General features: G+C 34.8%; 2 protein-coding genes and 2 pseudogenes across 2 annotated transcripts; 3 read left to right on the plus strand and 1 right to left on the minus strand.

The window, feature by feature from the left end:
• Positions 1 to 22,398: 22,398 nt before the first annotated feature.
• Positions 22,399 to 76,200, plus strand: LOC106799076 (ankyrin repeat-containing protein BDA1-like; annotated as a pseudogene).
• Positions 76,201 to 84,974: 8,774 nt separating this feature from the next.
• LOC100776039 (ankyrin repeat-containing protein BDA1) lies at positions 84,975 to 86,956 on the plus strand. The gene is made up of 2 exons (XM_014777034.3): positions 84,975 to 85,694; positions 86,137 to 86,956. Exons 1-2 carry the CDS (start codon positions 85,095 to 85,097, stop codon positions 86,788 to 86,790), a joined length of 1,254 nt encoding a protein of 417 aa, XP_014632520.1. The 5' UTR covers positions 84,975 to 85,094; the 3' UTR covers positions 86,791 to 86,956.
• Positions 86,957 to 104,300: 17,344 nt separating this feature from the next.
• Positions 104,301 to 108,012, minus strand: LOC106799078 (7-deoxyloganetin glucosyltransferase-like; annotated as a pseudogene).
• Positions 108,013 to 118,914: 10,902 nt separating this feature from the next.
• LOC100777104 (ankyrin repeat-containing protein BDA1) lies at positions 118,915 to 120,830 on the plus strand. The gene is made up of 2 exons (XM_006582101.4): positions 118,915 to 119,660; positions 120,043 to 120,830. Exons 1-2 carry the CDS (start codon positions 119,061 to 119,063, stop codon positions 120,691 to 120,693), a joined length of 1,251 nt encoding a protein of 416 aa, XP_006582164.1. The 5' UTR covers positions 118,915 to 119,060; the 3' UTR covers positions 120,694 to 120,830.
• The last annotated feature ends 6,666 nt before the right edge of the window (positions 120,831 to 127,496 follow it).

Raw genomic sequence — 127,496 nt, forward strand, 5'->3', positions numbered from 1 at the left:
AGTTTCACTTGAGTTTCTTGTATCAACATCACTGCCTTCTCCTTCAATGTTACCTTCTTCTTCATTGTTTTCTATTCCTTCTTCCATGTTATTCTCATCACCATCATCGTTCCACTTTAAAACATCTGATCTGCATTCTTCATTGCTTTTGCCCCAATTCTAGCATTCATCTTCTTGAAAAATCACATCCTTGCTAATGATGATTTTCTTGGAAACTGGATCATATAATCTGTATGCCTTTGATTCATCACTTACTCCCAAGAAAACACACTTCTTGCTTTTTTCATCTAATTTGCTTCTCTTCTGGTATGGGACATGTGCATGAGCTACACACTCAAAAACTAAAAAATAATCAACAATTGGCTTCACATTGCTCCATGCCTCTTCTTGAGTTTTGTTCTACACAGCCATAGTAGGACATCTATTGAGGATATGCACACTCCATTTTACAGCTTCGGGCCAAAACATTTTAGGAACCTGCTTCTCAGCTAACATAGAATGCACCATGTTCATTATCGTTCTATTTTTCCTCTCTACAACTCCGTTTTGTTGAGGAGTATAGGCTGTAGTCAATTGTCTACTAATGCCTTGATTTTTGCAAAATTCTACAAACTCATTTGAGGTAAATCCACCACCTCTATCTGTCCTCAAAGAAGCAATATATGCACCAATCTCCTTTTCAACATGAGCTTTAAAATTTCTAAACATGGAAAAAGCTTCTGATTTTTCATGTAAGAAATAAATCCAAGTTTTACGAGTGAATTCATCAATAAAACTTAGGATGTACCTCTTGTTGCTATTTGATTCTGGTTTAATAGGCCCGCATATGTTTGCATGCACAAGTTGTAACTTGTTTGATGCTCTCCATAAATTCTTCTTAGGCATAGAGTTTCTGTGTTGCTTTCCAGTTAAACATTCTATGCATATCTTCTTTGGAATCTTGACCGAAGGCAACCCAATTACCATCTTCTTATCAAAAAGTGTCCTCAATCCGTTATAGCCTAAGTGACCAAACCGGCAATGCCAAAGATGAGATTCATTTTCTGATACAATTTGGAAACACGAAGAAGCTTTTGGTATCATGGTAGCCAACAAAGAAAACATTCTATTTCCACTCATATCTAACTGCATAATTAATCCTTTCTCAGAATGATATACCCTACACTTCCTATGTTGAATCAAAATAGTTAAGCCTTTTTCTTGAAGTTGCCCTATGCTCAATAGATTATTCTTAAGTTCAGGAACATAATAGACACCAAAAATTTCCTGAGTAAATCCATTCACTTGCATACGAATGATACCTTTTCCCGCAACAGTCATTTTGGTGTTATTGCCAAGTTTTACAGTTTGGCTAAAGCTTTCATCCAGTTCTGAGAACCACTCCTTGTTTCCAGTCATATGATTGCTGCAACCGGAGTCAAGGAACCACACTTTTTCCATTTTGTCTTGCTCCAATTCAACATAAGACATTAATAACAATTCTTCATCTTTTTCCTTCTCTAATTCAACATAATTGGCATTTTTCTCCCAATCAGGACATTCATATTGATAGTGTCCTAACTTGTGACATTTGAAACATTCAATAACAGCTTTATTGAATGATTGTCTTCCCCTTCCTCGACCTCCTCTAAATGAACCATTACCTCTACCTCTTCCTCTACTTGCTTTGTCTTCGTGGGAGATCTTCAGAACCTGCTCTTCTTCTCCATGACTTCTCATCCTCTGCTCATGAACAAGAAGACTACTTTGCAACTCATCAATAGTCATCATGTCTAAGTTGTTGGATTCTTCAATTGAGCATACCACATAATCAAATTTTGAGATCATTGATCTCAAAATCTTTGCAGTAATGACTGTTTCACTCATACTTTCACCATGAGCCTTCATTTTGTTGGCTATGGTTAAAGTACGAGAAAAATATGCATTCACTGTGTCTTCTTCCTTCATTTGAAGAATCTCAAAATCTTTGCGTAAAGCTTGCATCAGTTGAGCCCTTTTGACCCTGGTTGAACCTTGAAATTTTTGCTTCATTGAATCCCATATATTTTTTGCCGTGTCCCTCTTGAGGATTGTTTCAAGGACTTCACGATCTATTGCCTGGAAAAGGTAATTCTTTACCTTTAAGTCCTTCAACTTCTGCTCCTCGATCAATTTGCATTGTGCCTCCGTAGGCTCTATTCCATCTACCACCATCAATATCCCATTCTCAATGAGATCCCAATATTCTTTGGAGTGGAGAAAATTCTCCATCAACATTGCCCAATGGTCATAATGACCATTAAACCTTGGAATTGCAGGCTGCACGAAACTGCTACTCCCACCTTCTGCTATTCTTCTCAACTCGTTCTACTCGAAAGAAAGAAAAACTGCAGTTTCTTTCTTGACTCACACTCATTGTTTTCCTCATACACTCACTGTTTTCCTCACATGCACTCAATATCAGGCCCCTACAATGGATCTCTGATACCAATTGTTAAAAAAAAACAATGACATACAAGTTTTAGAGAGAATGCTCTTTTTCTTAATCTTCAAATTCAACTACTGCAGTTACAAAGTTACAATATATAGACTACTGCAGTTACAATATATTTAAAACTACTCCATATAACTACTGCACATAACTCCTATTTACAAGAAACTACCAATAACTTCTTAACTTCTATTTACACGTCAACAGTTACTATATAATTAATTGTCAGTGGCCATAGCCTTTAGTTGATGGTATATTGAAATGTTTTTCTGTTATGTTTTATTTTTAATAGCACTAATTCACTGTAATGTGTTGAATAATTTCAGTTATGTTTTAGCTCTCTTTATTTAAAGAGCAGTGACATGCTTGTAATGTGTGCTTGAGTCTTATATTTTCTGCCTTTCCATATTTTAATTCTCAGTTTGCTTGTTTTGTCCTTCCATATAACAACAAATTGGCGCGAATCCTTTTTTCTAGAGGGACATGTGAGGTGTGTGAAAACTGAAAACCATCAAGAATGAAAACAAAAACAAATGTTTATATATTGTCATATTCATGTTTGATGGTGAAAACTATCACGCTTTGGGTTGTTATAACGTACCATTGCTCAGACAAAATATCACAAAGAAAGAAAGACAAGCAAGGCCAAAGCCAAGTCTTGTTTATTCTCTGCAGTTTCAAACACCATTACTGCAAGAATAAAAAATTTTGGTTCAACAAAGCTAATATGGGACTATCTCAAAAATGAATATGAAAGGAATAAAAGAACAAAAAACATGCAAATTCTGAACTTGATCTGGGATACTTAGTTTTCTAACCCTTTTCACACAATTCATAACTAAACTATGCTATAAAATACTCATCTAACATAAAGGGTTATTAAATTTTACCTTAAAGAGATCAAATAGAAAATTTAAGAAAATGAGTGATGTTCTCTTTTACTCTAATCACCTTTCCGTGCTTGGGAGAAAGATGAGCGAAAGGTTGAGAGATGAAAAATTGGAAAGAAAATGAAGGGTTTGAGAGATGGGGGTGGGTTATTGAATATGAAAAGGGAATTTGGAGAGGGGAGGGGGAGGGTCTCGAGTTTTATAAGACTGGGGGGGGGGGGAGTTATTATTTCATATACATGAAATAATAAAACGGTGCATTTCATTTTATGCTTAAAACATATTTTTAATGATTTTCTCTTGACGCAATCTATTTGAGCATTTTCAGTTTATATCCAACACCTTTTCATATATTACACTAAAGAATAGACATTAAGAACTCCACTCCTACAATGCACTGTACCATCTTGACATGAAGGTATGATTACTGTTTGCTTGGTTGAATCATATGATCATTCCATTGGTTTTAATTCCTGATTGCTTAGGCTTTGGGATGTTTGATCCTGGATACTACATTTTGATTTATTTTTTATTGTTAAACATTGTTCTCTTGCTAGCTATTTAATTGAATGGCTTTATCAATTTATATACTTCTTGGTGAAATTGGTAAATTAGTATATCGGTTCAAATCCTGATGTAAAAACCAGAGCTGATATTGTTGTTTGGTTCTTTCACCTAAGGTGGTAGTTTGAACCAAGGTTTCTTTTTTTAAAAGTAAAATAAAGGTTTTATTAATAAAATTATATATTTACATCAGTGTACCAGAGGTACAAAGGGATTCATCAACAAAAAAGGATAAGTCCTCCATAAAACCAAAAGATGTGTTGTATCTAGCCAAAAAAGTATCCCCTATATATATACCCAGTAGAAACATAAAACATCATGTATATATACCCTAGTGAGGTTATAGCTAAGCTTGATAATTCAAAACAGGTTTTAACACACACCATAGGAGGATCTTACTTTTTAACGGATATATTATCACTACTACAAAAAGCAGTTTTAACATCGGTTTATTAACATCGATTTTAGACAAAATCGATGTTAAGTTAAACGCGGTGGCATATTTGTAAATAAAGTATTATTCTTAACATCGGTTTTTGAAAAAACCGATGTTAATATAAACTTTTTTTTAATTATTTATATATTTTTAAAAAAAACATATATTGCGTTATTAATTATATTTTAATTAAAAAAATAATAATTAATAAACAATAATAAATTCAAAAGGTAAACATTTAAAAATTAAACTAAATTTAAAAAATGAATTCAAAAAAATCTTCATAAAAAGGTAAATGGAGAATATTGTTTAAAAATTCTATGAAATCCTACTATATTTATGTTATCGTATTATCTTTAAATTAAAAATAAATTAAAATATTTGTATATATTAATTTGATTTATTGAAAATATATGTTGCAGTGGTTTAATTTAAATAATTATAGTTATCTCATATATTTGTAGGATTTAAAAAAAAATGATATTTTCATTATTTCTAAACAAAATTTTCAGAACAAAAATAAAAATATTTTCATGAGACACGAAAATTATGTTTTAAGTCTTTAAATTTAGAGTTAATTATAATCCACATGTAATTTATTTTTATTACATTTGTCATTTTTTTATTATTTTGAACCACATTTGTTAATTATGTGAATTTTTTGTTAATAAATTTAATAAAAAAATCATTTAGGAAAGAAGAAACAAAGAAAAAGAATTATATTTAAATAGTGATGAATTTTTAAAAGAGTAATTAAATTAAAAAAGTAAAAAGTAAATGTTTTAAAATATTTTTTTAGCTGATGAAAGAAAAATTTAAAAATTAACTAAAATAGTATGTCAAGACTTATTTCGAATACACTTGACAACGCATTGCCTTATGACTTATGTGATGCGTCGAGGAAGACAGTGTCGAGAAATATTGCTTAAATAGAGGAGCGTCTAAGCACAGCTCACACATACATACACGCTGTAAGATCTGTGGTGTGGAAGGCACTTATTGAGGAAGCCTACAAATATTGCTTTCTCTTTCTTTTTTCTTTTTCTATATTTTCAAATATGTGTATTTGATTCGTATTTTACTTACTATGTCCTATTTGTCTTATTTATTTATTTATTAAGATATTGTTGTGACTAATATTTGGTGTTGTTACGTGGAGTATGTGGTGATTCTAGTGGCTGTGATTTTTGTCTCGTAGCCGTCAACCGAGAAATGGTGTCACGGAATGGGTCTGTTTTGTTTGTTTGGGTTGGGAAGGAGTGGCCACTATTGTATTGTGATTATTACTCCTGTCAATTATCAATTGTTATGTGTTTGTTTGGTGTTATTCTTAATAATGAAGAGTGGGTTATTATTACAGCAACGTTATTATGGTAAATAGTCACGGCAGACTGGTTCAGGGAGACATCACGAGATGGTTGGTGGTATTTGATTATTGGATAGAAATTTGGACTGTTTGAATGCGACGTGGATTATGAGAGGAGGAAGACTCAAGTCAAGAAAGGTTCACTGCGTCATGGACGTGGCTTGTGTGAGGTGCAGGGTTACTAACAAATATGAAATATATGTCAAGTTCACTAAATAAAACGTTACCCAAAGAAAATACTTCAAAAAGAAAATATGAAATATTATATTTATTAAAATAATATATAATCAACTTAAATAATATGATAAATGATATATTCATTGTTGGACTTTAATTACATGTATGACTTTTCATTTTTTATAATTTTTTTAAAATATTATTATAACATTTAATATACGAAAATATTTATGTTTCTTATTATTATTTAGAAAAAAAAATCATATAAAGTATATGTCGAATAATAAAATTTAAATATATAACTTTTATTACTTAAAGTAACATATACCAAGGACAATATTTTTCCCCAAAACTTTCAGAAATAAACATATAGTTTCAAATGCATAAAAAAATCCCCACAAATAAAAAAAAGGCATTTTGTGGATCATTTATGTGATAAAATATATAGCACTGTCGTGTATCCTCGATTGAATCATTTCCCCATGCTTGATTGAATAATTATAGAAACATTCATATTAAATTAAAGGATCCTTATATATTTTGTCAAAAAAAAAATCCTTTATTACTTAAAAAAAATAAAATAACCTGTGATTTAGTAAAATTGATGTTTTAGCAAAACTAAAACCCCAAATCTTTTCACGCAATCACAACAGATACCTAAATCCCTAATTCTCCTCTCCTCGCACTCCACCATGACCTCGCACCTCGCACCCTCGCACTCGCAGTCTCTCTCTCATGCTCTTGCCACCACAAAAATGGTGCTTCCTTGAAACTTGGTGAAACCTAGGTAAGTGAAATGCGTTCCATTTCCAACTTAACTACCTGTTCGACTTTAAGACATAATAATCATAACAATAATAGCGGTTTTATCTCTTCCTTGTTTTGCTGTGCAGTTTCATTTTTCTACCATTCTTATATTGATTTTGTGTTGGAAGCAGCTCGAATTTTGTGAGTGACGGGTAAATAAAATTGATCATAGTAATTTTCTGTTTGCATAATTTTCAATTCCTGTTGTTTCAGTTTGCGTAATTTTCTGTTTGCGTAACTTTCATTGTCACAATATAGGCATAGGATTAGGATCATCTTGTTATACATGGTCACCCTCTAATATAATATTCTTGTTGAAGTGCAATTTGTCTAATATCAAATTAGGAATTAGTTGTTTATGGGGAAAATGTATGAGACCTGCTCTAATGTTACAGAAGTTGCAAGTGTTAGGGTCTAACTTGTCACTTACAAATAAGCTATACCTTCAGGCTTTAGGCCTTGCTTGGCACACCTAGTAAGGCCTGATAGGATGGAATAACCAATTGTTCTGGTTTATCTGATGTTTGGAACACATGGACCAATTGCAAAACATTATCCAATTAAGTTTTGTATGACACTAATGCTGCAGTACTGGGGAGCAATAATAAATTTATAATAATTTTTGGGTTGTGATGATTTTACTGTGTTTTTATATGAATTATTTTTAGGAGTTTTATTTACTTATTCGTGGTGTGGAAGGCACTTATTGAGGAAGCCTACAAATATTGCTTTCTCTTTCTTTTTTCTTTTTCTATATTTTCAAATACGTGTATTTGATTCGTATTTTACTTACTATGTCCTATTTGTCTTTTTTATTTATTTATTAAGATATTGTTGTGACTAATTTTACTAATTTTAAAATACGTGTCTTTTTTATTTATCTATAAAAAAAATAATTTCTAAAAATAAATTTTATTATTTCTTTATTGTGTCTATGAGTTTTAAATTTACATTTTATAATTTATAAAACTAATTTTATTCTTATTTTGGATTTCTAATTTATAAATCAGATTGCTTGAAAATATACAAGGACTTGGTTGGCCTTTGATCGTGGCTCACGATTGCTCTGTAACAATTTTTTATTTTATTTTTTATAGTTATTCCAACGAACAGAAATTGATTAAGTAATTAATTAATTAATCATACTTGGTTAAACAGGCTATCTGTTGAGAAGCTAGCTTCCACTGTGCTTTGGAAACTCTCCACTCCATGCAGCTATACTGAAACGGAATCCAGGTATTCCTTCTAATTCACACCAAATTACTAGCTTGATTTTTTTTCACGCACATTAATGAATATATATATATATATATATATATATATATATATATATATATATTTATATTTATGGTATTTTAGTTTAACAAAGAACTTAGTTTATAACTTATAGAACTGGATTTATGGTATTATTATCTGATTTTGGTATAAATCCTATTGTATTTGGTGATCATTTTGGCATTTTGAGTTTATTTAATGAAGAGTTAAACTGAGTGCGTTATTTCAGGGGCTGGTACATGTTTCCAATGCTTCCTCATTCCATGTTTGGATACTTTGTTTTGAATGGTAAAATAGTTAGGTGCTCTACTAGCTAGGATATAAAATCGACATGTTTAAAGAGCAACCAATATTGTATGTTTGCACTTCCTTTTATGTCTCACACTGAACCTACAAAAGTGATCCCTCCCCATTTTGTTCCGCAACACCCCTGCATGTTGGGGGCACGTGTTGATTCACACCATGTTACCCTTCGAATATCAAAAGGTTCAAGCTCATAATAAATTTTACACATTTACAAATTACAAAACATTTACCAAGAAACAAGCACATTTATATTTGCTTCAGGCACTTAAACATCACAAAAAAAATTAATTCATGAGTAGATCGATTTGAAGTTCACGTCACATCAGCCTTAAAGTTCCATTAGAATAAGATATGATGATTTTAATTTCACGTCATTATTCATGAAAATGTCACAATAAATAGAGCCATACACAATCAATAACTTTCACCCCAAGATACCACTTGAAAACCCAGCATGGCCATATGCACTTCAGTATTTAACAAATGTCAGTACATGTCTACAGTAAAGCACATTTCTCTGATGAGAACAATTCTTTTAATTTTATGCAATTAAGAGTTCAAAGATAGTTCTTGGTATCCAATATCTTTTTATGACTCCCTTCCAATGAAAGAGAATTCATTAAGTCTGAACCACAAACTAATAGTAAGAACTAAGTAAATATGAGTGTAATACATGATACTTCTGAAGAGCAGTCCAAGACTGGAAATCCTTCCACTGACCCAACATAAGACACCTGCGAGTATCAAAAACAAAATTAAGTACAAAATGAACACGATATCCCATGTTATGCGAATTTCAAAATCTCGAGTCAAATTGTGATAAATTTAAGAACTCTCTTTTCTAGAATAAATTTAATATAATTTAGAATAAATTGTTCTCATATCTTCTGAGCGCTTATTATACTTAATCTTACTCTTTTTTTTATCATACGCAAGATTGTCTTATGTAAGTGTTCATTCAATTATTTCTTTGATTCTTGCTTTCATTTTGGATCGTGCTGCTCATCATCACAGGTACAAATGTTTGTTACCAATGAATATTTTTATTACGTGTTCACTGCCATTAATGACAATTGATATATGCTATACAAATTGTGTTCATGATGAGTGAACCTTAGATTCCCGTTTGAGATTGGATGCAATGATTCTTGCGGACAGTTTGCATTAATCATTGTATTCAATCTTGAATTGTCCGTTTGGACAGTTTGGGGAGACTGATATTTTTATAGTAGATTCATGTGTTAAGGTTAAAATTATTTTGTTTAATTTGATGAAATTTCGGTAATGCATTTCTAGTTGTTCTCTGAGTGCATACTTGATTATCGGGAAGTTAATTTCACCGATTTCATGTCGTGTACTTGGAGACCAATGCGAAATGCTGCCAAAATTTTGTCAAATTTAACAAAATAGAATTAACCCTGATGTATGAAGCTACCATAAAAGACGGTCTTCCTGAATGGGATAGGGTCACACCTTTAATAAAAAAGTGAGATTTTCATGCATCGAATAACTTTGAGAGTATGACCGAGTTATTACTTAGATGGATCGAAGTTGGATGAATGAAAGTTGCATCAGCCCAGAATATGAGGAAGGCGTCGAGCAATTCTTACAATTTGCTTCACAAAGAGGTCAACCGGATGAAGATGGAAAATATTATTGTCCTTGCATCAATTGTTTGAATGGAAGACGACAAATACTGGATGACATACGAGAGCATCTGTTGTGTGATGGAATTAAGAGAAATTATACGACGTGGATATGGCATGGTGAAATGACAGACATGCAGAGTGGGCAACAATCCAAACCGTTTGATGTAGAAATGGGACATCGCTTGGAGGATATGATTCGTGACCTTGGACAAGAGTCTTTCCAGCAAGCACATGCCCCTGTGTATGAAAGATTGCAGGGTGACTCAAAGAAGCCTTTGTATCCGGGGTGCAACAATTCCTTGACGCTATTGTCGGCGGTGTTAAGTCTGGTTAATGTCAAGGCCAGATATGGATGGAGTGACAAAAGCTTTACTTCATTGCTTCAAATAGTGCACGATCTGCTTCCACAGGATAACACATTGCCTAAAAGCTACTATCAGACAAAGAAGATATTGTGTCCGATGGGTATGAAGTATCAGAAGATTCATGCTTGCCCTAATGATTGCATACTGTACAGACATGAATTTGAAGAAATGTCAAAATACCCTAGGTGTAGGGCGTCACGGTACAAGGTGAAGGATGATAAGGACTGCAATTCTGATGAAAACTCAAAGAAGGGCCCTCCAGCAAAGGTGTTGTGGTATCTTCCCATCATTCCAAGGTTTAAGCGTTTATTTGCTAATGAGGACGACGCAAAAGATCTTACCTGGCATGCAAATGGGAGAAAATCTGATGGAATGGTCCGTCATCCAGCTGATTGCTCCCAGTGGAGGAAGATTGATAGTTTGTATCCGAATTTCGGCAAAGAGGCAAGAAATCTTAGACTTGGACTAGCCAGTGATGGAATGAATCCATATGGCAATTTAAGCACTCAACACAGTTCATGGCCAGTTCTACTAGTAATTTACAATTTTCCACCTTGGTTGTGCATGAAGCGAAAATACATGATGTTGTCTATGATGATATCAGGCCCAAGACAACCAGGAAATGACATTGATGTTTATCTAAGTCCGTTGATTGAAGACCTGAGAAAGTTGTGGGATGAGGGGGTTTTAGTGTTTGATGGGTTTCGCAAGGAGACTTTTCAAATGCGTGCAATGCTATTTTGTACCATTAATGACTTTCCAGCATATGGGAATCTCAGTGGTTACAGTGTTAAGGGTCATCTTGTATGCCCCATCTGTGAAGAAGACACAAGCTACATACAACTGAAACATGGTAGAAAAACAGTGTACACTAGACATCGCCATTTTCTAAAAGCTCATCACCCTTACAGAAGATTGAAAAAAGCTTTTAATGGAAGTCAAGAGCACGAAACTGCGCGGACACCGTTAACTGGTGAGCAGGTCTTCCAGCGGGTTGAACGCCTTAATACTGTATTTGGAAAGACCCAAAAGAAGGATAAAAGTAAGAGTTGCATATGGAAGAAAAGGTCCATTTTCTTTGATCTTCCGTACTGGTCTGATCTAGATGTTAGACATTGTATTGATGTTATGCATGTAGAGAAAAATGTATGTGACAGTGTCATTGGGACACTCCTTAACATTCAGGGCAAGACGAAAGATGGTCTAAATACCCGTCAAGATCTAGCTGACATGGGCATACGATCGCAGTTGCATCCATGGTCTGATGGTAAAAAAATATACTTGCCTCCAGCTTGTCATACTTTATCCAGAAAGGAGAAGATCAGTTTGTGCCAGTGTCTGCGCCAGGTTAAAGTACCACAAGGATACTCTTCAAATATTAAGAGCCTTGTGCAGTTCAAGGAGCTTAAACTGGTGGGGTTAAAGTCTCATGATTGTCACGTGTTGATGCAACAATTGTTAGCCGTGGCCATACGAGACATTTTGCCTAACAAAGTCAGGTTAGCCATAACTCGCCTGTGCTTTTTCTTCAATGAATGTCAAAGAACTGGGTCTTGAAAAATCATAACAAGACTTTCTCTGATTGGTTTAAAGATACAATCTTTGCTGACGAAAATGCTTCTGAAACATTAAGAAAGCTAGCTCATGGGCCTAAAAGAAATGTTATAACTTGGCAAGGATACGACATAAACAAGTATTCCTTTTACACAAAAGCACAAGACGACAAAAGTACAATGCAAAACAGCGGGGTCACCCTAAGGGCTGAATCTCAACACTTTGCAACTGTACATGATGACAATCCCTGTGTAGCTTCAATCCCTTACTTTGGCTTCATTGATGAAATATGGGAGCTTAACTATGTCAAATTTACTGTTTGTGTTTTCAAATGTAAGTGGGTTGACAGAAACACCGGTGTGCGGACTGATGATGTAGGATTTACGTTGGTAGACTTAAAGAAAATAGCTTACCAGAATGACCCTTTCATCATGGCAGAACAAGTTAAGCAAGTATTTTATGTGCAAGACCCTTGTGATGAAAGGTGGTCTGTGGTTCTAAACGGGAAAACAATTGGTGTTAATGTAGAAGATGATGATTCATACATGGACACTTATGTTAGTCCTTTGTCTACACAAATGACTTCTAACAACGTCGGAGAAGAAGAAGCTGACGATGTTCATGCTAATCGTAATGATGATGATGAAGGAGAATTAATTAACATCGTCTAACGTAATTTTCTAATATAATATTTCATTTCGGTACATTCATTTACATAACTCATACAGTGTTTTTTGATAATATTAACTAACTCAACTTTTTCTCTTTAAAGGACCATGGCTACTCCACCTGCCTCGCCTCCTCCTCCTCTTCCTCCTCCTCCTGTAGACGCTGATGCGTCTCCATCTACGTTGAAGCGGACACGCAAGGCGACACGGCTACGATCATTAGCCACTAGACCACCTAGGGCAGAAAGACCTGTGGTCAATGTCGATCCTACTACCGGCAAGGTCGACGGTCCCCACAAGAAGAAATTAAGAACATATTTGGGGATTGTCGCTCGTGATAAGGTCGACGTGACATATGACACCTGGAAGGAAGTCGCTACTGCTCAGAAGGATTTGATATGGGAGGATATTCAGGTATTTGAGTTTTCTTTGTTGATTTTCTTTAATAGTCTAAATTTGTTATTTACTTACAATAAAACCTAATTTATTGTTTGTCAGGCATAATTTCAAATCCCTGAAGCTTCTGACAGTATGACAAAGAAGAAATTCTTCAGATTGTCGGCGAGCGCTGGAGGCAGTTTAAATCTGACTTGACTAGGAAATGGGCACTTGCAGTCGACAAGGACGGTGTGGACGACATTGTCTGTGAAAAATATGGCATTAGCAAGGAGAAATGGACTCAGTTTTGTCAGACCCGCAGAGACCCCTCATGGGAGGTATGTATTTTGTCATTTTAGTTGTTTTCCACAACAAAATCACTTCTTATAATTTATTGTAATAATCATTTTCATTAATGTTAAACTTTTCCAGGATGTACGAAAAAAGGCACAGGCCTCCCAGAAGCAAAACACTGCCCCCCACGTATTGTCTCGTGGGGGTTATGAATATTTAGAAGAAAAGCTCATGGCTGAGAAGACAAAGAAAAGACTGGAAGAAGCTGCCCAGTCTGGAAGCACTGAGGGCATCATTGACCCTCCATCTCCCATCAGACGCCACGTGAAATGGAAGATGGTCCGCACGAAGAAAACTGGACAGATGACGTCTGAGGCAGCAAAGGAAATAGCTGACAGGATTGTAAGTCATTTTTAATTAATAATTGTAATTATCTTTGTGTATTTTGTGAATTCCTTGGACAAATATGTGTTCGGTACAGGATTCTTTGGACGAGCAGGCGTCACAGGGATCGTTCGTCCCCCATGGACGTCAGGATATCCTGACTGCTGCCATTGGGCGACCAGAGCACCCTGTCCGTGTTAGTGCTGTTGGAGCCGGTGTCACCATAAAGCAATACTTTGGATCAGCTTCACGAACATCCCGCAGTTCTTCCTCCATGCCTCTTGAAGACCTAGAACAGTTGACCCAACAAATCAGAGACCAACTGGAGGAGTCAATCACAGAAAAAGTGACTCGAAAGATGATGGAATGCTTCAGCCAGATGCAGTCCCAGTTTCAGTCTCAGATGCAATCACAGGGAATTGCACTACCTCCAGAGCCAGAGGTTGGTCCCTCAGATCCTCGTGTCAGCACAAAGGAGAGTTGTGTTGCTCCCTCAGGGAACGATCCAGGGACGGGTGACTCAGACAAATGCGGCCTATATATTGAAGAAAATCCTTCCCGCTTGGTTGCCCTAGGAAGACTTTACGAGGGATCCACAACAGTTCACAACTTCCCTTTGTTGCATGGCCAAGTCAAGGTTGGTGTTGAGGAGGTTAAAGATACAGAGGCTCTCATTCCTGTACCCACTGACGAGGTTACCTTAGTGGGGCAGGCACTTAACACTTTCCTTGCTTGGCCAACACATCTTGTGAAGCGTTTATCAGAACAGGTATTTTACTTTGATTATATGTTTATTGTTTTCAATTAATTTGTTCACTGTAATCAAAACTTGCTAATTAACTATGTTTTATCAATAGGCAGCTGTGTCTCCAGCAAAACCTTCAGAAAGCCCGGATGAAGAGGTCGATGATCCCCTGTACCTGATGACATTGACCATCCCACAACTGTTTTTGAAGCCGCTCCAAGTTATGTGGGATGCTACCATATTCGGGGTGTTTAATCAAAACTTCCCATTGTATATAAAGCACGAAGATCTCTCTGAAATTGCACATGGTGGTCAATGTCTCAGCATATCTGTTATACAATTGTGGATTCTGTAAGTCATTTTAGATTATTATTAATTACCAAAGTAATTGTTTTAAATTCATACATAATTAACTTTGACTTAACAACACAACCATCTGACTGAGACAAGTGTGCGAGCGGGGAATTCTGATGTGTATGGATTCCTCGAGCCACAGTCCATTCAGAGATCTGGGCAATCACAATTTGAATCCGAAAGTTACATTAAGAGTTGGATACAGAGTTCAAAACGAGATGTTTACCTTGGAGCGTATCTGAATAGGTAAGTCAAACAAAATAATTGAATTTAAATAATCTATACTACTACAATAACCCATATTCGTCTCTACTGCAATGGACACTGGCAAATGGTCGTCATTCTACCTAAGGAAAACCTAGTTGTCTGGTTTTGTTCTTTGCATAACAGGCCAGACAACTACCTTAAGGGAATAATTAACAGGTCCGTATTGTTTTCAATACATTTTCATTGGCATAACTCAACAACATCAATATTTTAATGTTCCTTATATTCAACACTAGTGCTTTGAAAGGACTTGATGATACTCCACAACCGAAATCCAAGGCTGCTGCTAGGTGGATTGTTGTTAAGGTACGTGATTTAAATAAAAGTTCTACTTATATATATTTTATGTGTGTGTACACTAATTGTAGTTAACGTTTAATTAATATCCAAATTTCATTATGTATTTAGTGTAATAGATAAAAAGGAATCACTGAATGTGGCTACTACGTGATGCACTGGATGTCCACGATAATCTTAGGATCTTTCAGGAATAATTGGGAGATGGTAATTGTTTATTACAAATAAATTTGGTTTTTTTATAATTGTTATTACATTATTAATTTATTTTTTTTATTTGATCATGCAGTATTTTAATGAAGTTAGACCATTGGAAGCAGAGAGATTCAAGGCACTTCGCATACAGTGGGCACAGTATTATCTAAAAGTTAGAAATCAAACATAGGATGTTAGGCAACTATGTAACTTTAGGTTAATTAATTAGTTTACATACTTTGCATTACATTTTTTACAATTGTTGTTTCATCTTAACATTGAACAACCTTTGTTGATAGCTAGTTTTTTGCTAAAATCTATTTGAAAACTGAATGCAAATGATATATGTTGTGTGCTGTGTGGTCTGATTTTAAATTTACAGGTTAAATTTTGGTTTTTTTGTAAAAACAAAGACATTATATAAAAAAAAATTCCTGAAAACAATATAAAAAACCGATGTTAACTATCAATAGCAACACATTCGTTAACATCGGTTTTTTGAAAAAACTGATGTTAACTGTCAATAATAACACATTCGTTAACATCGGTTTTCTATAAAAAAACTGATGAGAATCATGAAACTGGCCAAATACAGGCTAAAGGCCCAAGTGGAGAAGGACGAAGGCCTAAGTGGAGAAGGACAAAGCCCCCGAGTGGAGAAGGATGAAGGCCCAAGTGGAGAAGGATGAAGGCCTAAGTGGAGAAGGATGAAGGCCCACAGGCAGAGACACTATCAAGACAATTAATTGTTGCTGAAGGCCCAAACTAATTTGAAGGCCCAAGTTAAATATGTTTTTTAGTTATAATTTTTATTTATTGTAATTTTGGCCCAACCTGTTTAGAAGGCCCATGTTTATTTTTATCTTTTTGTTCAGATACACTATAAGTATTGGTTTTTGTTTTAGAATCTTACAGGGCGGATTGTTTGATACAGGCTACGAAGGTTTGGATGACGCCACTTCCGGTGAAGGAAGATAAGTCAGGGTAGACGCCACTTCCAGTGAAGGAAGATAAGTCAGGGTAGACGCCACTTCCGGTGAAGGAAGATAAGTCTGGGTAAACGCCACTTCCAGTGAAGGAAGATAAGTCAGGGTAGACGCCACTTCCAATGAAGGAAGATAAGTCAGGGTAGACGCCACAAGGATTACCTTGATAAGTCTGATAATTGGTTCAACAAGGAACCCGGAGAGAAACTCTCACCAAATTTGATCAAAATGCCAAAAGTTTTTTTTATTCAAAACAAAAACCAATACTTATAGTGTATCTGAACAAAAAGATAAAAATAAACATGGGCCTTCTAAATAGGTTGGGCCAAAATTACAATAAATAAAAATTATAACTAAAAAACATATTTAACTTGGGCCTTCAAATTAGTTTGGGCCTTCAGCAACAATTAATTGTCTTGATAGTGTCTCTGCCTGTGGGCCTTCATCCTTCTCCACTTAGGCCTTCATCCTTCTCCACTTGGGCCTTCATCCTTCTCCACTCGGGGGCTTTGTCCTTCTCCACTTAGGCCTTCGTCCTTCTCCACTTGGGCCTTTAGCCTGTATTTGGCCAGTTTCATGATTCTCATCAAAAACCGATGTTAAAATTCAATAGTAACACATCTGTTAACATCGGTTTTTTGGAAAAACCGATGTTAACCCACGTTAACATCGGTTTTTTGAAAAAACCGATGTTAACTGTCAATAGTAACACATTCGTTAACATGGGTTTTTATAAAAAACCGATGTTAACTGTCAATAATAACACATTCGTTAACATCGGTTTTTATAAAAAAATAAAAAACCGATGTTAACGTGGGTTAACATCGTTTTTTTTAAAAAACCGATGTTAACTGTCAATAGTAACACATTCGTTAACATCGGTTTTCTGTAAAAAAAATGATGTTAACTGTCAACAGTAACACATTCGTTAACATGGGTTTTTTTGTAAAAACCGATGTTAACTTTCAGCATTAATATACATTTTCTGGGTGTAATTCATATTAGCTACATCGGTTATTTATATAACCGATGTTGGTAATTTTACGTTAACATCGGTTTTTCAAAAACCGATGTTAACGATAATACTATCAACGTCGATACTTTCAACATCGATTGAAAAACCGATGTTGAAAGTCATAAATAACCGATGTAGAAAGCATATTTTCTAATAGTGTAAAATCCCATTCTGATTTATAGGGTTCTGTTTCACGTGAGGCATTTAAATCAAATTTCATAGAAGATATTTGGAATTAGGAGGCTTTGGGGTCTGAAGATTAGCAAGTCATTTTCTGGTCAAGAACAAAATAAAGTACAAGCACAAAAACTATAACTTTGCATCTCCAACTTATATTTCATCTCTCTCCTTTTAAAACCATGGGTATACATGTTTCTACTTCTCAAATAAGCATTTTCCCTTTTTTATTTTTGCCTCTTCGAATACCAGATAACAATTTTACTTTTGAGAGAAACAAAAAATGACAGCCACAAGGCGAAAGCAAAATGGAAGTACAAAGTAGGACAATTGTTGCTATCTGTGTACTTAGGCATCTTGAATATGAACTTCCTCGTTTATTTTCATTTCTATATGTTATTTTTTTCTTTTCTAAAGTGTTTTTTTCGTCCTTAAATAAGTGATTTTAGTTTCCCTATTTTTTAATTGACATATTTCATCTCCACTTTTAAAAAGTTTGCGATTTTAGTCTTTATTTTTTAAATTAAGACATTTTGTCTCCCACTTTTAAAAAATTTGTAATTTTAATCCTTGTGACTGATTTCAAATGTTGACTTATGTACTCAATAAACATTGACTGACATGCGTTTATTTATTATCCATGACAAATAATTTTTTAAAAATTATTTAATTGTTAACAAACTTAATTAATTAATTAAAAAAAGACTTAGAAATGTGCATTGTCAATTATGAAATTGAAAAGGTTGATTAAAATTGCAAATTTTTTAGAAAGTGGGGGACAAAATATATAACTAAGAAATTGGGGGATTAAAATTGTTGATTTTCAAACATTGAAAGAAAAAATGCCTCAATTAAAAAATAGAAGGACAAAAATTACGGATTCAAAAAAATAGGATGACAAAAATTATATTTTAGCCTTTTTTCCACTTTGCCAATTTCTCTTTTAAATGTATTACTTTTGTATTGTTTGAAATGTGCCCAATGATACGTACAATAGCTCATTAATTATTCTATATTCTAATTTCTATGCATATGCATGTATGGTTATGTTCGATAAAACTAGCTGAAAAGTTGATTGGAAAATTAAAAGTCAGCTGGCAGTTGGAAGTTGAAAGCTCAAAAGTTAGTTTATTAAATTAGAAGTATTCGATAAATTAGTTATTGAAATAGTTGAATAATGTAAAATGATAGAAAAATAATACCACCATATATGATTTATTAAAAAAAGGTAACAAGAAAAATGAATGAATATATTGAGGATAAAAGTGGAATAAAAGACAAGTAGCGTTTCAAAAAATGCTAGCTATTGAGAAGCTGCACAAAAAAAAATGATTTACTGAATAGTCAAATGAGTTTTTTAGTTAGTAAAAAAAGTTAAAAGTTAATTAAAATTTCTTGTCAAATATAACTTAAATGTATAAATAAGTTATGTATTATCCAGGTTAGTGTTACACTAAGTAAAAATGTAGACTTCTTTCTGTTTTTCTTTACATGCCATTAATAAGTAGTCACGTTCCACAAATTTTTTCACATTCAATCAGAACAATAACTAAAATTTACCAAGACATAAAATGAAACAAAAGACATTCTTTAATGAATGATAATAATAAGAATTATATCCTAATCAATTTTCAATCCCAAATCTTAACCCATGCATTAGACAATGTGCAATGACATAAAACAACACAAAAGGCATTCTTTAATGAATGATAATAATAAGAATTATAAACCCAATCAATTTTCAATCCCAAATATTTTCCCATTCAATAAGAACAATCACCAAAAAGTTATAAAGACATAAAATGACACAAATGACATTCTTTCATTACTATAAAAATGTGTTTTTATGACGTCAATTTAACGTCGTTTGAGAAAAACCCATTGAGGAATAAAACACGACAGTATTTTGTGAATAAATACAACCATTTGATGACGGTTTTCCAAAAATTGTCTTAGAAACTATCATTCCATGATTGTTTCACACAAACCGTTTTAGAAGACTATTATTTTAAGATGGTTTTGTAAAAATTGTCTTAGAAGATTTTCTTTTACTAAAACATTGCCTACTTCACAGCCCTAAATTCTCTCTCACTCTCACTCTCGCCTCTAAAAATCCTCGATGTAATCATGGACATCCCTTATTTAAGTGGAGTCCACCGCTCTGACTCGGAGCTCTGACTTGTCAACGATTACATCCTTCTGTTACAGGCAAACAACCTCATTTGGTCCCTTTCGCTCTAGAAGGCGTGGATCGTGACCACGTGTATTGCAATCTAATGGCTGTGGATAACAAACACGACAACGAGATTGAAGAGGGTGTGGATCCTTCTTGCTGCCAACGTATCAATGTAGTTCTACATATAAGAAGGGGTCGCCAGTGTCTAGAGACCAAGAGGCACTAATATAATTGCTAAATATTCTCATTCATTAGTATGTACTGGACCTCTTAGAGTATGTACAGGTTAGAGATTCTAAGAATTAAGTGCTATGTGTAGCAAAATTTGAGAAAATTGAGTGTTCCATTTTTTGTTCTCCATGGCACTGCTGATTCCATTGCTTCTCAAAAATTATATGTGGAAGCCTCCTCATCTGACAAAACTAGCAGACTATACGATGGGTTCTTACATGACCTGCTCTTTGAACCCGAACGAGATGCTATCACACAGGACATGATTCAATGACTGAACAGTAGAGTATGTGTATAATAAATAGTGGTGTCAGTGAAAATATATCATCAAAATTGAAGAAGCACCTTGTCTTGGGTGGATAAATTTTGCCTCTTTGTAAAGGAAAGAAATTTGAAGCTGAAGCTACATAAATCAAGGCATTCTTTTATCTTGAAATCTTAAGACCATATATCAGCTTCTTTTATGGTTAGGATTTTTTCTTTGATCCAGTAGTTATCCATGGAGCGCATTTACCTTCAATGTATTGCTTGGATTCTTGCATCAGCCACTCTCATAGACTCTTGTAGGTTCTGCACTTCTGTTCAAGTAAGCTTTTTTTTTTTTAATCTATTCCTGTGATCTGATATTGCATTTCTATAAGAGTAGGACTAATACAATGAATGATGAGTTGTGTGGGGCTTTTTGGTCCTTTCGAGTTCGTTCCTTCAAATAATTGTGAGCATGCCACATTTATTTTCAGACTAGTTTTAGTTTTCTTCAGGGTGTGGGATATTGAAATGAGTGGTGGAGGTTGTTGCAGTGTTTTTACTTAGATTAGAGGTACTTAGGGGGGGACACCAATTAATGCTTCCAAATTGGGACTAAGACGGTGTCTGGGTTTTATATGCTAATTATGTCAAAACAGTGTCCCCAATGGCCAGAGAAAAATCCCCAAATTAGAGACATGATGATGGAAAAGAAATTAGGATGAAAGTAATAGATGGAAGCTGTGCTGAGCAAAAAGTATAGAAGAATTTTCATGTCATTATCAATTTAGCAAACTAATCAGAATATATATAACTTCCTAAACTTGCATGATTTGATTTATAACTTATAAGTTGTCAGGATATAAATTGACATAGTACAAGAAGAGTTACGTTCAGAATTTAATTCCAGCATGAAAAATCATGTAGACATATGTGTGTGTGATTGGAAATATGCCACAGTGTAATACACATTTGTTGTAGTGTACACTACTACAAAAGTTACCTTCAACGACATTAATTTAAAGATAGTTGAATGAAGACCGTTGTTTTTATAACCATAGCGATATTTTTGTAATTAATTGAAATTGTTCGAGGACGTTTTTCATAAAATTGTCTTTGAAGTCCCTTTCCATTTACATTTTTTATTTCCTTTTTCCTCGTGCTTTCTCACTCTCTCGTGCGTAGCTCTCTCCTCTCAAATTTCCCTTTCGCTCGTGCTTCCTCTCTTGCTGATGTGTAGAAGGTGGAAAAGTTCGTGATGTTGAAGGTTGACGATCTGATGAACTAGGCTCGTCGTAGCTCCATTTGGCCCATGACCTTCGGCCTCGCATGCTGCACCACCAAAATGACACACACCAACGCTGCCTGCTATGATCTTGACCGCTTCGACATCATTTTTAGGCCCAGCCCTCACCAGTCTGATCGTCATCAATGCTCTCACCAACAAGATGGTTTCCACTCTTCGCAAGTATTCCCTCTATCCCTTTTCTAGGGTTTTACTTCCCTATTTTTATTCCTTTTCACCGTAGATTCAAAATCACATGACTCACTTGATGCACCGGCATTTAAAAAAATGGATAATGTAGCTAGCATATTTATAAACACATGATAAACAATTTGTCAATTCGGTGTCAAAATCTGAAACTTGTTCTTTTTTGGGAAATCAACGTTTCTATGAATTGATGCTGTTTGGGGTTATCTCCTACACACTGAACTCAAGCCTGACTTTGTTCTCCCTCCTACTCTCTTCTTCGCTACTGCTTACACATTCCTTTTCAAGTCTCTACCAAACACACCTTCGTTTTTTGTTTATTTTATTTTATTTTATTTTATTTATAATTGCATGTCATTGGTGAAAGAAGAAATGTGAAACACTTCCATTTGCTTTCAAGATTTGGTTTAGGTAAAACATTTTCAACAATTTTTAGTTCTTGCTCCTCGTCTTTATGACAATTGAATTATGGCTGAAGGAGAATGACATGACAACTTGATTAGTGTGATCCATGCTTCGACGTGTTTGTTTGTTTTACTCTAGGCAACTGATTCTTGTGTGTTTAGTGCATTATTTAGTGATGAAACTAACAGGTTAGAACCTCTGGGTTTTCTTAGCCCGGATTCAAACTATAATGGCTTGTAGGAGTATCAGAGGGAAAAGTGAGATAAGTGAAGGAGGTGAAAATGATTCCGTGGCTAGTGTGGGAGATGTGATATTTGTCAAGCTTCACGGTAGCTCATGATGGGCAGCACAGGTAAGTCAATTTTCATGCTTGCTAGTTTCTATGACCTCATGAAAGGCAAAAATGCCTTGTTTAATGTTAACTAACTGATGTTTAAATTATCTTTTTTTTTTTTAAAAAAAAATGATTGACTTTGTTGTAGGTTGTTGATGATAATAGTGTTAATAAGAGCGTTAAATCAAGCAAACGGACCAAACAATTGCAAGGAGACATCCTTGTTAGGCATTATGGAAGCTATACATAGTAAGTAGTACTTTTTCATATTTATGTTCTATATAATATAGTGCATGTTTGTATAATCGTTTTGCACATACTTTTGGTGAAGAATATTCTTTTTGTAACTGGAATGTACTTTTGAAAGGGGTGCAATGGTTATCCATACGCGTGCACTTGCACATTTAATTCCTTGTAACGGGCCTTGTTTCCTTCTGCAGCTAATATGCAGATCCTATTAAATGTTGCGATGAGTTTAAGACAGTAAGTTAATATTTTGTATATGCACTAAATTTTTTTCTCTTTGTAAATATCATTGCTTTCACATGATTTTCTCTGCACTTATCTGTCTAAGCTTTCAGATACTCGAGCGTAATGATGGTTCTCTTATGAGCTTTCAAGTACTTCGCTTATATGTCTTGAACAGGTACCCATACCTTCTTTTTTTGGATTGCTAATGATGAAGTTATGAGCATGATCTTCTGATTTTTTTACATAGGAAGCAAGTTGTCTTAAACACTTTGAATTGTCATTTTCTTTATGGGTGAAAGGATCTTCCTAGCAAAAATCCCGTAGTTCAAAGGGATCATCATCAAAGCTTAAAGGTTAGCCCATTTTCTTATGACTCTAATGGTTTTGTTCAACCACAATACAAATAGCATAGCTATTTTGAATTTTCTCTTTCCAGAGAATAAAAAAAAAAGAGAAAGAGAAGAGTATAAACACACCAAGGGTTTGGACTGTTTGGTGGTATCCCTTTTCCATTTGTTGTTGTTAGTTATAGTTGATTTTGTATAATTATCAAATGAAATATTCTTTTAATATTTTCTGTTATTTTAGATAAGTTAGATATCTCTGACTATTTTTATATTAATCCCTAAGATTAAGAGATAATTATTTCTTGCTTTATCTCTTGTATCATGTGTATATATATTCAGCCCTAGTTGAGGGTTCTCTTCTTCAGGAAATCAATGAAGCATTCAATTTTGAATTCAAGTTGGTATTAGAGCTCCTCTGATTCATTTTTGGTCTTTGTTAGCCATTATCCAGGCTGCCCATCCTTGTTTTCTTTTTTCTTTTTGGCCAAATCTGTTCAGTGGGTTTCCCTTTCTGTGTAGGACCCCTTACTATTTGATTGCTGGCCTAATTGTTTCTTCTGCTTTGCTTGTTTGGGTGTTGGGTTTTGGTTGTTCCTACCTTATCTCTGTTAGAGCCTACTATTGCAGTTTGGTTTTGTTTTTTGAGTGACTTGTTTCAATGGCTAAAACCTTGGTTGATTCCCCTATGGTGAATGGCAAAAATTACTTGGATTGATAGACTACTATTGATGTCTAGTTTCTCAGTCAAGGTCTTTTTGAGAATCTCACTAAGATGGTAGAGGATATCATTGTTATTGAGAGACAGATGAATGGAAATGGGTGGATTATCAACTTGTTATGATGCTTGGAAGAAAGCTCAATATATTTATGTCAATGATATACAGGGGTTGCATAGTTTGTTCATAGATTAGCTACACTCTAGATGACAAACCATGATATGTCCTTAAAGAACAAGGCACAATCAACAATTGACGAGATCAAGTTAATATTAATCTACGATGATTGTGAAATTGCTAAGGCTAAATAATATATTTTTTGGTTTTTATTCTCCATGATCTCTGCGAGGACTTTGAATCTATTAGAATTCAAACCTTGACAAGTCCTAATATCCCCAGTTGTGAAGGGGTTAATTGATCATCTTATTCCAAATTTGAATCCTTTCACCTAGACTTGTATCGATTCTCTGATTGTAGTTGTGTCCTTAGCTTTTCTCTCCTACTCAAGTAATCATGGAGGAGATGTGTGACTGTGGAAGAGGTGATAGAGGTAACTTTCATTAGTCTTGTAAGCAAGATGGGCATGCTCAAGACAACTGCTACTCTTTGCATGGGTTTCCATATAAAATTGTTAAGATTTCTCAATCTCTAAATTTGGCTATTGAGCAAAAGATTAAGTCTGAGGGAAATCACCTTAGTTTGTTCTCAACCCATGAATACAAGGGGTACCTTCAGCTTAGGAAGCCTAATAAGTCGTTTCTTAAGCCATTATAGCCTATAGAGGAAATTCCATAGTTTGTCTCTCCCAATCTACACCCTGTTGGATCTTGGATTTGGTGCTTTTGATCACATAGGCTATAGCTTTTTCCAATCCTCACCTCTTCCCTCATTATCCATAAACTTAATCCCTATTAGTCAACTTACATGTTCACCAAACTTCACTGTAACCTTTACTTTTGATTATCTGTCCTAACACCATTAAAACTTGTTATCAGCTTTTGCTGGTCCAGGACGGGAAACTCTATGGTTGGGATCCTATGTTTTCTATGATCACTAGAGCTACCAGATTACCTGAAGTCACAGAGAATCACGACATTCAGAAAAATGAATTTATGATGCAACTAGGAAAAGTAATGCAATTATAGCCATTGGTATGGCATACTATTAATGATCTACATATCATAAATTCTCTCACTGTTTTGTATGTGATCTTGAACTTGTATAGACATGCATGCTTTTGATCATGATCATCTTTTTACCAGAAGTTATGAAGGCTCAATTATTGTCTTTTTGTTTAATTTTTATAATCAACTTAGATTTTCTAACTCAATGACGATATTATTCCTATATGATTAATCTCATGATTTGTTTAATTAGACACTATATAATATGTAAAAATATCATGCATGCAGTTGGTGATAAATTTACTCAAAATTCTCTGTACAAATGGTGTATGGCAAACGCGTAAGCAAGGGAACATATTACAAGACTCGCGTGTGACCTATGTACATGTGTGTCCCTTACTTGTTTTTCTAAAGTATACTACTAACTATCCCTCCCCCCTTTTCTTTTCTCAGTCATAAAAAATCTGCTTAAATAGGTTTATTATGCCTTGAAATTTTAAGAGTTGCATTTTCTTCTTTCTAGTGATTCATATAGTCTTAATACAAGACATCAAAATGAATGGTGTTGAAGAAGGAAAATACAACTAGTTCAACTCAATTTTGTTACATCTTTAGTATAAGTGCCTTATTTTCTCAATTCTTCTTTAGTATCGTTAATGTCTACATTCTAAGACGATTTTTGATTCTAAGATAATTTTTGAGAAAATCGTCTTAGAATTTTTAATTTTTTATTTAAAAAATATTTTTTCAGATGATACTGAAAATCGTCTTAGAATGTCACTAAGACAGTTATTTATCTAAAAATCATTTTAGAATTATAGTTTTTCTAAGACGTTTTTATGGGAACCGTTGTGGAAAGTATTGACTTTCCATAACGTTGTGTTAGGAATTTTATAATTCCTAATTAATTAATTAGTGTGGGCTTACATATTATATTTATCATTTATATTAGTTATTTGCATTTATAGGCTCAATAAAAGTGATCTAATTTGGTGAGCCTATTGGATTATCATAAAAAATTAATATGAGCTTGATAAGCGAAAACCAGTTTGGCCCGCTAGGGAATAATGAAAACTCTAACAGGTTAAAATCTAAAGCAAGGTTGTGGTCTTCAATACACCAAATTAGAAATTGTATTCTCTTCTTCCCATCTGACGAGAAAACTAAGGTTCCAAAAGAAAAACGGTGATTTGATTTAGGAAGAACACAAAACCAACAGTTCCTCAGACTCATCAATTCGGCTGCTCATCATGGATCCAAGTATTTTTTTCACAACCCCTCTTGATAATTTAACGCAATGTGTTTCTGGTGATTATTGATATTTTATTAAGATCCCTAAAATGTCAAACAAGTGGTATCAGAGCTACCATTATTGTTAGATTATTGAGAATTAAAGTTATTTGGTTTGTGTTATACCTGTATTATTTTGTTACATGAACCCTAATTTTATTTTGAGATTTTATCTTTGCAATTATAATTATGATTGTAAGTTTGAAATTTTTTTCTTTTCAATCATGATATAGTAACCATCATATGCACGTTCATGTTTTGCGTTTGGATTCCATGAGAAAAACCTTTTTTTTTCTCGCTCGAGAATAGTCATTCATTTTTTATTTCTCGTTCACGTGTTTGTTTTTTTGTTGTTGTTGGTTTTGTTTCCTCATGCATGCCATGAATCCATGACATGATAAACCTGTGATACATAATCTTTTGCTTTATTATATCATCATAAGAAAACCCCTGTTGCGTATCGTTAAATGCATTTTGGCTTTTGTATTTTATTTTTGTTTTCCTTATTTTTATTTGTGAATTATGTGTATTAATTGGTGATTCCCATTATGTTTTGGTGTAAATTCAGAAATTACAAACCCTCAAAGTTATTCCTTTTTTATGTTTGGTAATTTTGATTGAGTTGATTGAAACAATATATTGTCAAAGCAATCTCTATTGCGTAAATTAATTTAATTAAAATTGCATAGATATTATAGTATAAAATTATTTATGTTAATTGTGCTCAGCCCAAAGGAAGACACAATTTGGCCAAATAATTTTGTACCTGTGATGATAAATGTGTGACAATTCTAAGGTATTTTCAAGTGAATTATAGTCGTTCCAAAGAAAGACTATGATTTGATAGAATCTATTGTCAATATTTGATCATTGCGTTAAGAGTACCAATTACAAATTAATTTCTCTGTCTAAATACTATGAATTAATGTTGTGTTGAGTATCTTGTGATGGGTTTGTTATGTGAACTATTTTGCACATGTCTTGTTATATATATATATATATATATATATAAGGGTGCTGCTAAAGGGTCTTCTTAGCAAAAAAAACCAAAGAAAGATGAGGGATTTACCTGTTACTTCTGCAAGAAGTCTGGACACATGAAGAAAGAGTGTGAGCTACATATTATATTTATCATTTATATTAGTTATTTACATTTATGAGTTCAATAAAAGTGATCTAATTTGGTGAGCCTATTGGACTATCATCAAAAATTAATATGGGCTTGATAAGCGCGAAAACCAGTTTGACCCGTTAGGGAATAATGAGAAAGGTTAAAACCTAAAGCAAGGTTGTGGTCCCCAATACACCAAACTAGAAATTTTATTCTCTTCTCCCCATCCGACGAGAAACTTAAGGTCCCAAAAGAAGAACAATGATTTGGTTGAGGAAGAACACAAAACTAACAGTTTCTCAGACTCATCAATTTTGCTGCTTATCATGGATCCAAATATTTTTCACAACCTCTCTTGATAATCTAACGTAATGTGTTTTTGGTGATTACTGATATTTTATTAAGACCCTTAAAATGTCAAACACGTTGACTTCAAAGACGTCTTTGATTGTGTCGTAAAACTGACGTAGAAAGCGTTTTTTGTAGTAGTGATACATGACATTAATACCTCTAGTTGAGTTGTGTTGTGTTAGAAATTGGTTCACTGCATATTCTTTAAAGAATTAGCACACAATTTAAACACAGAATTTAATTTCTAGAAATGGCTTATAATGTAGAAGTAGAGAATACCCTTTTTATGCATGTTATCTTGGAGTTTAATTTAGATATCTTTAATTTTCTAAGTGAACTACCATTGATCTTAGCTGTGGATCCGACTGCAAGAGTGTAAGGTAATAAAGATGGAGCAATTTGGTAAAGTCTACCTTACATTAGTCTGAAGAAAAAATCGGTTACTGTGGTATACTGCCTTTGGAAATTTGTCACATGTTCTGAAATGTGAAAATGTGAAATAGTTTTCGGTAATTAATACGATATATATCTTTGCATTATTGACTTCCCTTTGCTACCTTGAGCCAGTGCAAATATCCAGTATTGTTTTATCAGCAAAAAGGATTCTATTTATTAGAAAATCTGCAATCATCACCAATGAATGGTAATGATTTTCAAATTTGGTAAGATGTTAACAACACTATTTGTTTCCCAAAGGACCCCGAAAGTTAAGTGTTTCTTCAGATGTGACTGAAGTAAGAAAAATGTGCTACATGGAATGAATGATTTGGTGGAAGTTGTTTGTCAATTACTCAAGTTAAGTGTTTCCCCAAGCTTGTGTGTGTGCCATTTGCTGAAAGCATTATGCCCTTCTCAGGATGAGCTGATTATTTTGCTAGTTTATTGCATTGTCATTGTGAACTTGTTTCTTTATCCACCATACTTAGTTACTATAAACATGTTCCTGAAATACTTGTTCTTTTGAATTTCTTGCTTGCAAAATGAATTCTTGTGATGTCATTAGATGTGATTTTTCACTTTGAGTCATATTAGCTAGGCCCATAAAGTTTGTTCGTGGTCATTATATTTGATACCATCCTTGGTGTTACATTTCTTTGAGTCATATTAAGAGTTTCAGAAGTTGAATACAGTAAAGATGAAAATTGCTTGCCTCTATTTCTTGGGCTTGTTTGGAGGCTCAGGCTCAACATTAGGTTCATTTTCTCCTCCCAACCATAGTAATCACCAGAATGTTGAGGGAATCTTAGAGCTTTATTGCTGCTTTGCTTTGATTATTTAACATTTTTATTTTTACTGAACAGAATATAGCTATGATGATGTGCTCACTTGAATTTAGTTAGAGTTTTAAAGAAATATATCTTTAAAAAATTTCAAAGTCTTGTGGTGAAAATAATCTGCAGAGTCTATTTTCTGAGCACCCAATTATGATTGTGATTAGTTCAACAATTTTAATGAGAGTTGTACAATTTATTTGGGGGAAAAAACCAATGAAACATAGTTTCGTAACTCCTAGTACATTTCATTCAGCAACAACAGTATAGTTAAAGACTACACCATAGTCTAATGAAATCATAGTCAAAATATCAAGTTAGGATTTCGTAATTTGATTGAAATCAAAGAAAAACTTATCTATTATGTATTTGAAACAATTTCCAGGTCTATAATATACAGAGTCTTCAACTCCTACTAGTACCATTTCGTTCGGCAACTATATAGTCAAATGAAATCAGAGTGAAAAGTAAAAACACAAGTCAGGTGAGTGTTAATACAAAGTGATATATTAGTTCTCGAGTAGGCACGCGCCTACTGTAAACGCTTGGCTAGGACATTAGTAATATGATATGGGACTCAACATAAATTAATGAGTACACTTATTTGTTTACTTGTAGAAGTTACCCTCTTTAGTACAAGACAATGATTAATTAGTTGATACGTTGATTTTTCTTTTTTGAGACAAAATTGATACGTTGATAATGATAATAAAAAAAACCACGTTATTAAAACGTGAGTTGTTATGGTATTTTATAATAGCGTTATTAGTAATATACTAATAATGAGATCTTAGTTAAGAGTTCTTCTTTTTTCAATATTTTTCATTATTTGAAATTTAAAAAAAATCCTAAGGTAATAATTAATTATTTTTAAGAAACTAATATTAAGTATAATAATAAGATGAATTGTAAAAATAATATTTTGAATATTAATATCATAATTAATTTATCATATATTAAATGTTAATATGTGTTGGATTCAAGTCCTTTTAACATGAGTGATCATGTTTAATGATCATGTATAATTTCAAGATTAGTTCATAGAAAATAAATGTATTGTTGGGAAAAGTTGGTTACTCAAGAGAATCTTTTAATTAAACAATACTAAATTTGCCAATTTGACTAATAAAAAATGGCGAATTGCTTTAGTGTTTGGTCTAAATAAACTATTGTCTTGATTCTATTCAGCTTAGCAAATTTAAATTTTGAATCTTGGCCATTCAAACTCTGACATAATATCTAAATTAAAATAATTGGTTTCTATGTTATTGTCTTGATTCTTGTAGTCTTTTGTTTTAACGAGGTCTGACCTACATAATTTTCAGAGGCCTTTTTAAATTGTAATACTTATGATATAGTTTTAGTTGAGTGAGTTGAACCTTGATACGTTTTCTGTAGGTCATCAGCGGTCATTTGGGATGGGTTGCAGTTGATCCCAGTAACATTAGTTGGTTTTTTTGCTCGAGTTGTTCCTTTGGACAGTTATGGGACTTGGCAAGTGGAGTATTGAAGCTCACATTAATAGTCCACATTGAACAAGTTAGAGGTAAGATGCTAAGGTATTATGGATGGTGGTAGCGATTGTGAACCAGGTTAATAATAACAATGTGCTTTTTTAACAGGTCTTGCTGTTAGCAACAGACATTCTTACATGTTCTCTGCTGGTGACCATAAACAAGTTAAATGTTGCCAAAATAATATATATATCTGCGAAAATTTGGGAGCGTATACCCGTTCGTACCCAGTATCAATATTACAGGTAATTAATGCCCCGCTTGCAAAGACTGGTGCACAGATTATCAGATTTGTTTAGTCGTACTATAATAAATGTGAAAACAGACTGTCATTTGAATGCAGCTTTCAAACATGTCTTAATTTGTTCTACTTTTTTAAACCTTTATTTCCTTGCTCTTCAGAGGCCTTATTATGCTCATATTTTGTTTACAGAATCCCCAAGTTGTTACGGGTTCTCATGACACTACCATCAAGATGTGGGACCTTAGATATGGTAATTTATGGCTTTATTTTTCCTATCTTCTTGCTTGCCTATGTATTGATCATATGCATAACCTAACACATGATGCATTCATTTTCATTCAGGTAAAACAATGCCAACTCTTACAAACCATAAAAAAATCTATATACAATTTATTGGTAGAACATTTTAATTAAATTCTATTTTAATTCTTTAAAATATTTATCATAAAATTTAATAACTTTTACTTGCGTGGTAAATAAACATTAAAAATAAACAATATCGGTTTCAAAAAATAGTGTTAAAATGTATATATTCAAGATGATTTTAAAAACATAATCTTAAAACGTTTACATTCTAAGAGAGAACAAGATGAATGTGAAAAAAGGATAGAGGGAATATGAAGGAAGTGGATAAGGAAGGGTTGGCATGAAAACACCCTTTCTAAGAGGAATATGCACTAATTACATTTGTTTAGAAGAACAACCGGTAAAAAATTAATAATAATTTACACATCCTGTTCAACTAATTCAACTAGATTACATTGTTTATTTTTTTATACTTTTCTTGATATCTAGCCATTAAAAATATCTACCCATTAGAATAAAGGTTACCCATTAAAAATACTACCCATTAGAATTAACGTATCAAGGGGTATTTCGCCAATAAAAATTAAATGACTAATTTCCTATCCTAATTAGAATAAAGGTTTTATACTTTTCTTGATATCTACCCATTAAAAATATCATTTTCTTTCTATTTATAGGCAGCAACTGTTCACAAAGCCACACTCTCAATCAAAGCCAAGAAGTACCCTCAACATAATGATTTCTGACCCGTTGAAAGTTGCTGCCGAAGGGAATAACATAGACGATCTCTACCAAGAGATTCAGCAAGATCCACGTGTTTTGGAGTCCATAGATTCAATCCCATTTGTTGAAACTCCTTTGCATGTTGCTGCATCTCTTGGTCATTTTGAGTTTGCTACTGAGATCATGACACTGAAACCTTAACTTGCTGTGAAACTAAATCCAGAAGGCTTCACTCCCATCCACCTTGCTTTACAATGCATCTATGATAAAATGGTCCTTCGCCTTGTAGAAATGAACAAAGATCTCGTCCGAGTCAAAGGGAGTGAAGGCTTCACTCCACTGCATTTTGCAAGTCAACAAAGTAAAACTGAGCTTTTGGATAAGTTCCTCAAGGCTTGTCCAGATTCCATTGAGGATGTGACTACCAGAAGTGAGACCGCACTACATATTGCAGTGAAACATAGGCGTTATGTGACACTTAAAGTCCTATTTCGGTGGCTGATGACAAATTCCCGAAAAGATTCTCAAGGGTATATGTTATGATCAGCGAAAGTTCCTAGAGTTTGAGGTCTAGGAATCCTCTAGAAAACAAGATAAGAGAAGGAGATTTTTATTTCTGCTTGCATTTCTATTACATGTATTGTTTTTTTATAGGCACCAAATGCTAAGGGTAAGGCTAATTCCTTCTACAGGTCCTACATAGGTGCTATAGCTAGCAATAACAGAATTTGGAAATATCCTAACACAAAGATATATTCTAGCAGACAGGATATTCTACTTGGCCAATGCTACTACGCCAGCTTAGCGTCCATGGTCCAAGTTCGTTATGAAGTCCCTTAGGTACTGAGGCCTGGTGCTCTGCCTTTTGATTCTCGGGTGAGTGCTTGTCTATTCTTTGTCTGGTAGTATTTTGCTTGTGTTGTGTGTTGGTTGATTCATAACATCCCTCTGCTCATATGAAAGCACCTTTTCCTCAATGTGATAAGCTTCCTTCAGTTTGGCCTATGATTCCCATGAAGTGTCCTCAAGTAACAGACCCTGCCATTGTACCAGGACCATCAATTCTGACCCAGTGTCTGTTGTAACCCACTTTGTGTTAAGAATGACAAGGGGGGTAACTTATGGGTTCATTATCTTCTGATTGAGGGGGAAGGTCAATGGCTTGCGAGGCCAAAGTGGTGGAGTGATGGAATTGCTTGAGTAATGATAAGCAACTGGGCCAATTTTATGTGAGACTTGGAATGGACCGTAATATTGCTTGGCTAGTTTAGAGGTAGTCTATCCGGCGACAGACATTTGGTAGCGAGGTCGTAACTTAACCAGCATCCAATCCCCTTCTTGAAAGTGAACCTCGCGTCTGTTGCTACCGGCAAACTTTTTCATGGTCTCTTATGCCGTAAGCAGTTTCTTCTTTAACATAGCAAAGGTTGTATCATGATTTACAAGGAAGTCATCCACAACATCTATGTTAGAGGTTTCGGTAAGGTATTGAGAGATGCTCGGGGCTTTCTTGCCAAAGGTAACTTCGAATGGGGTAAGTCCTGTTGCGGAGTGAAAAAAAGTGTTGTACGACCACTCCGCCCAGATGATGAATTTTTCCCACGATGTTGGCTGATGATGAACGAAAGATTGGAGATATTGTTCTATGACCCGATTTAGAACTTCGGTTTGCCCGTCCAATTCGGGGTGATATGCGGAGGTCATTCAAAGCTTTGTGCTAGAGAGTTTAAACAATTGGTGCCAGAATTGACTTACAAACATGGGATCGCGGTCGAAAACTAAGCTTTTTGGCATGCCAAACTACTAGAAAAATGCAGTTTAGCGACAAAAAATATTTGGTTTCTATTAGCGATCGAAAAAGCAACTTCGACCATTTTGTCGCTAATTGCGACAACGTTTGCGACCGAATTTATAGTCGATAGCTGACTTGCGTCAGCGACTGTGTTCGCGACTGAAGTGAAGCGTCACTGAAACATTCGGTCACCATTTTCGGTCGCGATGCATACATAAATTCAAAGTACTTTAGCGACGACATTAGCGACCGACATGGACTTGAAGTTAGCGACCGAATGAATTAGTTTGGTCGCTAATGGACAAAATTACTTCGAGGATAGCGATCGAATTTGCGATCAAGATGATTTTTCTAGAATAGTTAAGAAGCTAAATTTTTAATTTATTATAAATCATAATCAATATGTAATATTCTTAAATACTTTTATACTTGAAAATTATTCAAATTAATATAGTAGTAATATTTTTAAATTAACAAATCAATATTTTCATTATTTTGTAAATCCTAATAATTATATAATATTTTTAATTATACTTTGATGATTTATAATAAAATTGAAAATCCAATATTTAAATTATTTGATTAAGATAAATAAATCATGGTTATCATTAGTCTTTTAATTTGTGTTTTATACAAAATAATTTTTTTATTTTATAAAATTATAATAAATATATAGCCTTTATATTATGAAAATATGTCATAATCAAATTTTGTGAAATTAACAATTTTAAAAAGCTAGAAATTTTACCAACGTTTTGTTAAAAAATAAGGACTAGAACCATAGTCCTTGAAGGACAAAACACACTCATTTACACTACACTCAACTACTCATTTCAATGTTTGGTATAAAATATAGTTTTAATATATGTTTTATGCAAAAATAGTTCAAAAGTCAAAGTTTATTCTTTTTGATTTATTATATTTTTATAGTCTTATATATTAATACTATATTTTACACCAAATATTTTGCACCTAGTATACATATTCTAATTTATGTGTCATTCACTCCAAAACCATGGTTCTAGTCCTTCCAAGCATTTTTTTTAAACTTCTTATTCTTTAAGAAAATATTGGTCAACTTTCTAGTGTAGTCAATGTTTAAAATTTAACAGTAAATGGTTAGTAAACAGTTAAAATTTCAGGACTAAAATAATGAATTTTGTAAAATATTTTTGTTAAAAGAAACTGTAATTCATACATATGGATTAGCAATCCGAACATATGGATTGACAATTCATATACAGATTATTACGGATTACAAATTTGTAAGTCTCTTACGGATTCCAAATTTATAAACTTACTCTTATGAATTACGAATGTGTAAGCTTACTCTTATGGATTGCGAATCCGTATGTTTATTAGCAGGGATACTTTTGGAATTTATAATAATTTGTTGGGTGTGCAAGAGAAATGTTAGGTGCACAAAGTAATTACCTTCCAATATGACATTAGTGTAACATATACAATAATGATTGATTGAAATCCAATAAGACACAATCAAGGCCTAATATCACTTTTGTGTAATGGAAACCCAATAAGACTCGGTATATGGCTTTAGTGTTTGAATCCAACATGGGCCATTAATTTGTAAAATATTTTTTTTTATTTTTTAAAAAGAAATTGTAATTCGTATATATGGATTGACAATCTGAACATGCGGATTGGCAATTCGTATACAAATTATGTGTTATAGATTCCAAGCTTGTAAGTCTCTTAGGGATTACAAATCTGTAAACTTATGGATTGCGAATCTGTATGTTTATTAACAAAGGTACTTTTGGAATTTACAATAATTTGTTCAGTGCACAGGAGAAATGTTAGGTGCACAAAGCAATTACCTTCCTGTATAACTTATGCATTCACCACTTTCCAATATGACTTTAGTGTAACAAAGCAATTATCTTCATACCTCACTTTATATTAAAGGAGAAATATCAACATCATCAAGATGAAGTCTTACAACATTCGGTAAAGGAAGGCACATCTACACAGGATTCTCCTAATACTACTATTTCTGTTAATGATAATGAAATGTATTTGAATGCTGTTGGAGGTCCAAATTACAAGGGGAACGTGTACGGGCTAGGTACTTTGAGCAAAAGGTTTTGTTTCTCAAAATCAGCTCCATCTACTTCTATTGCTCCCGTGGAAAACCAAATAGAGGAAATGCGTGAGACAATTAATAAATTGAATGTTGAGCTTTTGGCATAAGCAAATAAGAAGAAGACACTTGTGGAAAAGATGTTGCAGATGATGGAGAATCATGACCACCAAAATTAGAAGATGCGATAACAAATGTAAGAACAAGATGAGCAAATTTTTCAACAAAATGAGCAAATGCAGCGTATACTACAACACTTGCATATTCAGTCTATCATACCGACTCCTAGTCTATCGCCTACCATAGCAGATGGAAAATAGCACCATGTTAATGATGCCCAGGTTGATCCTCCTCATGACATGGGAAATGATCATTGACTCTTGGTTATTGTTTACTTTAGTTTGATTAGGTCACATTAGTTATGAATTTGAAATTTATTAAACTTTTATGTTGCATTTGATTAAACTTTGAAAACATTGAAATTGCACTTTATGAATCTTTAAAATAGAACTTTGTTATTAGATATATTTACTCATTATGAATGCCCACTTTTATTTATAAGTTTGATTATACAATTTAATTAAATTTTATGTTTAGAGTCGATAATTATTAAGCAGGTCAAGATGTAGTAATGGAAAAACATAACATACAACATATTTTCATTTAGAGACCATATTTGCGACCGAAATGAGTTTTTAATCATATTTACATTAAAAAATTTAATATTAAATAGGTACCGAATTAGCAACCGAAATGCATTGAATTCTAAAATAAATTATTTACAGCGACCTAATTAATGACCAAAATATATTTTAACGTATTTTATTGCAAATTTAGCCACCAAATTCGCAACCGAAGGTGAGTTTTTAAATTTTATTTTAAAATTAATTATTAAGTAGCGACCGAACACCTCCTGAATTTATTTTATATTAAAAATTAATTATACAATAGTGACTGATATAACGACTGAATATTGCTCGTTTTTATTTTATATTTATAATTTCATTACTTATTAGCGACCAAATTAGTGACCGACTATTTCAGCTGCAGAACTGGTCCTAGCATAACAAAATACGCAGTGACCAAAATCATTACTTTTGTGCATGACTATTTCGGTCGCTAAATAGCAGCCAAAAATAAATTCGGTTACAATGAACTTAACGACTAGGGTTTTTGCGACATGGTTATTTCGGTCGCTTTTTCGGTGACTAACACTTATAGCGACCAAATTTAATGATTTAGCAACCGAATGTTTCGGTCGCTAAATCACAAATTTTTAGAAGTGCCATGGATCTTCCCCATGATATCCATGAAGAGATTGGCTACTGTGGAGGTTGTGTAATAGGGTCGGAGTATACCTAAATGGACCCCTTTTGAAAAACAGTCAACCACCACCAAGATGACCGTGTGTTCGGGGAAGGCTGGAAGTCCACCGATAAAATCCAATGACAAATCTTCCCATGGCCAAGAAGGTACCGACAATGGGCATAATAATCCTGGGCTTTTTTTTTTATGATCGTATTTGGTTTGTTGGCATTGAAGGCACGCAAGCATGAAATTATGAATGTCTTCTTAAATCCTAGCCAAGTGAAATTTTGACCAATACAAGCCATCATTTTGGTGATTCCCATATGTCCCCCTATCAGAGTTTAATGAAATTCTACCAATATTGATGGAATGAAGCTACACCCTCGTGGCAACCAAATACAATTTTGCTAGAGGATGAAATCTTTGGTTACCACATAAATTGGGTGAGTTTGGGGATTGTCCTCAATGTTTCGCCGGAGTTCTTGATAGCTTGCATGACATTGTAGCTCTCTTTTAAGATCCTGCAAAAACCTAAAGTGAGAAACAATCAAAGTCAGTAAGTGGCTCGTGGAGGTTTCATGCACCCGAGATAAGGCATCAGCAATAGAATTGGCTTTTCCCGATCGATATTGGATGGAGTAGTCGTAGCCCAAAAGGCATGCCAAGTAAATTTGTTGCTCTGGCGTCTGTATCACCTAAGACACGAGTTCTTTAAGGCTCCAGTGGTCGGTCAAAATGATGAAGTGGTGGTCCAATAGATACTGACGCCATTTCTTCACTACCGCCGTGATCGCTGCTAACTCTCAGAAATAAGTGGATGAATGGAAAAGTTTGGTGCAAAGGGGCTTGCTGAAGAATGCGATAGGGTGATTCTGTTGAGTGAGAACAGCCCCCATGCCCACACCAGAAGCGCGTGTTTCAACAAAAAATGGTTGGGAGAAGTTCGGCAACCCCAGAACTGGAGCTCTGTAAATGGCATTTTTGAGAATTTTGATGGCCAGCTAGGCCTCTGGCAACCACTGGAATTGATCCTTCACTAGAAGGAAAGTCAAAGGAGCCATGAATGAAGCATAGCCTTTGATAAAACAATGATAGAAACCTAAAAGAACAAGGAAGCCCCGCAATCCCTATGTTGATCGAGGGACGGGCCACGCTTGAATTGCCTCAACTTTGGTGGGAACAGGTTCCACGCCATGACGAGATACAATATGACCCAAATACTCGACCTGTTGTTGAGCAAAGGTGCACTTGGTGAGCTTGAGGAAGAAGAGTCCTTCGAGTAAAACTTCAAAAGCTTTTGCAAGGTGATCAAGATGCCCAGGGAAGGTTTTATTGTAAATTAATATATCATCGAAGAAGACAATAATGAACCTGCATAGATAAGGTCCAGAGATGTTGTTCATAGTGGCTTGGAAAGATGATAGGGCATTGCACAAGCCGAATGACATCACACAAAATTCGTAGTGGCCATAGTGAGTGCGAAATGCAGCTTTTGCATATGTCTTCCTCCTTCATCAAAATTTGATGATACCCCTATAGGAGGTCAAGCTTCAAGAACCAACATGCACCCCCTAATTCATCCAATAACTCATCAATAGTTGGGATAGGAAATTTGTCCTTAACCATGATAGCTTTGAAAGCTCCGTAGTCAACACAGAAACGCTAGGATCCATCGCATTTTTTAACCAATAAGATAGGGGAGGAAAAAGGGCTAGTCCTTGGATGAATGATGCCACTCTGAAGCATGGACTCTACTTGAGTTTCAATATCTTGTTTTTGGAAATAGAGGTAGCGATAAGGACGAACATTGATGGGTTCAGAGTTAGGTAGTAAGTGGATGGCGTTGTTGGTGTTGCGAGAGGGAGGGAGGGTCGTTGGTGTTTTGGAAAAAGGTTGAGAATTGGTTAAGTAAATTGGCTATTTCTGGGTATTGGGCAGTCTCTGGTTTAGTTGTAGGGGTGTCTGAGTTAAGAACACAAATATGGAAGAAGGCAATAGCATTGTCAGTTTGGACCATTCTGCGAAGTTGGGTTGGGATGAAGATCATTATCTAAATTTCCTTTTAATTCAATGATTTTTCCATTGTGAACAAATTTTAGAGTGAGGTCATTATAATCTGTAAGAATCGGGCCCAGGGACTTCAACTGTTGAACACCGAGGACCAAGTCCGCCCCACAAAGGGGTAGGACATGGAGGCCGACGGTGAATGTCAGTCCCTGAATGTGAATTGCAACGTCGGAACAAAACTTATGGCAAGCTAGTTCATTGTTGTTACCCACCACCACCTGAAGGGGATGTGTGGGTTGAGCCCTGAGACCGAGAGAACGAACCAGTCGTTCTTGCATGAAGTTGTGCATGCTTTCGCCGCCGATGAGGATGACGACGCGCTGTTGTGAAACCCGGCCCAACAAGCGAAGTGTTTCTGGGGCCAAATGACCAGAGAAAGCGTAGAAACTAATTTGGGCTTGGGTCAAGTCTGGCGCGGGTAGGTATGAGACATTAGGGTCAATATTAGGGGCGCTGCATGGGGTTTCTACTTCCTCATATGGGTCAGCGATGAGAAGGAAGATTCGAGAGGAGCACTTGTGCCTTTGAGTGAACTTCTCACACTACTAGAATTTATAGATTTAACATCGCATGATTAACATTGGTTTTTCAAAAAACTGATGTTAAAAAGATCGGGTTTTAAAAACCGATGTTAACTATCTGAGGTTAACATCGATTTTGTCAAAACCAATGTTAACTAGTTGAGGTTAACATCGGTTATTTAAAAAAAACCGATGTTGTTCTATCCATAAATTAAAACTCAAATTCATTTTTGGCCCCCGGGCGCTTAAAACCTCTTTATCCTTTCTCCTTCCTCCTGACCATATGACTGTCGTAAACTACGCTACTGAAGCTACAATTGCTGCTAAAGCTGTAACTACCACAAACGAGTTGGGGTTCGTCACTGTCGCGATTGAGGTACGTGACTGCAAACACATTGTGTGCATAAGGAATATGGTTTTGATTCACTCTCAGTCATGGCCACTTATCGGTTCTTCGAATGTTTGTGTCAAACTTGTACAGTCCAAAACTTTCAAAATAAATTAGTTCCATATGAGTAGTTGTTTTTCTATAATTAGTCGAGGGTTTTTATATACCAAAGGATTTCAAACAAAACACAGTGAAGACCTAAAAATGTTGTTCACTATTTTGAGAGAATTTTGTGAAAAAACGGTTTTGGGGTTGTCCATGAAAATGTGTTTCTTATGTTCCCCGATTTCTCCTCTATTTGTAAATGATTTCTGAAATCAATTGAGGGTTTTTGCAGAGACATCAATTTTTAGCAAATCCCATGCTAGAACATATATTTTTCTTAAGAAACGACAGAGTGTTTGCACAACCAGTTAAGGGCTTTTGCAGGATTTGCACAACCAGTTAAGGGCTTTTAAATTTATTTGAGAATCCTCTCTGTTGCATACCTAGGAGTCATGTTATCTTTAGAAGACATGTGGTTTTAACTTTATTTGAGAGTACCATTTTGTTTCAAAATAGGTTGACCCAATACAAAGGTATTAACTAAGTGTAAAATACATGATTCATTGTTTCAAAATAGGCTAATTGATGTGATTCTGATTAGGAGCGGATCGCTTGATACATGCTTTAGAGTTTTGGATGACGCCACTTCCAATGAAGGAAGATAATTCAGGGTAAATGCCACTTCTAGTGAAGGAAGATAAGTCAGGGTAGACGCCACAAGGATTACCTTGATAAGTCTGAGATTGGTTCAACAAGGAACCCAAAGAGAAACTCTCACCAAATTTTATCAAATGCCAAAAGTCCTTCTCCACTTGGGCCTTGCTAAGTATGCTTGCTACCATTTGTTAGAGGGTATCCACTGACTGTTTGGTCCTACTCTAGGTCATAGGTCCCTGTATTTGGATAGTCTTAGGATTCTCATCATTCCCTCATTCTTGGAAAGCATTGACCCTCAAATGTCCAAGATCATCACCAGGTTCAAGTACCACTTCCTTCTTGTTCTTGTTGGCTTGCTTGGCATAGCTTTCATTCTTCTTTTCAATTTGCGCCTTCTTCACTTGGTCATATAATCTCTTCAAATACTCAACTTTGGCTTGTGCATCCTTATGCTGAGTCTCTTGGGGATTGCTTTTGTAAGTTGGCCTGTTAGGCAATGAAGCTCTTGGAAGGAGATCAACTTGATATTCTATGCCTCTTGAAGGTGACAGTCTATGAGAAATCTCCTTGGGAAAGACATCTTTAAATTCCTTCAATAAGAGTTCAACACTAGGAGAAATAGAAAAAGTTAACTCATTAGAATTATTAGTAGAAATTTTACTGTCTTTGCAATATAGTAGATAGAGTGGTTCATGAGCAAGTAATTCTTTCCCCCCTTCACTCGCCTCTGCAAAACAATTAAATTTTCTCTTATGTGTATCACTCTTTCTCTCAAGTGTATCACTTTTCTTTCTCTTATTCCTTTGTGGTGCCTCACTATTTTCTTTCTCTTGTTCTCTCTTTTTTCTCGTTCTGATTAGGTCATCACACACTTCTCTAGGGGATAGAGGTTTAAGAATAATTTTTTGGTCATGGTGTTGGAAAGAAATCTTGTTGGTGAATCTATCATGCACTGCTTTGGTGTCCTCTTCAATGTTGGCCCTCACTAGTGCCATCTCCATCTCCTTGTAGTACTCCTCCACAGTCAAACTTCCCTGGGACAACCTCTGGGGTTTCTATCGCATGGTTCTACTGTTGCTAGTTGGAACATACCTCTTTCGCATAACCCTTCTCATCTCAGTCCATGTATCTCTCTCCCTCCCTTATTCTCTCTTCATCTCTCTTTGATTTTTCTTCCACCAAACAAGGGCATAGTCTAAGAATTTAGTTGCTGCTAACTTCACCTTCTGCTCTTTAGGATAATCATTGCAAAAGAATGCATGCTGAATCTTCATCTCCCAGTCAAGGTAGGCGTCTAGGTCACTCCTGCCTTTGAAAAGGGTACATTGATTTTTACTCCCTCTTTCTATCATGCCCTTCTATTCAGTTCGGTCCATCATTAACCCTTCAGTTGCCACCATAAGGTCTCTCAACATTTGGATTCATTTGGTGTTCTAGTCCTTTTATTCCTCTGTAAAGCTCTTCATTGTTATAGTTTAGCAAACGTTGCATTTGTGTAGTCATCATGTCCAGTAATAAGCGTTGAGATCCGTCTAGTTGATGATATTCACCACCACTGTTACCAGCTTCTGCCATGATTAAGGAACAAACAATTCTGCAGTAATTTAAATAGAGATTATTATAGGACCTCACCACACTCTACTCACGTGTTTCTCTCTTTGATGGTAGTTCACTCGTGTTTGATGCTCTCAATATAGGCTTTTATGTGATGTTTTCACTCTTTCCTTTTACCACCCACTCCCTCTTAAGTTCCTGGATGAATCAAATTAGACACACAAGGTATATAATAGGAAAATAGTTTAATTATCACAGACTGAGTAACATATTTGATTTGGATAATAGATTAGACTTGATTTGGATTTAGATTTCATTTTTATAATGTTAGTTGTCTTATACGACTAACTTTTGTATAGAAAACATTTTCCAAAACTTGTATAGTTCCCCAATTTATGGTTATTTCGTAGTAGTTTGTAAATAAATCTTGTTTTATTGTTAAAGATGTCTCTAGAATATTTCCATTGGATTTAATGATGAAATCTGTGCAATTTCAGGTGAAAAAGAGGCTAAGGTATGAAGTGCAAAAAGTGACAGTTAGGCTCAGCTCAACATTTGGGCTCAGCGCACATCCACCGCTAAGCGCAGCTTCAGTGCACTTAACGCGATAGAAGAATCTGGCAGAGCATCAGCATCAAGGCCACGCGCTAAGCGTAGCATGTGTCTTCAGCCAGGCTTAGCGCACAACTGGAGCTAAGCCCAATTCCACTTACTCGCGCTAAGCGCAAGGGTGGCGCTAAGCGCAACGTCACGAATTCAAAGCCTATTTAAAGCCCGTTTTGTGCAAAATTAGGGTATAGATTTTGACAACTTTTGAGTCACTTTTCAGAGCTTTGGCAGAGTGCTTATTTCGGGAAAAGAGCTCTGGAGGCAGCAAGAGGAGTAGCTTGTGCAGTGAGACCTAGGTTTTGTAATTAAAGAGAGATTAGTGAATTGCTGAGTGATTGTGAGATGCTAAGAAGAGGAGGAGGGATCCCCCTTCTTGTGTAAGGAACTGTCATTCTCTACTCTTAATCTCGTTTATTGTTAGGGTTTCTTTGTAATGGCTGGCTAAACACCCTAGTTGGGGATTTCTAATGAACAACTGATGTAAATACTTAATATCTAATTGATTATGTTTTGTGTCCAATGCTTCTTTCAGTGCTTAATTTTTGTATGCTCTTGGTCTGATCATCCATTTGTGTGCATAGTTAGGTGACTTTAGCATTGGGAAATGTACTATTGCCTTAGAACTTGATTGAAGCAGGATTGAAACTTAGTCTTAAATGAGGGATCTGCAGATTAAGTTTTGGTTTTAATTAAGTTGTTACAATAATGTTGTTTGATATAAGTCTAGTCTTAAATGAGGGATCTATGGGCGAAGCTTAGGTTAAATTAGGCTAAACTTTTGAAAGCTACTTAAGCCGAGTCTAGTCTTAAATGAGGGATCTACGAACGAAGCTCAGTTTAAGTTAGTCTAAACCTAAGAGGGTCGTCTAAATTGAGCCTAGTACAACAAGAGGGATCTGAGGACGAAGCTTGGATTGATTTGGTTTGATGAGGGATCGAGGTTTAGTAATTTAGGCTATGGCATAGGACACAAAATCATGATTCATTAGAGAAACATATTTATATACATCAGCTTGTTTGTTAGAAAGACCCAACATTTCTACCTACTACTATCAATTTTACTTACTTGCATTTTACTATTTTTAGCCTAGATTTTAGTTCAAATTCTGTTTGCAACCATCAATCATTTATGTTTCTTTCAACAATGCCTCATTTCTGAAGTTAACCCTGTCTAACATTAGTTCCCTGAGTTCGATACTGGGATTCATCCGTTTTAATTTTAAATACTTGACGATTCGGTGCACTTTCTGGTAAACCCCTGGAATTCCCTTGAACATATTTGGATCACGAACAAAAAGTAACTACAGGGGAATTCCAACAAAGTATTTATGGCGTCGTTGCCGGAAAACTAAATTTGTTAATGGAGTTTAGTTCAGTTTTGCGGTATTGCTTTATTTTGTTTTCTTTGATTTATTGATTCTTTTGACTAACATTTTAGTTATAGTACATTCATTGTTCTTTTGAACTGGATAATTGCTGTTCTATTTTCTTGTATGCAAAGAAGATCTACTGCAGGTGATTTGATTCCCATTGATTTAGAGATTAACGCCCCTTGTAGAAGGCATAATCAAGAGAGAATCAGAAATTTTTTTGTAGGATTTAGAAGCAGCAAGAACTCCAGAAGAAGAACCTCGATCTTCTAAGGCATCTTCTAGTTTTCCTATTGTAGGGCATTCACATATAGAACCTGCTATAGACCAAATTATGGATGAAGAGCCAAGAAGAGTAACCCTGGAGGATTATTCAAGTTCTAATGTGCCACAATTTTGCACTAGCATTGCACAACCAGAAGTTCAAGCACAAACCATTACATATCCACCATCATTGATTCAGCTAATTCAGAATAATCTGTTTCATGGTTTACCAAATGAAGACCCATATGCACACCTAGCCACTTACATTGAAATCTGTAATACTATTAGGCTGGCTGGTGTGCCTGAAGGCGCAATCCGATTGAGCTTGTTTTCATTCTCACTATTTGGAGAAGCTAAGAGGTGGCTTCATTCATTCAAAGGCAACAGTCTTAAGACATGGGATGAAGTTGTGGAGAAATTTCTAAAGAAGTATTTTCCTGAGTCTAAGACTGCGGAAGGCAAAGCCGCCATCTCTTCTTTTCACCAATTTCCAGATGAATCTCTGAGTGAGGCCTTAGAAAGATTCTGTGGTTTATTGAGAAAGACTCCCACTCATGGATTCTCAGAACCGATACAGCTCAACATTTTTATAGATGGGTTAAGACCACAATCCAAGTAGTTGTTGGATGCTTCTACAAGGGGAAAAATCAAGTTGAAGACCCCTGAAGAAGCCATGGATCTCATCGAAAATATGGCTGTAAGTGACATTGCTATTATGAGAGATAGAGCTCATATTCCTACTAAAAAGAGCTTATTAGAGCTAACCTCACAAGATGTGTTGTTGGCACAAAACAAGTTGCTATCTAAGCAACCTGAGGCATTGACTAAGACACTAAGTTGTAGAAGCAAGCTTCATGATAATGAACCAAGTAGTTTTGATGATGCCAAAAAGATCAAGATTGAGTCAACAAGCTCAAGATCAAGATTGATTTCAAGATTGAGTCAAAAAATTCAAGATCAAGATTCAAGATTCAAGAGAAGAAATCAAGAAGCAACAAGTCAAGACTTCACAAGAGAAGTATTGAAAAGAATTTTTCTCAAAATTTTCTGAGTTATCAGAGTATTTACTCTCTGGTAATCGATTACCAATTTCCAGTAATCGATTACCAGTGACCAAATTGGATTTCAAAATATTTTTAACTGATTTGCAACGTTCCAAATTGTTTTTCAAATAGTGTAATCGATTACACTATATTGGTAATCGATTACCAGTGTATCTGAACGTTGGAATTCAAATCCAGTTGTGAAGAGTCACAACTTTTCATAAAATGCATTGTGTAATCGATTACATGATTATAGTAATCGATTACCAGTGATCAGTTTTGAATAAAAGGTCAAGAGTTGTAACTCTTGACATGATTTTCTCAAGGTCAAAACTCTTCCAATGGTTTTCTTGACCAGAAGTGAAGAGTCTATAAAAGAAAGACCTTGACTTGCATTCAAAAGAACTTCTTGAGAATTTTTAAGAACTTTTTCCACTTAAGAGGGATAGGCTTAGAATGCAGAAGATGCAACAACAATCAATTTAATAATGTTCTTTAAACATGAAAGGAAAAATTGATTGCAATAACATAAATGAGATAAGGGAAGAGAGAATGCAAACACAGTTTTATACTGGTTCGGCCACAACCCGTGCCTACGTCCAGTACTCAAGCAATCCACTTGAGATTTCCACTATCTTTGTAAAATCCATTACAAAGTCTGAACCACACAGGGACAACCCATCCCTTGTGTTCAGGAATCCTTTACAACAAGAGACTCACAGTCTCTTAACCAATCTCATTGAATAAGAAGAATGAAAGAAGAATTCTCTCTTCAAGAGAAGAATATTACAATGAATATCCATGGATGAACTCTTAATGGATTTACAAGTGTTTTCCCAAGAGTTCTTGAGAGAGCATTTGACAATGAAATTCTCTTAGAATCTCTCTCATTTTCTTTTGAGAGGATAAGATATTTTGGACCAGCAAAACTCTCTCAATCTTTTGAGAGGATAAAACAATTTGATCAATCAAAACTCTCATAAAATTCGTGCCCAAGTCACCTATTTATAGGCCTTTGATGGCCATTCACAAATCTAATGAAAAGATGTGACTGTTGGCAGATTTTCTAAAAACTTTCCACTGGTAATCGATTACAATGTTTGTGTAATCGATTACACATTTATAATTTGAAAGGTTATGACTTTTGAATTTGAATTTCCAAAGTTTTGTTGCTGGTAATCGATTACATGTTGAAAATTAAAATTCAAAACATTTTTCAACAGCTATTTCTCAACCCTGTCTTCTGGTGATCGATTACACTTCCTGGTAATCGATTACCAGAGCCTTGCATGTCTTGAAAGCACTTTGTTTTAAGGCAAGGCTTGGTCTTTAGTGAATCTTGAAACAAGGCTTTGTTTGTTGAAGCAATCTTGAATTATTCTTGAAGCAAATGCTTATCATTTGAAGTAGCCTTGTTAGATTCTTCTTTGACATCATCAAAATCATGTATACATACATTCACATTCTCCCCCTTTTTGATGATGACAAACATGTGATTTCTTCTTGACACCATCAAAGCTTGCATGATTTACATCTCCCCCTTTCTCAGGCAAATTCTTCTTGATATCATCAAAATCTTCATGATTTACATTCTCCCCCTTTTTGATGATGACAACCACCTGTAGGTTAGGAGCAACAACAAAGAAAATATCTATTTGCATATAGTTTACTCCCCCTTGGTTTTACAATGATTGCTTATATGAGACAATTGAAGATTTCATATTTTTCATATATAAAAATTTGTCTCATAAAAAATAGATAATTTTTTTCTTATTATTTTATCTTTTATCTTTCTCTCCCCCTTTGTCAACATCAAAAACAAATCATGAATAGAGAGGAGAAAAATGTTACCACCTGTTGTAATGTATAAGAATCAAGTGATACCAAAAGGCATTAAACCAATCATTCAATATTGATCAAGCAAAAAAAAGTATAGTATCACATCAATCAAAAACACAATCAATCAAATATACAATCAAAAGCAATCAACAAAACACAATAAAAAAACAATTATCAAAGACAATCAAAACTCAATCAAAAAACAATCAACAACCACAATTAATCAATTATAAAATATAATCAATCAATCAAACTAACAAACATTGAATATCAAACAAGCAAAAACAAATACATTAATCAGAAAACACAATCAATCAATCATCAAACACAACCAATCAAATTCAATCACAATCATCAAGGACAATCTAAACTCAACTAGCAAACAAGCATCAAAAGTAATTAATCAAAGACAAGTGACCTGTTGGTATCATTTGATATCACTTGTTGGGGTTGTTGATCAAGTGGCCTTTGTTTGTTGTCTCCATATATCGCATATTCACTTTTCTTGGGGAGAAATGTGGCCTTCGTTTGCTGTCTCCATAAATCACATATTCATTTATCTTGGAGAGAAATATGAATAAACTTTGATGCATGCCATGTGTTTGGAGAAATTGCTATCAATGTATCAACTTTGCTCTTCTCCATTTTCATAGTCTTTCATCATGATACCCAAACTTATGATTTTCTTCTTTGAATCACTTGAATAATTTATGACATTATCTTCCCAAGTGATATATCCTTTCTTTTCTTTCTTCTCTTTGAAATTCATCTTGTCGGATTTTTCCATTCTTCTTTTAAACACAGGACAATTGAATCTCGTGTGTCCAAGTTGATCGCACTCAGCATTTTGGGGCTAAAGAGGAACCTTCTTCTTTCTTCTTTCATCATCATCTTCTTTCTTCTCTAGTTTTTTTTATGTAGTTGCATTTCTCTCTACCATGGTAGGAATAAATGAATCGAATTCAATGGATTCCCATATCTTTAGATCTATGGCTTCAAGAAAGATCTGTATTCGGTTTTTTCAATAATGATAACCCTCACCATTGAATATAAGAGCCTATTGATAGAATTTTCCTTAGAAAATGGAAATTTGGATGAGGCCATATCTATTCTTGAAGTTTTTAAACTTTATACAAGAATCCCGCTCTGATACCACTTGTTGGACCTTGTGGCCTCAATAACTTAAGAGGGATAGGCTTAGAATGCAGAAGAAGTAACAACAATCAATTTAATAATGTTCTTTAAACATGAAAGGAAAAATTGATTGCAATAACATAAATGAGATAAGAAAAGAGAGAATGCAAACACAGTTTTATACTGGTTCAGCCACAACCCGTGCCTACATCCAGTACTCAAGCAACCCACTTGAGATTTCCACTATCTTTGTAAAATCCATTACAAAGTCTGAACCACACAGGGACAACCCACCCCTTGTGTTCAGGAATCCTTTACAACAAGAGACACACAGTCTCTTAACCAATCTCATTGAATAAGAAGAATGAAAGAAGAATTCTCTCTTCAAGAGAAGAATATTACAATGAAGATCCATGGATGCACTCTTAATGGATTTACAAGTGTTTTCCCAAGAGTTCTTGAGAGAGTATTTGGCAATGAAGTTCTCTTAGAATCTCTCTCATTTTCTTTTGAGAGGATAAGATATTTTGGACTAGCAAAACTCTCTCAATCTTTTGAGAGGATAAAACATTTTGATCAATCAAAACTCTCTCATAAAATTCGTGCCCAAGTCACCTATTTATAGGCCTTTGATGGCCATTCACAAATCTAATGAAAAGATGTGACCGTTGGCTGATTTTCTAAAAACTTTCCACTGGTAATCGATTACAATGTTTGTGTAATCGATTACACAGTTATAATTTGAAGGGTTATGACTTTTGAATTTGAATTTCCAAAGTTTCGTTCCTGGTAATCGATTACAGACATATGGTAATCGATTACATGTTGAAAATTCAAATTCAAAACATTTTTCAACAGCTATTTCTCAACCCTGTCTTCTGGTAATCGATTACACTTCCTGGTAATCGATTACCAGAGCCTTGCATGTCTTGAAAGCATTTTGTTTTAAGGCAAGGCTTGGTCTTTAGTGAATCTTGAAACAAGGCTTTGTTTGTTGAAGCAATTTGGAATTATTCTTGAAGCAAATGCTTATCATTTGAAGCGGCCTTGTTAGATTCTTCTTTGACATCATCAAAATCATGTATACATACATTCACATTTGGTATCAGAGCTTAGAATGCAGAAGAAGCAACAATCAATTTAATAACGTTCTTTAAACATGAAAGGAAAAATTGATTGCAATAACATAAATGAGATAAGGGAAGAGAGAATGCAAACACAGTTTTATACTGGTTCGGCCACAACCCATGCCTACGTCCAGTACTCAAGCAACCCACTTGAGATTTCCACTATCTTTGTAAAATCCATTACAAAGTCTGAACCACACAGGGACAACCCATCCCTTGTGTTCAGGAATCCTTTACAACAAGAGACTCACAGTCTCTTAACCAATCTCATTGAATAAGAAGAATGAAAGAAGAATTCTCTCTTCAAGAGAAGAATATTACAATGAAGATCCATGGATGGACTCTTAATGGATTTACAAGTGTTTTCCCAATAGTTCTTGAGAGAGCATTTGGCAATGAAGTTCTCTTAGAATCTCTCTCATTTTCTTTTGAGAGGATAAGATATTTTGGACTAGCAAAACTCTCTCAATCATTTGATAGGATAAAACATTTTGATCAATCAAAACTCTCTCATAAAATTCATGCCCAAGTCACCTATTTATAGGCCTTTGATGGCCATTCACAAATCTAATGAAAAGATATGACTGTTGGCAGATTTTCTAAAAACTTTCCACTGGTAATCGATTACAATGTTTGTGTAATCGATTACACAGTTATAATTTGAAGGGTTATGACTTTTGAATTTGAATTTCCAAAGTTCCGTTCCTAGTAATCGATTACAGACATATGGTAATCGATTACATGTTGAAAATTCAAATACAAAACATTTTTCAACAGCTATTTCTCAACCCTGTCTTCTCGTAATCGATTACACTTCCTGGTAATCGATTACCAGAGCCTTGCATGTCTTGAAAACACTTTGTTTTAAGGCAAGGCTTGGTCTTTAGTGAATCTTGAAACAAGGTTTTGTTTGTTGAAGCAATTTGGAATTATTCTTGAAGCAAATGCTTATCATTTGAAGCAACCTTGTTAGACTCTTCTTTGACATCATCAAAATCATGTATACATACATTCACATTTGGTATCAGAGATTAGAATGCAGAAGAAGCAACAATCAATTTAATAATGTTCTTTATACATGGAAGGAAAAATTGATTTCAATAACATAAATGAGATAAGGGAAGAGAGAATGCAAACACAGTTTTATACTGGTTCGGCAACAACCCGTGCCTACGTCCAGTACTCAAGCAACCCACTTGAGATTTCCACTATCTTTGTAAAATCCATTACAAAGTCTGAACCACACAAGGACAACCCATCCCTTGTGTTCAGGAATCCTTTACAACAAGAGACTCACAGTTTCTTAACCAATCTCATTGAATAAGAAGAATGAAAGAAGAATTCTCTCTTCAAGAGAAGAATATTACAATGAAGATCCATGTATGAACTCTTAATTGATTTACAAGTGTTTTCCCAAGAGTTCTTGAGAGAGCATTTGGCAATGAAGTTCTCTTAGAATCTCTCTCATTTTCTTTTGAGAGGATAAGATATTTTGGACCAGCAAAACTCTCTCAATCTTTTTGAAAGGATAAAACATTTTGATCAATCAAAACTCTCTCATAAAATTCGTGCCCAAGTCACCTATTTATAGGCCTTTGATGGTCATTCACAAATCTAATGAAAAGATGTGACTGTTGGCAGATTTTCTAAAAACTTTCCACTGGTAATCGATTACAATGTTTGTGTAATCGATTACACAATTATAATTTGAAGGGTTATGACTTTTGAATTTGAATTTCCAAAGTTCCATTGCTGGTAATCGATTACATGTTGAAAATTCAAATTCAAAACATTTTTCAACAGCTATTTCTCAACCCTGTCTTCTGGTAATCGATTACCAGAGCCTTGCATGTCTTGAAAGCACTTTGTTTTAAGGCAAGGCTTGGTCTTTAGTGAATCTTGAAACAAGGCTTTGTTTGTTGATGCAATCTTGAATTATTCTTGAAGCAAATGCTTATCATTTGAAGTAGCCTTGTTAGATTCTTCTTTGACATCATCAAAATCATGTTTACATACATTCACGTGTACATCTACTTGGGTTGTAATACTGAGAACAAGAGAGGGTACATCTCTTGTGGATCAATTCAAGTGGAGCGTACATCCACTTGGTGTTTCAAAGAGAACAAGGGAGGGTACATCCCTTGTGGATCTTTGGCTTGTAAAGGATTTTACAAGGTTGAAAGAAATCTCAAGAACCGGTGGTTGCTTGGGGACTAGATGTAGGCACGGGTTGTTGCCGAACCAGTATAAAATCTTGTGTTTGTCTTCTTCTTCCCTACACTCTTTAATTTCCACTATGTACTTTTATTTTACGCTTTACTTTTGTTTAAGTTATTGTTTCAATTCTTTACTTTCACATAACTTAGTAGGAAAGCCTAACTGAATCTAGTAATGTTAAGAAGGATATGTTTTTAATAATTCAAGGTACATTAATAATTAATTCAACCCTCCCTTTCTTAATTATTTCAAGGTCACTTGATCCAACATAAGTAAGTTGCCAACTCAAATTCATTCTACACATACTTCACATTCTTCTGTTTTGTAGGTTGCAGTATGTCCAATTTGTGGTGGAGCTCATGAATCTGGATGTTGTATCCCTAATGAAGAACAAATCACACATGAAGTCAATTACATAGGGAACCAGCCCATAAACAATTTTAATGCAGGTGGATTTTTTGGATTCCAGCATGGACAACAATACAACCAACAACATGGACAATGGATGAACCACCCTGGGAATCAATTCAATAGAGACTAGGGGGACCATCCACAAGGCCGCAACAATAAGGGCCTAGTCTCAACGATCATACAATGAAGCTGGAACAGACTCTAGCTCAATTTATGCACATTTCTATGTCTTACCAGAATAGCACAGAGTCTACCATAAAGAATCTAGAGGTCTAAGTGGGACAACTCACAAAACAGTTGGCGGATAAGTCATCAAACAACTTTAGTGCTAACACTGAGAAAAATCCAATGGAGGAATGTAAAGCTGTCATGACAAGGAGCAAAATGGCAACCCATGTGGATGAAGGAAAAGTTGAGAAGAAGGTGGAGGAACATAAACAACAACTAGCAGCTAAGCCGGCACTGGAACCAATGGATGATTTTGTTGAACTTGAAGAAGTTAATGAGGAAGTTGAAGGTGAGAAGGAAGAAGAGACACCAATAAAAGATGAAGAAAAATAAAAAGAAAAAAAGTTGAAAAATGAAAAACAAAAAGAGAAAGTTGTTGAGATTGAGATGAAGAAAGGCAAGAGTAAGGCCAACAGAGAAAAGAAGAAGGAAATTACTCCTATTGAAGGCAGGGAGGTACCCTGTCCCTTGGTACCTTCCCGGAAAGACAAAGAGAGACATTTGGCCAGATTTCTTGATATCTTCAAGAAACTGGAAATTACTTTGCCTTTTGGAGAAGCACTTCAGCAAATGCCCCTCTATGCCAAATTTTTGAAAGATATGCTGACTAAGAAGAACCGGTACATTCATAGTGACAAAATTGTTGTGGAAGGTAACTGTAGTGTTGTGATTCAACGTATTCTTCCACCCAAGCACAAAGATCCTGGAGTTGTCACGATACCGTGTTCTATTGGTGAAGATGCTCTAGGCAAAGCTCTCATAGACTTGGGAGCTAGTATCAATCTAATGCCTCTCTCCATATGTCGACGACTTGGAAAGCTTGAGATAATGCCTACATGCAAGACCCTCCAGTTAGCTAATCGCTCCATCATAAGGCCACATGGAGTGATTGACGATGTTTTGGTGAAGGTTAAGCACCTTATATTTCCAGCTGATTTCGTTGTTATAGATATAGAAGAGGATGCTGACATTCCTCTCATTCTTGGCCGCCCATTCATGTCTACCGCAAGCTGCGTAGTAGATATAGGAAAGAAGATGTTGCAGATGGGCATAGAAGATCAAAAAATCAACTTTGATCTATTTCATAAGGATAAAGATTCACCTGACCGGAATGTCTGTTTGAAGGGGCATGTGATGGAGGAAAGGAGACCTGAGAAGAAGGTCCTTGAAGTAGGAACCTTATTGGATCCTGGATAACAGGATGATGTGTCAAGCTAGTGACGTTAAAGGAGTGCTTACTGGGAGGCAACCCAACTTTTCTTTCCCTTTTCTATTTCTCATCTTTTATTTCTCGCATGTAGTTAGGACATATTGCTTATGATTGTGATTATTTTCAGCTTGTTTAGTAATGAACAAGGGGTTTTAAGTTTGTGTGTGAAGAGATAGACAGAAAAAGACTTAAATTTTTTTCAGATTGTCTATCCGCTAAGTGCCATTTCTTCACGCGCTAAGTCGAGCTTGCTCACGCTAAGCGCAAAGACCCTTGATTGATTGGCTGAATAGTTTAGCTAAGCGCACATCGCTGTGCTAAGCCCAATATCTTCACTGTAATTGAACCTTAAGTAGTAAGCTTAGTGTGGATGATGCGCTAAGCGCCACTTCTTCTCTAGAAAAATTTTATTGTAGTTGTGCTAAGCGCGCAATCTTGCGCTAAGCCCCAGATTCACTCTGTAAGTTGAGCCTTAAAGCAGGGCTTAGCAGGGAAGGATGCGCTAAGTGCCATTTTCTTTCTGTTTTGAAATGCTTGGAAGTGCACTTAGCGCGTGTAGTTGCACTAAGCCTGAGCCACTCTCTGTAAAATGAAGCCTGATTGTGCGCTAAGCCTGACTTCGTGGGCTAAGCGCATTTTCCAGGATCAATCAGAGCTACTGACAGCGCTAAGCACGTGTCCTCGCGCTAAGCCAGGGTATGCCTCTGGAACTTGAAAATTTTAGTTAGGCTTAGCGCGAAGGGCCAGGCTAAGCGCTTGAGCTTTAAACTCAAACATCATGAGGGCACGATAAGCGCAGAGCTACGCTAAGCGCGCCATTCGTATTTGCTAAAATGAAGAAGAACTGCCTTAGGTAGTTACTGAATTCTCTTCAGAGCTTCTCTTGTGCTTTTGCCTTTTTCTGCTTGTTTTCATGTGTCTTGCACTACATTGCATTCTTTGCTTCATTTTGCATTTCACACACATATAGTAAGTAAATTCATTTTCATCTTTATTCTATTTTATGCTTCAAACCTTAGGATAGTTAATTTCTTGCTTTCTTAGTTAGCGATGTTGTTAGGTTTAGGCATTTTAGTTTTAGGGTTAGGTATTTTAGGATTTATGTAACTTAGAAGCCCATTAGGGGCAATGTAACTGAAAGGGCTGAAAACCCCTGAGTTATTTCTGGGAATTGTGACGTGTTGGATCAAGTGGCCTCGGAATAATTAAGAAGGGGGGTTGAATTAATTATTAGTGAACCTTTACTAATTAAAAAAAACTTATCCTTCTTAATGTTACTAGATTCAATTAGGCTTTTACTATAATGATAAGAAAGTAAAGAATAGAAATAGAAACTTAACCAAAAGTAAAAGCGATAATTAAAGTGCACAGCGGAAATTAAAGAGTGTAGGGAAGAAGAAGACAAACACAAGAATTTTATATTGGTTCAACAACAACCCGTGCCTACATCCAGTCCCCAAGCGACCTGTGGTCCTTGAGATTTCTTTTCAATCTTGTAAAAGCCTTTACAAGGAAAGATCCACAAGGGATGTACCCTCCCTTGTTCTCTTTGAACAACCAAGTGGATGTACCCTCCAATTGAACTGATCCACAAGAGATGTACCCTCTCTTGTTCTCAGTTACAACAACCCTAGTAGATGTACCCTCTACTTATACCACAAAGGATGTACCCTCCAATGTGTTAAGACAAAGTTCTCAGGCGGTTAGTCCTTTGAAATCTTTTGTTTAAGGGAAAGGGAAGAATTAAAAGAATTCTCAGACTGTGTCGTTTTGAATTCTTTGAAAAGGGAGAAGGGAGACACAAAAGAATTCAGGCGGTTAGTCCTTTGTTCTTTTGGAAAAGGGAGAAGAGAGACACAAAAAGAATTTAGGAGGTTAGTCCTTGTCGAATCCTTTTTGGCAAAGGGAGAAGAGAATAAAAAAGATGAATAGCACACTTTTGTTTTCCATGAAAGAACAAGGTTTCGAAACTAGAAAACTTAGAAAGCTTTTGGCAAAAGAAAAAGAAGAAGAAGTTCAAGAAGATGTTCAAAAAGTTTTGTAAAAAGTTATATGAAGTACCTAAAATGCAAGTCACAGTCTTGCTTTTATAGAATCTTCATGTCTGGTCAAGAAAAAAATTGGAAGTTATAACCTTGAGAAAATTTTGAGAAAACCATTGGAAGAGTTACATCTCTTGATTTTTTATTCAAAACTTGTCACTGGTAATCGATTACCAAAACCATGTAATCGATTACACTAAGCATTTTATGAAAAGATGTGACTCTTCACAATTGAATTTGAATTTCAACGTTCAGATACACTGTTAATTGATTACCAATATATGGTAATTGATTACACCATTTAAAAAACAATTAGAACGTTGCAAATTTAGTTAAAAGATTTTGAAATCAAACTTTGCCACTGGTAATCGATTACAGGAAACTGGTAATCGATTACCAGAGAGTAAAAACTCTGGTAACTTAGAAAATTTTGAGAAAAACTCTTTTGAAAAACAAAACTGTGCTATGTTTGTTTTTTGAAAAATCTTTTCAATACTTCCCTTGTGAAGTCTTCTTGATTTCTTCTCTTGAATCTTGAATTCATCTTCTCTTGAATCTTGAAATCAAACTTCTCTTGATTCTTGAATCTTCTTGATTTATTCTCATGAAACTTGAAATTAATCTTGATCTTGAACTTGTTGACTCAATCTTGAACTTGATTCATCATCATGACGCTTGCTTCTACACGACGAACGCGCTAAGTGCGCCTGCTGCGCTAAGCCTGTTCATCGCAACTGTTAAAAATTTTGGAATTTCAGATGATTGTGCTAAGAAGACTATGTCGCGCTAAGCGCGTTCATCGCTGCTGATGAACAAAAACGATGCAGACGCTAAGCGCGCTTAGGCGCTAAACGTCACTAGTATTCTAAGATACCCAAAGTATGTTAGGCGATAAGCCCAACTTGCTGTGCTAAGCGCCATTTAGGTTATGTCTTTTAATCCTTTGAATAAGGCTAAGCGCAGCCTTCTACGCTAAGCCTCAGATTAGTTCAGGGGAGCTGAGCTAAGCGCACCTTGTTGCGCTAAGCCCAACTTCCCCATTGTGATTGAATCTTTAGTAATAAGGCTGAGGGCAGACCTCTGCGCTAAGCCCATGTGAAAATTTTAGAGGCTGAGCTAAGCATGCCCTGCTGCGCTAAGCCTAAGTCCTCTGCTATTTCAAAAATTGTAGGTTTAGGCTAAGCCCAGCTTGCTGCGCTAAGCCTAATCTGTAGAAAAAATATTTTATGTATCTTTAGGCTAAGCGCGAGTTTGCTGCGCTTAGCCCATGAGTAATTTTGTAAGATGCACTGAGTGCGAGATTGCTGCGCTAAGCGCCCAGTTTAGTTTTTAGTTTAATTTTTCTTGTTTTGTTGAGAATAAACATGTGCTAATCTCTTGTGTTTTATCTTATATTTTGCAGATGGCATCCATGAAAAGAAAGTCCCTTGCTTCTTCGTCTTCTCAAATCAGATATGATAGATACAAATTTTCTTCCCCTGACGCATGGGATCGTTACACAAATAATATCCTCAGCTGAAAGATCCTTCCAGAAAGAAGTGTGCAGTTATCCTTTAATGACTTCGATGAATTTCAAAGGGAGCTAAACAAAAGAAACTGACATAAGAAGATTGCTAATTTGGTAGAGGGAAGCATAGATGTAGCACTTGTCAAAGAGTTCTATGCCAATGTATATGACCCCAAAGATAAATCACCAAAATAGGTAAAGGTTAGGGGGTAGTGGGTTCCATTTGATTCAGCTGCCCTCAACACCTTCTTGGAAACACCGGTGGTAATAGAGGAAGGAGAGAGAATCCCAGTATACGCCAGGTTTGTTTTATTAAGACCAAACCCGTAGTAGTTGGCAGCCCGCTTGTGTATCCCAGGAAAGAGATTCGAATTGAATTCAGACAGACTGCCCTTGAAGATCTTAAGAAAAAAATTGACTACTCTTGCCCAAACCTGGAGCATCTTTTCTTTTTCTAACTTGGCCCCTACCTCCCATACTTCCAACATCAATTTAGATAGGGCCAAGTTAGTGTATGCAATTATGTAGAAGATGGGCATGAACCTTAGGTCCTTCATTTCGAGTCAGATTACACTCATGGCCCAGCACGACTCTTTGAGGCTCGGCTTTCCTGCCCTAATCATGTTGGATCAAGTGGCCTCAGAATAATTAAGAAGGGGGGGTTGAATTATTATTCCTAAATCTTTAGTAATTAAAAATCTACTCTTCTAAGGCTTTTACAATGTTGTTAAGTAAATGAAGAACAGAAAATAAACTTAACCAAAAGTAAAAGCGGGAATTAAAGTGCACAGCGGAAATTTAAAGAGTAGGGAAGAAGGAGACAAACACACAAGAGTTTTTATACTGGTTCGGCAACAACCCGTGCCTACATCCAATCCCCAAGCGACCTGTGGTCCTTGAGATTTCTTTTCAACCTTGTAAAAATCCTTTTACAAGCAAAGATCCACAAGGGATGTACCCTCCCTTATTCTCTTTTAACAACCTAGTGGATGTACCCTCCACTAGAACTGATCCACAAGAGATGTATCCTCTCTTGTTCTCAGTCAACAACCCAAGTAGATGTACCCTCTACTTGTACCACAAATGATGTACCCTCCAATGTGTTAAGACAAAGTTCTCAGGCGGTTAAACCTTTGAAACTTTGTGAATGGGGATACAAAAGAATTCTCAGGCGGTTAGTCCTTTGAAATCTTTTGTATATGGGAAAGGGAAGAATCAAAAAAATTCTCAGATAATGAAAATTTTGTTAGTCATCATAATCAAATAAATTGAAGGAAAATTTCAACTAAAAATATTTTAACAAGAGAATGGTTTTGATATTACCTTTTTCATGATTAAGATGTCTAGATCTTCAAAGATGAAAGTCATACTTTTGCTCTTTGTTAAACCTTCTTGAGATATGTTTTCATCACTCTCATAATCCATGGATAAAAGATTGATCTCCTTTTCTGAACCATCGGATGAATCATTGTCGTCCCATGCAATGTAGGCCTTCTTGGTTCTCCTTTCATCATACCTTTTCTTATCACTTTTCTCAGGCCATTCTTCATTTGAAGGACAATTAGCTCTGATGTGACCAAGTTGGTTGCATTTGTAACATCTAAGGACATGAGAGTCTTCTTGTGATCTTTTTCCATTGTTAAAGTTCTAACGCCTCTCTATTCTTCTTCTCTTGACAAATTTCTGGAACTTCTTCACAAAGAGTGAGAAGTCTTCTTCATCATCTGAATCTTCTTCTTCATTTCCTTCTTGTATTGATGATGAGGCTTTAAGTGCTATACTTCTCTTCTTTTTATCAGTTTCTTCATTTTGATTAAGACGTTGGAGTTCCATCTCATGTTCTTGTAATTTTCCAAATAAAGTAGCAAGAGACATGGAAGAGAGATCTTTACTTTCAGAAATAACAGTTACCTTGGGCTGCCATTCCCTACTTAAACATCTTAAAACTTTGTTAATTAAATCTTCATTAGGAAAGATTTTTCCTAAAGAGGCAAGGTGGTTTACTATATGTGTAAATCTTTTCTGCATGCTATGGATGTTTTCATTAGGGTTCATCCTAAATAATTCATATTCATGTGTAAGGGTATTGACTCTAGATCTTTTTTCATCAGTGGTTCCTTCATGTGTTAGTTGGAGAGTATCCCACATCTCCTTGTCATTTGTACAATTTGACACTCTAAAATACTCATCTATCCCTAGGACTGAAGTAATAATATTTTTGGCTTTAAGATCATACTGGATTCTTCTTCTATCTTCTTCTGTCCACTTATCTCTAGGATTTTGCATTGTGGTGATTGTGCTTACATCTACTACAATGGGTATGTATGGTCCTATTTCTATTGCTTCCCAAATGTTAAAATCTATGGCTTCAATGAAGATCTGCATATGGGTTTTCCAATAATGGTAACCCTTACCATTGAAAATGGATGGTCTATGAATAGAATTTCCTTCTGGAAATAAAGGATTTGAAGAGGCCATGAATCTTGAAGTGGTTAAACTTTCAACAAGATACCTGCTCTAATACCACTTGTTGGATCAAGTGGCCTCAGAATAATTAAGAAGGGGGGGGGTTGAATTACTATTCCTAAACCTTTACTAATTAAAAATCTACTCTTCTAACTTACAATGTTGTTAAGTAAATGAAGAACAGAAAAGAAACTTAACCAAAAGTAAAAGCGGGAATTTAAGTGCACAACGGAAATTAAAAGAGTAAGGAAGAAGGAGACAAACACACAAGAGTTTTTATACTGGTTCGACAACAACCCGTGCCTACATCTAGTCCTTAAGCGACCTGCGGTCCTTGAGATTTCTTTTCAACCTTGTAAAAATCCTTTTACAAGCAAAGATCCACAAGGGATGTACCCTCCCTTGTTCTCTTTGAACAACCTAGTGGATGTACCCTCCATTAGAACTGATCCACAAGAGATGTATCCTCTCTTGTTCGCAGTCAACAACCAAAGTAGATGTACCCTCTACTTGTACCACAAAGGGTGTACCCTCCAATGTATTAAGACAAAGTTCTCAGGCGGTTAAACCTTTGAAACTTTGTGAATGGGGATACAAAAGAATTCTCAGGTGGTTAGTCCTTTGAAATCTTTTGTATATGGGAAAAGGAAGAATCGAAAGAATTCTCAGACTGTGTCGTTTTGAATTCTTTGACAAGGGAGAAGGGAGACACAAAAGAATCCAGGCGGTTAGTCCTTTGTTCTTTTGGAAAAGGGAGAAAAAAGACACAAAAAGAATTCAGGCGGTTAGTTCTTGGCGAATTGTTTTTGGCAAAGGGGGAAGGGAATGAAAAAGATGAATAGCACAAGTTTTGTTTTCAAGGTTTGGAAAACCAAAAAATTTTAGAAAGCTTTTGGCAAAGGAAGAAGAAGAAGGAGTTCAAAGTGATTCAGAAATCAATTGGCAAAAAGTTTGTTGTCTAAAGAATGAATGAATAAAATGCAAATCAAAGCCTTGCTTTTATAGACTCTTCAAGTCTAGTCAAGAGACCATTAGAAGAGTTATAACCTTTAGAAAAACTTAAAAACCATTTGGAAAAGTTATAACTTTTAGAAAAACTTGAAAACTATTGGAAGAGTTACATCTTTTGATTTTGTTCAGAAACTATTACCAAATCAGTGTAATCGATTACACAAAGCCTTTTTGTGAAAGGATGTGACTCCTCACAATTAAATTTGAATTCCAACGTTCAAACATACTAGTAATCGATTACCAAATCATTGTAATCGATTACAATATTTTGAAATCAATTGGAATGTTGTAAATTCAGTTGAAAGTTATTTGAAAAACATTTTTCTACTGGTAATCGATTACAATAATCTGGTAATCGATTACCAGAGAGTAAAAACTCTTTGCTAAAAAGTTTTTAAGAAAAATTCATGTGCTACTCAGTTTATGAAAAAACTTTTTAATACTTATCTTGATTGAGTCTTTTCTTGATTCTTGAAACTTTAGTCTTGAATCTTGATCTTGATTCTTGGAACTTGAATCTTGAAACTTGATTCTTGATTCTTGAAATCAAATTTCCTCTTGGACCTTGAAGTGTTCTTGATTCAATCTTGAACTCATTCTTTGATTCTTGAGATCATCATCTTTGTTATCATGAAGTGTTCTTGACTTTTGAGCTTTGCTTTTTGTCATCATCTTTGTTACCATCAAAACTCTTTGAATCAATCTTGATTCATCATGAAGCTTGCTTCTACAAATCACTGCTTTGTGCAAGGTCTGGGGAGTTCACTCTGATTCCTTGACCCATGAGAGATTGAGCCCCGCCATTGATTTGGCGTATGTTAAAAAGAATTGCTGGAACCTTGATGACCCCTCGGTCACCTTTCCGGGAGCCCGCAAAGCTAGGGGCAAAGGATCCAAGGCATCATCTTCTTCTTCTACTCTACCTCCCTCTTCATCCATTCAGACTCCATCTATTCCTCTTGCACCTACTTAGACACCATTTCCAGCTCTCTCATATGTAGGACATTCAAATATTTCATTTACACCACAGATACTGCACTCCATGCTCCAGAGCTTATACCGGGGGTAGTCCATCATCATGTAGAGCCTTTAGGGCTTGGGCTTGCCATCCATTATGAGCATGGATGAGTTTGAGGCATAGGTGGCCTGGCCAGGAAACCAGCCTTCTTCTTCTGGAGGGGGTGATGCCTACGCAGCCCAGGAGCCTGATCCAGAGGAGCCACCAGCAACAGCAGCAGAGGGTGAGGATGAGCTCACCCCTTCTGAGCCCTTTGATTTTGATGCAAGTGTACCTATGGCTCAGGAGGAGGAGACTTCTCAAGACATCATACCAGAGCCATCTCCAGCCTCTGCACCTATTCCTGATGATGCCATACCATCTGCACCAGTCATGGAGCCTGAGCAGCTTATCCAAGATTGATCAGTAGCTCCAGCACTGGATCTTAATGAAGATCAACCCCAAGAGGAGCAGGACATTTAAATCTTTGCATTATGAACATTTTAGTTTATTTTCAATTATTTTATGATTTATGTAATTTAAATTTCAGTTTTTATGTTTCAGTTCTTTAAATTTCAGTTATTTAAATTAATGTAGTTGTTTGTTTGCTTGTACAAAAAGCTTGTTTGAACAGTGAACTGGTTGAACTTGTTATGCAGTGGATTGTTTTGTATGAAATGAGTGTTTGAGTGATTTGATTGAGCAAATGTATGAATTGAGTGGATTGGAATGATTAGATAATTATTTTGATCAAGCTTGCAATTATTAGAAGAGAATGAGCATGTGATTGGAAGTATGACAGAAAATGTTAGTCAGTTGTCAGATTGATTGTGAAGGAATGCATTAACAGTATCCTGGTGAGAGTGTGATCCTTAAATTTTGTGAGAAATGACTATCATTTAGTTCTGATTTTTGCGTGAATCTCTGAAGTATGGACTAAATGCATGAAATTGAGGATGATGAAGGCCATGTTTGATTGTGATAGCCACTTAGCCAAAAAGCTGACCATGTGCTTGAATGATTTATCCCTTGCACCTAGTTTGAGCTGTATGAATTAATTGATTGATTGAACCTTGAGCCTAAACAGTTGTATCTTCTGCTACCATATCTTAGGTTGTAGGAGAGCATCATCCATAGAAGCTTGAAATTAATAGTATACACACATTGTTTCTGTATATATAATGTCCCTGTATATATTGTGTAAAAAAAACTGTAAGTACAAATAAAATTAACAAGTGTGTATGCTGTAATTCCATGGATGAAAACTAAGTGCCTAAATAAAGGGCAAGTATGGGATAGGAATGAATGAAAAAGTGAAGGTTATTCTATGGATGAATGCTCTCCTAGAACCTAAGCTTTTGAATCCTAGAAAAACCATGAATTGTTGGCAGCCTAACCCCATTACAAGCCTAGAAAGTCCTTCGGATTCATTTTGTGTGTTCATTGTTGTATCATGTGAGATGAAATGCAAAGTTTGGGACTTGTGCTAGTTGTTTATGATGGAATAAGCCTAAACACTTGAGCTTGAGTGAAACAATGACTGTGAGGTTTTGGTTGATGATCCTTCCTTGATTTTTGTCATTCTTACTAGCTTATTTCAGTTGTGACTCTAATGCGTATGTTCCTATCTTTGAAAAGCTGCATATTCGTGAAAAGCAATTTTGAAGCATTCCATGATATTCAGTTCATATGGTTGAATTCTTTGTGAATCAAACACCTTTTTCTTTTGATTGACCACTGTAGTTTGTCACTTGAGGACAAGTGAACTGTTCTTTCTTTGCTTGAGGACAAGCAAAATTGTAAATTTGGGGGAGTTTGTTAGTCGTCTTATATGACTAACTTTTGTATAGAAAACATTTTCCAAAACTTGTATAGTTCCCCAATTTATGGTTATTGCGTAGTAGTTTGTAAATAAATCTTGTTTTATTGTTAAAGTTGTCTCTAGAATATTTCCATTTGATTTAATAATGAAATCTGTGCAATTTCAGGTGAAAAAGAGGCTAAGTTATGAAGTGCAAAAAGTGACAGTAGGGCTCAGCTCAGCATTTGGGCTAAGCGCACATCCACCGCTAAGCGTAGCTTCGGCGCACTTAGCACGACAAAAGAATCAAGGCCGCTTGCTAAGCACGAGATCAGTGCGCAAGCGCAGCTGGTGTCTTCAACCAGGCTCAGCGCACAACTGGCACTAAGCCCAATTCCACTTAGTCGCGCTAAGCACGAAGGTGGTGCTAAGCGCAGCGTCGTAAATTCAGAGCCTATTTAAAGCCTATTTTGTGCAGAATTAGGGTACAAATTTTGAAAACTTTTGAGACACACTTTTCAGAGCTTTGGAAGAGTGCCGATTTTGGGAAAAGAGCTCTGGAGGCAACAAGAGGAGCAGCTTATGTAGTGAGACCTAGGTTTTGTAATTAGAGAGAGATTAGTGAGTTGCAGAGTGATTGTGAGATGCTGAGAAGAGGAGGAGGGATCCCCCTTCTTATGTAAGGAACTGTCATTCTCTACTCTTAATCTCATTTATTGCCTTAGAACTTGATTGAAGCAGGATTGAAACTTAGTCTTAAATGAGGGATCTACAGATTAAGTTTTGGTTTTAATTATGCTGTTGCAATAATGTTGTTTGATCTAAGCCTAGTCTTAAATGAGGGATCTGCGGATGAAGCTTAGGTTAAATTAGGCTAAACTTTCGTAAGCTACTTAAGCTGAGTCTAGTCTTAAATGAGGGATCTGCAAAAGAAGCTCAGTTTAAGTTAATCTAAACCTAAGAGGGCCATCTAAATTGAGCCTAGTACTACAAGAGGGATCTGAGGATGAAGCTTGGATTGATTCGGTCTGACGAGGGATCGAGGTTTAGTAATTTAGGCTATGACATAGGACACAAAAGCATGATCGATTACAAAAACATATTTATATACGTCAACTCGTTTGTTAGAAAGACCCAACATTTCTACCTACTGCTTTCAATTTTACTTACTTGCATTTTACTGTTTTTAGCCTAGATTTTAGTTCAAATTCTGTTTGCAACCATCAATCATTTATGTTTCTTTCAAAAATGCCTCATTTCCGAAGTTAACCCTGTATAACATTAGTTCCATAAGTTTGATACTCGGATTCATTTGTTTTAATTTTAAATACTTGACGATCTGGTGTGCTTTCCAGTAAACCTGAGGAATTCCCTTGAACATATTTGGATCACGAACAAAAAGTAACTGCAGGAGAATTCCAACATATAACAAATTAAACTTGATTTGGATAATAAATTAGATTTGATTTGGATAATAGATTAGACTTGATTTGGATAATGGATTAGATTTAATTTGATTTGGATAACAAATTATATTTGATTTGATTTGGATAACAGATCTGATGTGGATAACAAATAAAATAAACAAAGAAGCTACTTGTTGGACCTTGTGGCCTCAATAATCTTACGAGGATAGGCTTAGAATGTAGAAGAAGCAACAATAATCAATTTAACAATGTTCTTTAAACAAGCAAGATACAATTGATTGCAACAAAATAAATAAGATAAGGGAAGAGAGAATGAAAACACAATTTTATACTGGTTCGGTCACTTCCCGTGCCTATGTCCAGTACTCAAGCAACCCACTTGAGATTTCCACTATCTTTGTAAAATCCTTTACAAAGTCTGAACCACACAGGGATAACCCATCCCTTGTGTTTGCATGGTGAATTGATAGACATGCAGAGTGGGTCCCAATCTGAATCGTTTGATGTAGAAATGGGAGATCGCTTGAAGGATATGATTTGTGACCTTGGACAAGAGTCATTTCAGCAAGCACATGCCCCTATGTATGATATATTGCAAAGTGATTCAAAGAAGCCTTTGTATCCGGGGTGCAAGAATTCGTTGACGCTATTGTCGGCGGTGTTAAGTATGGTTAATGTCAATGTCAGATATGGGTGGAGTGACAAAAGCTTTAGTTCACTGCTTCAAGTAGTGCATGATATGCTTCTAGAGGAAAACACATTGCCTAAAAGTTACTATTATGCCAAGAAGATATAGTGTCTGATGGGTATGGAGTATCAGAAGATTCATGCTTGTCTGAATGATTGTATACTGTACAGACATGAATTTCAAGAAATGCCCAACTTCCATAGGTGTGGGGTATCACGGTTCAAAGTGAAGGATGATGATGAGTGTAGTAGTGAAGAAAATTCAAAGAAGGGCCCCCCAACGAAGGTGTTGTGGTATCTTTCCATCATTCCAAGGTTTAAGCATTTGTTTTCTAATGGAGACGACGCAAAAGATTTAACATGGCATGCAAATGGAAGAAACTATGATGGAATGCTCTGTCATCTCGATGATTCCTCATAGTGGAAGATTGATCATTTGTATCCTGATTTCAGCAAAGAGGCAAGAAATCTTAGGCTTGGACTAGCTAGTGATGGAATGAACCCATATGGCAGTTTAAGCACTCAACACAGTTCATGGTCAGTTTTGCTAGTAATTTACAATTTTCCTCCATGGTTGTGCATGAAGCGAAAATACATGATGTTGTCTATGATGATATCGGGCCCGAGATAGTTAGGAAATGACATTGATGTTTATCTAAGTCCATTGATTGAAGACTTGAAAAAGTTGTAGGACGAGGGGGTTTTAGTGTTTGGTGGGTTTTGGAATAAGACTTTTCAAATGTGTGCAATGTTTTTTTTGTACCATTAATGACTTTTCAACATATGGGAATTTGAGCAGTTATAGTGTTAAGGGTCATCGTGCTTGCCCCATTTGTGAAGAAGACACAAGCTACATACAACTGAAACATGGTAGAAAAACAGTGTACACTAGACATCAAAGTTTTCTAAATCCTCATCACCCTTACAGACGATTTAAAAAAACATTTAATGGAAGTCAAGACCATGAAACAGCGCCGATACCATTAACTGGTGACCAGGTCTTCCAGCGGGTTCAACACCTGAATGTGGTATTTGGAAAGACCCAAAAGAAAGAAAAAAGTAAAACTTTCATATGAAAGAAGAGGTCGATTTTCTTTGATCTTTTGTACCGGTTTGATCTAGATATTAGACATTGTATTGATGTTATGCATGTGGAGAAAAATCTATTTGATAGTGTCATTGAGACGTTCCTTAACATTCAAGGCAAGACGAAAGATGGATTGAATACTCGTCAAGATCTAGTTGAGTTGGGTATACGATCACAGTTGTTGATGAGAATCTTGAAACATGCCAAATACAGGCTAAAGGCCCAAGTGGAGAAGGACGAAGGCCCAAGTGGAGAAGGATAAAGCCCCCGAGTGGAGAAGGATGAAGGCCCAAGTGGAGAAGAATGAAGGCCCAGAGGCAGAGACACTATCAAGACTATTAATTATTGCTGAAGGCCCAAACTAATTTAAAGGCCCAAGTTAAATATGTTTTTAGTTATAATTTTTATTTATTGTAATTTTGGCCCAAACTGTTTAGAAGGCCCATGTCTATTTTTATCTTTTTGATCAGATGCACTATAAGTATTGGTTTTTATTTTCAATAAAAAAAACTTTTGGCATTTGATAAAATTTGGTGACAGTTTCTCTCTGGGTTCCTGGTTGAACCAATTATCAGACTTATCAAGGTAATCCTTGTGTCGTCTACCCTGACTTATCTTCCTTCACCGGAAGTGGCGTCTACCCTGACTTATCTTCCTTCACTGGAAATGACGTCATCCAAATCTTCGTAGCCTGTATCAAACGATCCGCCCCGTAAGATTCACATCAGTTGCATCCAAGGTCTGATGGTAAAAAAATATACTTGCCTCCAGCTTGTCATACTTTTTCAAGAAAGGAGAAGATCAGTTTTTGTTAGTGTTTGCGTCGGGACAATGTCTCACATGGATACTTGTTCGATGGCCAGCAAGTGAACTAGATCACGCAAGTAGTATAAAATGGTAAGAACCAAGTATTGAACTCTTAGGGAACTTGTTTTATTTGGTAAGGTTGGTTCAATGAATAGGCGTCTTGTTGTAAAAGATTTATGTGTGGTATGGACAGGTATGTAAACTAAACTATTAAAAAGGTAAATGAAAAGATGAGCAGTGGTGGGTGTGAAGGCAGAAGCTAACGTGTTGGTCTTCCTATTGGGTGACTGATGCTACTAAAGATGTTCTCTACCTAACAACGTTCATGTGTTTTATGTTGTCTCCTGTACTGCTAAACCCTGATGTCTCATGCATGTTTAGCCTAATCCAACTCAAGCGTCATCCTCAGATCCCTCTTGTTGGATTAAACTTGACTAGAACTGCATTAAGACATACATACTAACAACTAGGTTATTGTACCCCGATGTCTCGTGCTTGTACGATAAACTAGCCTCGTCCTATCAAGTTCTAAGGATCATACCATTTCCCAATGTTGAATGACCCTAACCATGCATGCATCTACGTGATCAAGGCAAAAGCATACTAAGATGAAGTACTGGTAGCACAGAGAACACATGCAACATCCTTAGATAGATATAAGAGTATTTACATCAAGTACCCCGTAGGAAGAACCAATTGAGGATTTAGCTCGCCATAGCTGGGAAGCTTCTCTTACAAAGATGAAAAAGAGAAAATGAAAGATTTAGGAAGTACAACTGGTGAGGATGCCTCCTTCACCTCTAGAAACCTCACAATCACTCAAACTCTCATTCAATACTCCGCAAGATAACTTCCTCTTTCAATCTCTGTTGTCCCTCAAGATCTTCACACCAGAAGTTCTCTCCACCACTCAACCACTCAGAGGAATGCTTCCAAGAACAGAGAAAATGCCAAAAAAATGAGAACTCTCTTCCATTTCTGATTTAAGGATTTAAATAGAGTGCTGATTTTTGGTCATTCGCTCAGCCAAATTCTGGTTCGCTCAGCCGAATTAAGCGACATTTGGCTTAGCGTGCCTCTTCTTCACCCAGCCTGGAGGTGCAAGCGGTGTGCTTAGTGAGTTTGACTCTCGCTCAGCGCACCTGTACAGGTTATCTTCTTCTAGGTTCTTCTATGCGCTCAGCCAATCATGCTGCGCCCAGTGGATCATGCGCTCAGCCAGAAAAGGATGGCTCAGCGAACTGCAAAAATCAAACTTCACCAAACTTGCTTATTTTACCTGAAATTGAAATGGAAAGGTTATTAAATACACAAAAGTGGGATACTAAGTACTTATTACCTAAATTTAACAAAAAGCAATTACAACACTACAAAATGACCATAAATGGGAGGAGTTATATACAATTTACACAAGTTTCTTGCACAAAAGTTAATCGTATTATCCAACTAACAATACTCTTCAAATATTAAGAGCCTTGTGCAGTTGAAGGATCTTAAGTTGGTAGGGTTAAAGTCTCATGATTGTCACATCTTGATGCAACAATTGTTAGTTGTGGCCATACAAGACATTTTTCCTAACAAAGTCAGGTTAGCCATAACTCGGCTATGCTTTGTCTTCAAAGCCATATGTAGCAAAGTTCTTGATCCTGTGAAGTTAGATGAGTTGGAAAATGAGGCAATTATTATATTGTGTCAGTTGGAGACGTATTTTCCTCCTGCTTTCTTTGACATCATGGTTCACTTAATTGTCCATCTGGTCAGAGAAATCAAATATTGTGGTTCTGTTTATTTGTGATGGATGTACCCGGTTAAGCGATACATGAAGATTTTAAAAGGGTATACCAAGAATCTACATCGTCCGGAAGCATCTATTGTCGAAAGGTACATTGTAGAAGAAGCCATTGAATTTTGTTCAAAGTACATTGAAAAGGCTAAACTTGTTGGGCTTCCCAAGTTTCGGCATGACAAAAGAGAAGGCGGTAAGGGTTCAAGAAGACTGCATGTTATCACTCCTACTGTAGAAGATTTGCAACAAGCTCACTTGTATGTGTTGAATAACAATAATGAAGTTTTGTCATGCATACTTCAGCATGAAGGTTTAGTGAAAGAAAGTAATCCAAAAATGTCGAAGAATTGGGTCTTGAAAAAGCATAACAAGACTTTCCAAGATTGGTTTGAAGATACAATCTTTGCTTATGATAATGCTTCTGAAACATTAAAAAAGCTAATAAATGGTCCTAAAAGAAATGTTATAACTTGGCAAGGATACGATATAAACAAGTATTCCTTTTATACCAAAGCATGAGATGAGAAAAGTACAATGCAAAATAGTGGGGTCACCCTAAGGGTTGAATCTCAATACTTTGCCTGTGTACCCGATGGCAATCCTTGTGTAGCTTCCGTCCCTTACTTTGGGTTCATTGAAGAAATTTGGGAGCTTAACTATGTTAAATTTACTGTCTGTGTTTTCAAATGTAAATGGGTTGACAACAACACTGGTGTGCAGACCGATGATGTAGGATTTACGTTGGTAGATCTAAAGAAACTCGCTTACCAGAATGACCCTTTCATCATGGGAGAACAAACATTGTATGTTCAAGACCCTTGTGATGAAAAGTGGCCAATGGTTTTACACGGGAAAACAATTGGTGTTAATGTTGAAGATGATGATTTATACATTGATAATTATGTTAGTCCTTTGTCCATACAAATGTCGGCTAACATCGTCGGAGAGGAAGAAGTTGACGTCGTTCATGCTAATCATAATGATCATGATGAAGGAGAATTAATTAACATCGTATAATGTAGTTTTCTTATTATGTATTGCATTTCAATTCATTCACTTACATAACTTATTCAATTTTGTGATAATGTTAATTGACTAATGTTTTTTTCTTTACAGGAAAATGGCTACACCACCCAGCTCTCATCCTCCTCTTCCTATTGGTGCAGCATCACAGTTGCCATCTACTTTGATGCGGACAAGAAAAGCCACACGGCTAAGATCATTGGCAACTAGACCAGTTGGGACAGAGAAATAGCGGGTCCATGTGGATCCTACGATCGGGAAGGTCGACAGTCCCCACAGTAAGAAGTTAAGAACATATTTGGAGATTGTCGCTTATTATAAGGTCGATGTCATATACGAGAATTGGAAGCATGTCCTGACTGCTCAGAAGGATTTGATATGGGAGGATATTCAGGTATTTTAGTTAAATCTTTCATTTTATTCATTGATAATAAAATTGTACTTTAGTAACAATAGAATGTAATTTTTTGTTTGTCAGCATGAATTTGATATCCCTGAAGCATCTGATCAGAGGACAAAAAAGAAAATACTTCAGACTATGGGGGAGTGGTGGAGACAATTCAAGTCTAATTTGACGTAGAAATGAGCACTTGTAGCCGACAAGGAAAGTGTCAACGACACTATATGCAAAAAGTACAACATTAGCAAGGAGAAGTGGGCCCAATTTTGTCAGACCTGCAAAGACCCTTCATGGGAGGTAACTAATTTTTCATTTTCATTGTTTTCAACTTTAAATTCACTTATTATAGTACATTGTAATCATGAGTTTCATTAATGTTGAATTTTTGCAGGATGTGCGAAAAAAGGCATAGGCCATCCAGAGGTAAAGCACTGCCTCTCATGTGTTGTCTCGTAGGAGTTATGAATATTTATAAAACAAGTTGATGGATGAGAAGAGAAAGAAAAAATTGGAGGAAGTTGCTCAATCTGAAAGCATTGAGGCCGTGATTGATCCTCCATCTCCCGTCAGACGACACGTGAAATGGAAGATGACCCACACCAAGAAAACTTGTCAGATGATGTTTGAGGCAGCAAAGGAAATTGCTAAGAAAATTATAAGTCACTTTCAATTAATAATTATAATTATTTATGTTTATTGTGTGATTGACTAAACGAATAAATGTGTTCTGTACAAGATTCGTTGGAGGAGTAGGCGTCACAAGGTTCCTTTGTCCCCCATGGACGTCAAGATGTCCTGACTGCTACCATTGGGCGACCAGAACACCCTGGTCGTAGTCATGCTGCTGGAGTCGGTGTGATGATCAAGCAATACTTTGGACCGGCTCCAAGGACCTCCCACACATCTTCCTCTATGGCTCCCGAAGACCTGGAGCAGCTGTCGCAACAAATTAGGGACCAGTTGGTGGAGTCGATCACAGAAAATGTGACTCGACAACCAATGTTGTCCTTCAGCCAGATGTAGTCTCAGTTTCAGTCGTAGATGCAATCACATGGACTAGCACTGTCTCCTAAGCTTAAGGTTGGTCCTTCAGTTGCTCGTGTCAGCACAAAGGAGAGTTGTGTTGATCCCTCAGGGAACGATCCAAACACGGGTGACTCAGACAAATGTGGGCTGTACATCGAAGAAAATCCTCCCCCCTGGTTGCTCTAGGAAGAGTTTATGAGAGATCCAAAAGCCATTCACAACATTCCTTTGTTTCATGATCAAGTGAAGGTTAGCTTTGAGGAGGTTAGAGATGTAGATGCTCTCATTCCTGTACCCACTGAAGAGGTTAAGTTAGTGGGGTAGTTACTTAACACCTTCCTTGCTTGGCCGACACATCTGGTCAAGCATTTGTCAGAACAGGTATTTTAGTGTCATTAAATGCTTCATTTTTCAATTAAAGTTTTCACTGTAATGAAATTATGTTAATTAACTATGTTGGATAAACAGGGAGTTATGGGACCGAAAAATCTACAGATAGGCCGGATCATGAGGTCGATGGTCCCATATATTTGATGACATTATCCATCTCACAGCTTTTTCTGAAGCCATTGTAGGTTATGTGGGATGCTACTGTGTTCGGGGTGTTTAATGAAGACTTCCCTTTATACATAAAGAATGAAGATCTGTCTAAAATAGCACACGGTGGTCAATGTCTCAGCATCTTTGTAATATAGTTGTGGATTCATTAAGTCAATTTAGATTATTATTAATTACTTAACTTATTGTTTTAAATTCATACATAATTAACTTTGTGTTAACAAAATAGGCATATGACTGAGACAAGTATGCAAGTGGGGAATTTCGATATGTATGGATTCCTCGAGCCACAGTCCATCCAGAGATCTGGGCAATCACAATTTGAATCATAAAGTTACATGAAGAACTAGATGTAGAATTCAAAACGGGATGTGCACCTAGGAGCCTACTTGAATGGATAAGTTAAACTAAACAAATGAATTTAAATAATGTATAATACTATAATAACATATATTAGTCTCCATTGCAGTGCACATTGGCAAATGGTCATCATTTCGCCTAGGGAAAATCTTGTCATCTGGTTTTGTTTGTTGCATGATAGGTCAGACAAGTACCTCAAAGAAATAATTAATATATCAGTGTTGTTTTTCAAAACATTTTCATAAGCATTAGTCAGGAACATCAATAGACAAAAAGGAAGCACTGAGTGGGGGTATTACGTGATGCACTCGATGTCAACTATAATCTTAGGAAGTTTCAAGAATATTTGAGAAACGATAATTGTTTATTTCAAACAAATTTCATTTTGTTAGGATTGGCATTATATTATTAAATTATATTTTATTTTATCATGCAGTATTTCAATGATGCTAGACCATTGGAATTAGAGAGATTGAAGGCGCTTCGCATCCAATGGGTAAAGTACTATCTAAAAGTTAGGAATGAAACTTAGGATGTTTAGGCAAATTTGTATTTTTAGTTTACTAGCTTGCTTTACATTTTTTACAATTCATGTCTCCTTTTAACATTGAATATTCTTTATTCATAGTTATTAATAAATTTGTCATGGAATTTTTTAGCTAAGAACTGTTTCAAAACCGAATGCAAATTATATATTTGGTGTTGTGTGGTCTGATTTAAATTTTGTAGGTTAATTTTTGGGTTTATTATAAAAACAAACAATGTATTAAAAAAATTCCTAATAACAACATCGGTTTTTTAAAAAAACCAATGTCAACCTACACAAACAACATCGGTTTTTAAAAAATCATTGTTAACTGCCAACATTAACATCGGTTTTCTAAAATACCGATGTTAACGTATGATAACAACATCAGTTATTTAAAAAACCGATGTTAACAGCAAACGCTGGTATGAACATATATACCTTTTTTTGTGTAATTATTATTATATAACATCGGTTATTTAAATAATTGATGTTATTATTTTATGTTAACATCGGTTTTTAAAAACTGATGTTAATGATAATACTTTTAACATCGGTACTTTCAAAATCGGTTATTAAAAAATCATTGTTAACATCGGTTTTCTAAAAACTGATGTTAACGTATGATAACAACATCGGTTTTTAATAACAGAAGTTGAAAGTCCTAAATAACCGATGTTAAAAGCTTATTTTCTAGTTGTGTCATCGCAATTGAAACAGAGACCCTTCTCCCGACACATAGTCATCTCTTCCGGTGACAGGCGGTGAACATGAGGCGGTGGTGGTTTCGCAGGGGAGGGCAACAGCAGAGGAGTTGGTGGTGACGGTGGATGGAGAGGGGAAAGGCTGGGTGGAGCTCAGCCGCGGAAGCCACCGTGGATGTCGTGACGTTGGTCGGCCAATTTCTCCTCCTGGAGGCACGCGAGACCCGCCACTTGAACCAACGTCGATGGTTGGAGGGCCTGAACCCCAAGACAAAACAACTTAAGAGGAACGACGCTGGTAAGCCAATAATATGATTGGCAAGCATTTCGAACCGAGAGAGGTAAACTCCGGCAAACCCCTGCTGTGTTAATTTGAACAGGGAACCCGTGGGATCCTCGTACTGGGAAGGAGCAAATCTAGCTTACAGGGCGTGAAGGAGAAAATCTAGCCATTAGGAGTCAACCATTGGAACCAGGCAAGTGCAGGTCCTTCCATGGCGAAGGAGGCAATGACGAGGCGTTCGGGTTTAGGGGTTGCGTGGTATTCGAAGAATTGACTAATTTTGAAGGTCCATCCCAAAGGGTCAAAACCATCAAATCGAGGAACTTCAAGCTTCATGCGAGAGAGAACGGGGTTCGTGGAAGGAGAGTGAGGGTTGGATGAGGAAGATGAAGGTGTGGGTGAGTGTTGTTGATTGGTTTCCAACACTGTGATGTGTTGGATGAGTTCATCAAGTTTGGTGGTGACATGGAGCTGGTTGGAGGCTAGCTTGGCTATGGCTTCTTCCATGCATTCCATATTAGTCTTGGATCGAGTTCCTTCAGCCATGGTGGCACAATCTCTCAATGAAAGCACCAAGCTATTATGATCAACGAAAGTTCCTAGAGTTCAAGGCCTAGGAATCCTCTAGAAAACAAGATAAGAGAAGATTTTTATTTCTGCTTGCATTTCTATTACATGTTTTGTTTATTTATAGGCACCAAATGCTAAGCCTAAGGCTAATTCCTTCTGCAGGTCCTACATAAGTGCTAGCAATAAGAAAATTTGGAAATATCCTAACAGGAAGATATATTCTAGCAGACAGGATATTCCATTTGGCCAATGCTACTGCACCAGCTCAGCATCCAGGGTCCAAGTTCATTATGAAGTCCCTCAGGTATTGAGGCCTGGTGCTCTGGCTTTTGATTCTCGAGTGAGTGCTTATCTCCTCTTTGTCTGGTAGTATTTTGCCTGTGTTGTGTGTTGGCTGATTCATAACAGTATAAGAACAATGTTGGACTAGAAGGATCAAAAAGGCAATACCGTTTTGCACGTTGCAGCACTCTACAATCACCTAGAGGTATCATTTAATCTATTTACATATAATGATTTGAATTTAGTCTTGATGAGTAAAATGTTAGTATCAGGGCATAATGCATTGGTACGATTAAAAAAATTAAAATTTAACAAATCCAAAAACTAAAATGGTGGATGCTTATGATTTAGAGAGTAGAATAAGAATTTTTATTTTATATATATATATATATATATATATATATATATATATATATATATATATATATATAAGTGTTACTAAAGGACTAGAAATGATATCTTCTTGTTGGAAAAAAATTAACAATCTATTGTCCTTTAAAAGGGTTATATCAAATATTTAATTGAGTATTATTTCTTATATCGAAAAGAAAAAAAATAGTACATAGTTCTGATTAACTGTAAGTAGTTTTAGGACACCTGTATATAATTAACAATACCATTTGTTGGTGCTTTTGACGATCTGATCATTATACAGGCAGTGTCATTATTGTTAACTATGGTGGATTTAGATGCCAAGAATTTAGAAGGCAAAACAGCATCAGACACTGCAAGCAGCGACGATATGAAGAGCATATTAATCAAGGACCCTGGGTTTATTGAGTCCTTGCCCTTGTTACGAAATAAATTTAGGAATTTTCTTCTCAGGTTTAGACGGTATATGACAGAAGAGGAACGCAACGCTTATTTGGTACGGAAATATTACACAATTACTTTTACAGCAATGTTATACATGCCTTCCTCATTATTCCAGTTCAATATTGTTCTTTTAATTGCTGGGCACCTTTTTGAGCATTTCTCTCGAGTCACCTACTAGGACTTGAAGAGCTGTTTAGTGTCGATGTTTCACTGCAATAAGAAGTGCAGTCTCACTTCTAATGATAAAATATTCATACTTAAAGTCTTCCTCTCCCCAAAAATATATTTCATAGAAATCAAATTCAGGTTATTTATAATAAATTCGATGTGTGCTATTAATTGAGCTACACTCATTAATTTAGTTTATTTTTTATATTAATCAAGTAGTTAATTATCATTGAGTTAACAATGGGGCTTTTCATGTTTTATTATTAAACAAATAGGTATAAATTATATGGAATTTGTGCCGGAGGCAGCCTTTGGGGTCACCCATGGACGTAGTCCATCTGTTTTGTTGTTGAAAAGTAAATGAGGCATGCATGTTGACGTAGTAGTTTATGGCTTTATGCGGGTTTTGTGCCGGAAGAAGCGTTTGAGGTCACCCATGGACGTAGTCCATTTGTTTTATTGTTGAGAAGTTGACTTTGTAGTTTATGGCTTTATGCGGGTTTGGGGTTCAAGCACGTGAAGCAACCAGACATGTTGTTGAGTGCTTATTTGTTTATGGGGAAAGTACTCCTACTACTTATTTTAGGTTTTTTAAAAGACTAAATTACATGTTTAGTCTTTATATTTTAATTTTTGTTCAGTTTAATCTTTTATTTTTTAAAAGTTTTAATTTAATCTTATATATCTTTGAAGTGAGTCAAAATGATCATTTTGAAACTAATTACTTTTTTTTATTATGGAATGCATTTTTGAACCCGTTTGTTTTATTGAAGAATTAAGTAAATTTTTATTTTCATCGGCATGACAAAAAGATGGTACTAATGGGATACAAGAGGTGCCCAAACTGATATACATAGTTTGCATTTCAACAGAAAACTCCCACTTGATCAATGGTTGAAATATATTTATACAATTAAATTTATTTACATCAAAACTATGGAATATAAATGTTTGAATAAAAAAGGTAAAACATAGGGAAAATATTGTGAAAAGTTAATCTAATAAGTAATGGAAAAATTGAAAATTTTAATATTAATTTTTTTCTAATTGTTCATGAGACTCATTTTTATGCAATTTTATTCATGTTTAGCCCCCTTTTAATTCGCACTAAGAGTTGAATTTCATAATTTTCATGTAAGTGTTTTTAATGGAATAATTTTCACATCTCAAATTAATAAAAAAAAAACATTCAAAATTACATTTCAAAATTAAAAATGACCATAGTTTCAAAAGGAACATTTTGACTCACTTCAAAAACATAAAAAAATAAATTTAAACTTCTAATGCATAAATGATCAAATTGAATAAAAATTAAAACATAAATACCAAACATGTAATTTAGTCCCTCATCATAGATGGAATTTAGCTATACCAAACAGGGAATACTGAAATTACAATTTACTATATTTTTTTACAGTTAGAATTTGATTTATAATATAATTTTTAAAATACAATTTCTATAACTTAAAATAGTTGAAGGAAGTAGCCATTAGGTTTTTGGGTTTCGTGCATGTGGTCCAGTTTATGGTGCTTACTCATCAACAAGTACATGTTTTTCTTTATTGTCCTTTTTGCAAGTTGTGGTGGTCAAAAGCCACCAGAAATTACAAATTTTGTATTTCCAATTTGGTTGTTTCAATGGTGTATGTGAAAAGGAACTAAAAAGATTAATTGTCGACATTTAGGAACTATAAAAAAATTTATATTTGGGGAGTAAAAAAAATACTTGAGAGACTAAAAATATATTTAAATTAATAATAAATACATCAAAAAATATGAGATAAATATATAACATATCTAGTCTCTAAATTATGTATTCTGACATAATGATTCCTATATTTTCTAAATAACTAATTGTGTTCACAAATATATAAATATTATCACAAATTAATTTAATCACTTATTATAAGTCATATATATGTTGTGGATTAATTTGTAGCAAGAGTATAATTTCAAGACCATCCTAATATTAAATGTCATACTTCTGGATTAATTTGTCATAATTTACACATTTATCGACTACATTTTTCATATCTAAAATTGTAGAAACTAAATTGTGTGTCAATACAATGTTAGAGACTAGATAGATTTTTTACAAGAAAAAATCCTGAGTATCTATTTAAAATCTACAGAGGGTGTGACTATGAGTAGTGTTGTCATACTCGGCTCGGACGGATTGGGTCGACCAATTAACCCTAGAACCAAACACTCAATCAATTCAAGTCAAGTCGTGGATTGTATATGCACATGAACTTGTGCAACCCAATTTGACTCAGGCGAGTTTCATGAAAATTGGTAACCCTATTGGTCACTTTAAAATGAAGAACATAACAACGGTGTAGCTTGAAATAATGTAAAAAAAAAACAAATTAATTGTATTTCATTACAAATTAGCTCTACTTGGTTAACAGTGTGTCATCTCACAAATCGTGTACAACGATAGATCATCGTCGCATAATATTGTGATCATCCATATCCTTTCAAAACTCATTGAAGCAATTCGCCGGAACATCTAAACGCATTGTCGTAGCATCTACCATACACAAGTGACGCAGTCACAATATGGTGAGAAAATAAATTCTACGATTTGAAAAAATGATTAATACTATGAGTGAAATAAGAAAGTAAGAATTTGAGAAGTTAAAAAGTGAAGCATTTGATTTTGTTTATCGAACCCTACACAGGACCTAATCACCTAGCCAATAATACATCAAATAATATATATTTACTTATTATAATTATAATATAAGATATTTAAACCTTTATATATATATATATATATATATATATATATATATATATATATATATATATATATTTTACATTTTTCATGACTACAAATCTTTAACATAAAAATATTGACAAAAATATATTGTTAGATACAGGACGATCCATTATTGGACGACCTACACATCTCTTCAAGCTCTACATAGAGAATAGATTTCCGTACTAGTAGTTTTCTTGAAATCAAAGAAATTCATTATGTATTTGAGACAAGTTCCCAGTCTATAATAGTAACTCCTAGTACATTTCATTCAGCATATAGTTGAAGACTACACCATAGTCTAATGAAATCATAGTCAAAATATCAAGTTAGGATTTCCTAATTTGATTGAAATCAAAGAAAAACTTATCTATTATGTATTTGAAACAAGTTCCAAGTCTATAATATACAGAGTCTTCAACTCCTACTAGTACCATTTCATTCGACAACAATAGTAGTTGAAGACCATATACTATAGTCTAATGAAATCAGAGTGAAAAGTAAAAACACAAGTCAGGTGAGTGTTAAAACAAAGTGATATATTAGTTCTCGAGTAGGCACGCGCCTACGAGTAAACGCTTGGCTAGACATTAGTAACATGATATGGGACTGAACATAAATTAATAAGTACACTTATTTGTTCACTTGTAGAAGTTACCCTCTTTAGTACATGACAATGATTAATTAATTGATGCGTTGATTTTTTTTAGAAAACTGATACGTTGATAATGATAATAAAAGCAAGTTTATTTTTTTTATGGAAATAAAATTACGTTATTGAAACGTGAGTTGTTATGGTATTTTTATAATACTGTTATTAGTAATATACTAATATTGAGATCTTCGTTAAGAGTTTTTCTTTTTTTCAATATTTTTCATTATTTGAAAAAAAAATTAAAAAAATCCTAAGGTAATAATTGACTATTTTTAAGAACTAATATTAAGTTTAATAATAAGATGAATTGTAAAATATAATGTTTTGAAAATCAATACATATATTAAATGTTAATATGTGTTGGATTCAAACTGGATGGGATTCAACTCCATTTAACATGAGTGATCATGTATAATTTCAAGATTAGTTCATGGAAAATAAATGTATTGTTGGGAGAGTTACTTACTCAAGAGAATCTTTTAATTAAACAATACTAAATTTGCCAATTTGACTAAAAAAATGGCGAATTGGTTTAGTGTTTGGTCTAAATAAACTATTGTCTTGATTCTATTCAACTTGGAAAATTTAAATTTTGAATCTCGACCATTCAAACTATGACATAATATCTAAATTAAAACAATTGGTTTCTATGTTATTGTCTTGATTCTTGTAGTCTTTTGTTCTAATGAAGTCTGACCTACATAATTTTTAGATGCCTTTTAAATTGTAATACTTATGATATAGTTTTGGCAAAATTATATTTTTGGTCTTCCTAGTTATCTTCAATTATGAGTTTGGTCCCCCTTTAAAATTATTCATAAATTTTGTCCTCTTATTTTATCCAATCACACAATCTTGGTCCCCCAGTCCATAATTAGACATTGACTGCTACAAAGGAATGTTGATTGTCATGTGTCACGTTCTTATTGGATGATGACTGTCTCGTGTCATGTTTTGATTGAAATTCAACTCCATGAAAATAAAATACATTGTTTTTGTCATTGATCAATTAGAACATGACATGTGACAGTCATCATCCAATAAGAACGTGACACGTGGTAGTCAACATTCTTTTGTAACAGTCAACGTCCAATCCTAGACTGCGGGACCAACATTGCGTGATTGGATAAAATAGAAGGACAAATTTGTCAATAATTTTAAAAGGGGACCAAAATCAAAATTAAAGATAAATTGGGGACCAAATTTGTAATTTTGCATATAGTTTTAGTTGAGTGAGTTGAACCTTGATATGTTTTTTTGTAGGTCATCAGCAGTCACTTGGGAAGGGTGAGATCTATTGTAGTTAATCCCAGTAACATTAGCAGTTTTTTTTTGCTCGAGTTGTTCCTTTGGGCAGATACGGGACTTGTCAAGTAGAGTATTGAAGCTAACACTAATAAGCCACATTTAACAAGTTAGAGGTAAGATGTTAAGGTATTATCGATGGTGGTAGCGATTGTGACCTAGGTTAATAATAACAATGTCCTTTTTTAATAGGTCTTGTTGTTAGCAACATACACACTTACATGTTCTCTACTGGTGACCATAAAAAAGTTAAATTATGCGAAAATTATATACATAACTATTTTGTAACATGTAAATGATATAGACGGGGCGGGTTGGGTACTATAGTACTAGTACCTGCACCTATATTTGCATAAATTTGGGAGCATATACCCATCCCATACCTATGCTACTAGAAAATATGAACTTAACATCGCTAGGTTAACATAAGCACGATGACATAATTGTAAATAACGTGTATTTGTTCACATTGGTTTTCTGAAAAACTGATATTAATGTATGATAAGTTAACATTTGTTTCTTCTACAAAACCGATGTTAACGTTAACATCACCTGGTTAACATCGGTTTTCAATAAAAACCCGTGTTGAACTCATATTTAAAAATATCAGAACACGAGCCCTACTTTTCTCGCGCTTTCTTCTTCTTCGACTCACCTTTGTCTTTGTAGCTCTGCCTATTCTCCGTCTCAGCTCCGTCTTTGCAGCTTTGCCTCTGTCTACAACCTTATCGCCATCGTGCCCTCGTCACCGTGCTCTTGCCACTGTGAGTAGGTATTTTTCTACTTATTTTTCGCGATTGTGTCACTCTCTGCAACTTTTTGTGTTGAATAGCATGGATGAGTTGGCTCACCTCGCAAGGCTGAGTTTTTGCCAAGTGCCACGACGGAGTGGCATAGCCTCGACTATGGTGGCCGCAACATTCTTGGCTAGACCTGGTATGGTTGAGTTTTGATAATTACATTTAGCAGGTTGTTGTAGTAGAATGTTTGTGCAATGACATGCTTAGGCTTCTTATATTTAGGGCTTGCAAACGTTTGTGGAATGTAGGATATTACTCCATACTTTTACCTTGTTTCAATTAGAGTAATTTGCATAGAACATTGAATTCAACTGCTTAATAAATGTTGGAGTTAGTGGCATTCTTACTCATGACTATTGACATGCATAGTCTAAAATTGTAAAATAATTTTTGGTTTGACTAGTTAAAATCTATAACATTGCTTGGGTTAAGTTCATTTATGTAGTTCTCCAAGTTCATTATACAATGTTGCAGGGAACCATTAACACATTATGCTCAACACATACCGTAAAAGCTATCAAACCTATTTAGCCTTTCATTATAGGAAATGTAAGAGGTAGATGACTTCTTGCAAAGGCATGGTATTAGGAAAAAATGATATTAAGTAGAAACACTAGAATATTTAACTCATGTAAGGTCTTTTAACTTTCTTTAGTTCACGAGCCCTGTAACAAATGCTACATGTTCTTGATCTCTTATCACATGGTTTCTAATCCATCCCATCCAATATTAATCGACATTGAAATGACCAAAACACCCCTGGTATCCACTCAAAAGGGTCACTTACTTATAGGAACAACATGTGAACTGAAAATTCTTTTCCACTTTATATATATTAATAGTGTTGAAGAATGTGATGCATCATATATATATATATATATATATATATATATATATATATATATATATATATATATATTTAAGTTGTGTCCTATGAGTTAGTTGCTCCCACTCCAACCCAGGGTGACACTAGTTTGATACTACAATTGTTGATGAGTTTGATTCGTTATGTGTTAAATTGTTGAATTTTGTTCAAAGAAGGTGACTCCCTATTGCAGCTAAGGCCTATTTTAGTGTTTTGTAATACAAATTCTATATTACTGGTACAATCAACTTTTGTATGTCACATGTTAGCAATATGGTTGAACAAATTTGGTTGCTTTAATTCCTTGTCTCCATTGTTTGCTGTTGGAAACTTGTAATTCAATGGTAGTAAAGAACTTAATGTCTTCAACTAGAGAATTAGTTGCTCTATGCCTTTGGTACGTATTATGTTATTTACTTATATAGAGTCAAGAATTTTGGATCATGGTTGTTTTGGACTGTGTTGGCTGCGCCATGGAAGCTTTATATCTAATGTTTTTGGGATTGATGATTGATGTAGATGGTGATTGAGTTTTTTATTGGATTGCTGATCTATTTTTGGATGTGCTGCTCATCATTGCATGTACAAATGTATTTTGTAAACTTTTGATGTTGTTGTCTGTTACCAATGTTTTTATTACTTGTTTACTGCGATTAATGAGAATTGATATATGCTATACAAGTTATGTTCATGATGAGTGAATCTTAGATTTCCTTTTGAGATTGAGTACAATAATTAAGCTCGTAGATTTCTTCAATGAAACCAAAGTAAGGGATGGAGGCTACATGGGAATTGTCATCATGTACACTAGCGAAGTGTTGAGATTTAGCCCTTAGGATAACCCCCACTATTTTGCATGGTACTTTTCTCATCTTGTGCTTTTGTATAGAATGAATACTTGTTTATATTGTATCCTTACCAAGATATAACATTTCTTTTATGTCAATGATCCCTTATATCTCATGACATTGACTATCCCCTATATATCATGACATTGACTATCCTTGAGGTGTTTAATGACAACTTCTCCTTGTACATATAAAATGAAGATCTGTCTGAAATAGCACGCAGTGGTCAATGTCTCATCATCTTTGTTATACAATTGTGAATTCTATAACTCACTTTACATTATTGTTTATTACCTAACTTATTGTTTTAATTTCATTCATAATTTACTTTATTTTAACAACAATAACCATATGACTAAGAAAAATATGCAAGTAGGGAATGCCAATCGATGTGTATGGATTCCTTGAGCCACAATCCATACAAAGATCTGGACAATCGTAATTTGAATCAAAAAGTTATATTTAGAATTGGATGCAAAATTCAAAGAGGGATGTGTACCTAGGAGCTTACTTGAATGAGTAAGTTAAATTGAACAAATGAATTTAAATAATGTATAATAGTATAATAACTTATATTGTTCTCCATTGCAGTGCACATTGGCAAATGGTCATCATTTTACCTAAGGAAAATGTTGTCATCTGGTTTTGTTCGTTGCACAAAAGGCCAGACAACTACCTGAGAGGATTTATTAATAGGTCAGTTATATTTTTCAATATATTTACATTGCATTAGTCAAGAACATCAATGTTTTAATTGTACAATACACATTCATGCTTGCATTGAAACAATTCTTTGAAAGGATTTGACGATACTGCACAAAGTAAATCCAAGGTTGTTGGTGGGTAGATTGTTGTTAAAGTAAGTCATTTAAATAATGTTTCTAGTTATATTTTATTACTGTATAGACTAATTTGTACTTAACATTGAATATCTAAATTTCATAATCTATTTATTGTAATAGACAGAAAGGAAGCACAGAGTGCAGGTATTATGTCATGCACTAGATATCAACTATAATATTATGAAGTTTTAAGAATAATTGGAAAACGATAATTGTTTAATTCAAACGTATTTCATTTTGTTATTATTGGTATTATATATTATTAACTTATGTTTTATTATATCATGCATTATTTCAATTATGCTAGACCATTGGAACCAGAGAGATTGAAGGTGTTCCGCAACTAGTGGGCAAGCTACTATTTGAAAGTTAAAAATGAAACAATTAGTGTTTAAGTATTTTGGAATTGTAGTTTAGTTCATTTACATTTTTTTTTACAATTCATGTAATATATGCAACATTAAATGTTCTTTTAATTCATAATAAATATTCAATTTTTATGGAATTTCTACTAAAATTTGTTTGAAAATAGATTGAAAATTATCTGTTGTGGTTTTGCTTTTAAATTTGTAGGTTAATGTGGGGTAATTAAAAAAGCAAACAACATATTAAAAAAATACAAAAACAATATCGATTTTTAGTAAAAATCGATGTTGATGTTTAGGAGCAGCAACTCGTTATATACCTCTCTGATAAGATCACAACTCAAATCGATTCCAACAAAGTCTTCTAAAAATATTAGTGTTGTTGGGAACCAAGGTGTCCACAACACAACTATTCACAAAGCCACACTCACAATCAAAGCCAAGAAGTACTCTCAACATAATGAGTTCTGACGCGTTGAAAGTTGCTGCCGTAGGGAATAACATAGACGGTCTCTACCAAGAGATTCAGCAGGATCCACGTATTTTGGAGTCCATAGATTCAATCCCATTTGTTGAAACTCCTATGCATGTTGCTGCATCTCTTGGTCATTTTGAGTTTGCTACTGAGATCATGACACTGAAACCTTCATTTGCTCAGAAACTAAATCCAGAAGGCTTCACTCCCATCCACCTTGCTTTACAATGCAACCATGACGAAATGGTCCTTCGCCTTGTAGAAATGAACAAAGATCTCGTCCGAGTCAAAGGGAGGGAAGGCTTCACTGCGCTACATTTGGCAAGTCAAGAAAATAAAACTGAGCTTTTGGATAAGTTCCTCAAGGCTTGTCCAGATTCCATTGAAGATGTGACTGCTAGAAGTGAGACTGCACTGCATATTGCAGTGAAACATGGACACTATGAGACACTTCAAGTCCTATTTCGGTGGCTCATGAGAAATTCCCGAAAAGATTCTCAAAAGTTCATAAGAACAATGTTGGACTGGAAGGATCAAAAAGGCAATACCGTTTTGCACGTTGCAGCACTCTACGATCACATAGAGGTATCATTTAATCTATTTACATACATTGATTTGAAATTAATCTTGATATGAGTAAAATGTTAGTATCAGGGCATAATGCATTGGTACAATTCAAAAAATTAAAAAATTTAACAAATCCAAAAACTAAAATGATGGATGGTTATGATTTAGAGAGTAGAATAAGAATTTTTATTTTATATATATATATATATATATATATATATATATATATATATTTAAGTGTTACTAAATGACTAGAAATGATATCTTCTTGTTGGAAAAAAGTTAACTATCTATTGTCCTTTAAAAGGGTTTTATCAAATATTTAATTGAGTATTATTTCTTATATCAAAAAGAAAAAAATTAGTACGTAGTTCTGATTAAGTGTAAGTATTTTTATGACACCTGTATATAATTAACAATACTATTTCGTGGTGCTTTTGACGATCTGATCATTATACAGGCAGTGTCATTATTGTTAACTATGGTGGATTTAGATGCCAAGAATTCAGAAGGCAAAACAGCATCAGACATTGCAAGCAGCGACCATATGAAGAGCATATTAATCAAGGACCTTGGGTTTTTTGAGTCCTTGGCCTTGTTACGAAATAAATTTAGGAATTTTTTTCTCAGGTTTAGACGGTATATGACAGAAGAGGAACGCAACGCATATTTGGTAGTTGCCGCTCTTATTGCGACCGCCACTTATCAAGCAGCCCTGAGTCCCCCTGGTGGATTATATCCATCTGATGTTGGGACTAATAATAATACTAGTCATGTGGTGGCCTCTACTCATTCCATAAATGACAAATCTTCAATTCCAAAAGACGGGAACTCAATCATGTCTGCAGGAGAGTTTAATTTGTTTTCGATCGCTAATATGAGTTCCTTTATGGCATCAACTTTCGGAATTATCCTTCTATTGCCGAGGACGAATATTCTTATGTGGTGTCTACTATATTCGCCACCGTTTTTCCTTCAGATTAGCTTCTGTACCGCTATGATGGTGATATCTCCCGCCCCTCTTAACGTATACGTGGTTATGTTTATTTTTATAGTATATCTGTTTCTTTTTTATGTTTTTTCTGCATATAGGAATCATAAACTTCCTGAATAAGAAAGAAACAACTACTTTGTACGTGGATGGATTCCTTGCTAGGTATTTTGAAGTGGCTGAATGTAAAAATAAGAGTAAAAGTTATTTGTACGGAAATATTACACAATTACTTTTACAGCAATGTTATGCATGCCTTCCTCATTATTCCAGTTCAATATTGTTCTTTTTAATCGCTGGGCACCTTTTTGAGCATTTCTCTCGAGTCACCTACTAGGACTTGAAGAGCTGTTTAGTGTCGATGTTTCTCTGCAATAAAAAGTGAAGTCTCACTTATAATGATCACATATTCATACTTAAATTCTTCCTCTCCCCAAAAATATATTTCATAAGAAGTCAAATTCAGGTTATTTATAATAAATTCGATGATGTGTGCTCTCAAATGAGCTACACTCATTAATTTGTTTACTTTCTTATATTAATCAAGTAGTTAATTATCATTGAGTTAACAATGGGACTTTTCATGTTTCATTATTATACAAATAGGTATAAATTATATGGAATTTGTGCCGGAGGAAGCGTTTGGGGTCACCCTTGGACGTGGTCCATCTGTTTTGTTGTTGAAAAGAAAATGAGACATGCATGTTGACTTTGTTGAAAAGAAAATGAGACATGCATGTTTATGGGGAAAATACTCCTATTACCTATTTTAGGTTTTTTTAAAGACTAAATTACATGTTTAGTCTTTATACTTTAATTTTTGTTCAGTTTTTGTTTTAAAAGTTTTAATTTAATTTTATATATTTTTGAAGTGAGTCAAAAAGATTATTTTGAAACTAATTACTTTTTTTTTATCATGGAATGCATTTTTGAACCCGTTTTTTAATTGATGAAGAATTAAGTAAATTTTTATTTTAATCGGCATGACAAAAAGATTGTATTAATGGGATACAGGAGGTGCCCTAACTGATATACATAGTTTTCATTTTAACAGAAAACTCCCACTAGATCAATGGTTAAAATATATTTTTTCAATTAAATTTATTTATTAGATTTATTTACATAAAACTATGGAACATAAATGTTTGAATAAAAAAGGTAAAACATAGTGAAAATCTTGTGAAAAGTTAATCTAATAAGCAATGTAAAATTGAAAATTTGAATATTATTATTTTTTTAATTGTTCATGAGACTCATTTTTATGCAATTTTAATCATATTTAGCCCCCTTTTAATTCACACTATCAATTGGATTTAATAATTTTCATGTAAGTGTTTCTAATGGAATAATTTTCATAACTCAAATTAATACAAAAAACATTCAAAATTACATCTCAAAATTAAAAATGTTCATAGTTTCAAAAGGAAAATTTTGACTCACTTCAAAAACATAAAAAAATTATATTTGAACTTCTACTACATAAATGATGAAATTGAACAAAAACTAAAACATAAAGACCAAACATGTAACTTAGTCCCTCATCATAGATGGAATTTAGCTATACCAAACAGGGAATACTGAAATTACAATTTAGGATATTTTTTGACCGTCAGAATTTGATTTATAATATAATTTTTAAAATACAATTTCTATAATATAAAAATCACCAAAAATTATGAAAAAAGAATTAAAAAAAATGTAAGAATCAGATTCATCTTTCTCTTCCATTCTCTTCCTACCATCCAATTTTTTTAATCACGGACAAGGCCATTCACTGCAATTCAAGCACTAAAGCTAAGCACAAGTAAATTAGGGTTTCAAATGCCGAGATCTGGTAGCTTTGTTTTGTGCTATTTTTCTGTTTTGCAATTTTGTTTGTGAGGCAGCGCTAATAAGTGTTCATAATTTCATTTAGTTTTAATGTTTTTGTTGCTGCAATTATGGTTATGATGCATGCTTTCTCTTTCTAGGCAATTAATCTGGAGAGCACAGACTACAGACTCAAGCTCCAACATTTGGAATCTGAGTTTAAATTTATAATAGTTGAAGGAAGTAGGCTTCAGGTTTTTGGGTTTCGTGTGGTCCAATTTATGGTGCTTACTCATCTACAAGCACAGGTTTTTCTTTATTATCCTTTTTGCAAGTTGTGGTGGTCAAAAGACACCAGAAATTGCAAATTTTGTATTTCCAATTTGGTTGTTTCAATGGTGTATGTGAAAAGGGACTAAAAAAATTAATTGTCGACATTTAGGAAATATAAAAAAACTTTATATTTGAGGGAGTAAAAAAATGACCTAATTTGAGAGATTAAAAATGTATTTAAATTAATAATAAATACATAAAAAAATATGAAGTAAATATATAACATATCTAGTCTCTAAATTATGTATTCTGACATATTGATTCCTATATTTTCCAAATAACTAATTTTAATCACAAATATATAAATATTGTGACAAATTAGTTTAATCATTTATTATAAGTCATGCATGTTGTGGATTAATTTGTCAGCAAGAGTATAATTTCAAGACCATCCTAATATTAAATGTCATACTTTTGGATTAATTTGTCATAACATTTGCACATTTATGAACTACATTTTTCATTTCTATAATTGTAGAAACTTAATTGTCTGTAAATATAATGTTAGAGACTAGATAGGTTTTTTACAAGAAAAAATCCCGAGTATCTATTTAAAATCTACAAAGGGTGTGATTGTGTGAGTATGTTGTCGTACTCGACTCAGACCGATCAGGTCAACCAATTAACCCTAGAACTAGACACCCAATCAATTTGAGTCAAGTGGTGGATTGTATATCCACATGAACTTGTGCAACCCAATTCAACTCAGGCGAGTTTCATGAAAATTGGTAACCCGATTGGTCACTTTAAAAAAAAGATCGGAACAACGGTGTAGCTCAAAATGTAAAAACAAAAAAACAAAATTATTGTATTTCATTACAAATTAGCTCTACTTGGTTAACAGTGTGTCATCTTACGAATCGTGTACAACGATAGATCATCGTTGCATAATGTTTTGATCATCCATATGCTTTCAAAACTCATTGAAGCAATTTGTCGGAGCATCTAAACGCATTGTCGTAGCATTTACCATACACAAGTGACACAGTCACAATATGGTGAGAAAATATATTCTACGATTTGAAAAAATGATGAATACTAGGAGAGAAATAAGAAAGTAAGAATTTGAAAAGTTAAAAAGTAAAGCATTTGATTTTGATTTTGAAATCCTACACAGGACCTAATCACCTAGCCAATAATACATTAAATAATATATATTTACTTATTATAATTATTATATAAGATATTTAAACCTTAATATATATGTACATATCTTTTATATTTTTTATGGCTACAAATATTTTACATAAAAATACTATTGTTAAACACTGGACGATCCATCATTGGACAACCTACACATCTCTTAAGATTTTAATAAAAACAAAGATATAAGTCTGCGGGTTTGATGATTGGAAGCAACACCAGTTGAGACTTATCTACTAGTGGATACCTTATCTACTGGAAGCAGGAAGTACTCGTCCAGTCCATCCAAACACCAATTGAATATGCATTTATATTTAAATTATCAATTTATGTCAGTGTATATGATTCTGTTTAAAATAAATAAATTTGCGAATCAATCTTATATTTTTTTTATGAGTCTAACAACCATATTGAGTTATGATGAAAAATATGAAAACTTTTGATCCTATCAGATAAAAATGCGTAGTATCTGCTTATTCAAGGAAACAAGCTCAAGCTACACAATAGTCATATTATTCAATCTTAAAGATACATTCTACAGTTAGAACTTTCTATCTGTAAATATGACATCAAGATTTGAAGAACAATGTAGCGACCAAAAGTATTCCATTTCTATTAGCGACTGAAATAGAGACTGGACAACCTTTTGTCATTAACTAGGATGGAATTTGCGACCAAATTTATATTTGGTGGCTGACTTGCGTCAACGACTGTATTAGCGACTGAAGCGTAGTGTCACTAAATTCTCGGTCGCTATTTCAGTAGCTATATATCTATGAACGCAAATACTATAGCGACGAAATTAGCACCCTATATAATTCGGTGGCTATGTTATACTGATAACGACTGAATACGTAATGGTGTTTTGAAATGTAGGCTGTTGTAGTTGCAGAGACAGCATGAAAGAGCATTGCGGAGTTGCAAAACAAAGATGAAGATTCAAAACCTTCCAAAAAGGTTGAAGGGGCTGAAGAATCTGCAGATGAGAAGGAAAGTGACAATGAGGGTTCCAAACTGCGAAAATCTGCTCTCGAAAGATTGGAGAAAGCTAATGAAGAGTCACGGCTTAGCCAGGCAAGCATAAAAGGATACTTTCCCTTGGGGGGTTGGGGTGGGTTAATTTGCAATTTAGATGTTAGATTTTAATGGAGTTGAGCATCTAGCTCTACACATATTATGCAAATTTATTCTCATGTCTTTGCTATGAATTAGCAAATATGCAGATTTTCTATTCACTATCACTTTTGCTCATCTTTTACACTACACTGATATTTTTTCTGCTAATTGATGATTGAAACTTGTACTATCTTCTAGAATATGCTCCTATAGGTATTCACTCTTAGAAGTTTGGTTTTGTCTCGTGATTGTCATGAGTTGTGACTTGTGAGTAACATTGATGGTGTAATTCCGCCGTTGCACTGTTCTATCAGGGAAAAATAATAATTCTATATTTGTGAATGCAAATTGTGTGCTTTTAGGTAGTCTGTACTCATTTATTAAACACTTATAACTAAAGCATGAAAATGAAATTCAAGACAAATTCTTATTACCATTTGAAATCAATAGTGACAGGAGAAAGGAGCAAGATGTTTTGAACGCAATGGGTTCAATGTATGCTGCTGTTACCTCTATTGGGGTTATAAATAGTGCCTTAGTGCAGCCTAGCAATTGAGAGAAATGTCTTCTATAGGGAGAGAGCTGCAGGAATGTATTCAGCTTTACCATATGCTCTTGCACAGGTATTATTACAGCTCAATTGACAAATAGTCTTCTTTATGCATGTTTGACCTTCTAATTTTTGTGAGTTCTTTTGTGTGCATGTGGGATAAGATCAAATGACATGCTAGTTTATGAATTTTACTCAGTTGAATGTTGACTATTTTATGGGATTTGTGATGACAATACAAATTCAAGTATACCAAGTTCTACAAGATGTTGATTGAATCACTAAATAAGGGAAGGGATATCAATAAAAAATAAAAAAAAATCAAGAGAAGAAGCATTAGAATATTGATTTTGTCAATTCCTTCACATGCAGTCCACGAAATTAGCCAATCAGTTCGTCTATTATACCTCCTATTATTGATTCAGATTACTAATTCTTTAGCTTTTATCAATGTAAGTTGTCAGATCCTTTCAGTTTATGTTTTTTTTTTTTTTTTTTTTTTTTTTTTTTTTTTTTTTATGAATCCTAGCAAATGGAGGAGCAGTTCAAGACTATGATTGTCCTATCTCACTATTTGGAGGTAAGCATCAGCTTTAGTTTCTTTCTAGAGGACTTAGCAGTCATTTGAAATTAGAAATTAGAAATTAATGTATGCCGCTTTTGAAAGACCGTAATTAGTTATGATTAATATCTTTGAATGATGTGACTTGGTCAAATTCTTGGACATGCATTGTTTTTACTTTTCATAATCACATGATGTTACTTATAACTGCAATCCATCTAGGTCTCATCCTTCACCTATGTTTTGGATGTTGCTTTATTTTAAAAATAAATAAAAATTAGAAATTAATTGCTTTTATATTATGCCTTTTGTATGCAATTGCTCTGTGATAATTTATTTTGTTCTATCAAATTTGGATCTTGGTGACCAATGAATTAACTTATTTGCTCTATGAAATTTGGAACTTACATTCCAGAGCCCCTTCTAAAGGTCTCTCTCTATGTCTCTCTCTCCCACTGAAATTATCAACAGCTAGTATGATATTTAGTATTATTTACTAATTAAATAACTTGTTTAATCTAATTTAAATTGTTTGGTAATAACTTGTAAAATATAGTATTTTTTTAAGACTCTACTTCAAGCAAGTTTTTAAAACACCAGCTTCAAAGTTTATATTTTATTTTTCTTTTATTTTAAAAGTTTTTGTTGAATTTTACCCTTTTCTAGACAATGTAAGAATTTATATATTGCTTCCCTTCTACTTATAGTGTGCAAATAATGTGTTAACTGCTCTTGCTCCATGTGGAAGTTTTTACTATTTTTTTTTACAAGAATTACTTATAATGTGTTTACAAAATTTTTTGATCTCCGCTACCTATATAATTAGAAAGTGTAAAAAGAAACGCACAGAACCCATAGCCACAGGGTTTTCTATTGGTCTCCGCTACCTATATAATTAGAAAGTGTAAAAAGAAACGCACAGAACCCATAGCCACAGGGTTTTCTATTGGTCTCCGCTACCTATATAATTAGAAAGTGTAAAAAGAAACGATTTATTGGAATAGTATTCTTAGTTAGCATAAGTTTCAACAGGTTACAATCTAGTTTCCCAGTTGCAGTATAGGTTTCAGTTAAATGTCAATATCAAAATGACAAACGTGTAATGAGAGGAATTAATCTTTCTTTCTCATTTATTCATGGTTTTTTGCTCAAGAATTATTCACTTATTCTTACAAAGTGTTCTCTCTCTAATTAAGTGTATCTTATCATCTTATAATTACTATACTTTGCTGCCAAAAGTGGTGTTTGCTCAAGAGCCAAGAGACAGTGAAACACTGCCAAATATTGTTTGATCTGTAGAGCACAAGCAATTTCATGACAGAGGAAGAGGCTCAATGTTTAGAAGTTGAATCTACCCCTTGCAACTAATATTTTTTTTCCTGAAATCGTAAGTTATTTTTGTATCCTTTTAATCATTTATTCTTTCAATGTTTTCTTTAATTTTGATCTCTGAAGTCTGATCCTTATGTTCAGCTTGGTTTATTTTGTCCATATGGCACTAAACAGAATAGACAAAAAAAAAGATATAATTTCATATTACCGTGTAACAGCTATGGTGCCAAAGCATACAGCTGTCAGAATTGCCTCTGCATCTCTTTTCCTATATTTTAGCTTACTTTATTTGCTAGTTTCTCTTCCAATGTCACAATGTTATTTACTTGATATCAAAATTCATACATCACCGTCTCCCAAAGCCTTAGTTGACAGCGAGCCACTTCACAAATTCTTGGCTGTTATAATAATAATAATAATAATCCAGCACCTGTAGTTTTCCTTCCACTATTCCCCCTTCCCCTATAATGCAACTTAATTAGTCCCAATAAAATGATCCTACTTTTGTGGTCTCATATGCATAATTAGGTAGCGTTACATTTAGCACCTATGATATGGCCAAGAAAAATACGTGTAATTTAGGGTGATCTAGATAAGAGTTAGTAATTTCAATCTGATGCTAAGGAAGAATTGTTTGATATACCCATCGTTAAATTGATCTTCTTGTTCCTTTCTTGGAATATTTGTTCAGAGACTAAATATATATTATCATTTCTTTTGCTATTGCTTAGCTCCCCTTGTCGTGTAGGAATCACTTATTTGTTAAAAGCATGATGCAATTTTCCAGTTGTGGTTAAAGTGGCAAAACATGAGACATGGCGTAGAGAGGCTATTTGGAACCGGGTGAAAGACTTTCATTTGCTCACTGGAATCCCTGTTACAAGTCACATTATTTCCAAAATAGTAGGCACTGAAGACAAAGCATTTCAAGCAAGCACTACTAAAAAAAAGGCTTTCTACATCGCCCTATTAACATCGGTTATTGATAAAACCGATGTTAACAAAAGCACGGTGGCATTTTCGTAATTAAATGGAGTTACTTAACATCGGTTATAGCAAAACCGATGTTAACTACTTGATGTTAACATCGGTTATTCAAAAAACCGATGTTAACATGATGTTAAGATGAATATGGTAACATCAATTTCGACAAAACCGATGTTAACTTCATAGAGTTAACATCGGTTTTGAGAAAGCCGATGTTAAGGAGTTGATTGTAACATCGGTTTGTTAAAAAAACCGATGTGATGTATTTTATGTTAACATCAGTTTTTACAAAACCGATGTTAACTATATTCAGTTAACATCGGTTATCCATAAAAAACCGATGTTGTTATGTTTATAAGTTAAAAATTGAGATTTCACAAGCCGCGCGCGCTCGAAAACCTTGCCCTCCCTCTTCTCTTTGTCACCGTGAAATCGCTCTTCTCTTTCTCCTCCCACCTGAAAACTTCCAGAAACCGCTCCCTCGACACCCACATTGTCCTCGCTCGAACCCACACAACCCCCTACACTGTCGAAAAACCCACATTGTCCTCGCTCGAACCCACAGAACCCCCTACAGTACCGGAAAACCCATATTGTCCTCGCTCGAATCCACAGAACCCCCTACACTGTTCTTGGAAGTCTGGCTCGAAGAAAACCCAACATACACTGTTGCTACTAGGGTGCTGAAACAGTCGTGGGTGCTCAAAGCTCAAAGCTTTCTCCGCGAGGTACGTAGGTCAACTTCGTCTATGCTAAGTTTCCGTGGGTGTTCATGTTTTATTGATGATAATAATAATAATAATAATAATAATAATAATAATAATAATAATAATAATACGTCTTCAGTTGCAGTATTGCTGATTGAGGTACGAGGAAAGCTTAAAGTTTCATGCCATTTTGTTAGATCTCACTGCCATTGTCACTTTTTGGGTTCGAGGTAAGCTTGGTCTCCTTTTCATTTGTAGTTTACTTAGGAAACATGTTGAAGTTTGTCTCTGTTAAATCTATAGACTGCTTGGAGCACCAGTAGAGATTACTAGTGATAAGGATCCTGTTATTGTGAGTAATTTAGCTCACTATCTCATTATTTTGCATAAACAGGTTCATAACAAGTTATTGACACTTCTTGCAATTATTTTGGAGTTTGGGGCACTTGTTTGGTATGTCACAAATATTCCAAATGCCTTCCATATAAATTTGTTTGATATATAACTTATACTGTGGTGTCTGCACGCATTAAGTTACCATAGCATAAAAATGATGTGGCATAAGCAGGAGTAAGCTTATTTTAGGGAAATTTGTAACATAGATTCAATTATATGTAGGACTAGGGTCAGATATAGTCATAAACAAAGCTCTTCCAAGTTGTTCCTTGAGCTGAAAGAATTCACAGAAACATCATCTTCTAAATCTGAGGCTGCCTCTTTTGTGTATCTTCTTCTAGAACTTTGGAGCAGAAACTTTAGGTGCCTTGCCCCGAGATATTGGAAGACCAGTGGTTAAAACTAATGTTGAAGTCTTTCTCTCTAGCCTTTAACCAGGACCAAGCTAGAAAGAGAGCATCATCCATGACTTTAGAGGAATCAAAAGATTTTCCTTGGAAAATTAGAAGATTCCTATGCTGCCATATAGAAATAGTTAGGGCAATCCACCCCACAGAAAATTCCTTTGCAAGGATACCAATCTTTGAACTATCCTTTGAGGTATCTTGAAAAAGGATAGGAGATAAATTGGAAGAGCATTCAGGACAGAATTTATTAGGGTGATCTTCCCACCCATGGATATATCTTTCTGGGCCCATTTGGATAATTTAGATTCAAATTTATTGATGACAGGCTCCCACACCAGCTGGCTTGAAGGATTAGCCCTAATAAGAATACCTAGGTAGTAAAAAGGATAATCCATTTGCCTACAATTCAGGATTTGGGCTGCTTCAAGAGCCCAATTGACTTCACCTCCTAAGATCCCAAACTGACTTTTAGCAAAATTAATCTTCAGGCCAGATGCAAATTCAAAACCTCTAAGCAAAGCCTTCAAAACATAGACATTCTCCCAGGCAACCTCACCCACAAAAACAGTATCATCAGCATACTGTAGTATATTGGTAGCTTCTTTTTTCTTTCCAACTAAGTAACTTCTATAGAGATTTTTCTGAACTGCTTCCCTCATCATACCAGTGATTCTTTCACCTACTATGTTGAAAAGCAAAGGGGCTAAAGGGTCCCCTTGTCTCAGCCCTCTGGTAGGGACAAACTCCTTAGAAGGGCTACCATTAATTAAGACTGATATGGTTGCTGATTGGAGACAGGCTGAGATCCATTTTCTCCATTTTAGGCAAAAACCCAACCTAAACAACATATAATCCAAGAAAGACCAAGACACTGAGTCATAGGCCTTTTCAAAATCCACCTTGAAAATCATTATTGCTTCTTGCTCCTTTTTGCTTCCTCAACCACCTCATTGAGGATCAAGATACCATGAAGGATATGCCTTCCTTTAATGAAAGCTGACTGTCTTTCATCAATTAGACCAGCCACCACAGACCTCAATCTGTTAGACAACAGCTTAGCTACCACTTTATACATACAACCTATCAAAGATATAGGCCTATAGTCATTAAGGGACTGAGGATGGTTTATTTTGGGAATTAAAGCCAGAAAGGAAGCATTGCTGCCTCTAGGGAAGTTGCCATGAGCATAGAACTCATCCACAAATCTTCTAAAGTCAGGTTTCAACACATCCCAAAATTCCTTGATAAAATTGAAGTTAAAACCATCTGGCCTAGGACATTTATCCCCTCCACAGCTCCACACAGCTTCTTTGATCTCTTGGTGAGAGAAAGGGGCAGTCAACTCCTCCCTTTGCCTCTGAGTAATAGAATTGAACTGAACCCCATCCAAAGTAGGTCTAGAATAGTTCTGCTCAGTGAATCTGTTAAGGAAGAAATTAACAGCTACATTCTTCACTATATTAGGTTGCTGGACCCACACCTCATCAATAAGAATACCTGGAATAGCATTGTAGGTTCTCCTGAAATTTATGACTTTGTGAAAATAAGCAGTGTTGCAGTCCCCTTCCTTCAACCAGTTGGCCCTAGATTTCTGCCTCAATAGAGATTCAAAGGCATTTGAAGCATCCCATAACTCCTGCTGAAGGGAATTCTTAGCCTTAACCTCTTGTTCAGACAGAATTCTATGGGAGGCTAAATTCTCCACCTCATTTAACTTCTACTGAATGCTATGAATCTTCTTAGCATTAATATTTCCTTCTACTTTTCTCCACTACTTTATAACAGTTTTTAAATTTCTCAGCTTATTTTTTAGCACAATACCCCCCCAGCCCCCCTGCTGGTCATTACTCCAAGCCTCCCTCACCATTTTTTGATACCGTTTTTGATGAAGCCACCAATCAACCACCCGAAAGGGCTTAGGGCCCCAATCCACCATGTTAGTTTGCAAGATGGTTGGGCAATGATCTGAAAAATCCCTTTGAAGGACATGTTGACAACTCTCAGGCCAAAGAGATAACCATTGCTCCGAGACCAGGAATCTATCAAGTCTGCTTTTCACACAACCATTGGGCTTAATCCAAGTAAAATTGATGCCAATAAACTTAATTTCTTGAAGCTCCATGTCAGAAATCCATTGATTGAAAGCTGAGATGCCATATGAATCTGCACTTCTTTGAGATAAGCTGATTCTTTCCTCTGGACTTCTAATGCTGTTAAAGTCCCCAAGAAAACACCATAAGCCATTAGGATTAGAGGCCTTCAGCTGAGTCAGATCATCCCATAAGACTCTCTTCCCAATAAGGTCACAAGGAGCATAGACATTAACAATCATCAACCTCTGATTATTACTGATACATCTCCCTTCAAGCAATAAAAAGCTTCTTCCTTTCTCCCTCCTATCCACCTCAAAAATGGAGTTATTCCACATACATAACAGACCACCAGCAGCCTATAAAGAAGGAACACTATCCCAATAAGCAGCCGAGTCCCCCCAAATGGCCTGACAAATACTCTTATTAAAATTCTCTCTTTTGGTTTCTTGGATACAGACAAGGTCCACTTTGTGCTTTAAAATGAGCCTTCTAATGGCAACCCACTTAATCCCCCTCCCCAAACCTCTGGAATTATAAGATAGGATGATCATGATTGATGTTTTTTAATTCCCCTCTCAGCTGCCATCATATCATCTCTATTTTCCATATCCAATATAAGCCCCTTAACCTTATTGGCATCTTCCCCATAAGTCAAGCTCATTTCCTTTAAAAGAGCACATTGCAGCTCTATTGGGTCCTGTTGTATTGAAGGCATAGAATCAGTTTTAGAAAATGAGTTTGAGTCCACAGCTGGTTCCTTAAACTGTTGGGCCTTTCCATTACTTCTCAACACCTTATTTCTTCTCACATAAACCTTTGTGGCAGAATGAGTTGGGCCACTTATCCGCTGGCCCACTTCCTCACTTGCTACCTTTAAGTCATATTGACCAAAGGGAACATTGACCCTGCTTTTCTTCTTTATATTTGAATTGTTGCTGTGAGGCAGAATTACCTCAAGAGGCAAATCCTTCTCCTTATCCCTCTCTATGGCTATTTCTGATATGCAACCAATTTTAGATCTGTTGATAAGGTAGTTCTATCAATGCAATTGACATATTTTACATAACCAAAACAACTCCTAGATTGCCCTTGCAACTATGAGAAGTGAGAACTAATGATGCATCTTTCTAAGTAGAAGAATGGAAAAAGCTTTCCCTTCTCAACCTGGTTTCTCTTGCCCCTAAACTTCTTAAGTCCGGTGTCACTGAAGATTAGTTTATTGCTGAAGATTGATTCATGGTTGCTGAAATCAATTTCTTACACTGAGAATGCTTTAAGAAATGGTTTCCTCAATCCTGTGCCAATTGCCAATAGCTTTGAGCTCCTCATAATTAGATTTGGTGTTGTTCATTGTAGCTCCTTCGATGTAATTAGAATTTAGAACACACACAGAGCTAGAATTAGCTCCTGCCCTCTGAAATAATCTTTAAACTTAGACATGTTTGTTTTGACTAATGCACTTGATAAAAAAAAATCAGGAATAGATAAAAATACTACTCAAGTAGATCAATTGCTGAATTTTGTTGTTATTGACATCCCCATTCTCTATACTCCACTGTTTTAAGCTAGATTTTAGGTTCCTCAATTTGTTTTTAAGCACAATACTCCCCCATCCAAGTTGCTGGTCACCACACCACACTTCTTTAACCAGTCTTTGATACTCTTTATTTTTAAGCCAACAGTCCATCACCCTAAATGGCTTAGGGCCCCAATCCACTAGCTCTGTTTTCAAAATAATTGGACAGTGATAAGAATAATCCCTGTGGAGTACTTGTTGTGAAGAATCAGGCCATTTAAGTAGCCACTATTCTGAAACCAAGCATCTATGGAGCCTACTCCTCACAGATCCATTTGGCCTACACCAAGTAAATCTGCTACCAAAGCTTTTAATTTCCTGAATTTCCATGTCTGATATCCAATCATTGAAACCAAAACTATCATATGTGCCCACACTCCTTTGAGATGAGCCTGTTCTTTCATCCTGGCTTCTAATGCTATTGAAATCCCCAAGGACATTAAGATCAGTGGAACGATTCACTGGGCATAGTTTGGGCAGTTGATCCAGCAGCCAGGAAAAGGCAAACCATATCTCACAAACAACAGACATGCCCCATAGCCAGACTGCATCAGTATTTTGGTGTTTGATCCTCCACGCCAAGAACAGTGCCAAGACAACCAAACGAATAAAAATGATAAGACTATACAAATAGACATAAAAGGAAGAAGGAAATTGTCAGATGATGTAGATTATTGATGTGGTGCACATTACCTTTTAAGTGCAGGACTAGTATACATGATATAATTGTAGGATAAACAAACAAGCAAGAACTAAAAAATGTGAAGAGAAAATCAGTTTTAAAAGTCTAACTGCAAAGACTAAAAATACATACACAATATAAAGAAAAAGGATTGGGCAAGTAAATAATTGATAAGCCTCACTTGTATTCTAAGTTGGTGTTGGAATGCTTGAAGAAAGGAATAGGACCAAGTCAATATTGATAAATTGCCATACTCATATGTAAGCTTATTAATCTATCAAATCTTAAATCACAAACATATTAATATAAACTATTATCTATTTTGGGCATGAACATGGGAATACATGCTAATGCCAAATTGCCATTGAAAATAATGGGGAACAACATTGTTTAAGTTGGTATAATTAGAAAAGAAACAAAACAAAAATGATATTTTAGAAAAGAAAAAAAACAGCATTTAAGACTAAAGCTTTATACCGATATGGGCTCAAAACGGCAGCAAGTATCTTCAGTTTCCGAGTAAGTGGTCTCCAAGGTCTGTTCATCAATTCAGTTGGCTGAACAAAATCATCCTCTTTTTCATTTCCAAAACCATCTTCCTTTGGCCATATAGCATTGCCATAGCCATAGGTTCCCTTTGTTTCAAAGAGCCCCTATTATGATCAAAATCTCCAGTTTGGCTCCTCACCAGTGCTGACTTTGTTGACTTCATCATGGACAATCTCCTCTCCATTTTAGACATTCCACTTGGTGGAGGAAGTGGAAGGGGACGCCCATTATCTACAGCCACTTCATCTAGTTCTGTGTTCTTATATGGCTCCTTGCATCCTGGGCATATCCCACCTCCTGTTTTTACTGCATCTATATAACAATCTTTGCATATCTTAAAATGACACTCACATGGAAGAATATCAGCACCACGTTCATCTCTCATCACCTTAGAATCACAACCAGGAATTGCACATGAAGATCCTTTTGCACCAGCCATATGTGGATGAATCGTTCCACTGATCTTAATGTTCTAAAAGAGAAATTCTTCTTTCTATAGATGTTCAATTTGACTTAAGCATTTTGTTCTTCAAATGGGAAAATTTTATCCCTCAAATCTTGCAGACAAGGATCTGACCTGTTCATTTCCAAAACAATATAGAAGTAAGACAAAATTCAGGAAAACTCCAGCGATAGGGGAAAAAAATAAAGAAATGAAAATTTCAACCATCACAAAGAAATAAGAACAGGAAAAAAGCAGAATTGATCACATCAATTTTTCCCCGTGGTGCATGCACAAAAGCATATAATAGTATGATAAAGTGATATGAGACCAATTAACTGCAGCAGAGAGAATTATAGACTAATTTGTCGATCATTTCTGAAAGTAGAGTCATGTTCATTGAGACTACCTTAATTTATCAAGTGGAGAATAACCCAAGTCTCTATTGCATATTGGACAATGCTTTAATTTCTCATCTATTAACTTCTTGTCTATGCATTCCCTGCAAACTGTTGTTAAACTTAAGATTTAGACTTGCAACTTGCATACAGATTCAGAAACATAAAGGTGGATGGAAAAGAAAAACAATGAACAATATTCATCACATGAAAAATAAAAAAACTGAAAGCAAGGGAATAATGGAGACTGAGGCCTAGTTTCTAGCACAATCATACACAAGTCTTAGTCACTGAAATTAACATGACTAAGCATAATCACAAGCTCCCAGAAATGCAAGAGTGAATATAGAAGAAAGTCAGCAAGTAATTTGAGCATAAGAGTCCAAATACATCTTTCATTCTCTACCTTCATATGTTCACCCCCACTCTTACCAAGCAGACACTCCTTTGCAATCATACCAAGGATCCTTTAAGTTTCTCAAAGAAGTAAAATTGTTTCACTGAATATCAGGATACAATCACGAATTTACTGACAATTGAAGAGATAGATATTTGCATCAGCAAAAAACTGTGCATACCTTGTTCCTTATTGTTTGTAAACATGTAAAAATCAAAACATGTTTCATTTCACCAAAGCCTATTAGAAGTAATAGAAGTCCCAATTTAAGTAACTGGGTTTATAGAATGTTTAGTAGTCACATTATTGAATTGTAATTTTTTTTATACAAAAAGTAGTGTGCAGTTTATTTATTTTTTAAGCAATAGAAGTAGTATTATGACAACTTTTGAGTGCTAAAAGGCCATAATAATAAGCAAAAGTAGCAGCTACCAAGGTTGAAAGCAAAACTTACTTATGTGAAGAGAACGCTAAAACTAGATAGAGGGAAGGAAATGGATGCAGGACAGAATCAAATATATTATTTATAATGTCATTTAGCCTTTTTTTATTTAATTTGCTAAACACTAAATTATGCTGCCATACTATTTTCAGATTCCATTAGGAGCGATTTTAGCCATCGTTGATCCTGTGGTCATTGCTGTTTCGAAATTCAAACTGGTCCTGCGGTCATTGCTAGAAAGTCAATTGTGCTGAAGCCTCGAACTCAGGTATTTATATCTTTGATTCGAAAACTAATTTGAAATTTTTGTTTTATGCATTACTGGTATATTTGTAACTTATGCTATGCCTCTCTACATGACCTTTCTTTCATTGGACTGATATCTTCATGCCTCTCTACATGACCTTTCTTTCATTGGACTGATATCTTTGAAGTATTTACTATGATTTTAACTCTCAGAACTTGTTAATTGTTAGTGTTGAATGTTTTTGTATTTTTATCTACTGCCCTTCTCTATATGTATGTTGTGACTGCCACTGCCCTTCTCTCTCTCTTGTATTATCTATATATATGTTTTTGATTGAACTTTTGGTAGAGAAGATCCCATTACATGCAGCTCCCCACACCCAAGTATCCTTAAACCTATCGTTTAGGTTGATAGCAGCAGTCTAATCAATAAAAGCTGAAGCTATCCCCATCTCATTATCAAAAATGAGTATTTACCTTAAAAATAAAAATACAAATAGTGTATGCACAGGAGTAATGATAATATTAAATTTGAATAAATAGAATCTGATATTGTAATCTTTCTGGTTTGAGGTGTTGGATCCTATAAAACAGGGAAATCAGTGTTAGGGACTTATCAGCCGAAACTGAACTCTTGTTCTTCTTTACCGATTCAATAACAGCTCAACAGTGGTAGTACCCATGAGCCTGCAGAATCTGCACTTTTTTTGCCTTGGCTTCTATTCTATCCTCACTTTGAATCGGGAGATATCCTTTCCATTCAAGGCAGCAAGCAGAAGTTTCAACGAAAGTCTCCTCTCCCACATAGCTACTACCTTCTCAACACTATTGGAATCACCATCATCTGAATAATTCCCTTATTTATTTCTCTTTCTCTCACACACCCCCATGATGTCAAAAGTTGTTATTTTCTCTTTATTCCTATCATCAGTCCCGACCATGTCTTAATATTTCTCTCTATCTTTCTTCTTTTTTTAACCTTTTGGAAGATTTCGGTTTAACCTTCCCCTTCACGATTCTCTCTTTTCATTCCCTATTTTGCTTCGCAGCACAATCATTAGAATAAGGAACACAATGGAAGACAATATCCTATGCAAACACACAGTGCATCGCAGCATCACCAAGAAACTCATCTCCCCCAAAAAATCATCCCAAACCAATTCTTCAACACACATAGAAACACACACACACACACACACACACACACACACAGCCATACACACACACACACACACATACAGAAACACACACACACAGAAACACACACACACACACACACACACAGCCACACACACACACAGCCACACACACAGACACACACACACACAGCCACACACACACACACACACACACACACACAAACACACACACACCCACACCCACATACACACACACACACACACACACCCATACCCACATACACACACACAGCCACACACAGCCACACACACACACACACACACACACAAAGAAAATACTAACAGACCGAAAATACTACTAATCCTACAAAGGAACACCCCCCCCCCAAAACCTTCGATTAAGCTAATGTTTATCTAATTAAGCAACACCTCCTTAATGAATTTGTCCAAGTTCATGAATGAACAACCACTGGGTGTAGTGGCTTCCTCTGCCTTCTTCTTCAACTCCACGATCTTTTGTCTTATTTTGTTTCCTTTCTCTCCCGCCATCAAGTCATTCACCAGCTTCTCCACCTCTTTTCTCTTCACATTGGTATCAATTTCAATCCCAATTTCCCATTCATTACAGATATATCTGCAGTTTGTTGGCTGATCTACAAAGAATGGCGAACACAACATTGGTACTCCAGCACAAACACTTTCAGTGGTTGAGTTCAATCCACAATGAGTCAAGAATCCACCAAGGATGGTTCAGCACTTGCTCCTGTGGACACCAACTTGCTATTAGGCTTCTATCTTTAGTTTCATTCACAAACTCAGATGACAAAATCACTAAACCTCCAATGACAAGGTTAGGCCTAATGATCCACAAAAAGGGTTTCTTGTTGTTGGCCAAACCCCAAGCAAACTCCAAGAGTTGTTCTGTTGACATAACTGTGATGCTGCCAAAATTCACATAAACAACGGATCCCGATTCCTTGGATTCTAGCCATTCAAGACACTTTGGATCTTCCTTCCAAAGATTGGAACCTAAAGATGCGAAGTTGTTTTGTGGACTTTGATTTAAAAGTAAAGGGAAAGGACCAATGGTATAAAGAAAAGGGAGCATAGAGGAGAGACCATTCATTGCATCTCTCTCAAGTTCATCAAAAGTATTAAACACAATAGCAGAGGCACTAGGAACTCTAACCGCTACTTCAATTAAATATTCTAGCATGAAATCATTTGGATATATTGTCCTTATAAAGCTAGGCAGATCTTTCAGGCGGAAATTTAACCACCAGAAAATCTTACTCTAATTTCCTCATTTACAAGATAGATTTCAATAAAGCAATAGTGGATAGATTTCCATAATCTGTAATCACACAAAACAACATTGATCACTAGTTTGCCCTCAAATTTTACTAGCATGACAACTACACACATCCTCATGATACACACACACACACATATACCCAACTACAATAATAAAGCATAAGCACCCTTGAAACCCAGCATTTGAAATTAGTTACATAAACAACTGCTGATGTCTATATTTGTCTGTAATTGAATTTTACCTTTTGTATGTTCTTGTATGTGATCAGCGTAATTTTCTATATAAACAATTGTTGTTCATGCTAAGTGAACCTTAGATTCCCGTTTGAGACTGAATGCAATGACTCTTGCGAACAGTTTGCATTAGCCATTGTATTTAGTCTTGAATTGTCCGTTTGGACAGTTTGGGGATACTGGTATTTTTATGTTAGATTCATTCGTGAAGGTTATTATTATTTTCACTAATTTGATTAAATTTCGGTTCAATGCATTTCAAGTTGTTCTCTGAGTGCATACTTGATTATCGGGAAATTCATTTCACCGATGTCATGTCGTGTACTTGGAGACCAATGCGAAATGCTGCCGAAATTTAGTCAAATTTTTGTAAATAATGGTAACCGTGACGTTTGAAGGTAACATAAAAGACAATTTTCCTAAATGGAATAGGGCCACACCTACAAATAAAAAAGTGAGATTTTCATGCATGGAATTGCTTAGATGGATCGAAGTTGGATGAATGAAAGTCGCATGAGCCCAGAATATGAGGATGGCGTCGAACAGTTCTTGCAATTTGCTTCAGAAAGAGGTCGACCGAATGAAGAAGGAAACTATTATTGTCCTTGCATCAACTGTTTGAATGGAAGACGACAACTACTCGATGACATACGAGACCATCTATTGTGTGATGGGATTAAGAAGAATTACACGACGTGGATATGGCATGGTGAAGTCACAGACATGCAGAGTGGGTCCCAATCTGAACCGTTTGATGTAGAAATGGGAGATCGATTGGAGGACATGATTCGTGACCTTGGACAAGAGTCTTTCCAGCAAGCACACGCCCCTGTGTATGAAGGATTGCAGAGTGATTCAAAGAAGCCTTTGTATGCAGGGTGCAAGAATTCCTTAACCATGTTGTCTACTGTGTTAAGTCTGGTTAATGTGAAGGCCAGGTATGGGTGGAGTGACAAAAGTTTCACCTCACTGCTTGAGGTAGTGCACAATCTGCTTCCAGAGGACAACATGTTGCCTAAAAGTTACTATAAGGCGCAAAAGATATTGTGTCCGATGGGTATGGAGTATCAGAAGATTCATGCTTGCCCCAATGATTGCATACTGTACAGGCATGAATTCCAAGAAATGTCAAAATGCCCTATCTGTGGGACTTCACGGTACAAAGTGAAGGATGAAGAGGAAAGCAGTTCTGATTAAAACTCCAACAAGGGCCCCGCAACGAAGGTTTTGTGGTATCTTCCAATCATTCCAAGGTTTAGGCATCTTTTTTCTAATGAGGATGACGCAAAAGACCTTACATGGCATGCAAATGGAAGGATTTCTGATGGAATAGTCCGTCATCCGGCTGATTGCTCGCAGTGGAAGAAGATTGATGGTTTGTATCCTCGATTTCGGGAAAGAGCCAAGAAATCTTAGACTTGGACTAGCCAGTGATGGAATGAATCCATATGGCACCTTAAGCACTCAACACAGTTCATGGCCAGTTCTGCTAGTAATTTACAATTTGCCTCCTTGGTTATGCATGAAGCGAAAATACATGATGTTGTCTATGATGATATCGGGCCCAAGACAGCCAGGAAATGACATTGATGTTTATCTAAGTCCGTTGGTTGAAGATCTGAGAAAGTTGTGGGACAAGGGGGTTGTAGTGTTTGATGCGTTTCGCAAGGAAACGTTCGAAATGCGTGCAATGCTTTTTTGTACCATTAATGACTTTCCAGCATATGGGAATCTCAGCAGTTACAGTGTTAAGGGTCATCATGCATGCCCCATCTGTGAATAAAACACAAGTTACATACAACTTAAACATGGGAGAAAAATAGTCTACAGTAGGCATCGCCGCTTTCTAACACCCAATCATCCTTACAGACGACTGAAAAAAGCTTTTAAAGGAAGTCAAGAGCATGATATTGTGTCGATACCATTGACTGGTGAGCAGGTATATCAGCGGGTTCAACACCTGAATACTGTATTTGGGAAGACCCAAAAGAAGGATAAAAGTCAGAGTTGCATATGGAAGAAGAGGTCCATTTTCTTTGATCTTTCGTACTGGTCTGATCTTGACGTTAGACATTGTATTGATGTTATGCATGTGGAGAAAAATGTTTGTGATAGTGTGATTGGGACGCTCCTTAACATTTAAGGCAAGACGAAGGATGGCTTGAATACCCGTCAAGATCTAGCTGATATGGGTATACGATCACAATTGCATCCAAGGTCTAATGGGAAGAAAATTTACTTGCCCCCAGCCTGCCATACTTTGTCCAAGAAGGAGAAGATAAGTTTTTGTCAGTGTCTTCATCGGGTAAAGGTTCCACAAGGATACTCTTCAAATATTAAGAGCCTTGTGCAGTTGAAGGAGCTTAAGCTTGTAGGGTTAAAGTCTCATGATTGTCACGTGCTCATGCAACAATTGTTAGTCGTAGCTATACGAGACATCTTGCCAAACAAAGTCAGGTTAGCGATAACTCACCTGTGCTTTTTCTTCCATGCTATATGTAGCAAAGTCATTGATCCTGTCAAGTTTGATGAGTTGGAAAATGAGGCCACAATTATACTGTGCCAGTTTGAGATGTATTTTCCCCTTGCTTTCTTTGACATCATGATTCACTTGATTGTGCATCTGGTCAGAGAAATCAAATGTTGTGGTCCTGTTTATCTACGGTGGATGTACCCGGTTGAGCGATACATGAAGATCTTAAAAGGGTATACAAAGAATCTATATCGTCCAAAAGCATCTATTGTTGAGAGGTACATTGCAGAAGAAGCCATTGAATTTTGTTCAGAATACTTAGAGAAGGCTAAACCTGTTGGCCTTCCTGAGTCTCGGCATGATGACAGAGTGGGTGGTAAGGGTTCAAGAGGACTGCATGTCATTACTCCAAGTGTAGAACATTTGTTACAAGCTCACTTGTATGTCTTGAACAACATTAATGAAGTTTTGCCATACATACTTAAGCATGAAGCTTTAGTCAAACAGAATAATCCAAAAATGTCAAAGAATTGGGTATTGAAAAAGCATAACAAGACTTTTTGTGATTGGTTTAAAGATACAATCTTTGCAGATGAGAATGCTTCAGAAACATTAAGAAAGCTAGCAGATGGGCCTAAAAGAAATGTTATAACTTGGCAAGGATACGACATAAATAAGCATTCATTTTATACAAAAGCACAAGATGACAAAAGTACAATGCAGAACAGCGGGGTCACCCTAAGGGCTGAATCTCAACACTTTGCAAGTGTCAATGACGCCAATCCCTGTGTAGCTTCCATCCCTTACTTGGGGTTCATTGATGAAATTTGGGAGCTTAACTATGTGAAATTTACGGTATGTGTTTTCAAATGTAAATGGGTTGACAGAAACACCGGTGTGAACACCGATGATATAGGATTTATGCTGGTAGACCTAAAGAAACTTGGTTACCACAATGACCCTTTCATCATGGCAGAATAAGCTAGACAAGTATTTTACGTTCAAGACCCTTGTGATGAAAGGTGGTGCGTGGTTATGCAAGGCAAAACAATTGGTGTTAATGTAGAAGATGATGATTCATACATGGACACCTATGTTAGTCCTTTGACCGCTCAAATCACTCCTAACATTGTCAGAGAAGAAGAAGCTGACGACGTTCATGCTAATCGTAATGATCATGATGAAGGAGAATTAATTAACATCGTCTAATGTAATTTTCTGTAGAGACAGAGGTCACCAAAGCAAGTAAGTGACAACTACATTTTTTTCTGATTGAGGCATCGGTATTTTGTTTTAGATGGCATCCTTAGGACTTCATATAGCTCATGTTTGTCGCCAGTTTCATCATCCACCACCTTTTTCTTCTCTGTCTTCTCAAGTTTATTGTTGTTAAACCCATATTTATGCTTTCTTCCCTTCATGTCTTGTTTTATCACAACTTTAGCCGAATCTCCTATCTTCAGCACAGTTGAATCTCCTGTCTTATTCTCCAATGACACACTTTGATGGCCTGTATCTCTTTTCTTCATATGTTCTAGTGCTTCAGCTTCAGAATGCATAAAGCAATCTGAATTTTCCAGTGATCACCCAAGGCTTCTGCATTAGCACTGACACTGTTGTTCATAACACTCCTTTGTTGCCTGGCCAAGTAAAGGTGAGTGTGGAGCAGGTTACAGATCCAGATGCTCCAGTTCCTGTACCCACTGATGAGGTTTCCTTAGTAGGGCAGGCACTTCACGTCTTCCTTGCTTGGCCGACACATCTGGTCAAGTCTTTATCACAGCAGGTACTTATTGTCCTTACTATATGTTTCTTCTTTTTAAATTAATTCATTAAGTGTGCCACAAAAAGGCTATTTAACTTTGTTTCATGAACAGGTAGCTGTGTCTCCGGCAAAACCACCTCCAAAGCCCGATCCGGAGGTCGATGATCCGCTTTATCTGATGACATTGACCATCCCAGAGCTTTTCTTGAGGCCTTATCAGGTTAGATGGGATGCCACCGTGTTCGGGGTCTTTAATCTAGATTTCCCCCTCTACATAAAGCACGAAGACGTTTCCGAAATCGCACACGGTGGTCAATATCTCAGCATATCAATGTTACAGTTGTGGATTCTGTAAGTCATTTTATATTACTTTTAATTACCTAAGTTATTGCTTTCAATTCATAAATATTTAACTTTGACTTAACATAAACAGGCATCTCACTTAAACATGTATGCGAGCAGTGAATTCTGATATCTATGGATTCCTCGAGCCACAGTCCATTCAGAGGTCTGGGCAATCGCAGTTTGAGTCTGAAAGTTACATAAAGACTTGGATGTAGAATTCAAAACGCAATGTCTATCTTGGAGCCTACCTAAATGGGTAAGTCACAAAATAATTGAATTTAATTAATGTTTACTAATGTACTAACCCATATTAATCTCCACTGCAACAGACACTGGCAGATAGTGGTCATCCTGCCCAAGGAACACCTAGTTGTCTGGTTTTGTTCATTACATAACAGGCCAGACAACTACCTTAAGGGGATTATTAATAGGTTAGTGTTCTTTTCAATACATTTGCATTGAAATACCTCAACGTACAACACCAGTTTTTAATTGTTACTCATTTGGAATAGTGCTTTAAAAGGTCTTAATGATGTTCCAACACCTAAATCAAAGGCTCCTGCTAGGTGGATTGTCGTCAAGGTACGTCATTTACATAAAAATTTCACTTATATATATTTCTTTATGTGTCTGTACACTAGTTGTTTAATTAATATCAAAATTTCATTATGTATTTAGTGTAATAGACAAAAAGGAAGTACTGAGTGCGGCTACTATGTGATGCACTGGATGTCCACCATCATTTTAGGAACTTTTAGGAATAATTGGGAAGCGGTAAGTTTATTTCAAACAAAATCGATTTATTTATAATTTGTATTACATTATTAACTTATTATGATTTATTTCATCATGCAGTATTTTAACGACCCTAGACCATTGGAGGCAGAGAGATTAAAGGCATTGCGGATCCAGTGGGCACAGTTTTATCTCCGAGTTAGAGATCAGGCCTAGGATTTAGGGACATTATCTTTAGCTTTAGTTTACTTTGGTTTAACATTTTTTACATTTTCTATGTAATATGAACATTGAATTTATTTGATGATTGTTCTTTATGATAAATCAATTATTTGATGTCTATTATCATTAAAACTGCTTGAAAGCATAATAAAATATTTATCTGCTGTGAATTGGGCTTGAAATTGCATTTGACAGGTACAATTTTGGGTTTACTGTAAAAAAAAAAGTATATATAAAAAAATACTTGAAAACAACATCGATTATTAACAAAAACCGATGTTAATATGGTAAACAACATCGGTTATTTACAAAAATCAATGTCGACATGAACCTTAACATTGGTCATACACAAAACCGATGTTAACTTTTGTACATAGAAATGAGCTATAAGTTTTGAAATTCACTAGGGTCGGCCTAAGTGGAAAGAGCAGCTTGAACAAAATTCTAAGTTCAAAATCCTAATGGCCCCTTCCTTCTTATTTAAAAAAAAAAAAAGAATGAAGTCTGCCTCAATTTTGTATTAACATTTTTAAGTAATAACTTCATTGACATTAATCATAGCTCTTTAGTTTAAGTTGTTTAAACAAATTAATGTTTGTTCATACATGTAGCAGTGGACCACTACTTTATTCCCATCGCCAGTGCCCAAAACTATTGTACGTATATATATAAATAATGATCATGGTTAAAAGTGGCAGATTGTTAATTGGTCAATATATATATAAGGTAATTACTAATTAGATCTCATTTGAATTCAAAAGTTTTATTTTAAGGACAGGATGAATCTTTTACCAATACCAAAATAATAAAATATATGTGCTTTATAGTAGGCAAATTAGATACCTGTTTGAGGTTGAGGATCTTTAAGATAGAAGTTATCCGACAAACTCCTACATAATGTCTTGTGCTTTCACCAGCATTCGAGTTCCATCAGATGTGCCTGACTGCTATATTTATATTGCGGATTCTACAGGAGAAGATAAATTTAATTAAGGATTCAATTTTTTTGTCACATGAAGAATTATAAAATGATATTATTTTTAATATTTTATTTCACGGGTTAAAATATTTTTGTAAAAAATAAAATAAAAATAAGGTGATATTTTAATTTTATTATTATTTATGAAAATTACGCATAATATTTACATAATTATGCAAAAACTAAAAGTGTGCTGGAAGTTATATTTTCGAAATCAATCCCATATACCATCATCATAATTAAAAAATATTTTCGATGTTTCCCACACTATGCATACAACAAAAATTCGTAAAAAAAATTTAAAAAACCAAGACATACAAAGAAAGTGATCAAAATCTAATTAAAGATTAGTGATTTACCCCACACTATCACTGGTAAAATTTGTTGGCTTCCCAAGCACTAGAATTTCCTGGAAAAAGCATTCTCATTTTTCCAATAGATAGTGTATGGAACTCCCTGCAAAACAAAAAAAAAACCTTAATTTAATTATTTTTCACATGTAAAGGAACATAAAAACCAATAATATATTGGAGTGTCACATTTTTAAAGACCTTTTTGCATTTAATAGAAATGGACTGAGTCACCAATTAACCATTTAAAGACCTTTTTGCATTTGTAAAACCAGAAGAATAATTAATGCACCACGATAAAATTAGTGGAGCTTACTTTGCATGTGACGGTACAACTTCAGGGGTTTCCCCATTCCGCAGTTGTGTTCCTTTCTTTTGCTGGATACAAAAATAAATACATATTATACGTTCAAAATTGCAGGTATTCAATTTTAAGGGCTATAAAATGGCTTCATGTGCCATAAAAAACAATTTTGCAGAAAATTGCGATATTAAATGATAGAACAAGTGCTTTAGTACCTTAACTTTATGAATTTTATTTTCCATTTGAACTTCTACTGTTACTTTTCCAGAGGAAGCAGACTCCACTATAAAGAATGATGGATCAGTATAACGCTTCAGACATGTCCCAGCCCCCGCCACATCAAACCTTTCAGAGCCAAGATAAAAAAAAAAGAATGCTCAGCCAAGCACCCCATTGAGTGTACAAAATTCAATATTGAGGCATTGAATCATGCTTATCTTACATAAACAACCAAATAAATATATTGAAAATCTAACTATAATGATAAAAAAATACTAATAAAAACTACAAAATAAGAATTAAAAAAAAAACATCACAAGCACAATATAATTAAATAACAAAAGTTTAGATTATAAAACTAATTATAAAACTTGAAAAAGCATCTTCAACCTATTTATTACACGTAAAATGACCAAACCTTTTAACTTTTTTTGGATAAGCCAAAAATCAAAATCATAGTAACTGTGAGCATCCAAAACTTTTAACTTGACAGAGACTTTGATCTATGGACAAAAACTAGTTAGCAGACAATAAATGATGTCATGACACTGAGTTGATATGCAATACCTTAACTGAATCTTGTACTGCCCTTGGATATGGAGTTAAATCATCCTTTGCGCCAATAAGGAGACAAGAAACTCTATAACCAGTTAGATCTCCTTGTCTACCAATCTTCTCAAGCAAATCTCTGGATTTCTTCCATGAATGTTCAACTGAGCTGGAAAACAAAGAGAAAAAAGCAAAACTAAGTTACAGAAGCAAAATGACAAAAATAAATAACCAAATACGTAACTATGAATTAAACTAGATTAGTTCAATTAAGGAAAATTTATTCCACACAAGGTGTTGACAGAATAGACATGTGGTAGAGCATCAAAATCTGGTATGGTCATACTAATACAAGTATCTAAGAATCACTTTTTTTATAATATATCATCAATTTGACAAGATACGACAGCCGTGCCTAAAAACAACTACATACAATGACTATGATCAGAGTTAGATAATTTGTAATGTAGAGTTCATCTCACTTTAAATGTATCAAATAATCAAATCTACAAGAAGCTTTTCCAATAATCTAAAATTACTCTTGTTATATCTTGTAACATTACCTATATATACTCTGCAACACTGCTAATTATAATGAAATTCAGTAGAATACAGCACTATTGAGAAAGTAACTGGGCATATTCTTGAAATTAATTACATTACCTCACCAACAACAGTCAAGGAAGTTCCAACTGGAAGTACCCGTTCAATTCTGTTGAGTCCAAGCATATGAAAACATGGTCTCAATTATGTGAGTTTACAAAATAAGCAGCTTAGTGAGTCCATGCCTTGTCAGATTTTGGTTTCAAGAAATTTATAACAAGAGCAACTGTAACTTTTAAGTCTCCAAGGAAGTAATGGGGAAATAAAAATCTCAAATGCTTAAAATTTAACAGGTACTCTTAATTCAGTATTTTTTTCCAGCTTATGTAGGGTACATTTTAGAGAACAACATAACATAAGGATAATTCTTTGTGAACAAAATATAATACAGCAAAAAGCTATTTCCTTAGATTTTGGAATGTAATTTTAAAAATGTGTTAATTAGAACAAAATGATAAAAATATAAAGAAACAAATAATTGTTATATTTAATATATAATTGTCAAATTATGCTCTGCTAACTTAATGCATAGCAACAAGCTGTGTACTAAATGTTTTAAAGAGAACAATACTAAGCTGTGAATTAAACAGTGAAATTCCACTTGGTACTATGAGAATATATAAGCATTGGATGTCGACACCAACTTTCAAGTTTCAAATTCCAATTCCCAAAAAAATTCATTGAGGGTTCATAGTAAAATGATCAAAAGAAATCACGTTTCAAAATCAAAATTAAATATGTTACTCACCTGTGATGTGAGTATAGATTTGTTCAACTGCAGTCAAGTGAAAATAGAAAGCAAAGCGCAACTAAGTTATCAGCAATGACCTGTTAAAGGTTTAGAACAAGTCACCATATATGACAGCAACAACAGTATCTTTGCAGCAGTACAACACATTCAAAGCAGGGGAACTATAAAACTTGGAACTTATATATTTTTTGGTAAAGACTTTGAACTTACATATTATCATTATAAATGTGGAACTACATGTGATAAAATTTAGAGGTAATTAGAAAATTGAGAGAGAGAGAGGACAGGGTGATTCAATGTCCTACATGTGGAGAGCCAAAAAATAACTTTTAAACAAAGCTTGGAAACTTCATTGATTCATTCACACCATGTTGATGGTTAGTTAAATAAGGTTCATATTGTGATATCAACCACTTAAAAACGGTTTTTGAGGCTACCTTAAGGCCTCACAATAGGACCACTATCCACACATTCATTTCAAATACTAGAACAAATAAAATCACAAACATTTACACAATGTGTTGTTGACTTTACTGTCAAATTCCCAAAACACAATGATCAATCAAGAAATTTAACCAAGACAAATGGATTCAAGTAAAAGAACAATGGCTATCGCCATGTAAAATTATCAGTAGCTTACTTAGCGGGCAGTCGTCTCCAGGAAGTTTACAGTCAGGACAACATCCATCAAAGGCCATCCTACAAATCTCACACGTTTCATCCTGTGCTCCCAAGTCCAAGAAGCAACAACATGCCAGCTATATTTCACAAAAGGACTTGAGGATTAAGAGATAAACACTACTGTCTTGGGCAGTGACAAAGGTCATAACGTGGGTTTGGCCCAAATGAACCTCCACGGAGCTGTCTTGCTTGGCCAGTTTGACAGTGAGCTTGCGGTAGTCGGAAGGGTGACGGCCGTCGACTCGGAGGTCAGAAAGGAGAGAAGTTTCTATGAATTTCTTGTCGTTAAGAGGCATTCTCCTTGTGTTTGCTAACCTCTGCTCCATTTCCTTTGCCTGCCAATGCTTGAGGTTTAGTTTAGGGCAAAACACCACTCAATTACTATAAGGCTCAACACTGTTATTATTGTTGTTTACAAAAATACTTGTTGATTATTAAATGGGAAATATACTGAGCTAGGGTTCTGGTTCTCAAAATTACCTGTTGCACGAGCCAAGGTTGGAAGCGTGGAAAACCTTTTGATGGCTTCTAACCTAATAACAACGAACACCAGTACCGTTTGAAGAACTTAGACGATCTGCGTGAGGTTGAGGGACAGAATGTGCGTGAGGTGGGGAGAGAATAGCTGAGGAACAACACGATGGCTCAGAGAATGGGTGAGGGCCGGGAGTAGTACAAGCGCCTTAGGTTATATTCTATACAAAGACGGTCGTAGGATAAAAACCGGCGTTGTCTTAATTTATGGTAATTACAACATTGCCACCAATATCCATTCTAAGACGGTTATTTATAAACAAATTTTTGTTCCCCTACTTACAAAATTGTCACCGCGACATATTTTAAATCGGTTCTCGAGAACCATCGTAAATACAAACTTTTGTAGTAGTGGTAGTTGAAGACCATATACTATAGTCTAACGAAATCATTGTGAAAAGTAAAAACACAAGTCAGGTGAGTGTTAATACAAAGTGATATATTAGTTCTCGAGTAGGCACGCATACTGTAAACGCTTGGCTAGGACATTAGTAATATGATATGGAACTGAACATAATTATTAACGAGTACACTTATTTGTTTACTTGTAGAAGTTATCATCTTTAGTACAAGACAATGATTAATTAATTGATACGTTGATTTTTCTTTTTTGAGAGAAAATTGATACGTTGATAATGATAAAAAAAAGTAAAAGTAGGTTATTAAAACGTGAGTTGTTATGGTATTTTTATAATAGCGTTATTAGTAATATACTAATATTGAGATCTTAGTTAGCAGTTCTTTTTTCAATATTTTTCATTATTTGAAATTTTAAAAAAATCCTAAGGTAATAATTAAGTATTTTTAAGAAACTATAATATTAAGTTTAATAATACGATGAATTGTAAAAATAATATTTTGAATATTAATATCATAATTAATTTATCATACATTAAATGTTAATATGTGTTGGATTCAAACTGGATGGGATTCAAGTCCTTTTAACATGAGTGATCATGTTTAATGATCATGTATAATATCAAGATTAGTTCATAGAAAATAAATGTATTGTTTGGAAAGTTCGTTACTCAAGAGAATCTTTTAATTAAACAATACTAAATTTGCCAATTTGACTAATAAAAAATGGCCAATTGCTTTAGTGTTTGGTCTAAATAAACTATTGTCTTGATTCTATTCAGCTTAGCAAATTTAAATTTTGAATCTTGGCCATTCAAACTATGACATAATATCTAAATTAAAATAATTGATTTCTATGTTATTGTATTGGTTCTTGTAGTCTTTTATTTTAATGAGGTCTGACCTACATAATTTTCAGAGGCCTTTTTAAATTGTAATACTTATGATATAGTTTTAGTTGAGTGAGTTGAACCTTGATACGTTTTGTGTAGGTCATCAGCGGTCACTTGGGATGGGTGAGATCTGTTGCAGTTGATCCCAGTAACATTAGTTGGTTATTTTGCTCGAGTTGTTCCTTTGGACAGTTATGGGACTTGGCAAGTGGAGTATTGAAGCTCACATTAATAGTCCACATTGAACAAGTTAGAGGTAAGATGCTAAGGTATTATGGGAGGTGGTAGCGATTGTGAACCAGGTTAATAATAACAATGTGCTTTTTTAACAGGTCTTGCTGTTAGCAACAAACATACTTACATGTTCTCTGCTGGTGACCATAAACAAGTTAAATGTTGCGAAAATAATATATATAACTATTTTGTAACATATAAATGATATGGGCGGGTGGGTTGGGTACTATAATACCCGTACCTGCACTCATATCTGCCTAAATTTGGGAGCATATACCCGTTCGTACCCAGTATCAATATTACAGATAATTAACGCCTCGCTTGCAAAGACTGGTGCACAAATTATCAGATTTGTTTAGTCGTACTATGATAAATGTGAAAACAGACTGTCATTTAAATGCAGCTTTCAAACATGTCTTAATTTGTTCTACTTTTTTAAACCTTTATTTCCTTGCTCTTCAGAGGCCTTATTATGCTCATATTTTGTTTACAGAATCCCCAAGTCGTTACGGGTTCTCATGACACTACCATCAAGATGTGGGACCTTAGATATGGTAATTTATGGCTTTATTTTTCCTATCTTCTTGCTTGCCTATGTAGTGATTATATGCATAACCTGACACATGATGCATTCATTTTCATTCAGGTAAAACAATGCCAACTCTTACAAACCATAAAAAATCTATATACAATTTATTAGTAGAACATTTTAATTAAATTCTATTGTCATTTTTTAAAATATTTATTATAAAATTTAATAACTTTTACTTACGTGGTAAATAAACTTTAAAAAAAATAACATCAATTTCAAAAAATAGTGTTAAAATATATATATTCTAAGATGATTTTTAGAAAAATAATCTTAAAACGTTTATATTTTAAGAGAGAAGATGAATGTATAAAAGGGATAGAGGGAATATGAAGGAAAATAAGGAAGGGTTGACATGAAAATACCCTTTCTAGGAGGAATGTGCACTAATTACATTTGTTTAGAAGAACAACTGATGTAAAAAAATGTCCTATTTGGATTAAATTATAGCCTATATAAAAACGTCTTATTTATATACAAAATTACTACCGATTTATTTTCTACATTGGTTATTTAATATATGGTCATCGAAAAATTAATAATAATTTACACACACCCTCTTCAACTAATTCAATTAGATCACATTGACGAATTTTTTTATACTTTTCTTGATATCTACCCATTAGAATAAAGGTTACCTCTCCGAAATAGAATAAAGGTTACCCATTAAAAATATCTACCCATTAGAATAAACGTATCAAGGGGTTTTAGAATAATGGTCCTTCGCCTTGTAGAAATGAAGGTTTTATACTTTTCTTGATATCTACCCATTAAAAAATATCATTTTCTTTCTATTTATAGGAAGCAACTCGTTACCTCTCCGATAAGATCACAAATCAAATCGATTCCAACAAAGTCTTCTAAAAATATTAGTGTTGTTGGGAACCAAGGTGTCCACAACACAACTATTCACAAAGCCACACTCACAATCAAAGCCAAGAAGTACTCTCAACATAATGAGTTCTGACGCGTTGAAAGTTGCTGCCGAAGGGAATAACATAGACGGTCTCTACCAAGAGATTCAGCAGGATCCACGTATTTTGGAGTCCATAGATTCAATCCCATTTGTTGAAACTCCTTTGCATGTTGCTGCAACTCTTGGTCATTTTGAGTTTGCTACTGAGATCATGACACTGAAACCTTCATTTGCTCAGAAACTAAATCCAGAAGGCTTCACTCCCATCCACCTTGCTTTACAATGCAACCATGACGAAATGGTCCTTCGCCTTGTAGAAATGAACAAAGATCTCGTCCGAGTCAAAGGGAGGGAAGGCTTCACTCCGCTACATTTGGCAAGTCAAGAAAATAAAACTGAGCTTTTGCATAAGTTCCTCAAGGCTTGTCCAGATTCCATTGAAGATGTGACTGCTAGAAGTGAGACTGCACTGCATATTGCAGTGAAACATGGACACTATGAGATACTTCAAGTCCTATTTCGGTGGCTCAAGAGAAATTCCCGAAAAGATTCTCTAAAGTTCATAAGAACAATGTTGAACTGGAAGGATCAAAAAGGCAATACCGTTGTGCACGTTGCAGCACTCAACGATCACATAGAGGTATCATTTAATCTATTTACATACACTGATTTGAATTTAATCTTGATATGAGTAAAATGTTAATTAGTATCAGGGCATAATGCATTGGTACAATTCAAAAAATTAAAATTTAACAAATCCAAAAACTAAAATGGTGGATGCTTATGTATATATATATAAGTGTTACTAAATGACTAGAAATAATATCTTCTTGTTGGAAAAAAATTAACTATCTATTGTCCTTTAAAAGGGTTATATCAAATATTTAATTGAGTATTATTTCTTATATCAAAAAGAAAAAAATTAGTACGTAGTTCTGATTAAGTGTAAGTATTTTTATGACACCTGTATATAATTAACAATACCATTTCGTGGTGCTTTTGACGATCTGATCATTATACAGGCAGTGTCATTATTGTTAACTATGGTGGATTTAGATGCCAAGAATTCAGAAGGCAAAACAGCATCAGACATTGCAAGCAGCGACCATATGAAGAGCATATTAATCAAGGACCTTGGGTTTTTTGAGTCCTTGGCCTTGTTACGAAATAAATTTAGGAATTTTTTTCTCAGGTTTAGACGGTATATGACAGAAGAGGAACGCAACGCATATTTGGTAGTTGCCGCTCTTATTGCGACCGCCACTTATCAAGCAGCCCTGAGTCCCCCTGGTGGATTATATCCATCTGATGTTGGGACTAATAATAATACTAGTCATGTGGTGGCCTCTACTCATTCCATAAATGACAAATCTTCAATTCCAAAAGACGGGAACTCAATCATGTCTGCAACAGAGTTTAGTTTGTTTTCGGTCGCTAATACGTGTTCCTTTATGTCATCAACTTTCGCAATTATCCTTCTATTGCCGATGACGAATGTTATGTGGATTCTACTATATTCGCCGCCGTTCTTCCTTCAGCTTAGCTTCTTTATCGCTATGATGGTGATATCTCCCACCCCTCTTAACGTATACGTGGTTACGATTTTTTTGGCAGTATATATGTTGCTCTTTTATTCTTTTTTACCATTTACGTATTATAAACTTCTTGAATAAGAAAGAAACAACTACTTTGTACGTGGATGCATTCCTTGCTAGGTATTTTGAAGTGACTGAATGTAAAAATAAGAGTAAAAGTTATTTGTACGGAAATATTACACAATTACTTTTACAGCAATGTTATACATGCCTTCCTCATTATTCCAATTCAATATTGTTCTTTTTAATTGCTGGGCACCTTTTTGAGCATGTCTCTCGAGTCTAGGACTTGAAGAGCTGTTTAGTGTCGATGTTTCACTGCAATAAGAAGTGCAGTCTCACTTCTAATGATCACATATTCATACTTAAATTCTTCCTCTCCCCAAAAATATATTTCATAGAAATTAAATTCAGGTTATTTATAATAAATTCGATGTGTGCTCTCAATTGAGCTACACTCATTAATTTTGTTTACTTATATTAGTCAAGTAGTTAATTATCATTGAGTTAACAATGGGACTTTTCATGTTTCATTATTATACAGATAGGTATAAATTATATGGAATTTGTGCCGGAGGAAGCGTTTGGGGTCACCCATGGACGTGGTCCTTCTGTTTTGTTGTTGAAAAGAAAATGAGACATGCATGTTGACTTTGTAGTTTATGGCTTTATGCGGGTTTGGGGTTCAAGCACGTGAAGCAACCAGACATGTTGAGTGCTTATTTGTTTATGGGGAAAATACTCCTATTACCTATTTTAGATTTTTTTAAAGACTAAATTACATGTTTAGTCTTTATATTTTAATTTTTGCGTCAAAATGATCATTTTGAAACTAATTATTTTTTTTATTATGGAATGCATTTTTGAACCCGTTTATTAATTGAAGAATTAAGTAAATTTTTATTTTCATCGGGCATGACAAAAAAATTGTATTAATGGGATACAGGAGGTGCCCAAACTGATATACATAGTTTGCATTTCAACAAAAAACTCCCACTAGATCAATGGTTAAAATATATTTATACAATTAAATTTATTTATTAGATTTATTTACATGAAAACCATGGAACATAAATGTTTGAATAAAAAAGGTAAAACATAGTGAAAATCTTATGAAAAGTTAATCTAATAAGCAATGGAAAATTTGAAAATTTTAATATTATTTTTTTTTCTAATTTTTCATGAGACTCATTTTTATACAATTTTAACCATGTTTAGCCTCCTTTTAATTCGCACTATTAGATGGATTTCATAATTTTCATGTAAGTGTTTCTAATAGAATAATTTTCACAACTTAAATTAATACAAAAAACATTCAAAATTACATCTCAAAATTAAAATAACCATATTTTCAAAAGGACCATTTTGACTCACTTCAAAAACATAAAAAATTAAATTTGAACTTCTAATACATAAATGATCAAATTGAACAAAAGCTAAAACATAAAGACCAAACATATAATTTAGTTCTCTTTTTAAATGATATCTACACTTTCTTAATTAGTTTTTTTTTTAAAAAAAACAATCACCTTGCGTAAATAATATAAAAGAAAAGGTAGGGGTCCCAATCTATTAATCAAAACAAGAAATGCATGTTAAATAATAAATTCTTAAATATGTTTTTAATTTTTCAAATATAATAATTTTCTTGTTTTAGTCATTCAAATTATAAGTTATATATTTTTTAGTCCTTTAAATTCATAAAATATTTTTTTAGTCCTTCATCTTAGATGGAATTTAGCTATACCAAACAGGGAATACTGAAATTACAATTTATGATAGTTTTTTACCATCAGAATTTGATTTATAATATAATTTTTAAAATACAATTTCTATAACTTGAAAATCACCACAAATTATGAAAAAAGAATTAAAAAAAGTAAGAATCAGATTCATCTTCCTCTTCCATTCTCTTCCTACCATCTAATTTTTTTTATCACGGACAAGGCCATTCACTGCAATTCAAGCACTAAAGCTAAGCACAAGAAAATTAGGGTTTCAAATGCCGAGATCTGATAGCTTCGTTTTGGGCTATTTTTCTGATCTTGCAATTTTGTTAGTGATTCAGCGCTAATAAGTGTTCATAATTTCATTTAGTTCTAATGTTTTTGTTGCTGCAATTATGGTTATGATGCATGCTTTCTCTTTCTAGGCAATTAATCTGGAGAGCACAAACTAGAGACTGAAGCTCCAACATTTGGAGTATGATCTGAGTTTAAATTTATAATAGTTGAAGGAAGTAGCCATCAGGTTTTGGGGTTTCGTGTGGTCCAGTTTATGTTGCTTACTCATCTACAAGCACAGGTTTTCTTTATTATCCTTTTTGCAAGTTGTGGTGGTCAAAAGCCACCAGAAATTGCAAATTTTGTATTTCCAATTTGGTTGTTTCAATGGTGTATGTGAAAAAGGACTAAAAAAATAATTGTCGACATTTAGGAACTATAAAAAAACTTTATATTTGGGGAGTAAAAAAATGACCTAAGTTGAGAGACTAAAAATATATTTAAATTAATAATAAATACATAAAAAAATATGAAGTAAATATATAACATATCTAGTCTCTAAATTATGTATTCTGACATATTGATTCCTATATTTTCTATATAACTAATTTTCTTCTCAAATATATAAATATTATGACAAATTAGTTTAATCATTTATTATAAGTCATGTATGTTGTGGATTAATTTGTCAGCAATAGTATAATTTCAAGACCATCCTAATATTAAATGTCATACTTTTAGGACCAAATTATCAATATGCTTAACGTTTTGATTAATTTGTCATAACATTTGCACATTTATATATGGACTACATTTTTCATTTCTAAAATTGTAGAAACTAAATTATCTGTAAATACATTGTTCAAAGACTACATAGGTTTTTTACAAGAAAAAGAATCCCGAGTATCTATTTAAAATCTATAGAGGGTGTGATTGTGTGAGTAGTGTTGTCGTACTCAGCTCGGACCGATCGGGTTGACCAATTAACCCTAGAATCCAACACCCAATCAATTCGAGTCAAGTGGTGGATTGTACATGCACATGAACTTGTGCAACCCAGTTTGACTCAGGCGAGTTTCATGAAAATTGGTAACCCGATTGGTCACTTTAAAAAGAAGATCGGAACAACGGTGTAGCTCAAAATGTAAAAAAAAAGGTAATTGTATTTCATTACAAATTAGCTCTACTTGGTTAACAGTGGGTCATCTTACGAATCGTGTACCCTCCAATGTGTTAAAACAAAGATCTCAGGCGGTTAAACCTTTGATACTTTGTGAATGGGGATACAAAAGAATTCTCAGGCGGTGAGTCCTTTGGACACTTTTGTATTAGGGAAAGGGAAGAATCAAAAGAATTCTCAGACTGTGTCGTTTTGAATTCTTTGACAAAGGAGAAGGGAGACACAAAAGAATTCAGGCGGTTAGTCCTTCGTTCTTTTGGAAAAGGGAGAAGAGAGACACAAAAAGAATTCAGGCGGTTAGTCCTTGGCGAATTCTTTTTGGCAAAGGGAGAAGAGAATGAAAAGATGAATAGCACAAGTTTTCAAGGTTTAGAAAACCAGAAAACTTCAGAAAGCTTTTGGTACAAAGAAGAAGAAGAAGTTCAAAGAGATTCAAGGCTTGCAAAAGATTGATTGAATGAATTGGAAAAGTATATTGAAAAGCAAATCAAAGCCTTGCTTTTATAGACTCTTCATGTCTGGTCAAGAAAACCATTTAGAAGAGTTACAACTTTTAGAAAAACTTAAAATCAATTTGAAAAAGTCAAAAAACCTTTTGAAGAGTTACATCTTTTGATTTATTCAGAAACAATCACTGGTAATCGATTACCAAATCAGTGTAATCGATTACACAAGGCTTTTAAGTGAAAGGATGTGACTCTTCACATTTGAATTTGAATTTCAACGTTCAAAGACATTGGTAATCGATTACCAAAACATTGTAATCGATTACAACTTTTTGAAAATAATTGGAACGTTGTAAATTTAATTTGAAAACTTTTTCAAAACAATTTTTCTACTGGTAATCGATTACAGCAATCTGGTAATCGGTTACCAGAGAGTAAAAACTTTTTGGTAAACATGTTTTGTGAAAAATCCATGTGCTACTCAGTTTTTGAAAAATCCTTTTCATACTTATCTTGATTAAGTCCTTTCTTGATTCTTGATTCTTGAATCTTGAATCTTGAATCTTGATCTTGATTCTTGAAGCTTGATCCTTGAATCTTGATTCTTGAATTCATCCTTCTTCTTGAATCTTGAAGTGTTCTTCAACTTTTCCTCTTGAGTCTTGATCTTCAATTGTTCATGATTCCTTCTTGAACATCTTCAACTCATCCTTGTTCTTGATTCCTTCTTGAACATCTTGAACTCATCCTTTGATTGACCTTTGAGCTTTTTGTCATCACCATTGTCATCATCTTTTGTTGTCATCATTGTTATCATCAAAACACCTTTGAATCACCTTTGATTCACCATGCCCATGAAGCTTTGCATCTACATTATGATGGGAACCACTATGAGAACCCGATGAGTTTAATCACTTTGAGGCGAGATGAGATAAAATTATTTTGAAAACAATTGAGGAGTCGATGTGTTTTGTACAATTCATAGATTGAGCCTGATTGCAAAATTGTTTTCTGGGTTGGACCTGAATCAGGAGGGAGAGGCCCTAACGAACTCTTCAGAGTCTAGGTCTAGGGGGTAAATACACCTGGTTTGAGTGCTCCTTTAAGCTTGTGTTGATCCCACATGGTTGGAGCATTCTTGCAAAACAACATGACTCTGACTGTCTCCCTATGGTTTTACCTAGTGAGAGTGACCTGATTTATCAGTGTGTGGTCTGTCTTGTCATGTACTCCTAGGCGCTCGATGAGGTTTTTCACTAACTTTATACCACATTGAATATAAGATTGAGTCTTAGTGTATCTGTTGCATAACACCTGTGTAATGACTAGTGTGATTCGTTACATGATGGTGAGTAATGAATTATGTGAGTGTGAGACATTATATTATAGTTGAGATGCGGTGTTCTGAACATTTGATTAATGTGAAGGTGTGTAATGTGTCTTTGGGACAAGTAATGTTATGCAATGAGTGGTGTGAATTGTGCTAAGTTGACATTGTTATACTTATATGAGATATATGTGATTTTTTTTTATCTCTACATGTTTAGGAATGTGATAACTCACTTTGTGTGTGTTGTTAATGTTTGGATCCTGTGAAGATCTTGAACCTTATGTTCATAGGAGCAGATGATTAAGTGAATGACTTTAAAGAACCTGGTGCTACAGGACGTTGGGACACAATGCTCCTATAGGATAACATTTGGGGCATGAGTTTTTTTTTTTTTTTTACTTTATTTTATTTCATTGCTTAACTTGAGTTTTTTTGTAAACTTGGACGGTCTTGTTTTGAGCAAGATATGTTGTTAATAAGTTTTATTTGATAATAGTGAAGCGAATATGACCCTTTTACTCACGTGAATTTGTTTACGTGATTTGAATATAATTGGTTTAATTAAATTTCATTTTTTTTTATATATTTTTCTTATTTATATACATGTCGGGGTAAAATGTGTCACATTGAACAAAAGCAAATCCCCGATACTCTTACAACTAAAATGTAAGCAATCAATTTAGTTGTTGTTTCTGCTCAACTAAAATAAAATTTCAATTAAAAAAGACTCTACAAAATGCTATTATTCTAAAGTCATCATTTATTTAAAAAAGAGAAAATTTGTGGTCTAATAGTAATAAGTAAACCTTTATGACTAATGACAATGCGCATTTAGGAGAGCATTTGCAAACTATTTTTTTTTATGATCCTAATTTGTGAAATTTATTTTGGTTAAAAATAATTTCGAATTTATAAGTAATTTATATTTAGAAAATTTTATCTCATAATGAAGCTCGTAGAAAAAATCAGTATAAAATTCTCAATCCAACACAAAAGGCTACATTTTTTTACTTTTAAGTCAAATATGCTTTTTGGAGCAAAAACAAATTTGTAGGAATGATTTTTAGGGATTTTATTTAGTTATTTTTACATAATATTGATAGAAGTAAAATATACTATATGGTTTTAGGAAAGTCCTAGATGGTTATTTACCTTCCGGTCAAACATGATATGGGTAAAATCTTTTGAGTATTGCAATTCTTCAGACTCCATTCAAACAACACTCTTGAGTCTCTCAACAACATTGCAACTAGAATTATCCCTATATGCTTCAAGTTCTATGTAAAATAGAAAGAAATACCTTAAAACTCGAAGGATCCTGTGAAATGGCAGCAATCATTGCCTCCTCTCCTTCAAAGACAAGTGCAGGACCTGTTCATCCTTGTATTAATAAATTATGATATTGGAAAATAAAATTTGAGCAAACTATTTTTTTTTGGATATTCAAGAAAAAAGAGCAAGAAAGTTCATCCTTCTTATCAAGTGCTTCAAGAGCTTTCAAGCAAGTCTTAGCCTCAAGCAGAGAAGAATCTTTAAGAGAAGTAGGAAATGGGAAGTTTGCAACCTGAATGAGAAGCAATAATAATGAGTAGAGAAATATCTCAAACTTATAAAAAACAAAGAATAGAAAAAGAAAAGAAGATCCAGTTTGATCAGGAAGGAATTGAATAAATCACATAGCAAGACATTTAGCTTGATAAATTTTACAATATAGAACAAAATTGCCAATGCATGAGCGAAATTGAGATTATAATGCCTTAGAACCAAACAGGAACAATCTGTGAATAATATCTTAATGATATATGTTGTTGAAGACCTTTTTCCTTTGGGATAAGAAGCATCCCATTCCCTCATTCATCCCATGATAAATAGCCAAGCCATCAGAAAGGAGAACTTAATAAACTACCTCCTACATTGTCATC

Source organism: Glycine max, chromosome 6, assembly GCF_000004515.6.
Source record: "Glycine max cultivar Williams 82 chromosome 6, Glycine_max_v4.0, whole genome shotgun sequence".
NCBI classification, from domain to species: Eukaryota; Viridiplantae; Streptophyta; class Magnoliopsida; order Fabales; family Fabaceae; genus Glycine; species Glycine max.

What these genes read in the sequence shown, in the direction of transcription:
- LOC100776039 (XM_014777034.3), top strand. Translation starts at nt 85,095, where the DNA reads ATGAGTTCTGACGCGTTGAAAGTTGCTGCCGTAGGGAATAACATAGAC. An exon ending in CACTCTACGATCACATAGAG is followed by an intron (nt 85,695 to 86,136) that starts GTATCATTTAAT and finishes ATCATTATACAG; the next exon opens with GCAGTGTCATTATTGTTAAC.
- LOC100777104 (XM_006582101.4), top strand. Translation starts at nt 119,061, where the DNA reads ATGAGTTCTGACGCGTTGAAAGTTGCTGCCGAAGGGAATAACATAGAC. An exon ending in CACTCAACGATCACATAGAG is followed by an intron (nt 119,661 to 120,042) that starts GTATCATTTAAT and finishes ATCATTATACAG; the next exon opens with GCAGTGTCATTATTGTTAAC.